Below are 144,179 nucleotides of genomic sequence, written 5' to 3'. Positions count from 1 at the left end.
GTTTTACCTTGCACTCATCTTATTGGTCGATTAGGTACCCAAACCCTTCCTGTGGTTATTCACCCAGTTTCAAAATGCATAATTGGAATAGACTTACTCAGAAAATGGTAGAATTCCCACACTGGTTCCCTGACAAGTGGGGTGAAAGTTATTATGGTGAAAAAAGCCAAGTGGAATACTTCTATCAAGGAAAATAATAAACAATACCATATTCCTGGAGGGACTGAAGAGACTAGTGCAATCGTCAATGACATGAAGGATGCCAAGGTGGTGATTTCCCACATCTTCATCCAACTTGCTTATTTGCTCTGCACAGTAAACAGATGGATCTTGGATAATGACCATGGATTATCATTGACAGCCGTGGTGACTTCAATTTCACCTGCTGTATTAGATGTGGTATTATTGTTTGAGCAAACTAACCCATCCTCCGATATGCAGCTATTGATCTGGCAAATGTTTTCCTTGATACCTGTTAGTAAAGGCCGCCAGAAGCAGTTTGCTTTCAGCTGGCAAGCAAACTACTTCAAACTACTCTGTCCTACTTCAGGGGTATATCTACTCTCCAGCCCTAAGACATAGTTTAGTCTACAGGGACCTTGGTCACCTTTCCCTTCCATAGGGGAAGGTTCAATCACATTGATGACATTATGATGATTAGACCTAGTAAACACAGTGTAGCAACTGCTCTGAATTTATTGGTAAGAAAGACACTGGCATCTCAGAAGATGGGAAATAAATCCAACAAATATTCAGGGAACTTCTACTCCAGTGAAATTTCTAGAGGTTTAGAGGTGTGGGGTATGTAGAGATATTCTTTATAAGGTTGAAGATAAGTTATTGCATCTGGCCTCTCTCACAATCAAAAAAGAGTCCATAACACCTAGTGGGTCTCTTTGGATTTTGGAGGCATCATATTCTTCATATTGTAGGTGTACCACTCCTGTCCATTTACAAGAGTGACTGGAAGCTCTTTGTTCTGAGTGGGGTACAGAAAAAAAAGAAGGCTCTGCAACAAGTCCAGGCTGCTATGCAAGCTGTTCTGCCACTTGAGTTATAGGATGCAATAAATTCAATGGTGCCTAAAGTTCTAGTGGTAGATAGAGGTGCCATTTGAGACTTTGGTAGGTCCGATAGGTGAATCATAGAGCAATCCCTTAGACTGCTGGAATACATTTCCGTCAACCTCTGCAGATAATTTCTCTCCTTTGAAGAAACAGTTTTTGGCTTGCTATTGGATCTTAGCAGAGACTGAACACTTAACCATGGGTCACAAAATTAGCATGTGACCTGAGCTCCTAATTAGAAACTGGGTGTTATCTGATACACTACCATTCTAACACCAATTTTGATGTTGGTTTTTATCCTCATACCACCAAGCAATTCTCCAATACCAGCTGGGTGTCCTACAATTCATCTTAATTCTGACACTATCTACCTGGAGGTAGCATCATATCACATAGGTTAAGGGCTCAGTCCTACAAGTCTATACCCTACTTCAGATACCAATCACAAGTCCAAGTTGTTACTTATGCTCCTTTAGATTGGAAGTTCCCAAGACCTATGCCTCTGTTTTGATTAATTTGCTAGAGCAGCTCACAGAATTCAGAGAAACATTTTTCTTACTAGATTATCAGTTTATTATAGAAGGATATAATTTAGGAACAATGTGATGGAAGAGATGCACAGGACAAGGAATGTGGGGAAGGTCATACCACTCTCCCCAAATCTCCATGTATTCACCAACTCAAACACTCAGAACCTTGTCCTTTTGAGGCTTTATGGAGGCTTCATTACATAGGCATCATTGATTAAATCCTTGGCCAGTGGTCATTAAACTCAATCTCCAGCTCCTCTCCCCTCCCTCAGAGGGCTGAAAGTTCCAACCCTGTATTCACACAACACCCAGAACACATTCTTAGGTTACCTGGCTTTCCAAAACTCTTCTCATTAACATAACAAAAGATACTTTTATGTTCCCATCACTTGGGAAATTGCAAGGGTTTTATGAACTCTATGCCAGGAATAGGGACAAAGACCAAATATATATTTATTATAAATCACAATATCACGCCAACCAAGCCATAAAGTTGAGTATGCACAGCAGTACTCCATCATCAAATGAAGTGATACATATCAGATCAGGTTTGGACAGACCCTGAGGATAAAGAGAAGTTACGTCAAGAACTTATCCTACTGTCCATTGTCCCAGTCTTGTTATACACCCTTCTCTCTCTGAGCCTATGACCCTATGGGGTGTTCTCTACAATTAGTTAACAGAGGAGGAGAAAACTTGAACCAGGTTTATAGATGATTCCGTGTGATATGCAGGCACCATCCAAAAATGGACACTTGTAGCACTATTGCTTTTTTTCTGAGACATCCCTGACGGGCAGTGGTAATGGAAAATCCTCCAAGTAGGCAGAACTTTAGAAATGCACCTGAGTGTTAGTTTTGCTTGAAAGGAGAAACATCCAGATGTGCGATTATATACCAGTTCATGAGCTGTGGTCAAGGTTTGGTTGCGTGGCCAGGAATTTGGAAAGAACATAATTGAAAAATTGATGACAAGGCAAAAGGGATGTGAACAGACCTCTCTGAATGGGGAAAAACATGAAAATATTTGTGTCCTATGTGAATGCTCACCAAAGGGTAACCTCAGCAGTGGATATTTCAATAATAACATGGATAGAATGACCTGTTCTGTGGACACCAGTCAGCCTCTTTCCCCAGCCACCCCTCTCATCACCCAATGTGCTTGTGTAAAAGCAGCCACATTTGCAGGGATGAAGGTTATATAACTGGCTTAGCAACATGAACTTACTCTCATCAGACCTAACCTGGCTACAATCTGCCAGCAGCAGAAACCAACACTGGGTCCCAGATTTGACACCATTCTTCAGAGTGACCAGCCAGCTACCTGGGGGTAGGTTGATTACCTTTCCATCATGGAAGAGGCAGTGTTGAGGAGGGGGAAATTTCCCCCTTTATCTCTCTTGAGTTCTTGTGGTTAAACTAATAATAAAATTGACATAAGTCAGATTAATAGGGAAAAGGGGAACAAATTTTAATTCACGTGCATGAAGGTATCACAGAAATGGGAAGCCAAAGCAGGCAGCTTTTATATTTTTTTAGACAAGGAAACAATAAATTTATCAGGAACTGACAGGACAAAGACACTTAGATGTGGGGTGTTCAACTAGTGAATAATCTAAACAGAATTTGGGCTTGGGGTAATAAATTAAAGAAGTAACAAGGTTTTTTTATATAGGCTTCTCAGCTTGAATTTCCTATCTCGGCCAAAAAGGAATCCTTCTATCTCCCGATGCAGGGAGTATACTTTTCACACAGGAGATTTATTTCCTGCTTTCAGAGAAATATAAAGCAGGGTCAGAATGACCCTCCTGCCTTGGCTGTTTCTTAAGTAACTTTAATTCAAAGTAATTAATATGCCATTGAGGCACATTTTGGGGTCGCTTGCCTTAGGCCCTAACAGTTCCCTCCTCTGAAACTTCTCTGAAAGTTTCACATATTAAAAGCTGAGCTGGTAACTGTGGGAAGAAAGAATGGGTTAGTAGATTCTTCCATTTCACTGAACCAGTTTCTTAGTTCTGAGAACAAGTCAGTTCAGTTAAAAAGTTATATCTCATTTCAGGAGGCAGTGATTCAGATGGGTTCCCAAAGCTAGACATATGGTGCAACCAGGTATTTAATAAGAAGCATTTCTATAGGAACATTTTTTAAAAGGTTAATGATTGGAGTAGATTGTAGACTGGCTTCTGAGCCCAGGGGCAATCAGTCAATATTTCCAGATATCAAGGTCAAATTATCTTTTATAGTATGAAATGTCTCTGATGATGTAATTGGGTGGCAGGAAATTTTTCTCTTCGATTTTTGAGGCAAAGAGAATACTCTGGATTCATTTAAAAGAACAGAGAAATATGAGGAAGCTGTTAGAGACAATATTGTCTAGATATTTTGAGTTACTTGCACCCTCAGCAATACTAATAATTAGAGTGCAGGAGGCCTTAAGGGGAGACCAAATAATAAATATAGGATGTAATCACTTCAAGTTCAGGCATAAGTTGGTGTCACTTTCTGAAAACTAAGTCATAAATGATAGTGGGGGACACAAATGGAATTTATGAAATTTCTCAGTTCTCTTCTACACGTTGCTTCACAGTCACTCATGCTTTTCTAGACTTAATGTTCCTTGATGTTGTGGAAGAGAAAAGTTGGGCCTTTAAAAGATAGAAATCCCCTCAAAAAATTCTCTTTGGGTGGTTTAAGCCTTCACCTTACATCTGTTATTTTATAAGGAGACTTCCTCTCCTTAGAATCTGGCCATCTTTTAAGCTGCATTAAAACCTATAGAAGATTAACCATAAAACAGGCAGCTGAAGCTTGAGTAGTCTGCTGGGTTCAAATACTGCTGTGGAAGAGAAAAGCAGTGATTGAATTACTGGAAACTATTTTAACAGAATTGATGGTTCTTTGTGGGTGTGTGGCTGGTATTCTTAAAGCCTAGCCTTAATATCTGAGGACTATACTCAGTTGGCCCCAAGAAATACTGGAGTTCTAAGGCTGTACCTCTGGAGAAACCTTGACATATACTGAAGACACATGTGGTTAACATCGCTGGTATGGTACCTACTGATATCCAATGTGAGAATGGTAGCTTTAGTGTGAAAAGTTCAGTGGAATTCTTGGGATAAAAATAGAGTGTGTTAGTTTGCTAGAGCTGCTATAACATAGTACCACAAGTGAGTAGCTTAAACAACAGAAGTTCATTATCTCACACTTGTGGAGACTAGAAATCTGAAATCAAGGTATCGGCAAGGTCATACTCCCTGTGAAAGCACTAGAAAAGGGTCTATTCCATACCTCTCTCCTAACTTCTGGTGGCTGGCCAGCAATATTGAGGGTTCCTTGCCTGTGGCAACAAAACTCCAATCTTGATATGATGTTCTCCCTGTGTGCATCTTTGTGTCCAAGTTTCACCTATTTATAAGGACACCAGTTATGTTGGATTAGGGAACCACCCTACTCCAGTATGACCTCATCTTAAGTAATTACATCTGCAGTGACCCTACTTACAAATAAGGCCACATTCTGAATACTAGGGGTGAGACATTCAACATGTGAATTTTGAGGGGTTGGGATAGAAGGACACAATTCAACTGATATTAGAGAGTACGCTAAGGAGGCAATGGGAAACAGGGAAATATGAGTAGATTATTTAGATAACTACTCTGAGGTTGATTGTGAAAAGAAAGAGAATGAAGAGAATATATAGTAGGATACAAAGTTGATAGAAAATTGTGTTCTTTTGGTTTTAACATGGGAAAGATTTTGAAAATTTTAAAGTTCATAGGGAGAAGCTAGTACAAGGACTGAGAGAAATAATTGATGGATCCCAGTACCAGAGAGGGCAGTACAGGATGGATGGAGAGAAGGATTGGTGTCCATGTAAAGGAAGAGAGATACTCCCCTTAATATAACAGTGAGAAAGGAATAATAGAGAAATGCAGAATTGAATAGGTTTGTTCTATTTGTTATTACAAAGTTCAGACAATTCCCTTATGATGTATTTTTCTTCTTCTTCTTTAATTATTATTATTAAATTCCAAGTGGGAATACAGTCAAAAACTGAGAATAAGGGGGCAGTAGTGTTGGAAGTTTAAAGAAAGAGAAATGTTTAACAAAATTGCCTGAAAAGTAAGGAAATGGAAATGGCTGGAGATGCATAGGAGGTTTACCAGATAGTACTGGTGTCCAAGAGCTGATAGGTGACCACATGTATAAAGGAAACAATCTACACATTTGGGTAGATTGTAATAGCACCTTAAGCTACCAGTATAAGAAATGTATAATTAGATTATTCCACACTTGGAGTTATTCCAAGTCAATGTGACAGAAGGACAAAGATGCCAAGGATTTCATCTATTAGTAAGAGAATACTTAAAATTATTAGCCATGCACCTAAATAGGGAAGGGTATGAAGTGAAGTCAGGAGTGACTGATGAATTAGAAGAAATAAAAGGGCCTAATGAGACTGACACACTGGAGGAGTGGGAGTAGCTAAGTGATAAACTACAGGACTTTACACCTCCAGTTTCACCTGTATTTAATTGTGGGTGTCATCTGCTGCCAAACTTAAAGGGACAGTGCACACCAGTAAGGGTAAAAATCGATCACAGGAGGCAAATCTCCATATAAATTGATTAAAGCTATAAAAGTTTATGTCTCACAGAGAAGAATTCTGGAATGGGCAAAACAGTAGTTCCAAGAAGTTGTCACACACCCAAGGTCATTTTAAATTTCTCTGCAATCCATGTCATCATATTACATGGTCATAGATGTTCTTTGAGTTCTATCCATCATGACAATTTACATACAGAAAAAAAATACAGAAGAAAAGAAAGACACACCTTCCCTTTAAGGACACACAATTCAGCCTTTAACACACCCCCATCACTTAGTAACAGGCAGCAGAGGAGACTTGGAAAGCTAATATTTATATAATGCGGTCATAGGAAAAGATAATAATAGGAAGGAGTCTACATCTAAAGAAGAAGAAAGAATTAATACGAGGGACAATCATAAGTCTGTGTCCCAGAGCTTCATCTTGAGAATGAACTAGTAAGGAGTAGGGGAAAATGTATTTTTATCTTGTTGGGGGAGAATGCGATCTTCATTGGGGCCCAAAACAATCATTTCTCATGGAGGGGTAGGCCTCTGAATTACATCAGCATATTACCCATCACATGGACAGACAGTTAGGAAACCTGAGTCAGAAGACCAAAGTCTGAAAAGTGGTCTTAGGACACCATAGAACGTGTTCTGGGGAAAGGTGAAAATGTGGGATCCATTTGTCATGTTATAGAAAGATACATCTCCATCATCATAATCTAGGAATATCCCCACACTAAGGGGTTTTTCCCTCAGAGTAAGAGGGGTTTCTGGGGAGGTGAGGGCCCAGTACTCCCCCTCATAGAGCCTAATGGCCCAGAAACCATTCTGTGGGGACATTGTGACCCTCCCTTTCCTTGTTGCATTATCCCTACAAACTCCCAGGTCCCAGGAGCAGGCGTCCCCAACCTCCACCTCCCAGTAGTATCTCTCTGAGCTGATGTTCAGGTAACCCAGCACACAGGGAATGGAGTCAAATCTCTGTGTGGACCCGGGTAGATCTTGACACCTTTCTTGCCAAGTAACTCGTCTCCCTTCTTCAGACAGGAGGAGGGCAGAATGAGCAGTGGCTGCATCCAAGGTCACATTTACTGCAAAGACAAATGGACCATCATGTTTCTGGGAAGGGGCAGTAGGCCTGGGCCAGAGGGTCCCATTCTGTGAGAACTCCTGTGACCCTGGGAAGATCCAGCTCACTTCCACCCAACAATCCTCCAGACTATCCCACAAAGAGCAAGGTCCCTCTGGATCATCACACACTCACCAGCTTTGAATTCTTCTTTCCTCCAATCTACAAGGGGAAAATGAACATGAGAACCCACTAACTGAAAAATAAAGCTGCCTGTTTGTCCAGAATACTATGAGTATAAATTCCCTAAGGTTAATTCAAAAATAATAGCAACCAAAAAAAAAATACTCTTTCATAAGTTAAACTTCCTTTTACAATCTACTAAATTATGTCTGACTTGAAGACTTGACCCATCCCTATGCTCTCTTCACCCAACATCCCAACAGGATAAATATAATTCATTTAGGATGTTTTAGAGGAAATAGGGAAAATGGTAATTCTAACCAAATAACTTTTTTCCACTTTAGATACGTCAGAATTTAGCAGGTGAAAACCACTCCACCTATGCTCAAAACAATGTTACATACAATTAAGAAACAAAAATCTGCTAAAATTTCATATTTCAAACATATTATTATTTGTTAAAATACTGAGTTATCTAGGAGTCTGTGTTATGTATCCTTTAAAGTTTCCTTGACTTTCAGTATGTTGTTTTACACAAAATAGATGTTCATTTAAAATATTTTAGACAATAGGTTTTTCTTCATCAGAGTCCAGGTCACTCACCAGGATATAATGGTACATTCCTCCAGGCTGCAAAAGAATAAAATAGGAAATCCTTTACTTTTTCCTTCCCTGTTTTCTCCTATTATCTTTTCCATTTTCCCTGCCTTTATCCCATTTCTTCTTTTGAATTCCTTGGACTTCCTCTTTCTACCCTGTGTTTTCATACTCTATTTTTTTTTCAGATGATAATAAAAGCAGTCAGGTGTATAAAGCATAGAAATATAGAAGCAACAAAAGATGGGAGGAGTGTGAGAGGAAGATTTAATAAAGACAAGAAGGAAGGAAAGAGGAAAGGAGGAAAAACATGCTGAATCATTCGTCAGTTACCCTTCAAAGGGAATTCACTGAAATTACAGAAATTTAAAAGGTAATGCTAGAAATGCTTCTTTGCTGACTACAGACATTTTTATTTTATTCCCACATCCTATCTTACTGCACTAGAGGCAAGACCCAAGACAGATACAAAAATGAAGCTTTCTGAGAAATAAGCATTACTCACCATCCTTGAATTGAGCCTTCCTCCTGTCTAAGAGACAATCACAAACACACATATATAAGACAGGATTTCTTAACATCATAAGGAAGATGCAATTAAAGTCACACATTTGCCAATGTTTGTGCCTGCATATTGGTCAAGTAATGCCCATTTCAAAAATAATGACAGAAATCTTTAAAATTCATTCAATATGAAACATTTACTAGAGTATGAAGAATACAATCTGATATGTAGAGACATGAGGATATAATTAATTCTTATAACAGGATACTAAAAATAGTGTAGAAATATCTTATAAAATAGCTTTAGACTTTAGAGACACATTAGCAATGAAGTTTACTTGAGTCAAAAATGCAATACAAAAGACCCTGAATAATGAGCAATTTGTTGAATGATTGAATTAAAGTAAATATGGAAGAAGAGTAATACCTATGGTTGGAAACAAAAATAACAAGGCACAATCAAGAAAAATAGTTATATACCCTGGTCACTTGAGAATATGTTCAAGAGAAGTGCATGAGCAAGTCTCAAGATTACATTTGATATCAGTAACATACCAAGTGTGTAAAAGTCCATTAGGAGGAACTTATCTCACTCACCAGCTTTGGAGTCTGAACACCTCCCCTAAGAACTGGGACAATATCATGAACAAAATAATGGACAATCCATCTCCAAGGACATGTTGGAGAACACAATTAAAGAAAACTTTCAATTTAATGGAAAAACCACATTCTTCTTAGCCTATTCCCCTTCATCGCAACAACCTTATGATGAAATTACGGTAATCATCTGAAGATAGAAGCCTAAGAATATATCAAAGGAAGGAAATGAAATAAAAAAATATATATTTCTAGGAACTATATCTAGGAACTAAAAGAATGTCGGGAAAAAAAGTTACCAATTTCATTCCGCAGTGCTCCTGAAAAGTAAAATGGGAAAATCTCAAGTAAATGTCAAAGAAAAACACACAGAAAATTAAAATGAGCTGAAAATTTCCAGATCACAGAAAATTGGTAGGATAAATGTAATCAGAAAAAAAAAAAGAAGAAAAATAAACAAAAATGGGAAAATGGCAAGGAATCCCATTTCTATGTTAGAAAAGTGAGAAAAAGGAATGAAGTTCATAATTGACTAAATAAAAGAAGAATAGTGAAGATTTGGACAGAAAATAACTAGGATTTTATGTGGTATGTATTTCTTTTATGCATAGTTTTAAGGATATAAGACATGCAAAATTTATATCTAAATATATACTTAATAAAATATTTTTATAACAAATGTTATCCTGGTAGTAGCATATTGAAATTGATTTTTAGTTTTGCAAATGTTTCTGATTATGCCAGATTAAACAAGATGGCTTTAAGTGAAAACTATATTTGTATAATTAGGGTAAATATATATATAAGTCCTGAAATGTTCTTTTTAGAAGATGCCACAGCCACTGAGAAAGTGAATGACTATATGTTTGGGTATGATGTTCTTTCAAGTCTGATGGTTTCTAATCCTTTGCATTTAGTAAAACTGGGATAAAATTGACTTAGTTGTCAATTGATAGGGCTTTCAAAATTAGTTTTGAAAGTCTGTACTCTCTGATTTTATCATTTGCTTAGGAAACTCAAAAAATTGAGTGATATGGTTCTAACCTAATTCTTTCCATATCTATTTAATTACATAATAGTAGAGAATTTCTCAGCAAACAAATCTTTTACAAACAAAAATAAATGGGAAAAAATTGATGTTGATGACATATATTTGAGGGAAATGCAACTTTCAAAAATTAGTTCATGGAGGAAAACAAATACTACGATTATATGAGCAAAGTGTTAGAAGATTGTACTTTAAGCACTAATTTTATCTCTTTTCTACAATGTGACAGTACGCCTTATTGATGTCCCTTTTAAAACTTTCATACAAATTTCAAGAGATTAGCTCCTTTATAGAATTCACATTTTTTTAAAAGACAGTATTTAGGAGTCCTTATGATTTTTTAGGATTCAAGCTTTTATGTACTATGCACATTTTTCCTTTTCCTACACTCTTGGAGGAAACCTCTCTGGCAGTTTTATACCCATTGTGTGGTCTTTTTTCCCATGTCGCCTGTGTTCTCTAGACTGAAATATCTATTAATACTCATCTCTGTTTCTCAAGTTATAACTTTCCTAAATTTAGCTGCCTTTTAGGACATATTTCCTCGCTTAAAAAAAAAAGGGGGAGAATACTGTAATCTCATATACATTTCTGTGAGGAAAAACTCATCATTCTAAATTAAATAATAGGAAAGCAATAGAAAAGAGGTGTTGTGTGGAAGTGAAAAGAGATCTAAATCAAAAAAGTCTACCTTGGAGAAAACCGATAAGTCAAAAATTTAAAATACCCAAACATGACACATATCTGAGCAATAAAATTCTATTCACAGAAAGGCTCTGTCTCCTTGATCACAAGGACTAGAAATATGAAAGAGTTGTTAATGGCATAAATTGAATAGCAAATGAAGATACGTAACCTGAGTTGGAAGGGTAAAATATTGACATAAAATCATGTAAAAACATGTCTCTGTTTGAGTTAAATCAGATGATCATTAAGAGTTTCAAGGGGGACTTTCTAGGTGGTGCAGTGGGTAAGAATCCACCTGCCAATGCAGGGGACACAGGTTCAATCCCTGCCCCAGGGAGATACCACATGCCACAGAGCAACTAAGCCTGTGTACCACAACTACTGAGCCTGTGCTCTAGGGCCCGTGAGCCACAACTATTACGCACATGTGCCACAACTACTGAAGCTCATGCACCTAGAGCCTGTGCTCCACAACAAGAGAAGCCACTGTAATGAGAAGCCTGCACAATGCAACAAAAAGTAGCCCCCACTCACTGCAACTAGAGAAAGCCCATGTGCAGCAATGAAGACCCAATGTAACCAATAAATAAATAAATAAATCTAAAAAAAAAACAAAAAAGAAGAGAGGGACACAAAAAACTATGTCCCTCTCTCCAAAAAAAAAAAAAAAAGAGTTTCAAGGATACAAGCAGGAGATGAGAGAGGAACAAGCTGCACAGTGGAATATATTTTTGGTACTTACGTTTTTCTTGTTCACTCTCCTCTGAAAAGTAAAAGGAAGAAATAAACAATTCATTCCAAACAAAAGCATAATGTTGTCAAGGAAGGAGAACAAAAATTAAGACCCTTTTTAAAGAAGATGTGGTATATATATACAATGGAATATTACTCAGCTGTAAAAAGGAAAGAAATTGGGACATTTGTAGTCATGGATGGACCTAGAGACTGTCATACAGAGTGAAGTGAGTCAGAAAGAGAAAAACAAATATCATATATTAACACATATATTCAGAATATAGAAAAATGGTACAGATCAACCAGTTTGCAAGGCAGAAATAGAGACCCAGATGTAGAGAACAAGCGTATGGACACCAAGTGAGAAAAGCAGGGGATGTTAGGGTGGGATGAATTGGGAGATTGGGATTGCCATACATACATTACTAATAAGAAAAAAATATCAAATTGTACGCTTTAAATACATGCAGTTTATTGTATGTCAATTGTATCTCAATAAAAGTTTTTAAAGAAAAAAAATTAAGACCCTTTTCACAGTGGAAAGAATGGAAAGAATCAAAGGGACAAAAGCCCAACACCAAAATATTGGGGTAGAGCTAGTAAACATAAAGGAGAAAGGCACACAACACAAGGCATATAGACAAGCCAGGCAATGTTAAATGCTGAAGTGGTCCTTTTAAAGGGGATCAAGAGTAATGGGATATCAGAAATTTTACCAAGGTTGTTCTCAAGTTTTTCTGAAAAAAAGCAAAAGAAAAGATAAATGTAAATGTCATGGGAGGAAATGAAAAGATTGTGGAGAAGTAGAGGGATGTGGAATGCATCCCTCTCCACAGATGCATTGGGAATGCACCAAAAGACGCAATAATTCTCACAGAGAACCAACTGAACACCAGCAGATGACCTCGGACACCAGAAAGGACTGCAAGGATCCTGACATAACCTGTAGGGAGGCATCTATGATGGCTCAAAGAGGGTGAAGTGGCTGAGCTGTGGCAGTCGGGAGGGAGTGAGAAAAACATGGAGGGTCTACACCACAGCTCACCGTTCCTGAACTGAGATGTCGATTCACAGATGAACAGAGGGTCTGGGAGCAGGAGCATGGGAACCAGAGAGCTGGTTCAGGGTGAGAAACATTGTTGCCAGTAGGAGATGGACCAAGAAGACAGGAGGGAAGAGGTCTGCAGCAAGGTGTGCCTGCCCCTGAGAGCTGCCTGGCCATGATGGCAACTGGATGCTCCTGGCTCACAGGTGGGAGGGAGGAGCTGTGGGCATAGCCTCTCTCTCTCTCGGCTCCTGCAATGGGCAGAGGAAGTGTGGGCCAAGTGAAGGCACTCAGGGATAACAAGGGCCCTTAGGCCCTCAGGCGGGGCTGGCTTAAAGCACCAGCAGGCAGCTGAGAGCAGGCTTAGAGCACCAGCAGTGGGGAGGCAGCTGAGAACAAAAAAACCCAGAGAGAGGCCCAACTCTGAGACATTCTGTTTACACCCGAGCCACCGGTGTCCTATTGCAAAAGGCACCTGCAAGCCCAACTGAAATGACAGTGTGCCATGGCTCACTCATTCCCAGGGGAAGGAGCCACTATTGTACCCCCTCCCTCCCCACACACCAGTGCTTACAGACGAATAATAAAGGAAGCTCTGCTGGACACAGAATGATACAAAAAAAAACCCAAGGCAAGTAGAAGGACACTTACAGCTGAGACTCTAAGGAAACAGAAATACTAATATCAATTCTATTGAACTGGTCCATTCTGGGGTCAGTTCTAGTTTTTTTTTTTTTTATTGTTATTAATTACAATCTTAGTCCTAAGAGATCTACAAGTTTTATAACATATTTTTAATTCTATTTTTATATTCTATTTTTATTTTTAGCCTTTTATATACTAAATTTTTGGAGTATGGACTATATATCTCTCCTACCTCCCTTTCATCTCTATCTTTTATACATTTCTATCTCTTTCTTTTTATTTGCATATTTCCAGTCACACTACGTTCTTCTGTTGCCCTGTCTTCAATCCTTTTTTAGTTTATTTTATCTTAACATACTTATAAGCAACACTAACGATCTGCTCAGACTCCTTGCTCTATTCTCCAGATGACACACTGCCTTGGTATTTAATATTAGGTTTTTGTCTTTATCTTAGTTCTTAGTACAATTGTCTAATTTCATTCTGAGAATCTCCATTCTGTCTGGTGATACTCTAGCCCTTTTTTATATTTGAACCCAGCTTTCAATATCTCCCTGGATTTGTGTTTGTGTGTGTAAGGTGTTATTTGTTTGTCTGTTTGTTTGTTTTTGCTTTTGTTTCTGTTTTGTTTTGTTCCACTTTTGAATTCTTGTTGGTTTCTTCTTTGAATGTCTGATAGCATACTGGGGTTCTTCTCTCAGGTTTCTCTAGTGCCTTATGTTCCACTGCATTCAGTAATTGTGTGTCTTATACATGTATGTGTTTCCTAGACTTAGTATTTGTTTGACCCAACACTCGGACATTAGTCTGGGGCTTGGACAGTCTTCTTTCAACCCCTGTATTGCCAGGACAAGCAACCCCTGAAGTTTGGACTGCCATGAAGAAACAAAGAAACACCATGCAGGCAAAGGAGCAGGAAAAAAAACCCACTAGAACAAATAAATGAAGAGGAAATAGGAAAAATGCGTGAAAAGGGATTCAGAGTAATGATAGTAAAAATGACACAAAATCTCAATAACAAAATACAGAAAGTACAAGAAACAGTTAATAAGGACTCAGAAGAACTAAAGAACAAACAAACAGCAATGGACAACAAAATAACTGAAATTAAAAATACTCTAGATGGTATAAAGAGCAGAATAAGTGAAGCAGAAGAACGAATAAGTGAGTTGGAAGATAGAATTGGGGAAATAACTGCCACAGAGCAGGAAAAAGAAAAAAGAATAAAAAGAATAGAAGACAGTCTCAGAGATCTCAGTGATAACATTAAGCATACCAACATTTGAATCATACGCATCCCAGAAAAAGAAGAGAAAAAGAAAGGGTCTGAGAAAATATTTGAAGCGGTTATAGTGGAAAAATTCCCCAATATGGGAAAGGAAATAATTAACCAAATCCAAGAAGCACAGAGAGTCCCATACAGAATAAACCCAAGGAGAAATACACCAAGACACATATTAATCAAATTCATGACAATTAAACACAAAGAAAAATATTAAAAGCAGCAAGAGAAAAGCAACAAACAACATATAAGGGAAAACCCATAGGGATAACTGTTGACCTTTCTACAGAAACTCTGCAGGCCAGAAGGGAATGGCAGGATATACTGAAAGTCCTGAAAGAGAGAAACCTACAGCCAAGAATACTCTACACAGCAAGAATCTCATTCAGATTCGATGGAGAAATCAAAAGCTTTCCAGACGAGCACAAGTTAAGAGAATTCAGCACCACGAAACCAGCCTTACAACAAGTGCTAAAGGAACTTCTCTAAGAAGGAAACACAAGAAAAGGAAAACACCTACAAATACAAACCCAAAACAATTCAGAAAATGGTAATTGGAACACACATGTCAATAATCACCTTAAATGTAAAGGGATTAAATGCTCCAACCAAAAGATACAGACTGGCTGAATGGATACAAAAACAAGACCCTTCTATATGCTGCCTACAAGAAACCCACTTCAGACCAAGGGATATACATAGACTGAAAGTAGAGGGATGGAAAGATATTCCATGCAAATGGAAGTCAAAAGAAAGCTGGAGTAGCAATCCTCATAATAGACAAATTAGACTTTAAAGTAAAGACTATTACAAGAGACAAGGAAGGAAACTACATAATGATCAGGGGATCCACCCAAGAAGAACATATCACAATGGTAAATATCTATGCACCCAACATAGGAGCACCTCAATATATAAGGCAAATGCTAACAGCCATAAAAGGGATATCAACAGCAACACAATAATAGTGGGAGACTTGAACACCCCACTTACATCAATGGACAGATCATCCAAACAAAAAATAAAGACACACAAGCTTTAAATGACACATTAGACCATCTCGACTTAATTGATATTTATAGGACATTCCATCCAAAAATGAGAGAATACACTTTCTTCTCAAGTGCACACAGAACATTCCCCAGGGTAGATCACATCTTGGGTCACAAATCAAACCCTGGCAAATTCAAGAAAATTGAAATCATATCAAGCATCTTCTCAGACCACAATGCCATGAGACTAGATATCAATTACAGGAAAAAAAAACTGCAAAAAATACAAACACATGGAGGCTAAACAATTCACTATTAAACAACCAAGAAATCATTAAAGAAATCAAAAAGGAAATCAAAAAATGTCTAGAAATAAATGACAATGAAAACGCAACAACCCAAAACCTATGGGACACAGCAAAAGCAGTTCTAAGAGGGAAGTTTATAGGAATACAGTCCTACCTTAAGAAACAAGAAAAATGTCGAATAAACAACCTAAACTTACACCTAAAACAATTAGAAAAAGAACAAAAAATCTCCAAAGTGAGCAGAAGGAAAGAAATCATAAAGATCAGAGCAGAAATAAATGAAAAAGAAAGGAAGGAAGCAAAAGCAAAAATTAATAAAACTAAAAGCTGGTTCTTTGAGAAGATTAACAAAATTGATAAACCATTAGCCAGACTCATCAAGAAAAAAATGGAGAAGATGCACATCAACAGAATTAGCAATGAGAAAGGAGAAGTAACAACGGACACCACAGAAATACAAAAGATCATGTGAGACTACTACAAGCAACTATATGCCAATCAATTGGATAACCTGGAAGAAATGGATACATTCTTAGAAAAATACAATCTTCCAAGACTGAACCAGGAAGAAATAGAAACTATGAACAGACCAATCACAAGTACAAAAATTGAGGCAGTGATTAAAAATCTCCCAACAAACAAAAGCCCAGGGCCAGGTGGATTCACAGGGGAATTCTATCAAACATTTAGAGAATAGCTAACACCTACCCTTCTCAAACTCTTCCAAAATATTGCAGAAGGTGGAACACTCCCAAACTCATTCTACGAGGCCATCATCACCCTGATACCAAAACCAGGCAAAGATGTCACAAAAAAGGAAAATTACAGACCAATATCCCTGATGAATATAGATGTAAAAATCCTCAACAAAATACTAGCTAACAGAATCCACACCATGATCAAGTGGGGTTTATCCCTGGAATGCAAGGATTCTTCAATATATGCAAATCAATCAATGTGATATATCATATCAACAAATTGAAGGATAAAAACCATATGATCATCTCAATAGATGCAGAAAAAGCTTTTGACAAAATTCAACATCCATTTATGATAAAAGTTCTCCAGAAAATGGGCATAGAAGGAAATTACCTCAACATAATAAAAGCCGTATATGAAAAACCAAAAGCCACCATCATTCTCAATGGTGAAAAACTGAAAGAATTCCCTCTTAGAACAAGAAAAAGAAAAGGGTGTCCACTCTCACCATTATTATTCAACATAGTTTTGGAAGTGTTAGCCACAGCAGTCAGAGAAGAAAATGAAATTAAAGGAATCCACATTGGAAAAGAAGAAGTAAAATTGTCACTCTTTGCAGATGACATGATAGTATATATAGAAAACCCAAAAGAAGCTACCAGAAAACTGCTAGCACTAATTGATGAGTTTAGTAAAGTAGCAGGATACAAAATTAATGCACAGAAATCTCTTGCATTCCTATACACTAACAACGGAAAAGCAGAAAGAGAAATTAATGAAACTCTCCCATTTACCATTGCAACAAAAAGAATAAAATACCTAGGAATAAACCTGCCTAAGGAGGCAAAAGATCTGTGTGCAGAAAACTATAACACACTGATGAAAGAAATCAAAGAGGACACAAACAGATGGAGGGACATACAATGTTCCTGGATTGGAAGAATCAACATAGTGAAAATGACTATATTACCCAAAGCAATTTACAGATTCAGTGCAATCCCTATCAAATTACCAATGGCATTTTTCACAGAACTAGAGCAAGAAATCGTACGATTTGTATGGAAACGAAAAAGACCCTGAATAGCCAAAGCAGTCCTGAGAAGGAAAGACGGAGGTGGTGGAATCAGGCTCCCTGATTTCAAACTATACTACAAGGCTACAGTGATCAAGACAGTATGGTACTAGCACAAAAACAGAAAAATGGATCAATGGAACAGAATCGAAAGCCCAGAGATAAACCTATGCACATATGGGCAACTTATCTTCAACAAAGGAGGCAAGAATACACAATGGAAAGAAAGACAGCCTCTTCAATAAGTGGTGCTGGGAAAATTGGACAGCTACATGTAAAAGAATGAAGTTAGAACACTTCCTAACACCATACACAAAAATAAACTCAAAATGGATTAAAGGCCTAAATGTAAGGCCAGACACTATAAAACTCTTAGAGGAAAACATAGGCAGAACACTCTTTGGCATAAATCAAAGCAAGATCCTTTTTGACCCACCTCCTAGAATCATGAAAATAAAATTAAGAATAAACAAATGTGACCTAATGAAACTTAAAAGCTTTTGCACAACAAAAGAAACCATAAACAAGACAAGAAGAAAACACTCAGAATGGGAGAAAATATTTTCCAATGAAGCAACGGACAAAGGATTAAACTCCAAAATATACAAGCAGCTCATGAAGCTTAATACCAAAAAAGCAAATAACCCAATCCACAAATGGGCAGAAGACCTAAATAGACACTTCTCCAAAGAAGACATACAGATGGCTAACACACACATGAAAAGATGCTCAACATCACTAGTCATTAGAGAAATGCAGGTCAAAGCCAAAATGAGGTATCACCTCACATCAGTCAGAATAGCCATCAGCAAAAAATCTAGAAACAATACATGCTGGAGAGGGTGTGGAGAAAAGGGAACTCTGCTGCACTGTTGGTGGGAATGTAAATTGGTACAGCCACTATGGAAAACAGGATGGAGGTTCCTTACAAAACTAAAAATAGAGCTCCCATATGACACAGCAATCCCACTCCTGGGCATATACCCTGAGAAAACCATAATCCAAAAAGACACATGTACCACAATGTTCACTTCAGGACTATTTACAATAGCCAGGACATGGAAGGAATCTAAATGCCCATCAACAGAAGAATGGATAAAGAAGATGTGGCACATACAAACAATGGAATATTATTCAGTCATTAAAAGGAATGAAACTGAGTTACTTGTAGTGAGGTGGATGGACCTAAAAACTGTCATACAGAGCAAAGTAAGCCAGAAAGCAAAAAACAAATACTGTATGCTAACTCATATATATGGAATATAAAAAAATGGTACTGATGAACCCAGTGAGAGGGCAAGAATAAAGATGCAGATGTAGAGAACGGACTTGAGGACATGGGGGTGGGGAGTGGACGAAGTGGAAGCTGGGATGAAGTGAGAGAGTACCATTGATCTATATACACTACCAAATGTAAAAGAGATAGCTAGTGGGAAGCTGCTGCATAACACAGGGAGATCAATTTGATGATGGATGATGACTTAGAGGGCTGGGATAGGGAGGTTGGGAGGGAGTCACAGGAGGGAGGGAATATGGGGCTATATGTATAAATATAGCTGATGCAGTTTGTTGTACAGCAAAAACTGGCACAGCAATGTAAAGCAATTATATTCCAATAAAGAGATTTAAAATATATATATATAATTCTTTGAAAAAGATTTATCAGGATTTGCAGTTTGTTGTTTGGATAATTGTGTAAATAAAAATGCAAAGAATAAGGAACAATCAGTAGGGTTCAGTTTTCTTAAAAATAAAACAGGAAATCTTAAGTAATATATTTTGATACCTGGAAACACTTGGTTCATATATTCAAAGACAGTGGAAGAGTGATGACCAAGTTCACACTGGACCAGGGAATGATATCATATAGTACTTAAGCTTTGAAAGGACAATGGACAGAGAAACTTAACCCAATAATTTTGGTGTCTTCTCTCATTACTTAAGTTTTTGAATAAGTATTGATTGCGTGGTAATGGACTCTCAAACTTGGAATACCTGAGTGAAGTACCATGTTTGGATGTTTTCTAGAAATATATATAGAATAGAAAGTGAGATTGGTTCAAGATGGTGGAGTAGCAGGACGTGCACTCACTCTCTCCTGTGGGATCACCAGAATCACACACCAAAACTGCTGAACAGTCATTGACAGGAAGACATTGGAACTCACCAAAAAAGGCACCCCATATCCAGAGACAAAGGGGAAGCTACAATGAGACTGTAGGAGGGGCACAATCGCGATAAAATCAAACCCCATAACTGCTGGGTGGGAGACATACAAACTGGAGAACAATTATACCACAGAAGTCCACCCACTGGAGTCAGGTTTCTGAGCCCTACAACAGGTTTCCCAACCTGGGGGTCCAGCAATGGGAGGAGGAGTCCCCAGAGAATCAGACTTTGAAGGCCAGTGGGATTTGACTGCAGGACTTCCACAGGACTGGGGGAAACAGAGACTCCACTCTTGGAGGGTATACAAAAAATAGTGTGCACACCAGGATGCAGGGGGAAGGAGCATTGACCCCATAGGAGACTGAACCAGATCTACCTGCTAGTGTTGGAGGGTCACCTGCAGAGGCAGGGGGCAGCTGTGGCTCACTGTAGGGACTAGGACACTGCAAGCAGAACTTCTGGGAAGTACTCATTGGCATGAGCCCTCCCAGAGTCCACCATTAGCCCCACCAAAGAGCCTGTAAGCTCCACTGCTGGGTGGCCTCAGGCCAAACAACCAACAGCTAGGAAACTCAGCATTACCCATCAGCAGACAAAAGGATTAAAATTTTACTGAACTCTGCCCACCAGAGCAACACCCAGCTCTACCCACCACCAGTCCCTCCTATCAGAAAGCCTACACAAGCCTCTTAGTTAGCCTCATCTACCAGGGGGCAGACAGCAGTAGTAAGGAGAACTATAATCCTGCAGCCTACAGAATGAAAACCACAGCCACAGAAACATAGGGGAAAAAATGAAAAGACAGAGGATTTTGTACCAGATGAAGGAACAAGATAAAACCCCAGAAAAGCAACTAAATGAAGTGGAGACAGGCAAGCTTCCAGAAAAAAGAATTCAGAATAATGATAGTGAAGATGATCCAGGACATTGGAAAAAGAATGGATATGATGCAAGAAATGTTTAACAAAGACCTAGAAGAATTAAAGAACAAACAAACAAAGATGAACAATATAATAACTGAAATGAAAAATATACTAGAAGTAATCAATATCAGAATAACTGAGGCAGAAGAATGGATAAGTGACCTGGAAGACAGAATGGTGGAAATCACTGCCATGGAACAGAATAAAAAAGAAAAAAATGAAGACAGCCAAAGAGACTTCTGGGGCAAAATTAAATGCACCAACAATCGCATTATAGGGGTCCAAGAAGGAGAAAAGAGAGAGAAAGTGCCTGAGAAAATATTTGAAGAGATTAGAGTCAAAAACTTCCCTAACATGGGAAAGGAAATAGCCACCCAAGTCCAGGAAGTGCAGAGAGTCCCAGACAGGACTCCCAAGGAAAAACATGCCAAGACACATAGAAATCAAACTGACAAAAAGTAAAGATGAAGAAAAAATATTAAAAGCAACAAGGGAAAAATGACAAGTAATATATGAGGGAACTCCCATAAGGTTAACAGCTGATTTCTCAGCAGAAAGTCTGCAAGCCAGAAGGGAGTGGCATGATATATTTAAAGTGATAAAAGGAAGAACCTACAAGAAAAAGTACTCTACTCAGCAAGGATCTCATTCAGGGTCGATGGAGAAATCAAAATCTTTACAGACAAGCAAAAGTTAAGAGAATTCAGCACCACCAAACCAGCCCTACAACAAATGCTAAAGGAACTTCTCTAGGTGGGAAACACAAGAGAAGGACTTACAAAAAAAAACCCAAAAACAATTAAGAAAATGGTAATAGAAACATACATATCGATAATGACCTTGAATGTAAATGGACTAAATGTGCCAACCAAAAGACACAGACTGGCTGAAAAGATACAAAAACAAGACCTGTAATATATGCTGTCTACAAGAGACCCACCTCAGACCCAGAGACACATACAGACTGAAAGTGAGGGGATGGAAAAAGATATTCCATGCAAATGGATGTCAAAAGAAAGCTGGAATAGCAATACTCATATCAGATAAAATAGACTTTAAAATAATGAATGTTGCAAGAGACAAGGAAGGACACTACATATAATGATCAAGGGATTAATCCAAGAAGAAGATATAACAATTATAAATATATATACACCCAAAATAGGAGCACCGCAATACATAAGGCAAATGCTAACAACTATAAAAGAGGAAATCAACAGTAACACAATAATAGTTGAGGACTTTAACACCCCACTTACACCAATGGACAGATCTTCCAGAAGGAAAATTAATAAGGAAACATAAGCTTTAAACAACAGAATAGACCAGATAGATTTAATTGATATTTATAGCACATTCCATCTGAAAACAGCAGATTACATTTCCTTCCCAAGTGCAAAAGGAACATTCTCCAGGATAGATCACATCTTGGGTTACAAATCAAGCCTTGGTAAATTTATGAAAATTGAAATCATACCAAGCTTCTTTTCTGACAACAATGCTATGAGATTAGAAATCAATTACAGGAAAAAAGCTGTATAAAACACAAACACATGGAGGTTACACAAAACACTACTAAATAACCAAGGGATCATTGAAGAAATCAGAGAGGATATCAAAAAATACCTTAGAGACAAATTACAACAAAAACATGACAACCCAAAACCTATGGGATGCAGCAAGAGCAGTTCTAAGGGGGAAGTTTATAGCAATAAAATCCTACCTCAAGAAATAAGAAAAATCCCAGATAAACAATCTAACTTTACACCTAAAGGAACTAAAGAAAGAAAAACAAACAAAACCCAGAGTTAGTAGAAGGAAAGAAATCATAAAGATCAGAGCAGAAATAAATGAAATAGAAGTAAATAAAACAATGGCAAAAATCAATAAAACTAAAAGCTGGTTCTTTGAGAAGATAAACAAAATTGATAAACCTTTAGCCAGACTCATCAAGAAAAACAGGAAGCTGACTCAAATCAATAAAATTAGAAATGAAACAGGTGAAGTTGCAAAGGACACCACAGAAATAAAAAGCATCATAAGAGACTACTACAGGCAACTATATGACCATAAAATGGACAACCTGGAAGAAATGGACAGGTTCTTAGGAAGGTATAACCTTCCAAGACTGAATCAGGAAGAAATAGAAAATATGAACAGAACAATCACCAGTAATGAAATTGAAACTGTGATTAAAAATCTTCCAACAAACAAAATTCCAGGACCAGATGGCTTCACAGGTGAATTCCATGAAACATTTAGAGAAGAGCTAACACCCATCCTTCTCAAAGTCTTCCAAAAAATTGCAGAGGAAGGAACACTCCCAAACTCATTTTACAAGGCTACCATCACCCTGAAACCAAAACCAGACAAAGACACTACAAAAAAAAAAAAAAAAACAGAAAATTACAGACCAATATTACTGATGAATATAGATGCAAAAATCCTCAACACAATACTAGCAAACAGAATCCAACAACACATTAAAAGGATCATACACCATGATCAAGTGGGATTTATCCCAAGGATGCAAGGATTCTTCAATGCACACAAATCAATCAATGTGATACACCATATTAACAGATTGAAGGATAAAAACCACATGATCATCTCAATAGATGCAGAAAAAGCTTTTGACAAAATTCAACACCCAATTATGATAAAAAAAAAAAAACTCTCCAGAAAGTGGGCATGGAAGGAACCTACCTTAACATAATAAAGGCCATATATGACAAACCCACAGGAAACATCATTTTCAATGGTGAAAAACTGGAGGCATCCCCCTAAGATCAGGAACAAGACAAGGATGTCCACTCTCACCACTACCATTCAACGTAGTTTCAGAAGTCCTTGCCACAGCAATCAGAGAAGAAAAAGAAATAAAAGGAATCCAAATTGGAAAAGAAGAAAACTGTCCCTGCTTGCAGATGACATGATATTTTACATAGAAAATCCTAAAGATGCCACCAGAAAACTACTAGTGCTAATCAATGAATTTGGCAGGATACAAAATTAACACACAGAAGTCTCTTGCATTCCTATACACTAACAATGAAGGATCAGAAAGAGAAATTAAGGAAACAATCATATTCACCATTGCAACAAAAAGAATTAAATACCTAGGAATAAACCTAACTAAGGAGGTAAAAGACATGTACTCAGAAAACTATAAGACACTGATGAAAGAAATCAAAGACAAGACAAACAGATGGAGAGATATACCATGTTCCTGGGTTGGAAGAATCAACGTTGTGAAAATGACTATACTACCCAAAGCAATCTACAGATTCAAGGCAATCCCTATCAAATTATCCACGGCATTTTTTACAGAACTAGAACAAAAAATCCTAAAATTTGTATGGAGACACAGAAGATCCCAAATAGCCAAAGCAATCTTGAGGGAGGGGGAAATGGAGCTGGAGGAATCAGACGCCCTGACTTCAGACTATACTACAAAGCTACAGTAATCAAGACAGTATGGTACTGGCACAAACATAGAAATATAGATCAGTGGAACAGGATAGAAAGCCCTAGAGATAAACTATGGTCAACTAATCTATGACAAAGGAGGTAAGGCTATACAACAGAGAAAAGACAGCCTCTTCAGTAAGTGGTGCTGGGAAAACTGGATAGCTACATGTGTAAGAATGAAATTAAAATACTCTTTAACACCAGACAAAAAAATAAACCTAAAATCGATTAAAGACCTAAATGTAAGGCCAGACACAATAAATCTCTTAGAGAAAAACATAGGAAGAACATTCTTTGACATAAATCACAGCAAGATCTTTTTTGACCCACCTCCTAGAGTAATGGAAATTAAAAACAAAAATAAACAAGTGGAACCTAATGAAACTTAAGAGCTTTTGCACAGCAGAGGAAACTATAAGCAAGACTAAAAGACAACCCTCAGAATGGGAGAAAATATTTGCAAGCGAATCAACAGACAAAGGATTAATCTCCAAAATATATAAACAGTTCATGCAGCACAATATCAAAAAAACAAACAACTGAATCAACAAATGGGCAGACCTAAATAGGCATTTCTCCAAAGAAGACATACAGATGGCCAAGAGGCACATGAAAAGCTGCTCAACATCACTAATTCTTAGAGAAATGCAACTCAAAACTACAATGAGGAATGACCTCACACCAGTTAGAATAGGCATCATCAGAAAATCTACAAACAATAAATGCTGGAGAGGGTGTGGAGAAAAGGGAACCCTCTTGCACTGTTGGTGGGAATGTAAATTGATACAGCCACTATGGAGAACAGTATGGTGCTTCCTTAAAAATCTAAAAATGGAATTACCATATGACCCAGCAATCCCATTACTGGGCACATACCCAGAGAAAACCATAATCCAAAACATACCCAAAGAAAACCATAATCCAAAAAGACACATGCACCCCAATATTCATTGCAGCACTATTTACAATAGCCAGGACATGGAAGCAACCTAAATGTCCATTGACAGATGAATGGATAAAGAAGATGTGGCACATATATACAATGGAATATTACTCAGCCATAAAAAGGAATGAAATTCGGATGGATGGACCTAGAGAATGACATACAGAGTGAAGTAAGTCAGAAAGAGAAAAACAAATATCACATATTAACACATATATATGGAATCTACAAAAATGGTACAGATTGACCAGTTTGCAAGGCAGAAATAGAGACACAGATGTAGAGAACAAACATATGGACACCAAAGGGTGAAAATGGCAGGGGCTGGGGGGAGGTTGGGGTGGGATGAATTGGGAGATTGGGATTGCCATATATATATATTACTAATAAGAAATAAAATCAAATTGTACACTTAAAAAAAGGAAAAAAAAAGAAAAAAGAAACCATCTCCTTATCAGCTTAATGCCTTTCATCTCACCAACTTTCTAATGAAATCGTAGCATGTCCCTGCAAGACAGAAGAAACCAGTCTTTATAAGGATTACATGGTATGAAGTGAAAAAAGAAGGAATGGAAAAGTAGAGAAGATAGGGAAACAGAAATGGGCAGAATTAAAATGGGAGAAGTCCAACACCAAAACATTGGGGTGGAGCTAGTAGACATTCAGGAGAAAGGCATGCCAACAAAAGGCGTATAGACAAAAAGTCAGGCAATGTTCAATGTTGAACCAATCATTTCAAAGAGGATCAAGAGTAATGGGATATCAGAAATTTTACCAAGTTTTTTCCGAAGTTCTGGAAAAAAAAAAAAAACATAAATGTAAACATCATAGGAAAGCTACAAAGAGAATTCAGATTTACTGGAAAATTCTTATTTAAAATTAAACTTATCCAGTTCCAGATGAACACATACACACACACACACACAAATTCCACAGAGGTCAGAATTGTCCCGAGATATACTACAGTAAATGAAAAAAGGGAAATTAATTAACTGACAAAATTTTTAAGAATATTAGTTCTGGTGGTTAATTTGTAAAAATATTCTTAATCCCTTGGACAGTATTTAGGTTCCTATTGTCCTGTTTGTTAGCTTTAGCATGGTCATTGGCTGCTTTTACGTGTATTAATCAATTCTCATCATTGTGGTAGCTACAGTGTATAAAGTTTCCACAAACACTGTATAAGGGAAGACTGAAACACTGTTGACATAGGTCATAAAGGGTCAGGTTTCTGGGTGCCTCTTTTCACAAAGTTCTTGCCATGGATTAATTTGCAACCTTGTTGTATTTGAATTTCTGTTTTAACTGATGTCTGAATGAAACTTATCTTAACCAAATCACATGGGTGCTGAATCCAGGAGAGAGAAAGGAATGGGTTCTCTGAGAGAGATTCTATTTCTCACCAACCACAATTTTAGTGTGCCTCCTCCTCTCTGAGAGAAAATATCTAAGCACACAAATGTGAGACAGGTTTTCTGAACATTTAAAGAAGCCTCAGCTAAAGCTCTGCATCTCCTAATGATTGTTTCTGCAGCATTTTCAAGTCACATCATTATTATTAGAATGAGCTAATACTGTATGCATTATTTGAGGCAAGAGCTCTGTAATACATGCACTAATCTAGAGGAACATTCAAGTTACATTGCTGAGTTAATAAAGAAAAGTACCAAACATTGGGCATAAAATTATCTCAGGTTCATAAGGATAAAAATAAAATTTTATGCATGTTATCATCAACAAACAAGTATTCTTTATAAGCACAGAAAATGCCTGAAGATTACAGAATAAACTGTTAACAGGAATTACTCTTTAAAGAGAGTGATCAGGAGTTAAAAAGTATGGGAAGACTTTTGCTTTTTACTTTAAGTGCTTCAGTTTGTTTGAATACTTTGCATTATGCATAAACATAATGCACTATATAACCAATGACAAAGAACCTAAAATGACTCAGCAGTGTACATTTTGCAAATCTAAACCTATGAGCTAGCATCAAATCCCACATATCAGTTTTGCCATATAGGATCCACCCTACCAACTATCTCTGTGAACAAGTAAATGGAACTTCCTATTATTAGAATTTGCAAAATGGGCAAAGTCTGTTTGGATAATGATTTTTTCTATAGTTATGGTTAGCCTTTCTAATGGAGTATATTCTCTGATCTCAGCTATATTTCTTTTACTTGACCCTGTAAAAATTAGAAAAAAGTATAGTGTAGTATATGTTAGTAGTATAGTGTAGAATAGTATAGTGTAATTGTTATCATAGGCGTAGAGGTTGAATGAGATAGTATCTGAATAGTTCTCAGGATGTGATTTTTTTTCCTCACAGAATTCCCCTTCTTACCGCATTGTTACAACCTGACAGAACTCAAGAAAGAGATTAGGTAATGGGACAAGGTCAAGAATAAAGCCATAGTGCCTTTATAAGTGAGAACCTGGAGTTGCAAATTGAATACAGAAGATGAAAGAGGAATTTCTGGTTGGATGTTAGATTCTAGTTTCTCACTACTGGAAAAAGAGTTGAGAGTAATAAAGAAATGCATGTAAAAAGAAGAAAGAGAGAGATGAGAGAGAGAATGTGACTATCTTATTCATATAAATAATGTCACTCAAAAAAGTGCCATACATTTTTAATGAAAGATTGGATATGAACTTGTATTCAAATGATCATGGTATATAAACAACACTTATTACTACTATTATTTTGAAGATCATCACATTTTTCCTTAAAACTTGAGATCTTCAGGCACCTACAAAGTCCACTCCTTGCACCATGTTTAACTCCTGGAGCTTTAGAATGAATTGCATTTTCCCCATGATTTCTTACCTGTTTCTTTGTGCATTCTCCAGATTGTGTAGACCAGAAAAGGTCCCAGTGTGGTCCCCAAAATGCAAAGGTTAATTTTACTTGCAACTTGCATCCTGGCAATCATCTGAAAGGAAATTCCACAGGTACATTCATTTAGATCTATTTTGTACCCCCATAATGCTTCTGCTCTGCTTACATTAGATTTAATTTGCTCTTCTTTTTTAGTTTACTAATACAGAAGTTTAGATGGTAGATTTTAGATCTTTTTTCTTTTCTAATACATGCATTCAATGCTATAAATTTTCCTTGTTAAGCACTGCTTTCACTGAACCCTCAAATTTTAATAAGTTGTATTTTCATTTTTAATTAATTCAAAATATTGCTTAATTTCTCTTGAGATTTTTTTTCTTCAAACTATGTGCTATTTAGAAGTGCATTGTTTAATCTCCAACTATTTGGGGCTTTTCCAGCTATCTTTCCATTATTGACTTTTAGTTTAATTCCATTGTGGTCTAAGAGCAATAGTGTATGATTTCTGTTTTTCCAATTTATTAAGACGTGTCTTATCTCTCGGAATGTGGTCTACCTTAGTGAATGTTCCATGTGACCTTGAGAAGAATGTGTATTCAGATACTGTTGGATAAAGTAGTCCATAGATGTTCATTGTATCTAGTTGACTGGTGGTATTGTTGAGTTGCACTACTTCCTTACTGATTTGCTACCTGCTGGATCTATCTCTGATAGAGAGGTATTGAGATTACAAACTTTAATAGTGGATTAATCTATTTTTCTTTGCAGTTCTATCAGTTTTTGCTTCTCATGTTTTGACATTCTTGTTAGGCACATCATGTTGAGAATTTTTGTGTCTTCTTCTTATTAACCCCTCTATCATTATTTATTCTTGTCTTTATCCTTGATCACTTTCCTTGGTCTGAAGTCTGCTCTGTCTGAAATTAATATAGCTACTTTCTCTTTTAATTAGTGTTAGTATGGTATATCTGTCTCCATTTATTTTTAATCTATATGTCTTTATATTTAAACTGGATTTCTTGTAGACAACATACAGTTGGGTATTATTTTTTTATCCACTCTGACAATCTCTATTAAATGCATTGTTGCTATTATAAATTTGAACAAACTGTTATCAGTTAGATATATTAAGAATAAGAAAAACAGAAGTTTTTATTATACCTTCATTTATTCCTTCTCCAATGCTCTTGCTTTCTTTATGTAAATTCAAGTTTCTGACCTATATCATTTTCCTTCTCTTTAAAGAACACTTTCAACATTCCCTGCTAGGCATGTCTACTGGCAACAAATTTTTCAATTCTTGTTTGTCTGAAAAAGTTTTTATTTTTCCTTCACTTTTGAAAGATAATTTCTCAGGGTACAAAATCTAAGATAAACTTTTTTCTAAACACTCTAAATATTGCATTTTGCTCTCTTTTTGTATGCATGGTTTCTGAAGAGAGGTAAGGTGTTTTTTCCTCTGAATTCTTTCAGGGTTTTTTCTTTATGTTTGATTTTCTATTGTGTGAAAATGATATGCCTAGGTGTAGCATTTGCAGCATTTATCCTGCTTAGTAGTCTCTGATCTTCCTGGATCTGTGGTTTGGTGTCTGACATTAATTTGGGAAAATTCTTAGTCATTATTGTTTCCAACATCTCTTCTGTTCCTATCTCTTTCTCCTCTTGGACTTCTCGTTATGCATATGTTACACACTTTGTAATTGTTCCACAGTTCTTGGATAGTCTATCCTGAGGGGGGTTTTAGTCTCTTTTCTGTTTGCTTTCCAATTCTGGAAGTTTCTATTGAGATATTCTCAAAGTCAGAGATTTTTTTCCTCAGTCCTGTCTAGTCTCCTAATAATCCCATCAAAGGCATTCTTCATTTCTGTTAGTGTTTCTGATCTTCTAACTTTTGTTTCTTGGTTATTTGTTAGAATTTACATCTCTCTGCTTATATTATCCATCTGTTCTTGCATGCTACATACTTTATTTATTAGTTATTAGATCCCTTAGTACCTTACTTTTTGTTGTTTTAAATTCCTGTTGATAATTCCAACATCCTTACCATATTTGAGTTTGGTTCTGATGCTTGCTCTGTCTCTTCAAACTGTGTTTTTTACCTTTTAGTATGTCTTGTAATTTTCTCTTGATAGCCAGGCATGAGGTACTGGATAAAAGGAACTGCTATAAACAGAACTTTAGTAATGTGGTGGTAATGTGTGGGGGCAGGGAAAATGTTCTATAGGCCTATAACTAGGTCTCAATCTTTTGCTGAACCTGTACTCTAGACTAAATTTCACACATGCCTCTCAGTTCTCCTCACCCCTTAGAGGGGACAGAATGACTTGAGTGGGCTCGAATTGGGCATTTCCCTTCCTCCAGGTCAGTTAGTTTCTCCTGAAGGCAGGCTTTGTTAAGATTTGAATACTCTGGCCTATTTCAACATGGTTCATTTTCCCTCTCTTCCTGCCAGCAGCATAAGAGGGTTTTTCTCCTATAATCTCTGTGAGAACCTGATCAAGCTTTGAGGTAACGTTCACAAAAGTAAGGGGGTGCCTGATGACTGGGTCCCCCTGGAGTTATCTCTCAGACTTGTTCACGATGAGCCTCTAGAAATTCATCAGTTGCAGCTGCAGTTTCCCTACCTCAGCACTGGTTCCTGTGGTTATTTGTGCTCATGGATTTCTGCTTTATCAAGTTGTGATTGTCTGTATTCATCTGTTGTTCTCTCTAATCTGGGGGCAATGGTTTGCACTATAACCTCACTTCTCCAATTAATCTTTTTTTAAAAGTTGTTGATTTTTCAGATTGTTCAGCTTTTTACTTCTCATCAGGATGAAGTGTTGACTTTCAGCTTCTTACATGCAAGATCAGAAATCAGAAGTCATATTGTGTGTTTTTTACCACAATGAAAAATTCATGAGCATAGATTATCCTCCCTATCTTCAACTCACTGCATTCTTTATTAAATGCCTTCCTCTCTCCTTCCTATGATCTGTAACTGTAGCCCAAGATATAAAAGTTTCATGTTCACATTCATCTCCTCATTTTCATTGAAATAAGATCTTTTCCTCTGAACCATCCTCTTACTGCTAATTCTTTTTCTAGCTTTTTTCATTTTGCTTTATTAAATCCTTATTTAATTATAGAAACCATCAGCCATTTCCTATGAAGCATAGTTTCTCAATTTTTTCATCATCAGACACTAAAGAACCTTCTTAGAAAAATTTTTCCTAATTACTCCCATGAAATTTTATTATTACAAATATACTGTATACACATGTCTGTATTGTATTATATCTGTGGTTTATACATTAAATGAGTAAAAACCAATTTTGCCACCTATAGGGACACTATCACCCTGATGGAAAATACAAATTATAAATTAGGAAATAACATAGATAGATAATTAGATAAGTAGATAGAAAAACAAAAGTCTCAGGCTTTCTCTACCTCCTCACACTGAGAGACACCTGAATTTCTCCTGAGAAAATCCTTCCTTCAAGGGGGGTTTAATTATTTTCCTGCAATTCCTCTGGTCAGAGAGATGTTTGTCATCTTCCTGGACCTTTAAGACTGGTAGATTGCTTGGATGTATGCTTTCACCTATTCCTTCTCCTTTGTAGTCTATCCCATGTAGGTATACCACTCTACTCCCATCTTCAGTGCAGTTAACTGTTGATGTCTGGTCACTCCACCTCATTCAATTTGATACATTCTCCTCAATTCCTGCATCATCCTGAATGACTTCAGCAACCATATTGATGGTCTACACAATATTCAATACTCATTATTCTTTAATTCCATTTACTACCACAATGTCTGTTTCCAATTCACTTTAGCAAATCACACTTATGATCACGCTCTAAAATATGTCACAATCAGGGATTTCCCTGGTAGTCCGGTGGTTAAGACTCCACACTTCCAGTGCAGGGGAATGTGGTTCAATCCCTGGTTGGGGAACTAAGATTCCACATGCCACATAGTGCGGCCAGAAAAAAACAAACAAACAAACAAACAAATATATATATATATATAGAATAAATGCTGACCAAGATGGAGTAAGATCACTATAGCCTATGTCTCCTACTGGTTACAACTAAAATATTTGGACAAAATGCCATCTCTGCTACTAATTCACAAAAATTAATGAATACAATTTTTTCTGGGCATGAAATATACTATTTTTCATGGAAACAAGAGAATTGAAAGGCTATTAAAGTAACCCAAGAGAGAAAAAAATATGGACTTTATTAATCAAGCAGACGAACATACACACATCATGGGAGTCCCAGAAGAATAAGAGAGAAAGTTTAGGAATATATGATCAAAGGAATATATTTTTTGTTATTCCATAGTAATATATAGACTTCCAAAGCTGACCAAGATGGAGTAAGATCACTACAGCCTATGTCTCCTACTGGTTACAACTAAAATATTTGGACAAAATGCCAAAAGGGACTAGTTGAGGACTTTGAAAAGTAAACAATAGAAAGCCAATTTGGTGGGGGAGGGGGGAGGAACAAAAGAAGCCTGAATTCTAATTTGAGTAAAATGGTTCTTTGGGATACTAGTCTACCATCTTCTCAGTCCGCTGGCACTCCAAATAAGGTTGCTAGTCCTTGCCCCAATATCTCACCTCTCAGTTTATTGACCTAAAATGCAGCAAGCAGTTTGAGCTTAGACTTGGTAACAACCAGTCCAAATGTATCTTATTTAAACAATTTCTAACTTGCTGAAACTTTTCTTTATGAATTAATTTTGGTGGGTTCAGTCATCTGTTACTATATGAGTTAATCAAATGTAGATCCTGAGCTACCAAAGTTTAAAAAAGCAAAACCAGACAAACGAGCTGCACAAGAGATATAGCAATCCAGAAAAATTCTATTTATCATTGGGCATAAAAAGAGAAAAATGCAAGTCATTTATAGTTCAGGAAACTGCACTGCTTGCAGATTTTCTATACTTTTCAATTTCAGAAACTCAGAAGCTCTAAATCTGACAGACGAGAAGCACTAAATTGTTAACAAAGTTAAAACTACTGCATGTCTTAGACAATAAAGAAAATAATCATAGTTTGATGATATTTCTTTCTTCTTTTACTGGTCATTACAAGTAGTTCTTCCCTGTAGTTGAAAATAGACCCAGAGGTTTACCATACATATAGTTAATTTCAAAAGAGGAAATATTTCTGAGAACAGCCTAAACCTTCATACACATAAAAGGAAAATCATATCACCTTTCAGCTAATAAATATTCCATTTGCTCATGTGGTCAAGGACCTTACATATTTTCTGTTTTCCATGCCAAATTTTTTTATCCTTCTCCTCTGATTCAATCCATTCTAAATTACAACCAATCTATACTCACATTTTTGGTAAAGAATCTGATTTTTTTCCAAGTCATTAAAGAGACATTTGAGAGAAAATCTTGATTCCAGAGTTGCATAATTCTGGTTTTCTACATGTCAGCAGTAAGACTCAAATGAGAGAGTGGAGCAGAGCTGAGCCTGTACTGGGTGAGATCCTGGCAGTTCAAGACCTTTGCACTGGGTGTGTTTCTCAGTAAGGTACATTTCATACCCTGAAATTCTGAAAAAGAAAGTAGATTTAGCTCAAGGTCTCTATAGTCTTTTTTTTTTTTTTTTACTTTATTCAGAATATTTCATTTTTAGCAATTTCCATACAATATAGTTATAGGTCAGCACTACTCCATTGGAATATGGGCAATTAGAATATTTGAGGCCTCATCTCACATTTAATATGACATCATGGGAAAGCCACTGTGGCTGTTGCAGGGACACTAAATTCAACATCATCATAGCCAGGGTCCCCCCTCTCCCCCTGGAACAGCCAGGAGCTCTCTTTTCCTTTCCCAGTATCAGCCACCTCTCTAGAGAAGTGCAGAGAAGAGCTTGTCTGAGAGGCTCTCATCCCACCCTCCTTCTGTGGGGGCACATCCCCCTGACTCATCACAGAAGCAGGAGGAGCCCCAGGCACTGGTACCTCTTCAGCAGCATCATAACCCTCACCAGGGGCATCAGTCCTCTCATATGGGGGTTTTATTTATTGGCTGAGTTGGGTCTTCATTGCTGCTTGCAGGCTCTCTCTAGTTGTGCCAAGCAGGGGCTACTTTTTGTTGCAGTGTGTGGGTTTCTCATTGTGGTGGCTTCTCTTGTTGGCTGGCTCTGCAGCAGACATATAGTCTCCGTGGTCCTCACCATCCTCGGTGTAATATGGCAGTTTAGTCACCAGGTCATCTGACGGGAACCCTGTGCTGCCCAGAAGATCCTCCTTCTCTGTCACAAGGTAATCAAGCTCCTCTTACACGGCCTCAGCAAGAGCATCTTCTACACTGGATAAGGCTCTGCGCTCTGCTCTCCATCTCAGCAGCTGAGTCACCAGGATGATGAGGACCAGGAAGAGAAGGGCTCCCAGGATGAGGCAGAGGATCCCAGGCAGGGAGAAGATGCCAGGAACAGGATTTGAGCCTGGCCTGGTCTCTGCTCTAGTGGGGGGCAAAGTTGTTCTTCCACCAGAGCACCTCACGCCAGCATCCTCCTCGTGCTTGCAGTCGCTCTGCCCCCAGGGCTCCGCAGCACAGTCCCACAGGGAGGACTCCCGGCCCCCGCACTGCACCTCGTCCAGCCAGATGCTCCCATTTCCAGGACTAAATGCCGTGTCCCACACGGCTTCCAGGGCATGGCCACAGCCCAGCTGCTGACACACCACCTTGGCCTATGCCAGGCTCCAGGAGTCATCACACACTGTGCCCCAGGAGCCGCTGTGCCCCACCTCCACCCGCCCTGAGCACACGCTGTCTCCTCCCCTGAGTCGGATCTTGTCTTTGTCTGAAAACACAGCAGCCCCTCCTGTTACTGCCTCTGGTGGGAAGGAAGGAGCCCCTGGGAGTCACAAGGGTTGGGGGGGGGGCTGTTGACAAACCTGTGCAGGGGGCAGCAGTTGGACAGATCTTGGATCTCCTTCCTGTACAGGAGATATAGGCTTCATCCTTTGAAGAACATGAATTGTTATTCCAAGGGTCAGAAGGACAGTGCCAGAGAGAGGTATCGGTTTTCCGGCACTGGATTAAATCTACCCATCGGGATCTAGAACCTTCCCTAAGAGCAACAGAAGAGTTGAGGGTTCCACTGTCCCCACAGCCAAGCTGTCTGCAGATGACGGACAAGGTGATGTCTTCCATGGGGTTGTGGCAGACACTGCCCCAGGTCCCGTTGTAGAAAACTTCCAGCCACCCAGCACACTCCTGGTCCTCGCTCACCATCCTGAGGGCCAGGAACGCTGAGCAGATGACCCCCGAGTCCTGCTTGTGCCTGCAGTCGTGCCGCCCCCAGCCCCGGGAAGGGCGCCTCCACACCTGGGACTTCTTTCTGGTGCAGTTCAGGTCGTCCAACCAGATGGGCCCTGATCCCGCTCCGAAGTGAGCAGACCCCGTGGCATTGAGGGCTTCTCCACAGCCCAGCTGCCTGAACACCATGTGGGCATCGTCCAGGTCCCAGCCATCATCACAGAAGGTGCCCCAGGAGCCCTGGTGAAGGATCTCCACTCTCCCGGCGCAGCGACCGCCCCCGTCCACCAGGCGGAGCTGTCTGCTGTCCGAGCAGTTGGCGGAGCTCTCCTCTGAGACTGCAGAGCCTGCTGGTTCAGACAGGGAGTGGTTGCACTGGGGCAGCACCTGGGTCTGGTTTCCTGAGCAGATCACAGAGGCTGTGTTTCCATGGGTGCAGTCAGGAACACCCAGGGCAGTCACAGGGCAACTCCACAAGAAGGACTCAGCCCCCGAGCAGAGAAATCGGGCTGTTGAGATCTGATCACTTCCTTCCACAAAGTGTGCTCCTTTTGGGGTGGACATGGTAACCCCACAGCCAAGCTGAAGACAGACAATATTGGCATTGGCCAAACTCCAGTAGGAGGCAGTTTTCTACTTGTCGGCAGTAAGACTCAAATGAGAGAGTGGAGCAGAGCTGAGCCTGTACTGGGTGAGATCCTGGCAGTTCAAGACCTTCGCACTGGGTGTGTTTCTCACTAAGATACATTTCATACGCTGAAATTCTGAAAAAGAAAGTAGATTTAGCTCAAGGTCTCTATAGTCTTTAAAAAATAAAATTTGCATGTGACAAGGAGAATGTTTTGTTGACATACACAATGTGATGTTGATTACAAGTGCTGAGCTGGGGAAACACAACCTACATTTGTGATAAACTATGCCCAGTCACAACACTATAATTCCTTTAAAGGCTTTAAGGTTGAACTTGAATCAAATAAGCATGGGAAGATAATATATATGTAGTAATTTCAGTAGCCAACATCTAAAATGGACCTAAAAATCCCCAATTCCTGGTATTCACACCTTTGTGTAGTGCCCTCCCACATTATACCAAGATTGGTTTATCGCTTCCAAGATTAAATTATAAAAGACATTGAGGCCTCTGTTGTTCTCTTAGTCTGTCTTTTGGATCACTCACTGCAGAAGAGCACCTATCATGTCATGAGCAGCTCCCCTGAGGAAGCCCACATGGCAAGGAATTGAAGCCTTTGGCCAACAACCATATGAGTAAGATATCTTGAAAATACATCTTTCAGCCTTGGTCAAGACTTCAAATGACTACAACCCCAGTCAACAGTTTTACTGCAATTTCATAAAAGACCTTAAACAAAAACCACCCAGCTAACCTACTCTTACATTCCTGACCCTTAGAAAATGTGTGAGATAATAAATGTTTGTTGTCTTGAGCTGCTACATTTTGGGATAATTTGTTACTTAATAGGTACAATAATAAGACCAGACTGGCAGATAAAATAGTTAAGTAAGTTCATGATGTCAGTCATCTTTAATGTCATACATATCCTCTAAGCACTAACTCATAAATCAACAACAGGGGAGTTTTCAGAGACCACATGCAACTAGAACTCCTATACACTGCAGGTGGGAGTGTAAATTATTGTAGCCACTTTTGAAAACTGTTTTGTAGTATCTACTAAAGCTAAACATAGCCTAGCTAAGACCCAGCAATTCCACTCCCAGATAACATACAACAGAAATTGGTGCTAATGCTTACTGAAAGATATGTATGAGTGTTCACAGAAGCTTTATTTATAAGAAGCAAATGTTATATATAACCCAAATGTTCATGCACAGACAAATAGATAAATAAATTGTAGTATGTTTATGAAATGGAATATTATGCAGCAATGAAAAAGAATAAACCATAGCTACACATACAACATGAATGAATCTCACTACATAATTTTGAGTGAAAGAAGCCAGACAGCAAAGAGTATATACTCTATAATTCCATTTATATGAAGTCTAAGAAATCCTTGCATAGAAATCAAAACAGTAGTTACCTTTGGTGGGGGTGATCAGGAAAGGGAATAAAAAGGAGCTTTCTAGAGTGCTAGAACTGTTCTATATCTTGACCTAGGTAGAGTCTAATTGATATACCACCATATAAAAGTACACTGAGCTGTGCACTTAAGGTTTGTGCATTTTTCTGCATGTGTGTTAGATTTGACAACAAACTCTGAACTATTAACATGGTTAAGATACAGTTCCAGAATTACCAAGAAGAAAATTTTTCTTTTCATCTTTGGTCTATAATTTTTTATTTTTATAATGGGTATGCATCTTTTTTAATTTAAAAATGTCAGTTTAATAAAATGTAATAAAATGTAAAACTATACACTACAATTTAAATGTCATTTTATTACAATTAAAATGACATACTGAAATGGGATGAAATATACTGGAATGTTAAATGATTTTTCTTTAGAAGAAGGAGAAATGAATTATTTTTTCCCTTATTTTTATGTTTCTCTATTTTCAGTTTTCAGTGTTGAGCATGAATTGCTTTTATAAGGGGGGAAAATGTTTAAAGGTTGACTGGCAGAGTTGTTGTTTGCCGTAGCTATTACCAGGAACACCAGGAAAGGAAGATGGGCCAAAAGATAATTATTCCTGAGGAACTTGTGGAAGGGTTTACTGACACAGGGTTACATTTTTTAAGGTTTCTATTAGATTTTAAAATATGTTATTTCATGTCATTTAGATACATTGCATGTAGTAAGTATGGAATAAATATTACTTAATGACCAAATATGAGTATTAAAGAAGTCTGTGGGTTCATGTGCATTATAAATATATATTATGTAGTAGTATAATCTACCAAAATGTTAAGGTCAATTGCTGTAGCCTAGTGAATCAGTGTGAATAGATAGTCTCCAAAGGCAGCTGTTATCTCAGGACTTCCTCCTTATGCAATAAGACTTCCCCTGCAACTCTCTAGGCAACTTTGGCCTATCCAGGCAGACACAAAACACAAAAGAAAACAGGAAAGAAGACTGTAAATATTCCACTCTGAAAATTTTTATATATCTATCTTTATCTATCTACCTGTCTACTTTTTTTATGATTTAAAAAGGCAAAGCAAAATCACTGTGCAAACATAGAAAATATTAGAAAATACAAAAAAACATTGTCCATAATACCACAATGAAAGATAATCATTATTACTAATTTAATATATCTTTTGGCTTTCAGATTAATTTGTATTTTAACTTATTTGAACTTCTTTTTTCATGTAAATTATATCATGTGCTTTTCCTATGTCATTAAAATTTCTATAAAAATATGATTTTCTGGGTTGTGTAATATATTTAGATGTATAATAATTTATCTAATAGTCCCTCTGTTTTAGCATGCTTAGGTTTCTCTCTTTTTTTTAAATTTCTTACACTGTACATTTCACTCCTCTGACTCATTTTGTAACTGGAAGTTTGTACCCCTTAATTTCACGCATCCCCTCATCCTCTTCCCCTCTGGCAACCACCTGTTTTTTCTCTGCATCTATGACTCTGTTTCTATTTTGTTATGTTTGTTCATTTGTTTCATTTTTTAGATTTCACATATAAATGAAATCATATGTATTTCTCTTTCTCTGTCTGACTTATTTCACTTAACATAATACCCACTAGGTCAATCCAGTTGTTGCAAATGGCAAAATTTCATTCTTTTTTATGGCTGAGAAATATTCCACTGTATATATGTACACCACGTCTTCTTTATCCATTTGTCTATCAATGAATAGCAACTTAGATGGTTTCCATCTTAGCTATTGTGGATAATGTTGCAATGAACATAGGAGTGCATATATCTCTCAAATTTGTGTTTTTGTTTCCCTTGGAAAAATACCCAAAAGTAGAATTGCTGGATCATATAGTAGTTCTATTTTTAATTTTTTGAGGAACTTCCATACTGTTTTCCATAGTAGCTGCACCAATTTACATTCCCACCAACAGTACACCAGGATTCCTTTTCTTCCACATTCTTGCCAACACATTATTTCTCTCTCTTTTTTTTTTTTTTTTTGATAATAGCTATTCTGACAGGTATTAAGTGATATCTCATTGTGGGTTTGATTTGCATCTCCCTGATGATTAATGAAGTTGAGCATCTTTTCGTGTGTCTCTGCCGTCTGAATGTCTTCTTTGAAAAAAAATGTCTATTCAGGTCCTTCCTCTGCCCATTTCTTAATCAGGTTGTTTAGTTTTTTGATGTTGAGTTGTGTGAGTTCCTTGTATATTTTGGATATTAATCCCTTATCAAATACATCATTTGCAATATCTTCTTCCCTTCAGTAGATTGCCTTTTCATTTTATTGATAGTTTCCTTTGCTGTGCAAAAGCTTTTTAGTTTGATATAGTCCTGTTTGTTTATTTTTGCTTTTGTTTCCCTTGTCTAAAGAGACAGGGATTGTTAAGACCCTTAACAGGTATTGTTAAGGAGACAAAAAGTATTATTTAGACCTATGTCAAAGAGTATACTGCCCATGTTTTCATCTAGGAGTTTTTGGTTTCCAGTCTTACATTTAGGTCTTTAACCCACTTTCAGTTTACTTATGTACACAGTGTGAGAAAGTAGTCCAGTTTGATTCTTTTACACGTGACTGTCCAGTTTTCCCAATACCATTTATTGAAGAAGCTTTCTTTCCCCCATTGTATATTCTTACGCCTTTGTCATAGGTTAATTGCCCATATAAGCGTGGGTTCATTTCTGGGCTCTCAATTTTGTTTCATTGATGTATATGTCTGTTTTGTGCCAGTACCATTATGTTTTGATTACTGTAGCTTTGTAGTATAGTTTGAAATTAGGGAGCATGATACCTACAGTTTTGTTCTTCTTTCTCAAGATTGTGTTGGCTACTCAAGTTCTTTTGTTTCCATACAAATTTTAGAATTATTTGTTCCAGTTCTGTGAAAAATGCCATTGGTATTTTTATAGGGATTCCACTGAACTGTAGATTGCCTTAGCTAGTCTGGTCATTTTAACAATATTAATTCTTCCAATGCATGAGTATGGTGTATCTTTCCATTTGTTTGTGTCATCTTCTATTTTTTTCATCAGTGTCTTATAGTTTTCCATGTAACAGGTCTTTTACCTCCTTAGCTGGATTTATTCCTAGGTATTTTATCCTTTTTGATGAAACCATAAATGGAATTATTTTCTTAATTTCTCTTTCTGATAGTTCATTGTTAGTGTATAGAAACTCAACAGATTTCTGAACATTAATTTTGTGTCCTGCAACTTTACTAAATTCACTTAGTTCTAATAGTTTTTAGTGAAGTCTTTAGGATTCTTTATATATAGTATTATGTCATCTGCAGACAGTGAGCATCCTTGTCTTGTTCTTAATCTTAGAGGAAATGCTCTTAACTCCACCACTGAGCATGTTCAGACTTTTCTAAAGATACTGCTTTCTGACCACATCCTGAAATACACACCAAGGTGCCATCTTACTCTAATATTTTCTGTATTCTGATGCTTTGACATCTGGGGCCTTGCCCACTGTAGGAGGACTGCTCCCAAAATATCAAATTCCTAGAGATAGTGAACAATTCACCCACAAGTGTGCTTTTCAAATACAAACCAACCAAGCCAAAGCCCACACCCCAACCCCTCCAATATCAGGATTCAACACTCCAGGATACTATTACCTGCCTTAATTACCCCAAATTCAGGTACCAGACAAAAAGGGATAGTCTCTATGACCCAGAGCCCATTGAAATTAAACAAACTAGCTAATCCTAAACCTACTTACCCTGACTTTCCCATTTTTTTCCACACAACCATAAAATCTTTTTCCCACAGTTCCCCTCTCTGCCTCTGCCTCCTGCCTGATCCAGGTACTTCCCCACGTAGCCCCCTGTGGCACTGTGTGCCCTTCCTTCCTGGGAACTGTGAGTAACAAAGTACATTTTCAATGGCAATCATCTCCTGATCTGTTGGTCTTACTATACCTCAATTTTTCTATTTGTATGCTATACTTTAAAACATGGCAATGTTCTGGGCCAAAGTCATCTCATCCATAGGTTATAGCACTGAATTCTTTAGTCTCAAGAGATAAGAGCTTTAAGAATTTCAACAAATCCAAAACTGTTTTATAAGAAAATGCAAGGCCCCAAATAGAAGCTTTTCCTAGCCCATCCCAATGGAGTAGAGAAATTTTCTCCATTTAAAAAGAAAGGCTCTTGTCTTTGCCTAACAAGTTGCTAATATTGCTATGTATCAAGGATATTTAAATTATATAGACCTCCCATCAATCAACAATACATAATATGTGTACTTTAGATTCTGGTTAGAAATATTAACACTAAATTTTCTCATCTCATTCAAATGCCTAAATTAAAGGACAAGTATGCCTTTAAGATGTAAGCTTTATCAGTCTTAGGCAAACAAAGTGTATGGATCAAAGGTGATACTTGCTATTCATTACTGTACCTTTCTTAAACTGTAACTTCCATCAAATCAAATCAATTGAAAGTTACATCTGAATTCTTTCCACATTATTTCTTTCTCCTTGTTAGTATTTTAGAATTCTTATTGTGTGTGGTCAGTTTTCTAAAACAGATCAAATGTCCCCCACCCCTACTGGAAGTGTACAAAGGGCCCACAGGTAGTTTTGTGTTTTGTTTTTTTTAACATGTACACTATATCATATAGGCAATAATGAGACATTTAGCACAGGAGTGTATTAGTTACGGTTCTCCAGAGAAGCAGAATATAGAAAAAGAGATTTATTGCAACAAATTGGCTCACAATTATGAGGACTGGCAAGTCTGAAATCTGTAGGGTGGGTACCAGGCTATAAATGCACATAGGAGTTGATATTGTAGTCCTGAGTTTGAAATCCACAGAGCAGGCCAAGCATGTTGGAAACACAGGCAAAGTTTCTATGATGTAGTCTTGAGGCATAATTCTTTCTTCCTTAGGAAATCTCAGCCTTTGCTCTTAAGGCCTTCAGCTGATTAGATGAGTCCCACCCATACTATGAAGAGTAACCTGTTTACTTAACGTCTTGTGATTGTAAATGTTTGTCACATCTAAAATATACCTTCATAGCAACATCTAGACTACTCTTTGACCAAATAACTGGGCACCATAGCCTAGCCAAGTTGACACATAACACTAACCATCACAGGGGGGGTTTTGGTTTTTTTGGTTTAGTTTGAGTTTGGGTTCAGATTTATGATGGTGGTAGTACTTTTGATGGTAATATCAAGGAACTATCATGTTTCCTCCATTAGAATTTTTCTGCATGTTTACTTTTAGTCTGTAGTAAGATATCTGCAAGAAACCAGGCTGCTGAGATACAAACCTATTTTGTAAAATGTTATGTGATCAAATTCTATATAATTCTATTATGGTATGCTATTAACATAGTCAAAATTATATAGTTAATCTTTGTAATTGACTATTGGACTTGCAATGGTTCTAATAACTTTGTGATATAACTAGAAAGAATCTGTGTCAATAGATGAGTCAATTAAAATATGGAGTGATTATTTAAATAATTTAAGTTTATTTAAATTAAATAATTAATAATAATTAAATAATTTGAGTTTATTTAACTTAAACAATTAAACTTAAATAATTTAAGATTATTTAAATTTAAGTAACTTAAATTTATATATGTAATATTTTTAAATGACTCCTTCCTCATCAATTTAGACCATAAAAACAGGCCAAATAAGGATTTCAACCATCAAAGTTGATTTTAAAAGACATAGCAGGTAGGTGGAGAATCCTAAAACTCGAAAGCATTATTCTCCTGCTCCTGCAGCTCACTGCTTAGTCTAAATATATCACCATGAACAATAGGCCTCCCATATTGAAATGAAATATGGCTTTGTAAACAGAGTGTGGGCTTTGGAGCCAGAAGCTCTGCCATTTGTTGGCTCGGCAGCATCAGATGTCTCAGTTAAAGGATTTCATTGTGAAGGTTATTGGGGATTAAATGAGTTTGTACTTGGAAAGTGTCTACTACAGAGGCTTATTGTCCCTAGACACTCAATAAAAGGGGGTTTTACTGCTCTCCTTATTCTCCACAATGGCTTATGAAACCCTATTCACTGGCTCATTTTTCCTGGCACCACAGACCCCTTGACTTTCCCTTACTATCTAACTCCATCACCCCAGCTTCATGGTTCAGCCTTCTTTTGTTTCAAGGTCCCTCTTTTTAAACATAGAAATCTTTTTCATTTTTAATCATCAAACATTTATTAAGTACCTAATCTGCCTCAAGAGTTACAAAGATGAATGAAACACAATCTCTGGCCTCAAAATCTCTGGAAAATTAGAAATTATTCCAGAGCCCAGATAAAGTAAGTTCCCTTCCAGTATCCTAAGTTTAAGGTCCTCCAAAGTATTCTGAAATCTTTACAGCCTCTTGGATTTTTCTCTTCCTTTCCTCTTGCCTCTCTAAGTTCTAGTTCTTTGTTATGACACAGATTCCAGAACTTTCATAGGCCATACTCTTGTAGTCTGCTGAGGTCTGATCAACCTAAGCCACACAACTCCTCTGTGACTTTCTGCATCCTTGTCTACAAGGGCCTCCCTCACATCCAAGTTCATACTGCTCAGAAACAGTGAGCTTGGGGTTTTTATTTTATCTTCATCTCCCTCTGACAAAGAAATCCAGATGACACAGAACCCACTGAAGACAATACCTGGAAAATGGCAGTCTTGGGTATGGACTGACTCCTTCTCTGAGTCCTCCTTGACTCTACTGGCTCAGGGGTCTTCTCTTTGGGAATTTTTTTTTAATAATTTTATCTATTTTCAATTTTTTTATTGGCTGCAATGGGTCTTTGTTGCCTCTTGGGCTTTCTGTAGTTGTGGAGAGCAGGGTTTATTCTTCATTGCAGTGCATGGGCTTCTTAGTGCAGTGGCTTCTCTTGTTATGGAGCACGGGCTCTAGATATACAGGCTTCAGTAGTTGTGGCTCACAGGCTCTAGAGCGTAGGCTCAGGAGTTGTGGCGCACGGACTTAGTTGCTCTGCAGCATGTAGGATCTTCCCGGACCAAGGATTGAAGCCATGTGCCCTGCATTGGCAGGCGGATTCTTAACTTCTGCGCCACCAGGGAAGCCCTCTTTGGGAATTTTAATTCAACTACTTTACCTTCCTAGCCTGCTTTCTTTCAAATTCAATATCCTTTCTTTCACTCTCACTGATTCCTCTGGCAGCCTGGGGAAAACAACCCACATTCAACTCAGCTCTAGAGTGAGATTTCTCCTTCAGTTTCTGGAGTTCGAACTGGTCAAAGAAAATAGCTGTCTTCCAGAGCAACAGGAAAATTCCTTAGCCTGTTCCCTCACTTCTTGTAATATTGCTCACTTTATAATCTTCCTCAACTCTTCTCTTATTTCCTTCATAAACGGAGAGGATCATTTTCTAAATGGCCTAAACTGACAACACTTCAGACATAATTCAAGGGGAGTACTATTTTCCACATGCTTGATCCAAGTACACCACGTGTTTATTCCTTCTTTCCCTAAGGATTATTTCACATAAGATAATGAAATTCTTACTCTCATGATAGAGGTCAAACTATTTACTATTCATTTTAGTGGTCCATTAGGAGCAAATCTCTGAATGTTAATTTGGTAAGAGAATTTTCTCATGTGACCTAACACCTAAAAGACTCAGTAGACATTTGCCTAATTCGCCCCAATTGGAGGTGTATCATTACATCTTGAGGTGAATTCACATATTGCTTTCTTGCAGTAGCCTTAATCTTGGTGTAATTAATTTTCTTAGCCCTTCAGAGTTTAATATTCTTCAGCATTTTTCACTGCCACAGGCAGACTTATGGTTGATTCTCATTCCTTCTTCTTCCCATTATTTCTCCCATCCTCCCTCTCTTCCTACCTCCATTTTCTCTCTCTCTCTTTCCTTCCTTCCTTCCTTCTTTCCTTCCTCCTATCCTCCCTTCCTTCCTCCCTTCTTGCTTTCTTTCTTCCTTTCTTTCTTTTTCTCTCTTTCTTCTCACAAAGCCTCCACAGTCTCTGTTCTTTATAACCATGGCAATATGTCTACTTAAGATTTTCTCTCCTATGACACATAAACAAACACAGGTTAGAAAGTCCCACTGTGTTTTCTCCCATCAACCACAGTAACAACCTTCATAAGTATCTATCTTGTCATGAGGGACTTGGTAGGTAATGACAAGGTTTTTTCCAATGATAAGAAATTTCTGTCCTTTGCTGTGGCTTTCATTAATATGAAATGAATTATCTACCATCAAGGGCCTCCAAAATTTTTTGATCACTCACCCATGAAAATATTTTAAGCATGCATTCCTTATATATGTATATTTATAAATTTTATGAACATATTACTCTACTAATATACAGGTTTTAAAACAGAAAAATCTATAAATTTTAAAGCTATAAGATAAAATTAAATAAAAGTAAAAGTAATATTTTTTCTCACATCCCAATGGATTGCTTTGCATACCACTGATTCCTCTAACCTTCTCTTGCCCACAGAGTAAGGGGTTTAATGAGGAGGAAACCTGTCAGATTTCCCACTCTAAACCATGGGTACATAGCATCTGAGGGTCTTGGTATCTGACCAAAATGACCAATAGAAAAGCCAAGAAATGCACAGGGAAAGAAAATGTGGGGACAATAAGATGATGAAGAGAAAGGAAGAAAGGAGTTGAGGTAGCAGAAAGGGGGTGAAGGGAAAATGTCTAACTGTATGTAAGAGGTGGTCAGAAATTGTCTCTGATAATGACCAGATCTAAACAAACAGGCCTACAGGTGAGTTTCTGTTTCAGAAATAACTTTGGCTGTCATCCTGACTCTACTGGGATTTGCCATTCTGGCTATTTTGTTAACAAGATGGAAACGACACAAGCAAAATGGTGAGTAACAATGAGCCAAAAATGGAGATTCCCCATGAAAGCCACAGAGGGAGGGATGCCAAGATTCAGTGTGAGTTTGTTTTTACTTATCAGATATCTAGAGACTTTGCTAATATTCTGGGAATCCATTTCAATACATGAATCAAAAAGTCTCTGACCTATTAGTGATTCCCCTGCACTTTTAAACTCCCAAAGCTCACAGTACCGATAATGCCACCAAAATAATCACATTAAGTTTAACATTAGTAATGACAAGAATACTTGAAAAGAAACTTATCTGAGCTCCAAGTGAAATTACCTGACAAAAAGAAAACAGAAGAGAGAAGACACTATGCTAGTAAATACCACTAGCTAATCTTCTACAGAAAGGATTCAATAATTTTAGTGATGGGGGAGATGATAAGAAGAGACAAATAATGAGTAGTACTTGTCAGTGAAACAGAGATGTGGCTCACAGAGACAATGACCTATTTCTGTGCCATGAGACCCCTTCAGGATTTTTCTTAGCATCCTTCCCATTCCCTCTAGTCAACTGCATCCCTTCCTTAGTTCTCATCCTCAATGCCTGTAAGCTCTCAGAGAACAGTAAGTAGTATGGAAGGATAGATAAAACAGGGCTGGCTGGAGGCAATGAAGAGAGGTGGAAACCAGTAATGCATCATGTCAAGACCACTTGGAGAGCAAAGAAGCATGGTTTAGAGTGAGGAGAGTTAGAAAAGGAGGAAGAACACCTCTCACAAGTAGCTAACAGAAATATTTTTGCTTAATTCTTCCACAGAAATTGATGTCTCAAGATACAGTTCTGAACAAAGTAAGTACTTATACCCATGAGAAAAAGAAAGACGTAAGCATTTGCAGAATTACCATAAGCCAGGGACCAAATCTCTCTTGTTTACCATTGCATTCCAGCACCTTGCATAGTGCATCATTCCATGAACTGAACTTCTAAGTTACTAGGAGAAATCCACCAAAGATTTTCATGTATCAGTGAGTGTCAAACTGGAGTTGGGCAGAATAAAATAGTAATTGGTATATCTGCATGCCTCTGAAGCTCGCTTCAGATGCCTCCTGTGGTCTGAGAGCAGCAACAGAGACACCAAACCAAGGAAATAGCAGACTCCTCAGGCAATAGAGCAGAGGGTCTAAATCTGGTTAGGAAGAGGGCCTCAGCAAGGCAGCCAGGGAGAAGAATCAAACATAGCTAGGAATAATGAGAGTGAACATAACTAAGATAATTATAATTTAGAAGGAGAGCACCACACTAAAGATGTGAAGAGATGAAGCAGATTTTCCATGGCAATATCCAGTGAGATGCCAAAGTTGCTAAAAAGTAGCCCAGGATTACTAAGAGAAGCAAAACAGGAGCTAGGTGCTGGAAAAGCAACTTTGAGTCCCCTTCTGATTATTATTCAAGTTGGATAATATTATGAAAGTGTTGACTGGCATGGTCACTTAGCATCATCTACTACTCCTGCTACTCAAGCACAGTGCTTAGTTCTTACAAAGTAAATTATTACCTACTATTAGGAGTTCGTGTCTACTTAGGTCTCAGAGTCTTAAAGCCCCACCAATTTTCAGGAAGCAAATCATGGAGTTCTCTCTCCTTTTTTCTCCAGGTGCTGGTCTTCTGGACTATGAGGATGGTAGAGGTAAACAGATTAGGAACCACTAGAGAATTAATGGAGGAAAGTGTTCTTTAGGGAACAAAATGGACTCATCTCCCTTTGAGCATGATTTGTTAGGTCAGCACATCTTTTGTTGTTATAATATCCAACTGCCAATCTATCTCTCTCTGCGTATATAAATCCATGAAAGACTCTGCATTTTTTCTGAGAAAACACAAATATGTTCCTTTCCTAAGACCACTAAAAGAATTCTTTCCAGTTCCTGTTAATCCCAAGATCTTGGAAAGGTTAAGGAACTTCTCTGAAACAATTTCCTGGATGTGTAAAATGGGGATAAAATACAAAATTCATGGGCTGTCATGAAGATTGAAGAGTATACATGAGAAGACACTTTGTAAGCTATAGAGTATAATAGGTGGGCACAACTTGTATTATCATCTCCATTTTAGAAGATGAAATTGATGCTCAAAGGGTTAAGAGACTTACCCAAATTCACCTTGCAAAAGAAGGAGTTAGATAGCGAACCCAATTTGTGTCCCTGAATCCAGTATTCATATTCTTACACCGTACTATCCCTATTTGCTTTAAAACCAAAAAAGGCTCATTTTATACTGAATGTTATTATAAATAGAGTTATTCTCTGTCCCTCAAATCAGAACATGTGGTCTGACATGAGTGAGAAATAATGATAAGGCTTATTTGAAATAAAACATTCAGAAATCTGATAGGTCTAAAGAGATTCAAAGGCACTCTCTAAGTTTTTGTAGGGACACACCACACACACACACACACACACACACACACACACACACACACACACACACACACAGACACTACAAGCATATAGATTCATATTCACAAGAGAAAAGAAAAGAGGAGGTAACTCAGTCTCTCCGCTTGCCCCACTCTCGGACTCTTGGCACATTTTCTCTCTTTTCACCTCTATGATTCATCTGTCATGACCAACAAAACTGAGGAGCAAAGGGACCTGGCATTCCCTCTTTCTTTTCTGAAATGAAATCCAAAGAAAGTGAGAACACCTGGCAAAATAGAAAAAACTCTTAATAGTTGGATTTAAACCAATAATGAAACATTTCTTGATGGGCTGTTAGTTAACTTAATCTGGTTTTTTTCCCCAAAAAAAGATCTTTCCTCTCCAAGATCTAAAAGAGGAAGAGGTAAATAGATTTTCCACCTAATAAGAAAATAATGTAGACATAGTTGTCAAGGTAGAATCTCATTATATTTTCATCTTCTTTTTTAGGATTCCAGTATTCATACTCAACAGAAAGTGGTAAATGAATTAAATCCATAATTGCTAAGAAATTCATACAGAAATTGTTTATGAGAAATTAAGAATCTTGTATTTTTTCCTCAATCCTCTAGACATTTCATATGACGATCGAGGTAAGTATATTTAGAGATTACAGCAAAAATTAAAGGAAAATCCATATTTGTTTCCTGTTATAACATGAGGGGCTGTAAAACCTACCCATGTAAAAGACAAGAAACCAAAGTAACATACAGAAGATCTCGACATCCAAAAATGTTCACCTTCACACTGTGAGGCACCTTTTTCCCCAGTGCTATTCAATTCCTCTCCTATTCACTTCCTAATCAGTCAACAAAAGTAATCTGAGTAGTCAAGAGAAATTCACTCTGCCAGAACTCAGAAACGCTAAACCCTCTGTGAGCCTTTCTTAATATAAATGCTAAGAAATGGAGGAATAAATCCCTGAAAATTCATCACTTTAGGGTATGACCTGTGCATTGAATGCTTTGAATTTATTTATAACGTTATTAACTTCTATAGAAAATGTAAGCACAGCACATGAAAGTGTTGAGCATTTTCTATCTTTAAAATACCCACAGAACCATAAGAAACAAATAACATTAGTGTAAAATAAAGAAGATTTTGTGTGTTTTGGACCTAATTCTCATCACAATGACAACCAAGGATGGAAGGAAAGGACACATTTTCAGCAAAGAAGATGAGAAAAAAAAAATATGTTGTCTTTACAGTTCTAGGTGGATCTTTACTTACACTTTAGTAAATTGTCAAATGATACCATCGTGCAATATAATTTAAGTCACTTCAGAGTGTCAGATTTATTTTTACACTTTCAGGAAAATAATGGTGATAACATGACAAGTTTTGTGTAATAGTGATAACACGACAAGTTTTGTGTAATAGTGATAACATGATACACTGTCTGTCTCTGGAACTTTTTTAGAAAGTCTATTTCCATGACATCACTAAGAAACAAGTTTTAGATAAAAGGATATACATCCAGTCACAAAAAGTATATGCATATGGATTCATTATAATTTGCCATATCTTCGTTGAACTTGAATTTTCCATGAGCTGACTATATATTTTGTCATTTCTTCTCTTATTTGGCCTCTACTTATTTTATAACTAATACATTCCTCTGTTTTAGTGTTTTCATATATAGTTTATTACTTCTCACAACAGTTTTTTACCTTAGTTAACCTTTGCCTGCATTTTTATGTTATTTGGCTCATAAACTAAGGCATGAGGAGATTTTGCCTGTAGTTTCTTGCCTACTTGAATATTTGGGGGTGTTGATTGGGTAATCCTCTATAATGATATCAGAACTACAGAAACAGAAAATCCAAACTGACTTTTCTCTGTGTTTTTAGAGGGATACCATGGAAATTACAGTAAGTATCCTCTTGTTTCTCAACAAAAATTTGCTTCCCATTAGTAACATTTCCCTAGATTATAAATGTTTTGAGGAAAGAGAAATCCTATCAGTTTACATGACAACTAAGCAATAGACAAAGTCTCCTAGTGCTAGTTTAGGATGATCTGTCAATAACAAGTTTCCAAATTGACTGAGAAGAAAGAAAAAAAAATAGAGAAAATGGTGAATGTGAGAAAAGGGAAGTGATAGCGATAAAGGGAGAGAAGATAAAGAAGAGACGGAAAGGGGGGAGGAAGGGATAAGGACAGAGAAAAATATGACAAAAAGTTTCATAGACTAGCATCCATCAACTAAAACATGAAACCCTTTATAGAGATTGAAAGGATGAGAGATCTGGTGGGCGTGGCCTTCAGTACCCACCACCAGGTCAGTGGATCTCCTTGAGCCTGGGCTTCATCTCCTGAAAGGTCACAATGTTTGAAGCTAATATGCAAAGGTTAAGGATCCAAATTCCGATGATTTGTCTCACGTGTCTCTGTGTATGTGTGTGTTTTAGCACCATCAGCCAACTCCCTCGGTAAGTTCTTTGTCGTTTTCTTTCGATTCTACTGTCATCTGGTTTGCAAGTCCTGTAGTTTCTGTATTTGTTTTTTCTTTCTCTTAAAGAAGTTTCAAAAATAAAGTAAAAAAAAAAATTAACGCTTGTAAATCCATACCCTAAATTTGGTAACTGATATTTTGTCATAACTCTCAACAGACAGATAATGTAGAAATCTTTTGTCCCCATTTGTAGATCTGTTCTACTATCCCCTCTTCCCAAAGAGTTATAAATGTATTATAAATCTTTTGTTTATTTTCTTATATTTATATAATCTCTCTATAACACAATAATATATAGTACTGTTTTGTATTATTATGTATTATTTTTTAAATTTTACTAAAATGGCATTATTCTAAAAGTATCATTACAACTTGCTTTTTTCCCCAAAACACGGTAATATTGAGATATATAGAAATCCAAGTTATGCATTTTAATCACTGAATGTTGTTCCAACTTATGAATATACATCATATTTTATTTTTCCCCTACTGATTCATTCTTAATGTTTCCAATTTCTGCTGTCACAAGTAATGCTACAAAATTCCCTTAAGTAAGTAGAAAATAGTTTATCTAAGGTACATACCCTGAAGTGGGATGAATGAATCACACTGTGTATGAACATTTATGTAAGTTAGACACATATTAAATTTACTATTGTTTGAGTTCCATGGTCATTACACAGGAGGCACACAAAAATGTGTAAAAGTTTCCCATTTCCCTGCATTGGTAACAACCCTAAATTTTGTCATACTTTTACATTATTGCCACTTTGCTAAGTTAGACTACTTTTTACAGTCATAGACATATAAAAATGTTTTAGGGTTGTTCCTGTTTATCATTGTTTGCTTCATCCTGTGCCTTTCCTCTTTTACTTTGGCCCAGATACAATCCTCTAGTGGTTCTTTAAGCCCTATATGTGTGTAAAAAATTTTCTAAGACTTTGTATGACTGTAAATAGTTTTACTTCACCCTCAGCCTTAAATGAGAGTTTAGCAGAGGATATAATTAACAATTATTTTTTCTCACACTTTGAAGATTTATTTCATTTTCTTCTGGCATTTACTATCATTGATAAGAATATGCTACTATTTCGATGATTATTCCTAAGTAAACATGGTTTTAAGATTTTCTCCTTATCCTTACATTCTGCATTTTAATTATATCTGAGTATGATATTAAGTTCATTTATCCTCATTTGGACTCAAGAGTTTCCATTCTGTGGACTCATATCTTTCTTTAAGTATAGAAAATTCTTAACCCCTACTTACATCCATCTATTAAACAAACTATACTCTCTTCTTCTAAAATTACTATCAAATATGTATAAAGATTCTCCTCATAACTTCAGGTCTGGTAACTTCTTTTTTTTCTCATTTGCATTAGTTAACTCCAGTTCCTATAACAAATAAATCCTAAAATTTCAGTGGTTCTATTCATAAAATTCTACTATTATGTAATATCAGAAATGCCTGGTTGATGGTTAGCTCTTCTCTCAACAATGACTTAGACATTCAAGTTCATTTTATATCTCCACCATCTTCAGCTTTCGGCTTCTGAGATCATCTTGCCTGCCGTAAGTGAGCAGAGGGGGAGAAGCTTGGCGATCATGAGTGGGAGGCTTTCATGGATAAGCCTGGATGTTGTCTCACAAATCACTTCCAATTAGATTGACTAGAATTCAATCATATGGCCACACCTAACTGAAAGGGAATCTGGGGGAAATAGTCTAACCATGTTGTATTAGTTTTCTATTGTACTGTAACAAATTGCCACAAACAATGGCTTAAAATAACACAAATTTATTATTTTATAGTTCTATAGGTTAGAAATCTGTACTAAAAATCAGGGTGTTAGCAAGGCTGCATTCCTTATGGAAATTCTAGGAGCAAATCTGTTTCCTTGCTTTTTTAGCCTCTAGAAATTGCCCACATTCCTTGGCTTATGGTTCCCTTGCTCAATCTTCAAAGCTAGTAAAAATAAGCTAAGCACTCACATCACATCACTCTGACCTTCATCCATTATCATATATCTTTCTCTGACTCCCTTCAACTTCCTGCTTCCACTTTTAACAACTCTTAATATTACACTGGGCCCACACAGATCATACAGGATAATCTCCCTATTTTAAAGTCAACTGATTAATAACATTAACTCCATTTGCAACCTTTATTCCCTTTTGCCATGTAACCTAATATATTCACAGTTTCTGGGGGATAGGATGTGACAATGGGGGAGCTGGAAGAGGACAGGTTCTATACCATCTCCTTATGTCTCTATGCTGGGTCCTGGATGATTTTCCTCAGATTTATCATTCCTAATTCTTTCTTTCTTTCTTTAAGATTGATTGATTGATTGATTGATTGATTGATTGGCTGTGTTGGGTCTTTGTTGCTGCTGCACGCGGGCTTTCTCTAGTTACGCAAGAGCAGGGGCTACTCTTCCTTGCGATGTGTGGGCTTCTCATTGCAGTGGCTTCTCTTGTTGCAGAGCATGGTCTCTAGGCACACAGGCTTCAATAGTTACAGCAGTCAGGCTCAGTAGTTGTGACACATGGGCTTAGTTGCTCCGTGGCATATGGGATCTTCCCAGACCAGGGATTGAACCCGTGTCCCCTGCATTGGCAGGCGGATTCTTAACCACTGTACCACTAGGGAAGTCCCACTAATTCTTTCTTTAATTGAGTCTATTTTCTTTGTTTACCCTTCTAATGATTTTTATAATTTAATGACTATATTTTCTATATTTGCTCTTTCCATTTTATTCTTCATCAAATATAGCTGCCTCTGATTAATGTTATTCTTGCTTTAGGGATTCTATTCCTTCACTAGTATCTCTGAATATTTGCAACACACTTGTTTGAAAGTCCCTTTTGAATTGCTCTTCCTACGTGTGTTGTCCCATTTGTTGTGGCGACTGTGGATTATCACGTCAGTAGGTTTCCTCAGATGTATTTTGACTTTAGTCTGTGCACTCATTGGTTATCTTTTGTTTGAGCTTCTCATAAACTCTCTGTTGTGCAATAATCCCATTACTGCATATACTTTACAAGCCAATTTTTATAATAGTTTCTACATGCACAGTTTCTTCCCTACATGAGGGATTCAAATGTGGGCTCTGCACCTGAACTCAGCTTACATTGAGCGTTCTACCATTGCTGAAGACTCAGTTTCCAACCATGGCCTGATACAAACAGGTCACTTCCTGGCATACCCTGCCTAACCAACAGGTAGGAATTAATGATGCCCTTTTCTCAGATAGAGTTTTTTTGTTGTTTTTTATTTTGTTTTTGTTTTGTTTTGTTTTGTTTATTGGCTGCATTGGGTCTTCGTTGCTGCGTGTAAGCTTTCTGTAGTTGCGGAGAGTGGGGGCTGCTCTTCATTGCAGTGCACAGGCTTCTCATTGAAGTGGCTTCTCTTGTTGCAGAACACAGGCTCTAGGCATGAGGACTTCAGTAGCGGCAGCACGTGGGCTCAGGAAGTGTGGCTCACGGGCTCTAGAGTGCAGGCTCAGTAGTTGTGGCACATGGGCTTAGTTGCTCCAGGGGATGTGGGATCTTCCTGGACCAGGGATCAAAACCGTGTTCCCTGCATTGGCAGGTGGATTCTTAACCACTGTGCCACCAAGGAAGCCCCATGGATAAAGTTTTTGTGAGCCTTAGATATACAGGAAGACTAGTCCCAGCTTCTTACAATGCATGAGACCTGTGGCCTTGATTTTTGCTCCTGATCCAGTGTTGACAATCCAGCTTCCTGATAAGATATATGGGTGATGAAACTTCTCATTCATTACCAAAAGTAAGGGTTCCCTCTTGAAATATGACTCTAGGAGACTTCTCTTTCTAGTTTTCAAGCTCAGCTCTACATTTTAAATCTTTAAGAAATATTGTGCCCAATTATTCCAAGTAATTAGAGAAGAGGGTAAAATATCCATCTTGACAGCAATCCCCTTTCTCTGCCTTGATTCTTTATCTTCTAATATTTAGGTACATCCTGATTTTTCTTGTTATTCAGCATTCGCATAAGGACACAAATGATTCTGAAAGTGGAAACCGCCTGCTGAAGCAGTTATGTAGTAATAATTTCATTCAATAAAGGATCTTTCAAAGGGAAAAAAAAGAGAAAGAAAATTAAGGAGAGGGAAGAGGAGGAAGAGGAGAGGCAGAGAAGGGAAAGGGGGAAAGAACAAAAGCAACAGGATCAGAAATGAAAGAAGGCATGGAGGCAGGAAAGTCATGGACTGAGACACTAACATTCCCCAAAAGAGTGTTACTCTTTTACTACAAGAAATTAAATGAGTGGTTGCACAGATCTTGCAATCCTGCCCTACTATAAGAGTATACTGATGGAATAAAGAAAGTCTGCATTTTATACCCAAAAAGCAACCATAGATGGATATCCATCTTCCTACCACATTGCAACTGCTAACAGAAAATGGAATGTGACCTCTTTCCCATAACCTCTTCCTAATATAGTAGCTGGAATCTAAGTTCTCCCTGAGACACACAGATCTCATTCTTGTTTTGTTTTCTTTTAGCACTGTCTCAATCAAGTATTGGTAAGTGCCTTTACTTTTCTTCAATTCTGCTGACATTTAGCCCATTTAATTAATGGCATGTTTTCCTAAACTGCCTAGATTTCTTCCACTGAGGCACAACAGAAACCTGAGCTTTTGATTTCTCCCATTTCTTTTTATTGCATAATCCAGATAACTCAATAATCAACCAGAAGTGTAGGTAGTAAATGAAAGTTTCCAGTGGCTTATCATAATGACATGTCAGCAGGAAGAAGAAACCATTTCTAAATTTGTATTGCTAGGAAAAGAGAGTAAATAAAGAAGGAAGAGAGCAAGGAGTTAGTAAGAAAGATGAGAATGTAATGGAGATAATACAGTTTAAGAGATAAATAATGTTAGCTGTCGCCTGAGAATTTCAAAGCTTTGTATGGCTGAGAGTAAAGGGAAGTCTTCCTAGAGATGTCCCCAGGTCTGGCTGGCAGCAATGAAGGAGATGTCTAATCTCCTGCCTCCTTGAGGTGAAACTGACATTCAGGGTTTGGTGTTCCCAGGGATTCCCCATTATGATACTTCCAAAACAAGCAGCAACAACAATAACAACAACATTTGTAGTGTTTGAGCCATATAATCCTTTTGTGTTTCTCTTTAGGAGAACAAAGGAGTAAGTTCCTTTTCTGTTTCCCAATTCTAATTCTCCTTGGTGTATCACAATGCTGGGGATCATTCCCTAACTCTGCCTAGCTCTTGTCCCTCACCTTCTCTTCCTTCCCCATAGTTGAGCATTTTACCTGAAGTTAATGAGAACTTTGGAAAATGAAAAGTCCACTGATTAAGAAAAGAATAAATAGAGGATTAAAATGGTTTTAGCTGGTTATGATGGTTTCAGCAAAATAATTTTATCTTCAACTTAGAAATAGGAGAGGAGGAGAAAGAGGGTTGTAAAGAGGGCAGGGAATGGGAGTAAAGGACAAGGGGAGAGCTGTAATTAAAGAAAGCCTTGGTTTTTGAATCCATATTTACAGGTATTACAGTTGAGAAAATTAAAGTTGGGGGACATTTAACTTGCCCAAGGGCACATAGCTACATTACAAGGTAAAACTGAGGTTCTGAACACTGGTCTTTCAATTCCAAACCCCTGTGCTTGTCCAACTACCCAGGACACTATTAAATATATTTAATTTTTCAATTCTAAGTATCATTTTTAAAGGTTTTCAAGGAATTTAGGAAATTATGTGTATTTTTAAAGTATTACTTCAATTTTTAAAATGTGATTTGAATATCAAAAAGTTTAAACTATTCTAAATCTCAAAATTATTTTGCTATTCCAATACTGTGACATAACCCTATTCCATGAATAAGGTTGTTTTATTCTGTATATAGATACAGACAGAGATATAGGTATAAGCGTAGGTATATCTTGATGAAAGAAAGAAAGAGAGAGAGAGAAAGAAAGAAAAAGAAAGGGAAAGAAAAAGAAAGAAAGGAAGAAAGAAAGAAAAAGAAAAAGAAAGAAGAGAGGGAGGGAGGGAGGAAGGAAGGAAGAGGAAAGATAGAATGATATTTTAAAAGCTGCTTCTGAAAAACTATCAGGTGCAATATTTTATTAGTTTTGTAATCAAAACAGGTTTTATTTAGTTTTGCTTTGTTTTTATCCAATTAAGTTGTAGAAAGGATAATTTACTATAGAAACAAAGTGAAATATTTTCAGGTTGACAAGTGCTAAATAATAATCAGATCTACAATCTCCTGCAATATTTCTAGGCCCTGTGGTACATGGGTAAGGGATGAAAAAATAGCTATTGTTCAAGGAGCTTCAAGGGACAAAGTATTTCCAAGGAAAGTCACACTTATTAAAACAAAATGGTGAAGAGAACATTTGGAGAAGTTAAGGATATAGGGGAATTTGCTTATATGAATTCCAGACCGAATAGTGTGTTAGGATTTTACAGAGTAAGGAAGGGTGGAAAGAAAATCAGACTAGAAGTTATACCAGTCGTTATGATAATAGACACCTTAAAATGAGAATTATCCTTTGATGGTGACTAAGGTAAATGGATATTTGACACATGTTCAGATTAATCTAGGTAAGTAATTAATTATTATATAGAGTATTTAGCTGAAAGATGCCACCAGAAAACTATTCATCCCTGAATTTCAATATCTTGTGTGGTCCTGTAGGATGGATGAGGCCCTCTTGAGAGGACATTCTAACAGGCAACTCACTGGACTATGGTAACTTAGGGGACTCTCAAACCAACAGCTCAAAAGGCTTGATCTTATTATCTCACTGAAAATCTCAAACCAGCATAGTGCCCAAGGCAGAGGAGGCTATGGTCCATTCTCCTACAGATATACAAAAATGAGGACTACAATTTGAAACAATAATATAATAATATGTATTGAGTGTATGTGCTAGGCTCTGTCCTAAGCACTTAAAATCTTTACAACAATCCTATGAAGTAGAAAATATTATAAGTGATATATTTAAAATGAACAAACTAAGGCATAAAAAAAGCAATTTGCACAGGGTCACATAGCTAGCAAGTAAAAGAACAAGGATATAAATCCAAGAATTCTAGCATCTAATCCCACACTGTACTTACTGACAACTATATAAGGTCCCTTTTTAAAACAAGAGTTCCATGAAAATTATATGCTTATTAAACCAATTAATCCAGACTCTGGTGGATTTTTGTTATTATTTCTCAGTGTCTATTCAAGGAACCATATTTAAGTCTCTTTTCTTTTTTTTTTTAAGCACTTTATTGGAATATAATTGCTTTATACTGTTGTGCCAGTTTTTGCTGTACAACAAAGTGAATCAGCTGTATTTATACATATATCCCCATATCCCCTCCCTCCCGTGACTCCCTCCGACCCTCCGTATCCCAGCCCTCTAAGTCATCACCCATCATTGAGTTGATCTCCCTGTTTTATGCAGCAGCTTCCCACTATCTATCTCTTTTACATTTGGTAGTGTCTATATGTCAGTGCTACTCTCTCACTTTGTCCCGGCTTCCCCTTCACCCCCCCAACCCGTGTCCTCAAGTCCTTTCTCTACAACAGCATCTTTATTCTTGCCATGTCACTGGGTTCATCAGTATCATTTTTTTAGATTCCATATGTATGAGTCAGCATACGGTATTTGTTTTTCTCTTTCTGGCTAACTTTGCTCTGTATGACACTCTCTAGGTCCATCCACCTCACTACAAATAATTCAATTTCATTTCTTTTTATGGCTGAGTAAGATTTCATTGCATATATGTGCCACATCTTCTTTGTCCATTCTTCTGTTGATGGGCGTTTAGGTTGCTTCCATGTCCTGGCTATTGTAAATAGTGCTGCAATGAACATTATGGTACATGTTTCTTTTTGGATTATGGTTTTCTCTGGGTATATGCCCAGTAGTAGAATTCCTGGGTCATATGGTAGTTCTAGTTTTAGCTTTTTAAGGACCTCCAAACTGTTTTCCATAGTGGCTGTACCAACTTACATTCCCACCAACAGTACAGAAGGGTACCCTTTTCTCCACATCCTCTCCAGCATTTATTGTTTCTAGATTTTTTAATGATGGCCATTCTGACTGGTGTGAGGTGATACCTCATTGTGGCTTGGACTTGCATTTCTCTAATGATGAGTGATGTTGAGCATCTTTTCAGGCGTTTATTGGCCATCTGCATGTCTTCCTTGGAGAAATGTCTATGAGGGTCTCCTGCCCATTTTTGGATTGGGTTATTTGCTTTTTTAGTATTAAGCTGCATGAGCTGCTTGTATATTTTGGAGATTAATCCTTTTCCAGTTGCTTTGTTGGCAAGTATTTTCTCCCATTCTGAGGGTTGTCTTCTTGTCTTGTTTATGGTTTCTTTTGCTGTGCAAAAGCTTTTAAGTTTCATTAGATCCCATTTGTCTATTTTTTATTTTATTTCCATTTTTCTAAGAGGTGGGTCAAAAAGGATCGTGCTTTGATTTATTCGATAGAGTGTTCCCCTGCCTATGTTTTCCTCTAAGAGTTTTATAGTGTCTGGCCTTACATTTAGGTCTTTAATCCATTTTGAGTTTGTTTTTGTGTATGGTGTTAGGAAGTGTTCTAATTTCATTCTTTTCCATGTAGCTGTCCAATTTTCCCAGCACCACTTATTAAAGAGGCTGTCTTTTTTCCATTGTATATTCTTGTTTCCTTTGTCAAAGATAAGGTGCCCACATGTGGATGGGTTTACCTCTGGGCTCTCTATTCTGTTCCATTGATCTATATTTCTGTTTTTGTGCTAGTAGCATACTGTCTTGATCACTGTAGCCTTGTGGTATAGTTTGAAGTCAGGGAGCCTGATTCCTCAAGTTGCGCCTTTCCTTCTCAAGATTGCTTTCGCTATTCGGGGTCCTTTGCATTTCCATACAAATCTTAAAATTTCTTGTTCTAGTTCTGTGAAAAATGCCATTGGTAATTTGATAAGGATTGCATTGAATCTGTAAATTCCCTTGAGTAGGATAGCCATTTTCACTATGTTGATTCTTCCAATCTAAGAACGTGGTATGTCCCTCCAGCTGTTTGTATCATCTTTGATTTCTTTTATCAGTGTCTTATACATTTCTGCATACAGGCCTTTTGCCTCTTTACACAGGTTTATTCCTAGGTTGTTTATTCTTCTTGTTGCAATGGAAAATGGGATTGTCTCCTTAATTTCTCATTCTGATCTTTCGTTGTTAGTGTATAGGAATGCAAGAGATTTCTGTGCATTAATTTTGTATCCTAATACTTTACTAAATTCATCAATTAGTGCTAGCAGTTTTCTGGTAGCTTCTTTAGGGTTTTCTATGTATAATATCGTGTCATCTGCAAAGAGTGACTATTTTACCTCTTCTGTTCCAATCTGGAATCCTTTTATTTCATTTTCTTCTCTGATTGCTGTGGCTAAAACTTCCAAAACTTTATTGAATAACAGTGGTGAGAGTGGACACCCTTGTCTTGTTCCTGTTCTTAGAGGGAATGCTTTCAGTTTTTACCATTTAGAATGATGTTGGCTATTGGGTTGTCATATATGGCTTTTATTATGTTGAGGTAATTTCCTTCTATGCCCATTTTCTGGAGAGTTTTTACCATAAATGGATATTGAATTTTGTCAAACTCTTTCTGCATCTATTGAGATGATCATATGGATTTATTCTTCAATTTGTTAATATGATGTATCACATTGATTGACTTGCATATAATGAAGAATCCTTGCATCCCAGGGATAAACCACACTTGATCATGGTGTATGATCTTTTCAGTGTGCTGTTGGATTCTGTTTGCTAGTATTTTGTTGAGGATTTTTGCATCTATATTCATCAGTGATATTGGCCTGTAATTTTCTTTTTTTTTGTGACATCTTTGTCTGGTTTTGGAATCAGGGTGATGCTGGCCTCATAGAATGAGTATGGGAATGTTCTTCCTTCTGCTATATTTTGGAAGAGTTTGAGAATGATAGGTGTTAGCTCTTCTCGAAATGTTTGATAGAATTCCCCTGTGAAGCCATCTGGCCCGTGGCTTTTGCTTGTTGGGAGATTTTTAATCACAGTCTCAATTTCAGTGCTTGTGATTGGTCTGTTCATATTTTCTATTTCTTCCTGGTTCAGTCTTGGAAGATTGTACTTTTCTAAGAATTTATCCATTTCTTCCAGGTTATCCAACTTATTGACATATAGTTGCTTATAGTAGTCTCTCATGATCTTTTATATTTCTGCACTGTTGGTTTTTAAGTCTCCTTTTTCGTTTCTAATTCTGTTGATTTGCATCTTCTCCTTTTTCTCCTGATGAGTCTGGCTAATGGTTTATCAATTTTGTTTATCTTCTCAAAGAACAAGTTTTTAGTTTTATTGATCTTTGGTATAGTTTCCTTCATTTCTTTTTCATTTCTTTCTGATCTGATCTTTATGATCTCTTTCTCTCTGCTCTCTTTGGGATTTTTGTGTTCTTCTTTCTCTAATTGTTTTAGGTGTAAGATTAGATTGTTTATTTGAGATTTTTCTTATTTCTTGATGTAGGATTGTACTGCTATAAACTGCCCTTTAGAAGCCTTTTGCTGCATTCCATGGGTTTTGGGTCATCATGTTTTCATTGTCATTTGTTTCTAGGTATTTTTTTATTTCCTCTTTGACTTCCTCAGTCACTTCTTGGTTGTTTAACAGCGTATTGTTTAGCTTCCATGTGTTTGTATTTTTTACAGTTTTCATTGACATCTAGTCTCATGGCATTGTGATTGGAGAAAATGCATGATACAATTTCAATTTTCTAGAATTTACCAAGTCTTGATTTATGCCCCAAGATGTGATCTATCCTGGCAAATTTTCTGTGTGCACTTGAGAAGAAAGTGTATTCTGTAGTTTTTGGATGGAATGTCCTATAAATATCAATTAAGTCAAGTTGGTCTAATGTGTCATTTAAAGCTTGTGTTTCCTCATTTATTTTCTGTTTGGATGATCTGTCCATTGGTGCAAGTGAGGTGTTAAAGTCTCCTACTATTATGGTCTTACTGTCAATTTCCCCTTTTATGGCTGTTAGCTTTTTCCTTATGTATTGAGGTGCTCCTATGTTGGGTGCATAGATATTTACAATGTTATATCTTCTTCTTGGATGGATCCCTTGATCACTATGTAGTGTCCTTCCTTGTCTCTTTTAATAGTCTTTATTTTAAAGTCTAATTTGTCTGATATGAGTATTGCTACTCCAGATTTCTTTTGAATTCCATTTGCATGGAATATCTTTTTCCATCCCCTTACTTTCAGTCTGTATGTGTCCCTTGGTCTGAAGTGAGTTTCTTGTGGACAGCATATATAAGGGTCTTGTTTTTGTATCCATTCAGCCAGTCTGTGTCTTTTGGTTGAGGCATTTAATCCATTTACATTTAAGGTGATTATTGAGATGCATGTTCCTATCACCATTTTCTTAATTGTTTTGGGTTTGTTTTTATAGGTCTTTTCCTTCTCTTGTGTTTCCTGCCTAGAAATGTTCCTTTAGCACTTGTTGTAAGGATTGTTTGGTGGTGCTGAATTCTCTTAATGTTTGCTTGTCTGTAAAGCTTTTCATTTCTCTGTTGAATCTGAATGAGATTCTTGCTGGGTAGAATATTTTTGGCTAGGTTTTTCTTTTTCAAGACTTTAAGTATATTGTGCCACTCCCATCTGACCTGCAGAGTTTCTGCAGAAATATCAGCTGTTATCCTTATTGGTGTTCCCTTATATGTTATTTGTTACTCTTTTCTTTCTGCTTTTAATATTTTTTTCTTTGTGTTTAATTTTTGTTAGTTTGATTAATATGTGCCTTGGTGTGTTTCTCCTTGGGGTTATTCTGTATGAGACTCTGTGAGCTTCTTGGACTTGACTATTTCCTTTCCCATGTTGGGGAAGTTTTCCACTATAATCTCTTCAAATATTTTCTCAGACCCTTTCTTTTCTTCTTCGTCTTCTGAGACACCTATAATTCGAATGTTGGTGTGCTTAATATTGTCCCCGAGGTCTCTGAGACTGTCTCCCATTCTTTTTTCTTTTTCCTGCTCTGTGGCAGTTATTTCCCCCATTCTATCTTCCAACTCACTTACTCATTTTTCTTCCTCAGTTATTCTGCTGTTTACACCATCTAGAGTATTTTAAGTTCAGTTATTGTGTTGTTCATTACTGTTTGTTTGCTCTTCAGTTTTCTAGGTCCTTATTAAATGTGTTTCCTGTATTTTCTCTATTTTGTTTTCAAGATTTTGGATCATCTTTGCTATCATTACTCTGAATTCTTTTTCAGGCAATTTCCCTATTTCCTCTTCATTTATTGGTCTTGTGGGGTTTTATCTTGCTCCTTTGCCTACAAGGTGTTTCTTTGTTATTTCATTTTGTCTAATTTATAGTATTTGCTGTCTACTTTCCCTATGCTGCATAGTAGTAATTCCTCTTGTCTCTGTTATGTTTGGCTTGAGGTGTCCAGCACTGGAGCTTACTGGCCTTTGGTTGGATTTGGATCTTAGTGTTGAGAATGAGACCTTTGGGAGAGCACTTGCTGATTAATATTCCATGGGGTCAGGAGTTCTCTGGTGGTCCAACGTCCTGGATTCAGCTCTGCTGCCTCAGAGGTCCAGGTTTGACCTGTGGCTGGGGCGCCAAGACCCTGGAAGCTGCACAGCATGGGAAAAAGAGAGGTAGAAGAAGAGAAAAGAAAAAAAGGGGGAAAAAGGAAGAGAGGGAAAGGACAGACAAATACCCAAGACTGGTGGTAAAAGCAACTCTAATCAATAATAATCACACAAGGAGATGTGCACACTTGCAGAGGAAGTCCTCCCATATTTCTAGTTAGGTCTCTGCACCTGCTGTGGGGAGGACTGTGGAGAGCTCAGACTGTGATCTGGTATTAGTCCTGTGTGTATTTGCCCCCACTGTCTACAGTTGCCCTCTAAGTCTACAGCTTCTACTGTAGAAACACTCGTCTATTCAAGTGATCCACAGATGCAGGGTCTATCAAGCTTATTGTGGGTATTAAATCTGCTCCTCCTGTGGCTGTTTCCCTCTCTCTTCTTTAGTCCTGCAGTCCTCAGGGATCAATTTTGGTTTTGCTCTCTTCCTTGCATGTGTTCTCAGGAGTTGGTTCCCCATCCAGGCAAGAGGGGGCAAAAAGTGTGATTGGGGCTCATTTGCAAATTCAGGTCAGGGGGAGGGAGGGGTATGGAAGTCTAATTGAAATTTGCAGGAGTGCTTGCAGCAGCAGAGGTTGACATGAGCCTGAGGTGTGATGTGCACTCTCCCAGGGAAGCTGGTCCCGAATGCAGACCCCCAGCACTGGCAGGCTGCACCCACCACTGAGAGGACACAGCCAATGACCTGCCCTACACATAGAACCCTTGGTGCCAGCAGCAGCAGGCAGCGGCAGTGGTGGGGACAGGCTCTGTGTTTCAATTAGCAGCTGCAGGTCACGGGTGGTGCTCACACAGGCTCCACTCTGCAGCCTGTGAGTTCATGGAGCAACAAGCTCCTCTCAAGCACCCTGAAACAAAGGTCTCCTGTCTCTCCATCAGGCCCAGGCTTTTCCCCAACCTCCTTCCCAGCTAGCTGTGGTACACTTGCCTCACAGACTGTTTTCATGCAGCCACCCCCAGTTCTCTCCCTGGTGTCTGTTTTCTGAAGCTCAAGCCTTGGCACCCAGCCTCCACCCACAGCTGCGGGTGAGCAAACCAGACTTTCTGGCTGGGGAGTGTTGCCTGAATCCTCCGTGTGGGAATCTTTCAACTCTACCCTCCATTTACCTGTTGTTGCTCTCTCTTCTGGGGGCTCTGAAGCTCCCCCTGTCTGTCCCCACCAGCGAGGGCACCTCCCAGTGTGTAGAAGCTTTCCCCCCTTCACAGCTCCCTCCCAGAGGAGCACATCTCCTTGGGATTCCTTTGTCTCTTTTTTTCCCTTTATTTCTTTTGAGCTGCCCAGTTACGTGGGGATTTTCTTGCCTTTCTGGAGGTCCGAGATCCCCTGCCAGCATTTGGAAGGTGTCCCACAGGAGCTTTTCCACTAGTAGATGTATTCTTGATGTTTTTGTGGGGATGAAAGTGAACTCCACATCTTACTCCTCCGCCATCTTTTTTCGGTCCCTCGCTCATGTAATTTATTGAATGCTGTACTTTTGATGCGATAAGCAGGCAAGCCTTTTTCTGGTACTCAGGACAAACAATGTTCTAAGTCTCTTTTCTATTTCTCAACTAGGGAAAGAGAAATGAGAGTAATTGAGTACAAAAAAGGAGTTTATAGGGCAACCAAAGAAAGTTTTGGCAAGACTAAGGGCTCCCAAGTTTCCTGAAGAGTTTCAGCTTTACAAAGGCTGAGAAGAAAGAATAAATGGCCTCCTTGCTCATCACCTGTCCTAAATGTCTTTCTGGGCCTCAGCCACATCACCAAATCACAGGATCCTTAAACATTCTGTGACCAAAGCTCATCACAGGTGGGATAGAGAATTTGGTGCTCCACTGGGGAGGGAAGGGTAAAGCTTTCTTTCTCATGTTTCTTTTTAAAAGGGAATTAACTTTAACGCATTTAAAGAGTTGGCCTCATGAATTTATCTGTGTGTCCATTTAGCACAGCTCACAAGGGGATTGAACACCTTCTCAGTTGCTTCTCCACCATGAACCCTTGGTGTCTGGGGATCTTGTCCTCCCTGTCTGCCCTTTTCTAGGCAGGCCCCAAGTTTAGAACATCAGCCTTTCTGCTTCCCCATTATCTTAGATTTTATTAGTTAAGGCTGAAAGGCCCAAGAATACAGAACTTCAGTTTGTGAATATAGATTAATTGAATTATTAAAAGTTCAGTTGAAAAGAGCATTATTAAACCCTATCACTTTAGAGATTTGTTAAATAAGTTCCCAAAGACAATGGAAATTATCAAACTTCACATAGCAATTTAATAGCCAACAAGGCAAATGAGACAAATGCTCAGCTTTTCTCCTCCATGAATGAGGGTTCATTCTATAGCAGTTTGTATATTATTGTTACTGTCATAATTATCATTAAAATTCCATGAGCTGTCTCTATAACTTAAATCATTTTACAAGAGGAACACAACAGAGATTAATGAAAAAGAAAAGAAAAAATTGAGAGAGTTGATATGTAGGAAAGAAGTTAAATTACTTTTTAAAAGAATACTCCAGAAAGAACTGAAAGAGGAGAAAATCGTGTAGGGTATAGAGGAAAGTGCACTAAACTTAGAGTCAGAAAACCTGGATGCTAAAACTGCCTATAATTTGTCAGATACTCAGGCACAGACCTTTGCCTCTCTCAGCCTCAGTTTCCTTTTTTCATAAAAGTAGAATCTTTCTAACATTGCTTTTCTTTGGTTCTTGAGGCTATCACATTATGGAGAGGAGACTCTCCAAACTGAAAAGAAAAAAGAAAGAAGGAGGAATGGAAAATAGGGGAAAGAAAAGGTGCTGAATGAAATCAGAATGTTGGAAATATAATAAATCTGGATACTTTCCTGAAAACTTGCACTCCTTGATAGTGTCCAAGGGGGAGGAAGATTTGATACCTGCGGGTGTAGTAACTATGTGCCTACTGGGGAATAGAGGTCTAATGTATCTAATTTCTGGACAGACTCTTAGGAAATGGGTGAATTATTTAAATCATTAATTCTAGACTGATTTGAATATTTGTTATTGTTCTTTAGCTTTACTGCAAGGACCCGTGAATAAGTTTTTCTTCTTGTTTCAAAATCTGGTTTTTAGGGCTCCTATACTAGGCAGAGGTAATCTCCCTGTCCTATCTGTTCCCTGCTTTATCGGAGTGACAGGGCTTGATGTTCATGATTGTCCACTTTCTGCTTCATTAATTATTATTACCTATGTCATGTCCAGTGCCACCTGTAGACGTGTTTTGTTTGAAAAGCACAGCATTATTTTAAATTTTGTATTTGAAAGCTTTTAGAAAGGGTGTGCATTTTTCAAATGGCCGACATCCCCACTACCCACTATAACTAACAGATTCACAACTCATGAGAACTTGCTGGGCCCCTAAGAGCAACTAAGTTTGTGACATGAAGACAACCAGTATTTCTATTTCTGTTCAATATGGAAAATTTGCTACTCTCTAAGAGAAATAATTCTGATATTTTCATTAGGAAAAATAACCATAGAAACTGCATGCTTAATCAAAAAACACTTAATAGTATTTTGGTAACATACTCCAAGTCCCATAATTTTTTATGTACTTCTCCACTTTAAAAGTCATTAAGTGGGTATCTTTCACTGTCCTGCTTATTTGTCTTCACCTGGACAAGGCCACAAAACTCTCAGTTCAAAATTTTCCTTTGTCTTCATTATTCAGTACCATTAGGTCAATACTTCAGGTCAGAATAGAAAATATATGATATGTATGCCACCTCTGTTCACACCTTTGCCATGGCAGACATCAGTAATGGATCATGTTCTCTTTCCCACTCAGCCCACATGCAACCTAAATTTCTTCTCATCTCCAGGGAGTTGCTACTAATTGATCAGAATTAGCATACAACTCAAATACATTTGTCATTCTTAATATAGGTTAATATTCTTAAATCTTAAATTTATGGGAGCTATCTTTTTAAAACTGTATTTGATAGTGGGCATGACAGTATGTTACTTCAGTTTATGCCATTTAGAAAAACTGACATCTCTTCCCAAATGCTGAAGTAGATCTTATAATTTATGTGAAAAGCTACTATTTCCCCCCAAACACAAAAGACAAACAAATGAAAACAGTCATAAATATACAAGTGAAAACAAAGATTTACTGTATACAACAGGAAATTATAGCCATTATCTTGTGATAACTTTTAATGGAGTGTAATATGTAAAATATTGAATCACTATGCTATACACCTAAGACTAATATAATATTTTAAATCAACTATAATTAAAAAAAGAAAAAGAAACTGCAAACTTCCAACTCACAAAAATCTTTCTCTAATAAATATAATTGTTTTAAATAAGACATCAGCACTTAAACGCTGTTCAACAAGGAGAAATAAAAATATATAAGGAACAAAGAGTTGAACAAGTAGAAAAGGAAAAAGTGAGGAGGAAAGGAATAGGGAGAAAGAATTTCAGTGAAAATCTCTACGAAAATTAAAGACCAAAGTAGGTTCTAAGTCCAAGTCATAATTTTACAGATATGCAAAACCTTTAGAATTCCATGGGAAAATCAACTCATTTCATAAATAAACCTAGTTCAGTAAAGAGATTTTAACATCTTAAAATAAGATCGGTTACTTCTCAAGCCAGAAACAACAGTTAGAGACTGCTGACAATCTCACTAGAACTTCAAAGGGTTCTAGTATCTAGTTCTAAGGTATTAAGTTAACTAAGGAAAACCAAAAGATGGGTTTTTTTATTTAAGAGTAAAATTACACAGATTAACAAGCCAGAAAAACATAGTGAAATGCTCATAATGTCACCAGCCTTCAGAACTTTCCAAATGACAATAAGGAATAAGAGGGAGAAACATAGAAGGTAGAAGAAAAGTAAAATAAAGCAGAATACTTTAAATGCAGTGAAAACTTACTACTTTGCAGAAGAATTTCATTTCTTTGTAGTCACTGAATATTTCTTAACATACCATTTCTAACAGAACTTTTCAGCTTTCCTATCCACTGTTACTCTTGATTTTTCACTGCAGCATAGCAATATACATAAAATGGGAGATAAGATTTCCATTTTAAAGTTTAGAAAATTAATGTTTCAAAGGTTTAGAGACTTACTCGGTCATAGAGCTAGAGAGTAGCAAAGCTAGGACTATCTAGTCTTGGGTCTTTAACCTCAAGTGTATTTGTACCTCACACCTAGGAACGAGGGACTGGGATTGCCTATAATCCATGCCCTCTGAAAGTCTAAATCTAAATGAGATTAAAATTGTCAGTTTTCTTTTTCTTTTTCTTTCTTCTCTTTTGGGTTAAACAACATTTATTTCTTAAAGTTATTATCAATTTTCATTATAGGTGATACAAAAGGCTTAAAAGCAATTCAAGAACCTTTATGTAAGTTTCCCTTATTTCTCAACTCAGTTCTTTTCCATCTTGTACAAAATGCCTACTGTGGGGAGCTGGGGTAGGGTGTTAAGGAGACACATAAAGATGGAGGAAAGGAAAACAAGTACTCATTATTTTACTGCTATCCTTTACCAATGTAAGGAATTGAGGCTGGTTTCAGGATCCCCCTAAGTAACAAGATTTTCTTATTTTGCGAAGTAGAAACTCTGCTAATAAAAAAAGTAATTAACCAAAAAGTAAAATAAAAATCCTGGGGTTTGATGGAGTCATTTGTCAAAAACAAACAAAGTTTTAGAAGGATCTGACAGCAAGAAGATTGTAAAAATTGATAACAAGAAAAATAATTGTGGGGAGTATGATCTTATTGGTCTCCTAAGAAAAAAGGGGGGAAATGCAGACTTACCTTCTCACTGCCTTCCATGTAAATCTAATATGTAGTGAATGCTTGATCTGAAACTCCATGAAACATACATTCTTCAGTCATGGTCTCTCCAAACTTTTAGCTGGCACTATAGGACCCATAAGTAAGTTCTTTTTCTGTGGTTTAATACTCCTGTGCTTTGCATCACTACACTGTTAGAATATGTAAGACACTCCTATCCCTGGATGTTTTTAATTTCTCCTGCACAAATTGTCAGTTCTTTTCTCTTTTTTTATTCTTTAATATTATTTTAACAAGCTGGCTACTCTGTGAGGAGATACCATCACTTTTAATTTTATCAAAACCTTGAGATTCAAAGGCAAAGAGGGAAGTGTTAGAGAGAAAGATAGGAAGGTCCCTTTCTAGAAACATTCAGTAACATTCAGAGGAGGAGAGTGGTGATTCCCAACTCACTGACCTATGATCCCCAGGATATCATTGACGGTTGTGTGGAATTTACATGCCCTGATATTAACAAGGATTAAATCTGGAAGAAGTGTCTAGATAGCATTTTAAATGACATGACCACAAACATTTCTGGCAGAAACACTGGGAGGGACTAAAGAGTGTGGGATGGGTGAGAGACAAATGATTTAGAAAAGAAAAAATAAAAAGGTAAATGGAAACAGTGACATACAAATGCTCTGAGATTTTATCAGTCCTTTATGGCTTTGGTACGTAAAGTGGATCCAAGAACCTACATTGGCATCACCTTGGAGTTTGTGAGAAACGCAGAATCTCAGCCTAACACCCATCCCCAGAGTTACTAAATCAGAATTTGCATGCTATCAAGATCCCCAAGTGATCTGTTCACACAGTAAAGTTTAGAACTATTGCTTTACAGAGTTTCAATCCCTTTGGATTTAGAAAGGAAACAAAAAGCTGAGTGTACTTAATCTAAGTTTAACTAGCTCCTCTATCCCTAAAGATTCTCCACAAAGAGTGTAGCCTTAAAGCCAATAACAAGAAAGATGAAACTCACTGTGGTTTAATTCATTTCCTAACACATCTCTATCTATCAATCCTGAGGATGTCCAGAGCTTGATCTCCTGGGACAGGGACAACCCTGAAGGGAGGAGGAGGAAGAACAATTTGAGGGTTAGGGCTCATGGCAAATCATACCTTGTGTCTACTCCTCCTGGAGCATTTATACACATGAAACATGATTAAAATAATCAAAAGTCAAACTTCAAGGGTAAATACTGGAGAGGTGTCACAAAAGCACATGTAGTCTAAGAGGTATAGAGGGGTATGAGTGTGTGTGTAAAGAAAGAGAAGGCTGTTATTGCTAAGCGTGTGTATCTAGTGCCTCAATCCCTTTACCCACTAACTATATCTAAGAATGGTTGAGTCTATGTAGAAGTTTCTATTCCTTGAGTCTATCTAGAAGTTTCTATTCCCTCTTAGATACTAAGATATTGCAGGCCAAGTTATTCTATTGAATAAGGGAGCCAAGGTCACTTACAAGAGATAGAAATTATTCCCACTGCCTCCTTCAGAAGATGAGGCTATGGATTCTAGCTAAACAAGTTCATATTAGCGCAGTTGGAAGAAAGGCAATGGCCTGTGTAATCTAGCGAGTTACAAACAGGATACCCATTGGGGAAGGAACACTGACCATTGCATTCCTACAGCTCCAGCTGTCAGATCCCAGTAGCACTGGAGTCCTCCAAGATGGAGAATGAAGAATACACTTTATCTGCTTTCCCAATGAGGTGGAAATTTTAGTCCTGGTGTCTATATTTCTGATGTTTCCCCAGAAATAATTTCAATGCAAACTGTATTTTCTTACTCCAAAGAACCATTCTAATTAGTTCTCTCTTATTTTTCCCATATATTAGCTGGAGCTATCGGACCAATAAGTGAGTTCCTTTTCTGTTTCCTAATTCTGACGCTCTTTGGTCTTCTGTGGGATAGGGGACCCCCTCCTCACCCTGGCTGTTTCCATTTCTACACCTCCAGGCTTTGCCAATCATGCTTCTTGATTGCATTTGAATCTCCTGACTCCTCCTGATGCCCAAGCCACCAGAAATAAATGCCCTGAATTGTCACTGAGTTTAAGACAAAGGAAAGCCAAATAATTCATATTTAAGATAATGACCAGGAAAAAATTCTCTAAGTTATGATAAAAATAATCAAAACAGCTACTTATGGGCTTTTCCTTAATTGAGGGAAGAACTACAAGAAAAACAGTTCTAGACGGCAAAAGAATAAGCATAATCAAGACAAAGGAAGAGGTGGTGATGAAAAAAGATAAAGATAAAGGAACTGACATCTACCTATTCCTAAAGAGTTTCAATCCTTTGAGACAGCTGAAGGGTAGACAGAGGAAAGAGGAAAACAGAGGAGGGATGGGGGTGAAGGAGAAGAGCTAGGAACCTTCAGCCTAGGTTCCATATGTTCTCCTTTGCCATAGATTTTTCAGTTAAGATGAATGCTGACTGACTTGATCTATGGGTGGGTTATGGGTCTTCCATGTTACAATTATCTACAGACCTGCAGAAATAGTTCTCCCTCTAGTTGAGTTGCTTCACAGGTTCTCTAAAAAGAATACTGGTGGCATAAGAATTCAGTTAATATCAAACCACACTGATTTTCCTCCTCTTTGTATTTCAGTACAATTCACAGCACCTATTCGTAAGTATTGAATTTGTTTATCTATTCTGGTTCCTTTGATGTCTTTCCAAATCCTCTAAAGAGTTTCAATCATTACTGAAAACAAAGGGAGGCCTCCATTCCTGTAGGTCTCCTATATTGTGCAACAGGGCGCCTGTCCAAGGATTGCCATACAAGCAACCCTTGATCTCCCTAGGGTTTTCATTTATGACACTCCCTATAGAGTAGGTGTTGAAGAAAGAATGGGTGTTTCCTTCACAGTGCTAAAGCATAATCTCTCTCTCTCTCTCTCTCTCTCTCTCTCTGTTTCTCAGCTGGAGCTACAGGACCTATCAGTAAGTTTGCTGTCTATTCTCTACTGTAGAGCATTTTAATTTCCTGTAGTATATTAAGGATCCTTCCCTGGATTCCATGTTGGGATTTCAGCAGTTTGGGGTCCACATTTTCTTGACCTTTCAGTTTTCTTCTACCTAGCATTTCTGCAAGTCATTAGTGATCTGTGAGTGTACACTCCACTGCTAAACACAAACTATAAAGTAGAGGACAAACACTTATAGAAGGTTTCCAGTGCCTTGTCAACATCACGCAAAGAACTTTTAAAACCAGAGTGAAATGGAAAGAAGTGAAATAATGGGAGAAAGGAAGAAAATTAAATTTAAATGGAGAAAGATTTTTCCAATCCTCTGCAGAGGTTTTAGTGGACCAACAGGGCAATCTCTACTTAGTATCTTTGCTACTTACCCTCTCAGTGGATCCATTAGATAGCCCTTATATGTATTAGATAACCTTAACATCCCAGCAAGAAATTCAGCATTCCCACTACCCAACTGCAGCTGACTTCAAGTTTAGTGGTAGAGATTTTTACTAGGAAAAGCAAACCAGAACCTGAAACCACCTACAGATATTTTTCTTATTTATTTTTTTAGAGCTCTCTCAAAAGACCATTGGTAAGTCACCCAATTCTAAAATTACAATGCCTTTTTGTCCTTTACAATGCTTAAAACATCAGTCTATTTTTATTTCAATGATTCGTGTCCACAGACTCCAGGATCGTGTTTCTGCTGCCTCATTATCCCACCCAGAATTCCTAAAGGTTGGATTCACCCAGGTTTTGCAGTAAAAAGATATTAACTATGAAGCTGAAATACAAAGTAAAAAAAATACTCCCCTAGGGATGCCCCTTTCTGAGCTCTTCCCACTTAAGTATATAATCTAGCTCTTTAGAACCAAAATGTAATAAAAATTTAGAACACAGCATCTAAACTTCTTGTTTCTGTGCAAATAATTTTTCACTAGATTATCTTCATTTTGTAAAAAAAAAAAAAAAATGCATATTTTAAGTGTCCTTTCATTTCTAATTACTCTGAAAAGTTCTCTCCAGGATAGTTAGGTTCTATCTTCACCAACTTTTAGCAACTTGCCCTGTTGCATTTTTCTACAGAAATATTATAAATAATGGTTAGGCTCCAAGGTATAATTGTCCATAATTATATGCTTATAAACTAAGAGCAAGTAGTCACAGCTTCACACACTGGATTATAGTATTCCTAGCAAAACTTGAGAATTTTTTTAAATTATAAAACTAAAGAAATGTGATTTGAGATACCTCTATATTCATCTGACAAAACGAATATGAGTCCTGTATTTGTATCTAGTCACATTCTTTGAATGATTCCAATAATTCTCTACAGGTTTTCTAAATTTCACACGCATTATGTTGTTGGATCTATACAACATTCCAATAGTGGTGGACAAAGCAGATATTACACCTATTTATTTATTTATTTATTTATTTATTTATTTATTTTTGCCATGCTGCTCGTGGGATCCTAGTGTCCCAACCAGGGATCAAACCCATGCCCCCTGCAGTAGAAGCACAGAGTCTTAACCACTGGACTGCCAGGGTAGTTCCAATACCCATCTTTAGAGATGAGGAAAGTGAGGCTCAGGAGTCATTTTGTGAAAAAAAAATAAGAGAAGTAGTTAGTTAATAATGAAGTTAGGACTGAAGTTTTGCTGACTTTTAGTTGACTTCTTCCACTACCATATTGGGTGTTAAAGTGGGTTGTTATCAAAGAATAAAATGATTTTCCAATGTTGGATTCAGGGGACAAAAAGGCCCATGAGGAGAGGAAATAAGAGAATGCAATACAAATAGTAAAAGAGAGAGAATGAAAATACAAGTTAAAAAGAGAAAACTCAAGCGGAAAAGAAAGGAAGAAAAGTGGAGGAAGAAAGATTATTAAGTTGGCAGATTAGAGAAAAAAGAAGTATAAATGAATATAAATAAAGCTTATAATGAGAAGGAAAAGAAGGATACAAGGAGTCACAAATTGAACATGGAAAAAGGGGAAGAAAATATATAGGAAAACTAAAAAGAAACAAATAAAATTTGAAATGATCATCTGTCCACGGATTTAGTGGCTTATACCAGGAGGACAGATGCCCTAGGAGTTCTACTCCAAGATCAAGGGCACTTTTTATACATCAGCCAAAGCAAATATTAAATTACTTTTGAAAAATACCTAAATTTCTAGCTTGTCTACAGCTCTTAGCCCAGGATATTCAGAACTGGTAAGCCACTTTCTAGCTTTTTACACAGAAAAATATCAAAGTTACAGGTTTGGGGCTTATGGGTCAGAACCAGGATATTTCCTGTCATGAGTGCCATGAAGGGAGGGGCTGTGGAGAGGAGAGATACTGTAGTGCCCACTGGTTGGCGGTGGGGGGGGCGGGTCTTTTTAGATTCGATTAACCATGAAGACTCAAGATTATCATAGCTCTCACCTGGCACCGGTAGGACGTAAGGCAGGAAGCACAGCTTGCTAGCAAGGCAGCATCAGCCATCCCTCTTCTGTGGGAGAAGCCCTGACAGAGGTCTGTGCAGATGTCTATAGACCCACACAGGAACTATTCCCTTTGGCCTCCCATAGGCTGAGTACAGGAGCCACCCTAACTTAGAAACCCTAGGAGCCAAAATCTCCTTTAAGAACACCAGACACATACCCTAAAGGAATCCCATAAGGAAATGCCCAGATACATGGTCACTACACTCAAGGAAGTCCAAAGCTATGGCTTTTTAATAGGTATTTATAGTTCTCCCAGTTCAGATACAGTTTACTGTTCAAGGATCATCCTTATGTAAAAATGATGATGCCAAGTAACATGGCAGATTTACAGTCTTTATCAGGTGATGAAAAGATCAGAGCTAGAAAATCAGCTGAAGGCCAAATTCTCATTAAAAACTGAAGGCTTTGTTGACCATTTGCCCACAGACACTAAAGCTAATCAAAGCAGTATTTGACTACCTGTCAGCCCTCAATAAACTGGAAGCTGTGAGAAGACAGGGTCCTTACCCTACTACCCTAATGCCTATCCCTAGAATATATTAGTTGGTCAGAAATACTTTAGTACAGGATGCTCCCTTGAAAAAGTAGTATCATCTACTGTTACTGATAGGAAAGAAAAGCATAAAGTTTCACTTTTCTTTAATGTCTCCTAGGTTGTCAGGGATCCTAGAGAAACCCTCACCTCAGGCTGAAATATTGCAGTACCTTTAATTTCCCTTTTGCTCTGTAGTTAACATAGCTCCCTGATGTTCTCATTACTGATATCACTTCCTCTCCCCTACTCTACCTCCCAAAGTCCCATCCTTAGATAAAATTCATTAAAAAATGTATTCTTCAACTGAGCACCCATACTAATATGCCAATTTGGATTTCTTTTTAGTGCAAACTCCAGGACTTATTGGTAAGTTGCCTGTATGTATGTATGTATGTATGTACAAGGATGAGTTAAAAATTATCTGCACTCCAGTTGTATTAAAACTTCTATAAATTATACAGCCAGAGTGTGGATAATTTTTGACTCACCCTCGTATGTATGATATGTATATATACATATCAACTCATATATCTCCCAAGTTCATAATAGTGATAATTCTAATAGTGATAATAGTGCTTTGCCAATAATCTTTAGAAGACCATTTCAAAGCAAAGATGCAATAGAGAGAATCTGGGGTAGGATGTAAGAAATGAGCAAGAAGACAAAAGATGGCTGAGAGAGTGATACAAAAACGATGTGAAGGAAAAAAAGATGAGGGAAAGTGGAGGAAAAAGAATACAATTAAGATTTTACCTTAGGGCTTCCTAGGTGGCGCAGTGGTTGAGAATCCGCCTGCCAATGCAGGGGACACGGTTCGATCCCTGCTCCAGGAAGATGCCACATGCTGCAGAGAAACTAAGACCCTGTGTCACAACTATTGAGCCTGCGCTTTAGAGCCCTTGAGCCACAACTACTGAGCCCACATGCTGCCACTACTGAAGCCCACACGCCTAGAGCCCCGTGCTCCACAACAAGAGAAGCCACGGCAATGAGGAGCCCGCGCACCACAACGAGGAGCAGTCCCCACTCACCACAACTAAAAAGAAAGCCCGCACACAGCAAAAAAGACCCAACACAGCCAATAAAATAAATAAATAAATAAATTTATTTAAAAAAAAAAAAGATTTGGGCTTCCTAGGTGGCGCAGTGGTTAAGAATCTGCCTGCCAATGCAGAGGTCACGGGTTCGATCCCAGCTCCAGGAAGATCCCACATGCCGCGGAGCAACTAAGCCCGTGTGCCAAAAAAAAAAAAAAAAAAAAAAAAAAAAAGATTTTACCTTAAACACATATAGTGTAAGGCAACAATGAAGTGGTTATCTTTCCAACTAAAGTAGGATTACAACTCTCCTAGAGGAAGATCCAATTCTTATGGAGAGGCTATAGTCCAGCAGCAGTGCAGCAAAATATATTTAATCCTGAAAACTGGGATTTAGTAATTCCTGGGAAACCATTTTCACTGTTCTTCTTTGGAAAACATCAATGGTACATGTGTTTTTCACATTCAACAACCACAATAATTTATGTTTGTTTCTATTTTTAGTACAATATACTGGACCCAGAGGTAAGTCCCTTATCTGTTTCTTTCCTCTGATGTTCTTTGATTGTCTACACTGTCTATAGGGTCTGTTTCCTGTCCTAAATGTATCTATTGCCATAAGGATGGTGGTTTTAGACATGTTTTCATGCTTCCCAGTTTCTATCTGCTGAGAATTTTCCAGGGTTATTTTTTATAGAAAAAGAGCAAGAAAATTCCCTCAGTAATGACCATAATGGCTTCTATAACAATATAAAATTTCCTAATGTAACAGAAAAGGAGTAATAAGGATGACTTTCCAGTCCTGAAGTACCTTGTAGTTTATAAAGGGCTTACTTAAAGATAATGGAGACAATGTAGAGAAAATGAGAAAAGGAAGGCAAATTTTTTAAATAAATGTAAAAGAGTGAAAAGACAATCTAATTTAAATAGACTGAGGTCTTCCCAGGTCCCTTCCAGTTTTCTGGGGGAAGTCTACCAGGGAATACTGCTCAGGATCTAGTCTATCCTGAGTTCCCCAGTCTTTTGTCCCAAGGCCTTTCTCTTTCCTCAGTCCCATCCTGCCCTCTCACCCCAAACACCCCTCAACAGACACACACACACACACACACACACACACACACACCCCATAGAGCTTCAGGGAACAGGATATGACAGTAGTTGGGCTGCAATTATGGGAACTGACAAGCAGAAGAAAGTGGAAGGTAAGTTCATATTGCGACTAGTGAGGGCAAAGCCAATGTCAAAACCTAGTGTCAAAATCTAGAGTGTCAAAATTTACCCCATGTAATAGAAAATTCTGAGTCTGGAAATTTAGTAATAGCATCCCAAAGTTTAAGCCAAATAGGAGGAAATTATCAGAAGGCAAGTCAGGGGCACTCAGACATTCCTTCAACTAGCTGAGTTCCTACCACATATCAGAAACTGAGTGGAGCTCTGGGATAAAATCGTGAATAAGAGAGAGAAAGATGTGGTTTATCTCTGGTCCTGTGGAGTCTATAGTCCTCTAAGATATCTTGGAAAAAAAGAAATCAAAATGTGGAGATTGCAAGCAGTCTCCCACATAATCATACTATGACCACTGAAACTGGATGTTGCCTGCCCTAAATGCTGGTTCTAAATACATTTCTTGTTGTGGATGAATACAAGCCATCATTTATTGACTATTCCCCTAAATCAAGGCTCTCTTTTTCAGTACTTTTGATTATCACCAAGACTTACAGCCTTGAAAGTTCTCATAATTCTTATAACAGAAAAAATCATAAATCAGTTCACCTCAGAGGATCTCATTGTGGCTGAAGGAAGGGTTCCATCTGGTCCCAAAGTCCCCTAATAGTCACCATGTGCCAGAGAATCTATATGGGTACATCAGTTCCCTTCCCTTCTTTTCTTCCCTGCTTAACTCCCTCTGCCCTATGTGTTAACAATTTTAAATGTATAGTAATGTATCAGTGAATTATTTTGCTACATTTATTCCTTCCTAGCTTTCCCCTAGATTACAGGTGATTTGGAGAAAATACAAAGTGCACCGATTAATTTTTTTAATTAATAAAAATAAGTGCTCCAAATGGGACTAGTAAAGAAAAGCAGTGGGAAGACAACTTTTCAAATCAATTAAAAAGGTAGGTAGGAAAAAGACTAGTGAAAATAAGAATGGCAAAAGTACACAGAAGTACAAGCTTAAGAGCTTATGAACCTCTAGAAGTGTTTCTTCTATTTATGAGATGTGAAAGGAATGGAAAGGATGGCCACTCTTCTGCCCAGACAGGAGATGCAAGCCTGAGGATGCAAAGCACAGGGGTGGGTGCTTTAGCCCAGACAATGCAATGAGCTAACAGGCAGGTTTCAGAGCTTCCTGAATCCTCTCTGCAATTACCCTTTTTAAGCCCATCATGGGAGAACTGGGTTCTATTGGTTCTACACACCCTGATTTCTCCCTTTTTTTTTCTTCCTTTTTTCCACCAGCTGAAGCTTCAGAAATGACCAGTAAGTTCCATGCCTATTCTTATATGATAGTTGCCTTCAGCTTCCTACAGGGTCTGGGTATAGAAATTTATGTTTCCCTGTCTCTTGCTTATTCCACTATCTAGCTGCACCCACCCCAAGAATAAATGGAGGGCAATACATACCCCCCTTTATAACCCAAAATATATAATGTAATATATTTATATATAATATATATGTATAAATGTATTACATTATATTTTTAAATAGAGGAAATTATCTGAAGTTTATTGTGACTTGTCAGCCATGGACAGAGTATATTTGTATGAGTGAATGAGACCTTGTGCCAGATAGCAGAAATAGGGAGAGGAAAAGTGAAGGCAGTACAGTTTAAATTACCAACCCCACTGTAAGATTTTAAGCAGTTGACCAGCCACTGCAAAAAGGGAAGAGATAAATCATCTCCCTTTCCTGCAGCCTCCCAGACTAAGCAGGAGGCAAAATCCTACAAGGCATGATGGCAACTGTATCCCCCACCACAGCGGAGTACAACACCTACAAGGGGTTGATTCTATCTCCACGGATATTTCTGATACTCTCTCTTTCTCAAAATAGTAGCAGAAAAACTAGTTTTTATTTCATCAGACTTTCCACACTGATTTCTCTCTTTGTTTTCCAGCTACAGGATCATCCTGTAAGTTTGAATATCTCACTTCGAGAAAGAACTCAGTTGTCTCCAGCAGTATCTAACAGATCTACCTGAATCAAAATTTATCCATCCATGTTGGATTGCAATTGCTTAAAGCTCCTACTTCCTTGACCTCTAATTTTTCTATTACTCAGAATTCCACTGTTATTAATAAGTTTCTAGAATGTTCGCTGTCACATAAAAATTAAAGAGCAGAGAAAAAAAGTTTCTCCATGGTTCTAAAGATTGTTAGTTAGGGACTTTCCATACAGAAGGAAAAAATGAATGGGAGAAAAAAATACAGATAATATTTCTATTTTCCAGCTGGGTCATCTGTACAAGCAAATAGTAAATTGTTTGTCTCTCTGCTGTGCACTTACCAAAGTCCAACAATGTCTACTGGAAATTGAATTCCAGCACAGGAATTTGAAACTCCTATTTTTTTCCCCTTTTGCTTCTCCATTAACCAGTATTCCACCAGCTGATTATAAGTTTTCTGGAAAGTTCAAATGTCTCTGATTGGAAAAACTTTTCAAGCAGTTATATCACTAGGAAATTTACTGATAGAAAAAAATGAATAGGAGAGTAAATAAGAAGGGAGGAATAAAAAAATATCTCTGCTTGTTTTTCAGCGAGATCAACTCCTCACGCAATCAGTAAGTCTGGGTGTTCCTTTGATTGTTTGCCATAGAGTTCAATTGATTTCTAATGGGGTCCAAAATTCTTTACCTGGCCATACTGGGATACAAAGGGCTTGAGGTACATCTTGACCTCTTGCTATCTCGTTATCAAAATCCTTTTGGGTTATTAATGATGTACTGGAAAGTTCTGATATTACTAATTTACACAAATATGAAGGGGGGAGGAAAAAGTTTTGCTTAGTTATAAAGACCAACAAGAGACTATCTGCAGAAAAGGAAAAATTGATGGGAGAGAAAGGAGGGGATAAGTTTCTAAAACAGTTTTCACTTGGACCTCTTGCCCTACTCAGTCTGTTTTCCACATTTGAAGTCCAAGATACCTGAGGAAAATATCCCTGACCATATAGGAATTTTAGGGGCTAGAAGTTACTATTTCCTTGACATCTCACATTCACATTGCCAATAACTCTCTCAGCTTTTTAATGATTTTGTGGAAAAAAACAAACTCCACTGAATCACATAAAAAATAAAGAGCAGAGAAGAACGTATCCCAGCAGTGAAAAATGACTTTACAAGGGACTTCACGAAATGAAAAGCAAATTGAATGGGGAAAAGTGGGAGGAAAGATAACAGTTTTCTCTGTTCTATTTTCCAGCTGGATCAGCTCCACAAGCCCTCAGTAAGTCATTCCATGTTTCTTCCACTGTGGGGTCCAATAACCTCTCCTTTCCCCAGCTGTGCTGGGATCTCTGGGCATGGGGTACATGCTTCTTTAACCACTTACCTTCCCATGGTCAAAATTCCATTGTTGTTCATGTTTTTTTGGAAAGTTCAAATCCTGGCTTACATTAAAAGGAAATAAAGACTTCAGGTAACATTTTCCCTATTGTTATATTGACCTACCTAGAAGAACCTCTCTAAAAAAGCAGAGGAAATATAGTGGGAGAGAAAAGAGTTTTGAAGATATTTTTCTGTCTTTCAGCTTGTCCACCTTCAGTGCCCAGAGGTAAGTTTAGTCTGTTTCCCAGCTATTTTCTGTTGTTGTTATTGTTCCCTACAAGGCCTAGGGCCCTCTCCCTGGCCTATTCATTTCTAACTCTTGTGTAGCAACCTGAGGCTTGTAGCTCTCAATTCCCTTCACCTTCTGCTCATCCAGCTTCTCTCCCTGTGAAGTCAACTTACATTTACTTAATTGCAAACATATATTTACTTTGCCTCTCCTATGTGATAAGAACTATATGGGTGCTTGAATTACTTTATGTCATTTAATTCTTAGAGCAACTCCACTGACCTCTTTGTAAGGGCTAAGAAACTGAGGCCACATCCTTGCCCAACAATAATACATAGTTATAGAACAGTAATTTAAACAAAGAGCTGTGGGACAAACAAGCTTCCTCCCTATACAAATATACGTCCTTGGAAGGAAGCTTGTTCTTTTCAAACAAATATCCACTGATATCTAATTTGTTTTTTAGGTCTGTCCATGGCACCCATAAGTAAGTATTACAGCTGTTTCTCTACTTTGGCTCTCTTTGGTCTTCAAAGTTGAGGGACTTTGTTCTCTTAAAGTGATTTGACTTTCTCATTGCTTTCCTGCTTCCTTATTACTCAGCTTCCCCTACATTATAGATAATTTAAGAAAATACTGATTAGAAGAAGGAGTAAAGTGGCATTTGTCAACAAAAAAACTGAATATTATGAAATAACAGAGGCAGGCAGAATTTTTGAGAGAAAAAGAAGTCCAAAATGATGGTTAAATGGAGAAAGACTTTTGAGCATTCCCTCGAAGAATACACTGCTATTCAAAGGAAACAGAAGGATCCAGTGATCTTTACCTGGTACTATACCCAAAGTTGTTCAGGTCCAATAAATGAAGAGGGCTTCTAAGGAAACCCTGCTTCGACTTCATCATTACACCATCACTGCTTAATCTTACACCTAAGTTTGCGTTGCAATTGCTCTCTAGGGCCATTTGGGATGCTTTCTTCTTATTCCCACCCAAGTTATCCCCTCACAGATACAGGCAGAATAAATTAGATAATACTATGTTTTTTCCTATTTAAGAAAAATTACGTGGATTTCTTTTTGTTTATGTTTTAGTGATTTCACAGAGAACCTCAAGTAAGTTTTTTACTTCTCAGTCTGTCACATGTGGGACTTTTTCTGAGCTTAGATGTTTCTATTTTAACTAGCCAAACCCAAGAATGAGGCTGGAAACCTCAGACACCCATGTTGGAGCACAGGCCCTATAACTGGGAATAGGGACCAAGGCCCACCTGAGGTCAGCAAAAGGGATTAGTGGTCATGCAGCTAAGAATTATAATCCAGAATCTAAATTGAATGAATAATGTCCTTTACAGTGGCGGCATCAGGGATGGGCAGGAAAGAGATGCCAAAATCCAAGATCTAAGGGATTGGGAGGAAAAAGAAAGGAATGCCAAAGGAACTAGGGAATATGCCATCTTCTTTTTTGGCTGGTTTGGTCTTGGCTGCTAATTTTTTAAGTAAAAATACAAAGCAAAGTTTAAGCATAAAAATGAGGGAAGAGTATTAGAATGATTTCCAAGGGGCAGAAACTGAATAGAAGTACCTTGAAAGGAGAGGGTAAAGGTAAGCCCTCAGCAGGAAAGGTGAAGGGATGGGGAATTATGAATAGCAGCTTCGCCTCAAAAACAGAGCTAGAGTTTCAACACCTACTACAAGATGGCAGCCAAAGCCTCAGGACCCAACACGGTGAGAACTGAAATTGGGCCTCCCTCAATAAAGATGGAAGCAGAAAATACACTGCCTTTCCAAGGAGAAAAACTAAAATAACTTCACCCATCTGCCCCAACCATGAAAACAGAGCCACCTGCACAAGTCTGGACCTACTTCTGCCTAGGGTGTAAAACCCAGGTGTACTATCTGTGCAGTGTGGGAATCCCAAGCCAAAACAGTTAAGATCAGGTTTGGTGATGGTGTACCCAGATAGCAAGAGCAACAGCAACCACAAAACTCCCCACAAGAAGGGATCCACAACACAGAATATTCACAGGATAAAACATCCACAAAGATAACTCCCAAGGAATAAGGGACTATCCCCAAAACTTATGAAACTTATGAGGAAATCCAGCATCATGTGAGTGATACTTCATAAGCCCCAACCAACTGGAGAATTCCAACCCAGAGAAATATAGCTGCAGCAATCTTCAGAGCATTAAAATAAGAAACTTAAAATCTTCAAAGATATTAATGCATTTTTTAAAATATATATTGGATGCTTGTTCCAGGCCAGGTATTATCTTAGGCACTGAGAATACAGCAGTGAAAAGACAAAGCCCCTGCACTCATAATAGTAAATAAACATATAATAGATGTCAGGTAGATAAATACCATGAAGAAATATAAGTAACAGACTAGGCTAGAGGAAGATGATATGGAGAAGGAAGAGTGCGCCAGACACAAGGAACAAATACAAAGGGCTTGCTGTGGGGTGCACAGTGTAGCCTAGTTAGAATGAAAAGAAAGAGGCAGAGTGTAGATGATGAGGTCAGAGGGACAGGTGCCAGAGTATGTGGGGTCTTGCAGTGCTTGGTAAAAATGGCAGATTTTATCCTAGTTGTAGTGAGGGTCTTTTGGCAGGTTTGAACAAGGAGTCATAAGCTCTACTTTATAATTTTAAAAGATCATTCTGGCTATTATATGGAGGATTATCTGGAATGGGTGTAACAAGAGTAGGGGTCTCAAGATAAAAAGCAGGAAGACCAGTTAGGAGGACTAGAACTGTAGAAATACCAGTTACAGTTAAGAAGTAGAGGGGTCAGAGTGGAGGTGGGGAGAAGTCTTCAGATTCTATTTATGTTTAGGGCATAGCCAATAGAGCCCACTGCTGGGTGGAATGTAAGCTTAAGAGGGAAAAAAGGCTCAAGTATTATTCCTAGATTTGGGGCCTAAGCAACTGGGAGAGTGGGGCTATTTACTGATCAAGGTAAGATGAAAAGAAGTACAAGTTTAGAGGAGGTAATCTTGAGTTCAGTTTTGCATATGTTAAGTTCAAGATGCCTTGGACATCTATGACTTGTCTATTAAATAGTCTGCATGTAGTAGGCTATAAGCATATTCTCTGACATATCTCTTCCCTACCCTTTAGGATCTTCAGTAAAACTCATAAGTTTCTAGTCGCTTTAAATTATTTAAAACACTCCTTTTAAAGCACCCAATTCTCCTAGCAGCCAGTCTTGGGCCCAATGACTCAGAACAGGGAAGAAGTACAGTCTGCCTTTCCTTCCTGCCCACTCTCCTTGAGCTTATAGTTCCCAATGAGCTGAGGCTAAGAAGATGGATTTTACTTAGGGACATACAATTTCCCTCCTCTGTTATTTGCAGGTCCTTTTCTCTGAGGACATGAGACTGACTGCCCTTCAGTGTCACCTAGGGCAGGCATCCAAATGTCTTGTAGAGTACATGTTTTAGTTTTTTGAAGGAATCTGCAGAAGTTTGCCCCATCCTGAGGGCACTACTGACTGCACAGTCCCTGATGTGGAAGTACTGACTCCAGTCTGGACTATTCCAGAGCCCCTTAGCTCCCTCCCCACAGTATGCCTCATAGCCTGTCATTGATAAGGTGCCCTCATCAAGTAGGGCACCAACTTGAGTGAGGTACTGGTATAAAAGCTCAAGCCTGGATATCTTCTACAATGACCACTTGACCTTCAAGAAGCTCAAGCACCCTTGCCACAAGAAAAAGGAAGAAGATGCCTGCTTCTCCAATGCACCCCCCTCACTGTGCACTGCTCCCTCTCTCCAATTCTCTTTTCCTTATGCTCAAAGTGCACAAAACAAATCAGCAAATCCACTGATTTGTAGACATTCAACCAGAGGATGAGTTGCCACACAGCTTTTCTCACAGACACCCTCAATCTTTGTAAGCAGATCTCTTGAAGTCCTTCTCATTTTCTTTCAGGAATGAAATCACTGTACTTTCCTATCTCACAACACCAATTCTTAGTCAATTACAACTCTGAAGATTGCCTTAAATCTCATTCCCCTTATAGTTATTTGCTTACGTAGGCTTGGGAGAAGGGTGATGTTTGGGATAATAGAACTAATTTCACCATCATTTGTTAAATCCTTAGAGCAGCACCTCTGCATTGCACAACACACAACCCTTCCCATTGTGTTTCTGAGTTGTGCAGTCCTTCCTGAGGGCTTGTCTCACCTCAGTTGGGTGAGGAGGGAAATATGAGAGGTTATAACCTCTTTTTCCTTAGGTTTTTATCTCAGTAGGCAATTTGACATCCTCTTCCCAATCTAAGCATATACAGCATATCAACAAGTAATTGAATATCTGAGTCCAAAGCTTTAGGGAGAGATCAGGTAGAGAATGAACTTGACAACAATTAGCATATAGATAGCATTTAAAAATCACTGGACTAAATTCGATCACCAAAGGTGTATGTAAAGAAAGAGTGCTTAAAAAAAAGATAGAATACTAAGGATTGTGCTCAGGAACACCAATTTTAGAGGTTGGAAAGAAGAAAAAAATCTAGCAAAGTAAATAGAGGAGTGAGCAGGGAGAAAAAGGACTCAAGAGACTATTTCAAGATAGAAAGGATATATGAACAACTGCATCAAAAACTGCTAAGAAATAAAAATTTGGACTGAGAACTGGTCATTGAACTTTATAAAATGAGGGTTATTAGTAATCCTAATAGGGTAGAGGGGAAACAAAAGCCTAATTGAGGGGCTTCCCTGGTGGCGCAGTGGTTAAGAATCCACCTGACAATACAGGACACACAGGTTCAAGCCCTAGTCCAGGAAGATCCCACAATGCCATGGAGCAACTAAATCCATGTGCCACAACTACCAATCCTGCACTCAGGAGCCCGCAAGCCACAACTATTGAGCCCACATGCCACAATTGCTGAAGCCCACATGCCTAGAGCCTGTGCTCCACAACAAGAGAAGCCACCGCAAAGAGAAGCCCGCATATCAAGAGTAGCCCCACTCTCTGCAACTAGAGAAAGCCCACGCAGCAACGAAGATCCAACACAGCCAGTAAATAAATAAATAAATTTATTTATTTTTATTTTTTGTTATTTATTATTTTGGGGGGGGGTAAATTTATTTTTTTTAAAAAAGCCTAATTGAGGGGATTAAGGAGAGAAAGAAAAGTTGGAATGGTAAGGCAGCTCATATGCCATACAGCATATGGTAGAGCTAGGATAACACCACAAGGGCAGCAAAGACTGGAGCTCTGATAGATTGTGGCTTCCCTCATGGGAATAAAAGATAGACTACCCATGTTAAAAAAAAGATAAAAGAAGAAGATATATATATATATTTTTTAAAGGTAGTTTAGAGAAAGAATAAGCAGATATAAAAAAGAACAAAACTGAAATCAGAAATGAAAAAATAGTTACTGAAATTGAAATAATAGATAATTAAGACAATATTTTATAATTATATAATACATATAGTATACAAATAATAGTTAAATATCATATTAGTCACAGCTAGAAATAATGAATTGGAAGATAGAACTGAGGATATCTATCAGAATTGTACACAGAGATGAAGAGCTTGAAAATATGAAAAAGAAGTAAGAGGCATGGTTGGATAGAATGAGGAGGTCAAGTGTAATAAGAATGCCATAAGGGAGAATTCAGATAATAAATGCCAGGTAATATATTAAGATATAATAATCAACAATAGTCAAGAAGAAAAGATACTTAAGTCCTTACATCAAAAGGGTTTACTGAGGGCTGGAATTAAATAACTTTAAAATTCACACACACACACACCCACACACACACACACATATACACACACAGGTGTGCATGCCAGCCAAGACTTACTATAGTGAACTGAAAAAGAGATTAAAAAAAGAAAATCATAAACACCACCAAGAAGCAGATTATCTACAAGCAATCATGCTAACACTAGACTTCTCATTAGCACTGGCAATAATAATATGCCAGAAAACAACAGAACAATATTATCAAAGAACTGAAGGAAAATTACTGTAAATCCGTAAGATGCAACCAGTCAGATTATCACTTATGAGTAAGGAAAAATGAAGTGATTTTCCATATATTCAAGAAATTAGAAGCTCACTAACCACTGATTCTCAAAAAAGAATTATTGAGGGGACATACTTCAGTTAAAAGTTAAAACTTTTTCAAAAAGGAGTTAAGAAGAAAAAATCATATATAAGAAAATACATTGAACAAACATGATATTAAATCTAAAATGTTGAGTATAAGGAATAAAAGAGAAGAGGAGAAAAGCAGAAAAAGAAAAATTTTTTAATGAAATGACAAAAAAGTTTAAATAACACAATACAGTCATACTTCATTTTATTGCAATTTCACTTTATTGCACTTCCCAGGTATACAATAAATACAATAATGAGTTAAACCAATATTAAAAGCTAGAAGCTCTCAGATGTAATAAGAAAAGAGAGATTTTTCTTAATTTTCTATTTTCCTATAGGAAATATAAGAAAAATCAGCTGAATTCTGTTAACAAGAAATATACCTAATTATGCTAAGTAAAATAAGTCAGACAGAAAAAGATAAATACTGTATGATATCTCTTATATGTAGAATCAAAATAAACACAACAAAACAAATTAATGAATATGATTTAAAAAAAGACTCAGATATAGAAAAAAAAGTATGTGGCAGGCTCAAATGGATTTATTCCATTGGCTGTACTTTGATAACCCCTGCTCTAGAATTTAAATACTCATTTTCATCTCTGGTAAACACATTTTTACCAGGTATTGTGTTTGTGTTTCTAACAATTCCATGCTTTCTTATTTTGTAAAGTTAGGTGTACCAAGAAACATCAACATAAGAGATACACCCACATTTCAGAACCTGGTTACCAGTAGGGAGAGGAAGGGGGAGGAGGGGCAAGAGAAGGGTAGGGGATTGAGAGGTACAAACTACTATGTATAAAGTTAAAAAATTACAAGAATATATCATATAACACAGGGAATATAGCCAAAATTTTATAATAACTATAAATGGAGTATAACCTTTAAAAATTGTGAATCACTATGTTGTACGCCTGTAACATATAATGTTGTACATCAACTATACTTCAATTAAAAAATAGAAAAAAAAGAAATATACCTAAAATAAAATGACACATAAAAAATTGAAAATGAAGGAATTTTTAAATATGCCAAGTAAATAACAATAAAACAAAAGCTGATATAACTGTGCAAATATCAAACAGAAGACAAAATAAAAAGGAAAAATAATGAAATTTTTAACAAGACTATGTAACAGTCATGAGCTCATAGGTACTTATTAGTGTAACCTCTGAAATATACACAGCAAAATCTGACAAAATAGCAAGGAAGAAATCAACATATTTATAATTAAATTAGGATATTTTTATAACATCTCAGAAAATAGACAAAAAGACAAAAATGATTAAGGGTAGAGAAGCTTTGGCTGACACAGTTTTTTAAAGTTTGATCTAATAGATGTACCTAGAAACCTCCATCCAACCAGCACAGCTGAAAATTTTACTAATTTGACTATCAATTCACTCAACTAGGGAGAGTCTCGACTAATTCCAAAATAAATTTCTGACATAATATAAAGCACCCTTTCTGAGCAAAAGGCAATAAGATGAGAAATCAGCAGAAAAAAATTTAAATGTACATATTTGGAAACTAAAAAGTATACTTTAAAATAATCCACAGGTTACAAAGGAAATTGTGAAATTACAGAATATATAGAAAAAAATGAGAACAAAAGCATTACATATCAAAATACTTAAGATAAAAGTCAAAATACTATCATACTTAGATGCTTACCATAGTAGATGATTTTAATAGAAATCATTAGTGAATAAAACAAATGAATAAAACAAATGAACAAAACATTGAGTCCAAGATTGTAAAAGAGAAAGAAAATAGCGTTTCTTCCCTTTCCAAAGCCATCCACAGATTCACAACAATCCCAGGCAAAATTCCGATGAATGAAATTAGATTCCTATCTTATACCACTCACAAAAATTAACTCAAAATGGATTAAAGACTTAAATATAAGAACTGAAACTGTAAAATTCCTAGAATAATACACAAGGAAAATCTCCTTGACATTGGACAGAATAAACAAGTAGGACTATATCAGACTAAAAAGCTTCTGCCCAAAGAAGAATAAGCAACAAAAGCAAAAATAAACTGGGAGTACATCAAACTAAAAACCTCTGCACAAGCTGATTCAGTTTGGTGTACCTTAAAAGCTGGTACAAGAGTGTAAAGTAATTATATTCCAATAAAGAGCTTAAAAAATTTAAAAAATAAAATAAAATAAACCTTTGCACAGCAAAAGAAACCATCAGCAAAAAAGGGGGGAGCCTATGGGATGAGAGAATATATTTGCAAACTATCTATCTGCTAAGAAGTTAATATCCAAAATAAATATGGAACTCATATAACTCAATAGCAAAATATCCAATTTAAAAATGTGAAGCAGAACTGAATATGTATACATTTTTCCAAATAAGATATACAAATGGCCAACAGGTACGTGAAAAGGCACTCAGTGTCACTAACCATCACGGAAATGCAAATCAAAACCACAATGAGACATAACCTCACACCTACTAACTTGTTATTATCAAAAAGACAACAGACAACAAGTGCTGACGAGGCTGCGGAGAAAAGGGAACCCTAGTGCACTATTGGTGGGAATGAAAATTAATACAGCCATTATGGAAAACAGAGTCAAAGTTCCTCAAAAAATTAAAAACAGAACTACCATGTGATTCAGCAACTCACTTCAGAGTATATATATCTGAAGGAAATAAAATCACTATCCTAAAGGGTTATCTGCACCCTGATGTTCATCTTAGAATTATTTACAACAGCCAAGATATGGAAACAACCTAAGTATCCTAAGAACAGAAAAAGAATGTGAGATACACATACACACACACACACACACACACACACTGGAATATTTTTCAGCCATAAAAAAGAAGGAAGTCCTGCCTTTTACAAAAACATGGATGGACCTTGAGGACATTATGATAAGTGAAATAAGTCAAAGCAACAGAAATACTGTATGTTTGACATACAGCCTGACAAGATCAAATATTCACTGGGATGTGTGGTAAAGTGGGAACTCTCATTCTCTGAAAAGCAATTTGTCAGTATCTAAACTAAATATGCATATACCCTATGAATTCTACTTCTAGGTGTAAATACTAGAAAAAAAGTCTCACATATGTACATAAGAAGACATATGCACAGATGTTTGTTGTGACATCTTTAATAATAAAATATTTGAAATAAATTAATATATTGTAACCCATAAAAGAGAATACTATACAGCCGTTTTAAATGAATTAACTAACTATATGTGTCTGTGTGAATAATCAAGGAAAGGTGTCAAACCATAGTGTTAAAAGAAATAGGCAAAATGGTATTTGCAGATATAAAATGATACCAAAAGATGACACATGCTAATTAAGGCAAAAAAAATATTTAAATACATCATATTGCTTAAGTATCCACATATATATAAAAGTACTTTTTAAAGTCATTGGATACATACTGAATTCATAAGAGTGGTTGCCTCCAAAGAGCAGAGGGAAGGAGTGAATCTGGGATTGGTGATTTAAATGGATTGTAGCCATTTCTGTAACATTTTTTCCATAGAAGAAAAATTGGGAACGAATATGACAAATGTTACATTATAGGTAGTATGACTATTGATTCCTGATATATTATGATTTTAATATTTTAAAAAATATCTCAAAATTAAAAGAAAGCAAATAAGGACTTCCCTGGTGACACAGTGGTTAAGACCCCACATTCCCAATGCAGGGGGCCTGGATTCAATCCCTCGTCAGAGAACTAGATCTCATATGCATGCCGCAACTAAGAGTTCATATACCACAACTAAGGAGCTGGCAAGCCACAACTAAGGAGCCCACCTGCCGCAACTAAGACCTGGCACAACCAAATAAATAAATAAAATATTTTAAAAAGAAAGCAAATTAAACAAATATACTGTGAAGCCCTAAGGAGGCAGATAATCGTGGCAAATTTATCTGTAGATTACCAGTGTGCCCACCTGCAAAAGATTCAGTCCCCTTTTTAATGCAACCTATCCTTTCAAGCTCTTGGAATCTCTAAAGGAGCGACTACACATCTTCACCGAAATCTTCTAGGAACAAATCTTTTCTGGTTTCCTTTATTTTATCCACTGCCCATGAGGCTATTTGAAGAAGCCCCCCCCCCCCTTACTAATGCCTTTCTTTGTCAAAGGCACTGCCATCTGCGGCTGAAAAAGCCACTGATCCTCAAGGTGCCTTGTGATGCTGGGTTCCATAAAGAATGAGGATTTCCTTCTCCAAATGGATACTTGTTACCTGAGCCCCAAAATAGCACAGCTTGGGAGTTTGAGACTAGCAGATGCAAACTGTTATATACAGAATGGATAAACAACAAGGTCCTAGGTATTAGCACAGGGAACTATATTTAATATCCTGTTATAAATCATAATGGAAAAGAATATTAAAAAGAATGTGTGTGTGTATGTATCTCTAAATCACTGTGCTGTAAAGCAGAAATTAATACATTATAAATCAACTCTAATAAAATTAATTTTTTAAAAGTAGCGTAGCTTGAGTTGTTTCATAACATATTTTAATAAAATTGCTGCCTAGTCATCTGTGAACAAGAACACATTTACACACATACACTTACACACTCAAGGAACAGTTTTCAACATTAGTGCATTTCAAGTGCATACTTAGAAAACAATAGTTTTTTCTGTATAGTTTTATTTTTACATAAAAGAGTTTGGTTACTAGGAGTCATAGGATAAAAACTATCCCCTTTTCAAATCTTATTTTTTCACATGATCTCTGCTTTTCTTTTTCATACCTGGCCCCTTTCAGTGATTTCCTAGAACAAAAGAACAAGCTTCCCCGAAAGTGTATTAATTATTTCACTCCTTGCAAATAGAAAACTCCTTATAACTTTGAAATTGTTATTTCTAGACTCATCAAGTTTTCAAAATCTTACAGCTAAAATTCTGCCAAAACTTAGGCACAAAATGCCATATGATCACTAATACCCCACCAATCTCTTCTGTTTACCTTCATGCATTGTGTGGCATGGCTCACTCCCTGTCTTCATATGCCTGATACTTACTTCACTTGTAAGACACCAAATCTTCCTGACTAATGGGTGCATCAGGAGAACAGATGGAAGGAGAAGTATTCAGATTCTGACTGTAGTAGGGAGAATTTTTTCATTGATTCAGCAAGCATTTGTTAAGTGTCTGCTCCTTCAGAGACCATGCTAAACGTAGGGACTGATGAAGAGAACACAGAACTTACTCTCAAAGAAGGGAGCAACAATCTGTGCAAATCAAGTGAGGAACAGTGGGGAGGATTACAGAGTTCAAGAATATGGGTGCTGACTGGGAGAGAAAAATAGCAAAGGAAGACCAAGAAAGTAGCTCAACTGAAATAGGTGGGGATGAGACACATTTCCTGATTTCAAACAATCAGAGACCTAGATGGGAAAAGAAAAAGTGAGCTCCGTCACTAGCTGTGGACCATTTCTTCCATAACATTTCCAAGGCAGAGTGGTCCTTGCTGAATCTCGCTTCCTTTCACTACCATTCAGTCCATGATGTTCACCCTAGAAATGACACCAGTGAAAATGTGTCTGTTTCATCAGACAACCACACTAATTTGTTCATTTGCCTTTTTAAAGCAAGACCTGAGAAATCTAAAGGTAAGTCCCATGTTTCTCTCAATTCTATTGTTATCATTGGTTTTTTATGGTATGTAGAGGCCCTTTTGTACCCTGTCTTTAGTGTGAATGTACCAAAGCTTAAGATTTATACTTTTGACTCCATGGTTTATTTTTTTCTAGCATTTCTCTCCTTCTAGCTTCTTGTTTCCCTATCCTTATTTTCAGTAGCTTGCTCCATTTTCAACTATTAACATCCATTTGGAGGCTATAATTGAAACTAATTGGTACTTAATGTGGTACTATAATAATAAATAATATTTATTAAGTACTTACAATGCACCAGGCACTGTACTCAGGGATTTATATATGCATATACATTATATCAGATAAATATTGCTATTCCTATTATAAAAAGAAGGAAATAGTGAGACTAGGTAACTTGTCCATGATCCTACAATTATGAGCAGCAGAGGCTAGGATTCAAATTCAGGTTTACTTACCTGAATCTAAAATCAAGCAGTGCCTCCATCCTATTCAAATGGTGAGAAGTATGGTCACCAGCTCTAAGATATTTATGCTTATGGGGAAAAGAGAAACTTTTCTAAAATTAATCTAAAAAACAGTAATTAGCAAAGAACAGTTACAGTAATGATCATGATAAATCAATACAATCATTCCAAAGAAGTGATGGAAAAAAGAGGAATAATAATAAAGCAATAAAGGGTGACATAAAAATCTTACCAGTCGATGATTTCTGAAAGTCTGATTTAGCAGAGAGAAATCAGAAGGAAGAAACAGCATCTTCCAAAGATTCCCACCTTATCCTTTCCTTCCAAAAAGGCACCCAAATTAAAAGGGACTTGCGCAGAATAATCTGAAGACATGTATTCTCCTACTATATTTAACTGATTCTAAATAGAGAGTTTGGTGGTCTCTCAAAGTCCTGTCTTTTAAAACTTCGAGCATAAAGAGTTTGAAAAGTAACTCTGTTCTTCACCTCTCACTCATTTAATTACTTTTTTTTCACAGTAAGGCAAGAAGAACCAAGTAAGTTTTATATCTATTCATCAATTCTGCAGTTGGTTCCTATATTGATTATATCCTTTTCTGAACATGTAAGACCTTGACATTCAAGTTTTTCAATTTCTCTATTTATACTGATTAACTTCTTCTCAAGTCACTGATGAATATTTTGAAAGTGAAAAACCACAGATGGAAAATTAAATAATGAACTGGTTAAAGGTGACCTGGAATTAGAAATAATGTTTTTGAATATTTTTTTATAAATTTTCACCTATGGAAAAAATGTTAGCTGTTAATATTTTTATTTTTAGAGTTTATAAGTCCTTTTGGAAGGAAATTTTAAAAGTAGAAGATAACAGAAATAAAACTGTATTGGTAAAGTTAAATTCATTGAGATCTTACTCATTCAAAAAATATATGTTATTGAGGTCCTACCATGTGCCAGGCACTGGGAATACAGCAGGGACCAAAACAGAAGGCGATACTGCCCTCCCAAAGTTTATATGCAAATTTGAACATTCTTGACATGTTCTTATCCAGAGAAGTTGAGGAAAATAGAAAGAAAATATAGTTTATTCCTCTCACTTCTAGAAATGGAGCTGTTGCATCTGACAAATATGTTTTAGTATTATTAGAAATAGAATATATTTCCATCTTTATTCACTGAACAGCATCAATGAGAGCCATGTTCTCTATATCCACATTAATGACACCTACAATTCTAAGAAATTCCCTTTCTGTTTGATATTTGTTATGCACTAACTATAGGTTATACAGATAGTGAAAAAAATAAACATGATTCAAATGTCCTACTAAAAACAAACTAGACTTTGTATACTTAAGACATAACAAGGACATGATAGAGATCATATATTATTGCCTGAGGACGGAGGCAGGAAAAGCAAAGTCTATCTTTATTTCTGACAGTTGGAACTGCTTATGTTAATTAACCTTTGCATGCACATAGACCAACTTCTTCCTGCTTGGATTACTGAATAATATGTGGAAAATGAAACTGATAAGTAGAAATAATTAAGAATGCCATGAAAATCTTGGAATTAGCTCTATTGACTTTTTAAGAAAAGAATATGTTTTCAACTAAATAATATGACAGAAATGACAGAGAAAAGTGGGAAAACTCATGAAAAAGCAAGCAATGAGAGAAGGGAATAGAATGAAAATGGAAGCAAAATTTAAAGGAAATGAGCTTTTTCCAGCTCTGGGGTATTTTAATTTCCAAGAGAAATAGAAAATAACTTACCCCTCCACACCCTTTCAAAAACGACTGTGTTGCTGTAAAAGAGAGACTAAAGTAACTCATGTAAAAGGTTTGGAGCTTGCTCTTCCCTTTTCATTCCAGAAATTCTTGTCTGGAAACAATATCAGTAAGAATTCTATTCAATATTATTAGTGACAATTCTGTTATCAACGTCAACCCATACTAATAATTTGTGTTTGGATTTTAGCAAATGTAGCAGTACCTATCAGTAAGTTTTTTTTCTTTTTATAAATCTGGGGTAAATTGGGATCCCAAACTGAGATTTTTTTTTTTCTCCAAATCTGACCAGTTGCATTTAATGATTCTATTTATAAATATTCCCTCTCCCTTTTACTTGGCAACCTCCCTTTTATTTGGCAAGCTGGTGTTATTAATTTCTCAAAAATAAAAGAATAAATATTTGACTAAGGGACTAAGTATCAAAAACATTTTGTTTTCTAAAAAAAAAAGACTCAAACAGCTTTTAATAACAAATAAAACTTTCCATACTGCAAAAATGAAAGATAGAGGGTGGGATATAAAAACATGGAGATAACAATAAGGAATAGAGGAAAAATCAGTACGATTTAGGTGTGGGAAAAGAAAAGAATAATTGCAATTAGCATTCAAATTTTTGGAAAATTCTCTGTATATCCTCTATACTAGATGAGAAAGAAAATGACACAAGCATACATGTATTAGCCCATTCTGCCTTTCTACTATATTGAAATACACTGAAGCCAGTTGTATCAGACTAGGACTATTCCTTTACCACAAAAGAAATGCTAATTTCTCTTATTCCACTATGGATTTCTTTCTGGGGGAGGTTTAGTGTCTTCCAAACATCTCTCTGTTGCCTTAGAAAGAGCAAGGAAAGAAACTACATTCTTGATCCTAAAATTCTGCTAATACATTTTTGTTTCATGTTGTTCTGCCAGTTACTCCAGTACCTATTGGTAAGTTATTATTCATCTATTTTTTGATTCCAATGTCTTTTTAAAAATTTGTCCTCAAGTAAAGAATTTCATACTCACATTTTCCAACCCCCTTTGCCTCTCCATTATCTAGTACCCTTAAGTTACTGATAAATTTCAAAACTATAGTATGCCCAATGACTGGTAAAAAAATAAAGGAGGGAAAATTAAGACCCTGAGGTAGTATTTTTCACCCAATGAAGAGAAAAATTTAAATATAATAAGCAATGTCAGCAATGCTTTGGTAAAAATTATACACTGATACATCACTGATCCCATTTAAATTAGTATAACCCTTTCAAAAGAAAGTAAATGTGCAGTATGTTGTGAGGTACATAAAATAGAATATCCTTTAAACTCATAATTCCATTTCCATGTATATGCTCTAAGGAATGATTCTAAATATGGAATAAAACTATTTTCATGATGTTAATTGGTTTTAAAAAATGGAAAGGTAATCTATTGCAGTGGTTAAGAAAGGAATCAGACAGACCTGGGTTCAAATCTCAGCTAAAACACCAGACATGTGGCTGTGGGCAAATTATTTAATTACTCTTAAAATTTAATTTGTATTATCTTTATTTGGTATTGTCCTTAATCATTTCCTTGCAAATCTGATGTCCTCATTCTCCTTATTCCACATTACTTGTGCAACTAATTTACTTATAAATTAGTGGAAAGCATAAACCCCTACTGAGAGAAAAAAAAAATAGATGGGGGAAACAAGTGCTGGTGACACAAATCAAGCCGTGAGGGAAATCTGATGGTGAAGAGAGAGGGAGAGCAGGAAATCAGGTCTCTCTGCCAAAAGAGAGAGGGCAGGAAAATTATAAGAGCTAAGTTCAAATGTGGCATCTGCTAACCTTTCTCCTACTATGCCTCAAGGGTCTACTTTAACACACTTTTCCATGGAGGACTTTCAAGAGAAACACTTTTTCAAAAATTACCAATGAACATGAAATTCTTTTTTCCCAGTTTCCTAAGAAACGTGCATATATACACACTTTCCCCATCTTTACCTATGTCTCCTAAAATAGACTTGAAATTTTCATGTTCCAGTTACTATATGATAATAACCTAACTCTTTTAGTCAGAGAGACCATGTTATTCTTTCAAAGTAACACCCCCAGAGAGATCTATTTTTATGATTTTGACACAGGATTCTGAATTACCTCTAGCAATTTAGTTTTTTATTTGGCAGTCACATAGAGCGTCGTCTAGGTTGGCATTATTAGCTAAGTGCTCTCTAAGTGTTGTGAGACAGATGGGTATTTTTATCAGATGACAAAATGTCCATTTTTACTACTTTCAAGAGTAATAACATTAATATTATTCAATACACTAGATGGAGGTACGACTTTGACTTGGATGAGATTTTCTGCATAAATTCACCAGCTGCCTATTTTTCAGCAGCTTTTCATATTCCCTCCACATACAAAGCCAGTCATTTTTTTCTAATGACTGCATTTCAACTCCTTTCTAAATGACCTATGAGCAAAGAATAAATCTTTAACTTATTGTAATAACAGTCTCTACAGATACTATTAGCTTGTAACTAATAAATAATGCTTATCTATAATAATTGTGTGAAATTAATACCTTATATTAACTGTAAACTAATATCTAAATATTAATAACTTCTCTCATAACAATAATAATTACTGCATGTGGGTAATAGCATTCCTATTACCTGAAGTTTATATGAAGATGTGGGTATATTAATGCCTCCACATTTGCCCTTCAGACCTAGATTACTAGACAAAAACAGCAGAGGGCTTGATTTATGATGTTTCATTGCAGCTTCCTTCTTAGCAGGGAGAGTGATCTCAAGAATTTTTTTCCTCTTCCGCTACAGAGAATATGATTAGTAACTGAATTTTTGGAAGCTTGAATTTTGTGTTAGGTTAAGTAGAGTCCTTTTCCAACACCACCAACATGCTGTTTGGTTGGCAATCCTCATGTCCTTTGACTTCCCACAGGGTTCCAGTCCCATGCTTTGATCGTAATCACTTCTGTTAATGCAAAACCTAAGTGGCATGTTTCTCCATCTCTTTTGATTTTAAATTTTTCATTTCTCAAAATTATTGATGTTAAGTGAAAAATCTGTTGATGCAATGAATGAAGAGAACAGACATAATATGGCCTTATTTTTAATAGAACAATGTCCTAAAGTAATAAAGACTTTAGCTCAGATATTTTTAAGGTAAGGCAAGGAATAAGTAAACTAAGTGATGGATCTAGAAGAGTTATATAATGGAAAGTGAAAAAATACAACAGACACATTATGAGGTTTGAGACTGAAACAGGAAGAAAAATAAAAAGAGCGAAGTTTAAATAAACATTTTAAATCTTCATAAAAATTGAGAAGAAAAGGAGGAGGGGCTAAACTCAACTCCATTTTGCCCACTCTAAAGATATGAAAGATTTAGGAGTATAAGAGATCAGGAACTGAAGCTCTTGGGATTTCTCATTTGTCATTATAACTGATTCTTGCTCTGCCCTATTCTATACCCCTGAAAGATGTGCAAATAAGAACCCTGGTCTTACATGGTTACATGTTTTACACATGCTATTTCTTAAATCATATTTAAAATTCTTGATTAAACCTCAGAGATTATCAGAAAGAAAAAATTGAAAAATGATGATAAAAGTTTTTAAATTGACAATTATAAATAAACTTTCTGTACTGCAAAAGGAATATGATGAAAGCTGACATGCTGGTTAGAGGTTTGAAAGGTAAAAAGAATGTTGAAAGACAGGAAAAATGAAGAGGGAACTTAAATTAGTAATCTCGAACTGGTAAGCAGTCTCCTGAAAGGTTGTGATCATTGACCTGGTTAAGAATCTTAAAAAAAAAAATTATTTCACTAGAAAAGTGAATTTATAACCCATTAAAAAGGCCTTGCAAAATGGCCTAGAAAGTTAGGTTACTTAAGTGGAGTGAAGATTGAATTAATAAGGGATAGAATTTTCATATAGGGTGTAATGTTTCCCAGAAGTCCCTTTTCTGATGTTCCAAGTGCATTTTCATTGGGAATTCAGTACATACTTTTTTTAAAATAATAATTTGTTTTATTTTTCTTTTTTAGTAATTGGTCCAGTAGCAGCCGGTAAGTTCCAACTGTCTTTCTCAGTTTCTTCTGACCATCTGTAATACCTGGGTTCCTTTATTTGCACTGATACTTTTAACATCTTACCAGCCTGAACCCCAAGAGACTATTTACCACCACTTTTCTCCCACATTTTCTAGTATTACTTTAAGTTACAAATAGTTTGGGGATTTGGGCAGTTTTGTTGGGTTTTTGTTTTGGGGGGCGGTTTTGTAAATTGACCCACAGAAACAGGAAACCACATGTCAAGGACAGAGAAAAAAAGTCATTTGGTTAGAGAATTAAATTATAGAACAGAAACAAAAGCAAACAATGCTGGCAAAATATGTTGGGATATTGGGATGAGATCACTAGAAAGACCATGAATATAAGACAATAACAAATTTATATTTTAATCTGAAGCTATAGGGTCACAAAACAAAATTCTAAGAGATAAAAAATGGAAAATAAAAGAAGATATGAGTATAGGTGAGAGTATAAGGAAGGACAGGCGCACAACGTAAACAAAGAAAAACTAACTAAAATAGAGTTGAATATAAAAAGAAAAGTTGATCTTTGTCCCCTCCTTCACAGAGGTTATCATCTCTAAACCTGAACCACCACTGCTGCTCAGAGAGTAAGGGTTAGGAGCACTACTTTGGAAGCCTTTTCTGACGCTCCCTCCTTGAAAGAATAGAATTGGGACTTACCTTTCATAATACTCAGGCAAACTAAAAAAAGAGTATTTGTTTTCATTTTCTAAAAAAAGTTGGTCTAAATGCATGAGTTAAAAAGCAAAGATTACAAAACTCTGATGAACAAAATCAAAGAACTAAATAAATGGAAAGATATTTCATGTTCATGGCTAGAAAGACTCGATATAGTCAAGATGCCAGTTCTTTCTAGATTAATCTATAGATTCAATGCAATTCTAATCAAAATCCCAGCAAGATATTTTTTAAATTCTGAAAAACTGATTCTAAAATGTATATGGAGTGGCAAAAGACCCAGAATGGCCAATACAATATTGAAAAAGACACTGTCAAGAGAATTAGAAGAAATGCCATGGACTGACAAAAAATATTTGCAAAAGACACATCTGCTAAAGGACTGTAACACAAAATATACAAAGAACTTTAAAGCTCAACAATAAGAAAACAAAATAATTTTAAAAATGGGCCAAAGATCTTGACAGATACCTCACCAAAGAAGATATATGGATGGCAAATAAGCATTTAAAAAAAAAGACATTCAACATCATATGGCATCAAGGAATGCGAATTAAAATAAAAATTAGATACCATTGCATACCTATTCTAATGGTCAAAATTCAGAGCACTGACAATACCAAATGCTGACAAGGATATGGAGCAACAAGGAATTGTCATTCTCTGCTGGTGGGAATGCAAAGTGATATAGCCATTTTGGAAGGCAATTTGGTAGTTTCTTACAAAACTAAACATATTCTTATCATAAAATTTGGCAATCATGCTCCTTGGTACTTATTCAAGGAATTGAAAACTTATGTCTACACCGAAACCTGCACACAGATGTTTATAACAGCTTCATTTATAATTGCCAAAACTTGGAAGCAACGAAGATGTCCTTGACTAGAGGGAAGGAAAAGAAAAGGAAGGAGGCAAACAAGAATATCAAAGGGCACTGGAGGAACATGTTTCTTGCTGTCAGCTTTGAGATTTCAGCAGGAGGTCTACCCACAAACCTCTGAGAGTGCCCCACTTAAAGATCCCCTTACCAGGCAGTGGACACCCGTATATATGGAAGAGTAAAGAGATGGAGCCTTTTTAAGCAAATGAAAATAAGTTGCTATCAGCTGTGGTACATATATACAATAGAATATTACTCAACCATAAAAAGAATGAAATTGAGTCATTTGCAGAGATGTGAATGGACCTAGAAACTATCATATAAAGTGAAATAAGTCAGAAAGAGAAAAACAAATATTGTATATTAATGCATAAATGTGGAATCTAGAAAAATGGTATTGATCTTATTTGCAAAGCAGAAATAGAGGCTTCCTAGGTGGTGCAGTGGTTAAGAATCCACCTGCCAACACAGGGGACACAGGTTTGATCCCTGCTCCAGGAAGATCCCACATGCCGCAGAGCAACTAAGCCCATGCGCCACAGCTATTGAGCCTGTGCTTTAGAGCCCATGAGCCACAACTATCGAGCCCATGTGCTGCAACTACTGAAGCCCATGCACCTAGAGCCCATGCTCTGTGACAAGAGAAGCCATGGCAATGTGGAGCCCGTGCACCACAACAAAGAGTAGCCCCCACTCACCGCAACTAAAAGAAAGCCCATGCACAGCAAAAAAGACCCAACACAGCCAATAAAATAAATTAATAAATTAATTAATTTTTTTAAAAAAGCAGAAATAGAGACACAGATGTAGAGAACAAAGGTATGGATACCAAGGAAGAAGGGTGGGGGTGGGATGAATTGGTAGATTGGGATTGACATATACACACTATTGATACTACATATAAAATAGATAACTAATGAGAACCTACTGTATAGCACAGGGAACTCTACTCAGTGCTTTATGGTGACCTAAATAGGAAGGAAATCCAAAAAAGAGGGGATATATGTATATGTATAGCTGATTCACTTTGCCATACAGCAGAAACTAACACAACATTGTAAAGCAACTATACTCCAAAAAAAACTAATTAAAAATAAATAAATAAATAAAAAGTAAATTTTATTTAAAAAATTGCTATCAGCATAAAAATGGACTTCTGTATCTATGGTATGTTTTATGTAAGCCTCATAGAAACTACAAAGCAAAAATCTAGAGTAGAGTCACAAAAAAAAGTTTTAAAGGGGAATCTGAGCACATCACCATGGAAAACCACCACCTTACAGGGATAGTCAGAAACAGTAGGAAAAAGAAACAGTGGAAATACCCCCCAAAAAAGAAGGCAAACAATAAGATGGCAGTAGTATGACCTTATATATCAATTAATAATCACTCTAAATTCACCAATCAAAAGGCACAGAGTAGCTAGATAGATTAAAAAATAATATCCAACCATATGCTGCCCACAGGAGACTTATTTCAGCTCTAAACACACAGAGGCTCAAAGTGAAGGGATGGAATAAGGTATTTCATGCAATTGGAAACAAAAAAATGCAAAGGTAGCCATACTTATATCAAACAACATAGATGTTAAGCCAAAACAGTAATAAGACATAAAGAAGGTCATTATATAATGAAGAAAGGGTCAATACACCAAGAAAATATAACCATTGTAAATAAATATGCACCCCACACTGGAGCACTTAAATATATTAAGTCTACACTAACAACTGAAGGGAGAAATAGATAACAATACAGTAAGAGCAGGGGACTTTGGTATCCTACTATGAGCATAGATAGATCATCCAGACAGAAAATCAACACAGAAACACTGGAATTGAACTATACTCTGGACCAAATGGACTTAACAGACATATATAGAACATTCCATCCAACAACAGCAGAATACACATTCTTCTTCAGTGCATATGGAACTTTCTCCAGGACAGATCATATGGTAGGGCACAAGCAAATCTTAGTAAACTTAAGAACACTGAAATCATACCAACTCTCTTTTCTGGCCTTAATGGTATGAAGCTAGAAAGCAATAACAAAAGGAAAGCTGGAAAATCTAAACATGGAAACTAAACAACACACTTCTGAACAAGCAATTGATCAAGGAAGAAATCAAAAGAGAAATTTAAAATTATCTTGAAACAAAAGTGGGAATACAGCATATTAAATTTATGGGATGTAGCAACAGCAGTTCTGAGTGGAAAGTCTATAGCAATAAATGCTCATATTAAAAAATTAGAAAGATCTCAAATAACCTAACTTTACACCTCAGTGAGCTAGAAAAAGAACAAATTAAATCCAGTTAGCAGAAGAAAGAGAGTAATAAAGATCAGAGCAGAAATAAATGAAATAGAGACCAGAAAAACAATAGGATCAACAAAACTAAGAACTGGTTTTTTGGAAAGATAAACAAAATTGACAACCCTTTAACTAGACTAAGAAAAAAACAAGATGAATAAAACTAGAAATGAAAGAAGAGACATTATAACTGACACTACAGAAATACATAGGATCATAAGAGATTACCATGAACAATTATATGCTGACAAATTGGACAACCTAGAAGAAATCAAAAAATACCTAGAAAATCTGAACAGACTAAATAACCAGTAAAAACAAATCAAATCAGTAATCAAACCTCCCAACACAGAAAACCCCAGGACCATATGGCTACACTGTTAAATTCAACCAACATTTTCCAAAAAATTGAAGAGGAGGGAACACTTTCAAACTCATACCTGATAACAAAGTTAGATAAAAGCACTACAAGGAAAGAAAACTATACACCAATATCTGATGAATACAGATGCAAAAATATTAGAAAACTGGATTTAAGAACACATTAAAATGATTATACTCCATGCCAAGTGGAATTTATCCCTGGGATGCAAGGATGGTCCAACATATGCAAATCAATAAATGTAATGCATCACTTTAATAGAAAGATAAAAATCATATCATCATCTCAATAGATGTAGAAAAGCATCTGACAAAATACACCATCCTTTCATGATAAAAACCCTGGACAGACTGGGTATAAAAGTAACATACCTCAATATAACAAAAGGCATAGGGGCTTCCCTGGTGGTGCAGTGGTTAAGAATCCACCTGCCAATGCAGGGGACACAGGTTCAATCCCTGCTCTGGGAAGATCCCACATGCTGCAGAGCAACTAAGCCCATGTGCCACAACTATTGAGCCTGTGCTCTAGAGCCCACAAGCAATAACTATTGAGCCCACATGCCACAACTGCTGAAGTCAATGTACCTAGAGGCTGTGCTCTGCAACAAGGAAAGCCACCGCAATGAGAAGCCCACATACTGAAACAAAGGGTAACCCCCACTTGCCACAACTAGAGAAAGCCGCACACAGCAACAAAGACCCAACACAGCCAATAAATAAATAAATAAATAAATAAATAAATAAATAAATAAATAAATAAACAAATAATTTTTTTTTAAAAACGGCATAATGAACAAACCCACAGGTAAGATTATATACAACAGAGAAAAATTGGAAGCTTTTCCTCTAGGATCAGGAACAAGATGAAGATACCTGCTCAGATCACTCTTATTCAATATAGTACTGGGAGTCCTAGCTAGAGAAACTAGGCAAGACAAAGAAATAAAAGAAATCCAAATCAGAAAGGGAGAGGTAGGGACTTCCCTCGTGGTGCAGTGGTTAAGAATACACCTGCCAAAGCAGGGGACATGTGTTCAATCCCTGGTCTAGGAAGATCCCACATGCCGTGGAACAACTAAGCCTGTGAGCCACAACTACTGAGTCCACGCACTGCAACTACTGAACTCCATGTGCCTAGAGCCGATGCTCTGCAACATGAGAAGCCACTGCAATGAGAAGTCTGTGCACTGCAATGAAGAGTAGCTCCTGCTCACTGCAACTAGAGAAAGCCCGTGCACAGCAACAAAAACCCAAAGCAGCCAACAAATAAATAAATAAATTTTTATAAAAAAAGAAAGGAAGAAGTAAAATTGTCACTATTTGCAACTGATATGATTTTGTATATAGAAAATACCAAAGATTCAATCAAAAAACTTCTGGAACTAATCAACAATTTCAGTAAAGCTGCAGGATATAAAATCAACATATGGGAATCAATTGCATTTCTACATACTAACAATGAAATAGCTGAAAAAGAAATAAAGACAACTTTCCCATTCATGGTAACATCAAAAACAATAAAATATCTAGGAATAAACTTAGCCAAGGAAGTGAAATATCTGTATAACAGAAACTATAAGACTTTGCTGAAAGAAATCAAAGAAGATAGAAACAACGGAAAGACATCTAGTGTTCATGGATCAGAAGATTAATACTATTAAAATGTTCATACTACTGAAAGCCATCTATAGATTCAACATAATCCCCATTAAAATAGCATTCTTCACATTCTCCACAGAAATAGGAAAAAAAAAGTCTTAAAATTTGTATGGCACCACAAAGACCTCAAACAGTGAATGCAATCCTGATGGGAAAAAAAATCAGATATGTCACACTTCCTGATTTCAAACTATACTACAAAGCTATAGTAATTAAAACAGAATGGTTCTGGCATAAAAATAGACACATAGACCGGTGGAACAGAATAGAAAGCCCAGAATTAAACCCTCACACATAAAATTAATATTTGACAAGGGAGCCAAGAACACCCAATGGGAAAAAGATAGTCTCTTCAGCAAATGGTGTATCACCTCACACCAGATAGAATGGCTATAATCAAGAAGGTGAGATAACAAGTGAGGAAAGGATGTGGAGAAAAGGGAACCCTTGTGCACTGTTGATGGGAATGTAAATTGGTTCAACCAATATGGAAAACAATAAGGTGGTTCCTCAAAAAATTAAAAATAGGTCTACTATATGATCCAGCAATTCTTTTTCTGGGAATATACCCAAAGGAAATGAGACAGGATATCAAAGAGATATATGTACTCCATGTTTATTTTAGCATTATTCACAATAGCCAAGCTATGGAAACAACCTAAGTTCCCATCAACAGATAAATGGATAAAGATGATGTGGTATACAGTCATTCTTCTGTATCCATGGGTGCAGCATCTACATATTCAACCAACCATTGATAGAAAACATTTGGGGGGAAAAAAATGCCAGAAACTTCCAAAAAGCAAAACTTGAATTTGTTGCATGCCAGGAACTACTTACATAGCATTTACATTATATTAGGCATTATAAGAAATCCAGAGATGATTTAAAATATACAGGAGGATGTTTGTAGGTTATATGCAAATACTATACCATTTTATATAAGAAACTTGAACTCTGCAGATTTGGGCAGAGGTGCGGGAAATGAAGTATCTCCCACAGATACTGAGGGATGACTGTATGTATACAATGGAATATTATTCACAGCCATGAGAAAGAAAGACATCTTGCCATTTGCAACAACATGGATAGACCATAAGCATATTATGCTAAGTAGATAAGTCAGACACAGGAAGAAAAGTACTGCATGATATTATCTATATGTGTAATCTAAAAAAGGCAAACTAGTAAGTACCAGTAAAATGGCAGTTACCAGGGAATTGGGAGTGCAGGTGTAGGACAGATGTTTAAGGGTACAAACTTGCAATGAGTAGTAAATAAGCCTTGGAAACCTGATACACAATATAGTGGATACAGACAACAATATTATAATTATGAAATTTGCTAAGAGACAAGAACATAAGAATTCCAACTACTAAAAAGAAAGGATCATTATGTAATGTGATAGAGCTGCTAATTATCATCACAACGACAGTCATATTACAGTATATAAACTATATCAAATTAACATGTATACTTTAAATTTGCATAATGTTACATGTCAATTATATTTCCATAAAAAAAATTTTAAATAAAGTAGCTACTCACAACAGACCAAGAGAAGGGGGAAGGGAAATGGATGTTCTCCATATTTAAATAAATGGAACTTAATTATTCATGACACAGATTCCAACCAGTGCAGAGGGTTACGGGTAGAGAAGAAGGGAAAACCTAATACCTATGGTGTGTTTATCTTTGTCTCTTTCAGTGGACAGTTCTGGAAAAATCAGTAAGTTTGGATCACTTCTTTACCTTACCCATTTCTGTGTCTAGGTCCTTTGTTCCCAAATATTTTTGTATTCCAAGTTCTTCTACCTTAAAGTAGTCAGTATTTCTTAAATAAGTGATTTTCTCATATTTTTATTTCCTTTTCTCTATTTTTCTCTTTGTAACTAAATATAATGGTCTTGTATTTGGTCCTGGTTCTTTACTAACATTACTGGCAACATATATTCCCAGCTAGTCTATCAAAAAAGAGCCTGTTTTCTTTGTGCTAAAATCTGGTAATAGATAATTTTGACTAAAAAGGAAAATCCCTTAAGATTGACATAAAGAATAGGTGTCAGGACAAGATGGTGACTTTGATAATTGACCAACGATACACGTTTTTCAAACTGAACTGAAGTAGAGTGGGTAAAAAACTGACTTCTGAGAGAACAGTGAAAGGTGGGAAATGCAATAGTTTGAATTTTGGTGGAATAAATATTACTTACCCAAGGATTCAATCCCATACATTACATTGGCTTCCTAAAGGCAATCTTCTCTGGAGTAGGATGTGGAGTTTTGGCCAGCAGCACTCCTGAGGATGAAACAAAGGGTTTTATACTCTCTGGAGGTCCTGTTTCTGCATTCACCAACAAAGGGTATCATTCGGAATTGGGTTCTTCTTGAGTTACAAAATTCTCACTTTCTTTTGTCTTTTATTTTTAGCACTATCTCCTGTGGGTAATTCATTATCTATTCTCAACTATGATATTTTATTAATACATTATTTATGGTTATTTTCTGGCCTGGTTGTTTCTCCCAAAATAGTCTTGTGTTTCTAAGGTCATTTTAAATGTCCCTATTCTTCAGAATCTTCTGACATTTTGAATAACTATTTTTGGAGAGACTGCTATAGAGGAGATCAAGTTTATTAAAAAAAAGGGTGCCATGATTGCTAAATTCTATGTATTACTCTTCATTAATACCACTGGAAGACACACTGGAGGCAAGGTTTGCTTTATGTCGTAGATACATCACCGATTTTTGAAACAATACTTCATTATTTTTTATACTATGTTCCTGAAGCCAAGATAGACTATTTTCTCTGCCCCATAACTCCTATTTCAAATAAAAAATAATGGACTAAAAATAAATAAATAAAAAATTTTTTAAAGGGTGCCATAGTACCTGGCCATCTTCTAGGCTCTGAAAAAGAATCTCCTTACTGACTCCCAGCAAAATAATGAAAGAAAGATTGATTTCTGAATTCTGTTAGATCTTTGCTGGTAATTTAGAACTCTTTTTTAGTTATAAGGGAAGATCAACTGAATCATATTAATAGGAAAAGAAAAACTACTTAAGAACAAAATCTTACCTACTTCGTGTTGCCTTCTAAATAACTTTACCTTTGAGGGATAATAGGCATTGAGCACCTACTACATACTGTGCACTCTGCTAGGCATTTTCAAAAACAGTATCTTTCATTCTTACTATAGCCCTGCCTGGTAGCTATTATGCCCCACTTTACAGACCAAGAAACTGGTTCATGCATGCCCAAGTTTAAAGAGTTGGTAAACAGCAATGTCAGGATCTAAACCCAGAATTTTCTGTCTCCAAAGTACACACTCTTTCCACGTCAACACATTGCCTCCTATACTGAACCACAAATGTCTTTTCTGTGATTAAACCTGAAACCTTATCTATAAATCAAATGTTTGTAAATACAAATATATACCTACTAGAAAAGCAATATAATTAAATGTACATAAAGAATCCTTTTAAAAATAGAAAGCATCTCATTTAAATTTATTTGACTTTTAACTTTTTTAAAATCAGATTTCTCTATATCAGCATTACTTAATTAATGGTTCAGTTCTTCTAGGAAATCATATAAAACAAAATAAAATAATAATTTTTAAAACTCTGTAAATATATAACCATAAGAAACAATACTTAAATGTAGTGAGATATATTTCAAGCATCTCAAACACTCTAAACACTGACAAATATAAAATATGTCTTTATATTTAATCATATTTAAGCCTCACTGTTCTTTCTCAGTTCACACTTAGAAGGAGGGTAGGTTTGTGAGTAGGGGGAGGAGGCAAAATTGAAAGGGACAATTATTTTCTTTTGACTCACAGAACAAGAAACATGCATTCAGAGAGTCATGATGTGTCTTTATCCCTCAAATGCCCTCCCTACATGGGGAAGGTGATTAGACTGTGTGTTTTCCTAACAAAAAGAAAGCGGACTATGGGAAGGGATCTTAGGGGAATTTGTTTTTAATGAATATTTTTAATTGCCAGAAAAAAATCAGCTTAATCTTTTAAATTTTTTTCTTGTGAAAGATATGTTCTTATTGACAATATTTCAAACATATTCTTGCCAGTTGATATTTTCAGTGGAAGGAAATTAAGATTTAATTTATTGTTCAAGGAAAGATTTAAAACAGATCAGCCCATCAAACTTCATCATCCTCTCAAGCTAAGTTTATTTTCTCACCTCCACACTCAGCTAATAAGTATATGATCTTTTAAAACTTTAACTCAAAACTTAAGAACTATAATGATTCATCTCTCTAATGCTTAAAGATCTTTTAGAGTCTATATCTGATTGTACTCTTTGACAATCACTGGATTAAGAACCTAAGATTAATATCCCAATAAAGCCCATGATCTATTTTCTACCTTAGGTGTCATATAATTAGAATTATTGTGATAGTTATTTCATGATATCTTTTAGCTTTAGTAAAAATTATCCAATTTAAAGTTTTTAATCAGCCTGAATACATTACAATGATCACCAAAGTCTTAATTACACCTTTTGATTGTACTATAATTTTGTTGTATAGGCCACTTCCTGCAGTAAATGGACTTTCAACCAAAGTTTACAAATTTTTATATTATGGAGATTATGAGGTTCAAGAGAACGAAAGATTTACGTATTATCTAGAAATTTGGGAGAAGGGATAGGGGAATTTAGAATTTGGTGGAATAATGATTTGTGGCTTAATTTTGCAATGCAAAGTTGAAATAAAAGTGAATTTCACTTTATGGGATAAATACTTTTCTAAAAAATAAATCCTAGAAAATCTAATTTCTGTTAATTAACTTTAAAATAGAAAATATACAGTAAAGATATTAAAACAATCAAGGGTATGAAGATACTATTAGAAGTGACTAGAGGTATTTTAGATCAGAAGCTTCAGTGGAAAAGCACGCTCTTTACCACACTACACCCCCAAACAAATGTGTCCACTGGTAGTGCTGTCGAACATCAAAATATTCTGGACTTTCTCAATACAGAAATGCTTGGGCTTTATTACCACTATTTTCATTAGAAAGTTGGAAATGGGTTTCTCTAGAATAAAATATCAGTACCCATATCTTATTGAGCAGCAATAGGGAAGAAAATATACAAAAGGGCTCAGAAAGCATTACTGCAAGGTTCCTAATGCTATTTTTTAAGCTCTTTATTGAAATATAATTGCTTTACACTGTTGTGCCAGTTTTCACTGTACAACAAAGTGAATAAATCCTATTTATACATAAATCCCCATATCCCCTCCCACCCGCGAATCCTTCCAGCACTCCTTCTCCCAGCCCTTGAAGTCATTAGCCATCATTCAGTTGATCTCCCTGTTTTATGCAGCAGGTTCCCACTAGCTATCTATTTTACATTTGGTAGTGTATATATGTCAATGCTACTATCTCACTTCATCCCAGCTTCCCCTTCACCACCCCCCACCCTGTGTCCTCAAGTTCATCTCTATATCTGCAACTTTATTCTTGCCCTGTCACTGCATTCATCAATACCATTTTTTTAGATTCCATATGCATGAGTTAGTATACAGTATTTGTTTTTCTCTTTCTGGCTAACTTCGCTCTGTATGACAGTCTCTATGTCCATCCACCTCACTACAAATAATTCAATTTCATTCCTTTTTATGCCTGAGTAATATTCCATTGTATATATGTGCCACATCTTCTTTATCCATTCTTCTGTTGATGGGCATTTTGGTTGCTTCCACATCCTGACTATTGTAAATAGTGCTGCAATGAACATTGTGGTATATATTTCTTTTTGGATTATGGTTTTCTGAGGGTATGTACCCAGGAGTGGGATTGCTAGGTCATATGGTAGTTCTATTTTTAGTTTTTGAGGAACCTCCATCCTGTTTTCCATAGTGGTTGTACCTATTTACATTCCCACCAACAGTGCAGGAGGGTTCCCTTTTCTCCATACCCTCTTCAGCATTTATTGTTTCTAGTTGTTTGATGATGGCCATTCTGACTGGTGTGAGGTGATACCTCATTGCGGCTTTGACTTGCATTTCTCTAATGATTAGAAATGTTGAGCGTTTTCAGGGGTTTGTTGGTCATCTGCAGGTCTTCTTTGGAGAAATGTCTATATAGGTCTTCTGCCCATTTGTGGATTGGGTTCTTTGCTTTTCTGGTATTAAGCTGCATGAGCTGCTTGTGTATTTTGTAGATTAATCCTTTGTCCGTTTCTTCATTGGCAAATATTTTCTCCCACTCTGAGGCTTGTCTTCTTGTCTTGTGTATGGTTTCTTTTGCTGTGCAAAAGCTTTTAAGTTTCATGAGGTCCCATTTGTTTATTCTTGATTTTATTTTCATTATTCTAGGAGGTGGGTCAAAAAGGATCTTGCTTTGATGTATGTCATAGAGTGTTCTGGCTATGTTTTCCTCTAAGAGTTTTAGGTGTCTGGCCTTACATTTAGGTCTTTAATCCATTTGGAGTTTGTTTTTGTGTATGGTGTTAGGAAGTGTTCTAATTTCATTCTTTTACATGTAGCTCTCCAACTTTCCCAGCACCACTTATTAAAGAGGCTGTCTTTTTTCCATTGTATATTCTTGTTTCCTTTGTCAAAGATAAGGTGCCCATATGTGGGTGGGTTTATCTCTGGGCTCTCTATTCTATTCCATTGATCTATATTTCTGTTTCTGTGCCAGTACCATACTGTCTTGATCCCTGTAGCCTTATAGTATAGTTTCAAATAAGGGAGCCTGATTCCACCAGCTCCGTCTTTCCTTCTCAGGATTGCTTTGGCTATTTGGGGTCTTTTGCATTTCCATACAAATCGTGAAATTTCTTGCTCTAGTTCTGTGAAAAATGCCATTGGTAATTTGATAGGGATTGCATTGAATCCGTAAATTGCTTTGGGTAGTATAGTAATTTTCACTATGTTGATCCTTCCAATCCAAGAACATGGTATGTCCCTCCATCTGTTTGTATCATCTTTGATTTCTTTCATCAGTGTCTTATACATTTCTGCATACAGGTCTTTTGCCTCTTTACACAGGTTTATTCCTAGGTATTTTATTCTTTTTGTTGCAATGGTAAATGGGAGAGTTTCCTTAATTTCTCTTTCTGATCTTTCATTGTTAGTGTTAGGAATCCAAGAGATTTCTGTGCATTAATTTTGTATCCTAATACTTTACTAAATTCATCAATTAGTGCTAGCAGTTTACTGGTAGCATCTTTAGGGTTTTCTATGTATAATATCATGTCATCTGCGAACAGTGACAATTTTACTCCTTTTCCAGTGTGGATTCCTTTTATTTCATTTCATTCTCTGATTGCTGTGGCTTAAACTTCCAAAACTATATTGAACAGCAATGGTGACAGTGGGCACCCTTGTCTTGCTCCTGTTCTTAGAAGGAATGCTTTCAGGTTTTCACCATTTAGAATGATGTTGGCTGTTGGTTTGTCATATGTGGCTTTTATTATGTTGAGGTAACTTCCCTCTATCCCCACTTTCTGGAGAGTTTTTATCACAAATGGATGTTGAATTTTGTCAAACGCTTTTTCTGCACCTATTGAGATGATCATATGGTTTTTATCCTTCAATTTGTTAATATGATGTATCACATTGATTGACTTGCATATATTGCAGAATCTTTGCATCCCTGGGATAAACCCCATTTTATTATGGTGTATGGTCTTTTTAATGTGCTGTTGGATTCTGTTTGCTAGTATTTTGTTGAGGATTTTTGCATCTACATTCATCAGTGACATTGGCCTGTAATTTTCTTTTTTTTGTGACATCTTTGTCTGGTTTTGGAATCAGGGTGATGGTGGCCTCGTAGAATGAGTTTGAGAGTGTTCCTCCTTCTGCTATATTTTGGAAGAGTTTGAGAAGGATAGGTGTTAGCTCTTCTGGAAATGTTTGATAGAATTCACCTGTGAAGCCATCCGGCCCTGGGCTTTTGTTGGGAGATTTTTAATCACAGTCTCAATTTCAGTGCTTGTGATTGGTCTGTTCACATTTTCTATTTCTTCCTGGTTCAGTCTTGGAGGATTGTACTTTTCTAAGAATTTATCCATTTCTTTCAGGTTATCCAATTTATTGGCATATAGTTGCTTGTAGTAGTCTTTCATGATTTTTTGAATTTTTGCAGTGTTGGTTGTTTCTTCTCCTTTTTCATTTCTAATTCTGTTGATTTTCATCTTCTTCCTTTTTTTTTTTTTTGATTAGTCTGGCTAATGATTTATCAATTTTGTTTATCTTCTCAAAGAACCAGCTTTTAGTTTTACTTATGTTTGCTATTGTTCCCTTCATTTCTTTTTCATTTATTTCTTTTTTTTTTAATTTTATTATTTATTTTTATTGGCTGTGTTGGGTATTTTTTTTTTCCTGTGAGCGGGCTTTCTTTTTAGTTGCAGCGAGTGGGGGCTACTCTTCATTGTGGTGCGCGGGCTCCTCGTTGCCGTGGCTTCTCTTGTTGTGGAGCATGGGCTCTAGGCGGGTGGGCTTCAGTAGTTGCAGTACATGGGCTCAGTAGTTGTGGCTCACGGGCTCTAAAGCACAGACTCAATAGTTGTGGTGCATGGGCTTAGTTGCTCCATGGCATGTGGGATCTTCCTGGAGCAGGGATCGAACCCATGTCCCCTGCATTGGCAGGCAGATTCTCAACCACTGCATCACCTAGGAAGCCCCTTTCATTTATTTCTGACCTGATCTTTATGATTTCTTTCCTTCTGCTCACTTTGGGGTTTTTGTGTTCTTTCTCTAATTGTTTTAGGTGTAAGGTTAGGTTATTTATTCGAGATTTTTCTTGTTTCTTGAGGTATGGTTGTATTGCTATAAACTTCCTTCTTAGAACTTCTTTTGCTGTGTCCCATAGGTTTTGGGTCATTGTGTTTTCATTGTCATTTGTTTCTAGGTAGTTTTTGATTTTCTCTTTGATTTCTTTAGTGATTTCTTGGTTGTTTAATAGTGTATTGTTTAGCCTCCATGTGTCTCTATTTTTTACAGTTTCTTCCTGTAATTGACATCTAGTCTCATGGCATTGCGGTTGGAGAAAATGCTTGATACAATTTCAATTTTCTTGAAATTACCAAGGCTTGATTTGTGACCCAAGATGTGATCTATCCTGGAAAATGTTCCGTGTGCACTTGAGAAGAAAGTGCATTCTGTAGTTTTGCGATGGAATGTCCTATAAATATCAATTAAGTCCAGATGGTCTAATGTGTCATTTAAAGCTTGTGTTTCCTCATTTATTTTCTGTTTGGAAGATCTGTCCATTGGTGTAAGTGGGGTGTTAAAGTCTCCTACTATTATTGTGTTACTGTCGATGTCCCCTTTTATGGCTATTAGCATTTGCCTTATACATTGAAGTGTTCCTATGTTGGGTGCATACATATTTACCATTGTTATATCTTCTTCTTGGATTGATCCCTTGATCACTATGTGGTGTCCTTCCTTGTCTCTTTTAATAGTCTTTACTTTCAAGTCTAATTTGCCTGATATGAGTATTGCTACTCTGGCTTTCTTTTGACTTCCATTTGCATGGAATATCTTTTTCCATCCCCTTACTTTCAGTCTGTGTATGTCCCTATGTCTGAAGTGGGTTTCTTGTAGACAGCATATATAAGGGTCTTGTTTTTATATCCATTCAGCTAGTCTGTGTCTTTTGGTTAGAGCATTTAATCCATTTACATTTAAGGTGATTATTGACATGTATGTTCCATTACCATTTTCTGAATTGTTTTAGGCTTGCTTTTGTCAGTCTTTTCCTTCTCTTGTGTTTCCTGCCTAGAGAAGTTCCTTTAGCAATTGTTTTAAGGCTGGTTTTGTGGTGCTGAAGTCTCTTAACTTTTGCTTGTCTGTAAAGCTTTTGATTTCTCCATTGAATCTGAATGAGATTTTTGCTGGATAGAGTATTCTTGTCTGCAGGTTTTTCTCTTTCAAGACTTTAAGTACATGCTGCCATTCCCTTCCCGCCTGCAGCATTTCTGCAAAGATATCAGCTGTTATCCTTATGGGTTTTCCCTTACATGTTATTTGTTGCTTTTCTCTTGCTGCTTTTAATATATTTTCTTTGTGTTTAATTTTCATTAGTTTGATTAATATGTGCCTTGGTGTGTTTCTCCTTGGGTTTATTCTGTATGGGACTCTGTGCTTCTTGGACTTGATTTACTATTTCCTTTCATATGTTGGAGAAGTTTTCCACTATTATCTCTTCAAATATTTTCTCAGACTCTTTCTTTTTCTCTTCTTCTTCTGGGCCCCCTATAATTCGAATGTTGGTACATTTAATTTTGTCCCAGAGGTCTCTGAGACTGTCCTCAATTCTTTTCATTCTTTTTCCTTTATTCTGCTCTGTGTCAGTTATTTCCACCATTCTATCTTCCAGGTAACTTATCCGTTCTTCTATCTCAGTTATTCTGCTCTGCATTCCTTTTAGAGTATTTTTAAGTTCAGTTATTGTGTTGTTCATCACTGTTTGTTTCATCTTTAGTTCTTCCAGCTCCTTGTTAAACATTTCTTTCATTTGCTCCATCTGTGCCTCAATACTATTTCTGAAATCTTGGATCATCTTTACTATCATTATTCTAAATTCTTTTTCAGGTAGACTGGCTATCTCATCTTCATTTGCCTGGTCTTGTAGGGTTTTACCTTGTTCCTTCATCACCTGCATCTTTCTCTGTTTTCTCATATTTTTTTAGCTTACTGTGTTTGGGGTCTCCTTTCCTTAGGCTGCAGGGTCATAGTTCTTTTTAACTCTGTTGTCTGTCCCCAGTGGGGAGGTTGGTCCAGTGGGTTGTATAGGCTTCTTGGTTGCGGGGGGGACTGGTGCCTGTGTTCTTGTGTGTGGAGCTGGATCTTATCCTTCTGGTGTGTAGGGCCATGTCTGTTGGTGTGTTTGGGTGCATTTGTGGGCTTAGTATGATTGTAGCTGTCTGTCTGCTAATGGGTAGGGTTATGTTCCTGTCTTACTAGTTGTTTGGCTTGAGGTATCCAGCACTGGAGCTTGCTGGCCTTTGGTTGGGTTTGGATCTTAGTGTTGAGAATGAGATCTCTGGGAGATCACTTGCTGATTAATATTCCATGGGATCGGGAGTTCTCTGGTGGTCCAACGTCCTGGACCCAGTTCTGCTGCCTCAAAGGTCCAGGTCTGACCCTCAGCTGGGGCACCAAGACCCTTGAAGCTGCACAGCATGGAGAAAAAGGAGGCAGAAAGAGAAAAGAAAAAAAGCAAAAAAAAAAAAGGAAGAAAAGGAAAGGACAGACAAATGCCCAAGAGTTAAAAGCAACTGTAAACAGTCAAAATCATACACGGAGATGTGCACACTTGCACTTGCAAAAAGAGAAGAAAAGGAGAAGAGAAAACAAAGAAAAGAAAAAGAGAGAAAACAAAGAAGGGAGTAATCAAACCCATCAAACCCATATACAAATATATACAGTAAAGATTAAACTGGACTTCCTAGGTGGCACAGTGGTTAAGAATCCACCTGCCTATGCAGGGGACACAGGTTTGAGCCCTGCTCTGGGAAGATTCCACATGCCATGGAGCAACTAAGCCCATGCACCACAACTATTGAGCCTTTGCTCTAGAGCCCATGAGCTACAACTATTGAGCCCATGTGCTGCAACTACTGAAGCCCATGTGCTGCAACTACTGAAGCCAAAATTTATTAACTACATACTGTGTTTCATGCACCACACTGAGTGCTTTACTTAGATAGTATTGATATTTAATCCTTCTTATACTTCTGTGAAGTAGCTACTGCTATTGCTCCCATTTTACAGATGAGAAAGTGAAGTTTCCCCAAGATCACCCAGCTAGCTAAGTATGGAGCCAGATTTAAGCCAGTCTGTCTCCTTAAACATTGTCTAGAATCCTTAAAAAGCTCTGCAAAGTGGGCAGGGCAGACTAAATATGAAGAAAGTGAGTCTTTGGGGATTAATTGATTTACCCAAATAAACACAGCTAATAGGGATACTAAACCTGGTGCTCTGATTTAACTTTTAAGTTCATTATTCATTCTACTACATTAAATATTAAATATTAGGTTTGCTCAAAGCAAGGCATGCCTCTGCTGTGCAGCAAGAACCCACACAATTTTCCCTGGTAGTACAGATACTGTTTTTTCTTAATCCATGGAATCAAATCACTAAAAGAAAAAAAAAAGCAAAAGTTAACAAATTCAAGCTTATTAGAACACACAGAAATTGAGACATAGCAGAGTTGATTTACCTATACATGATAAAAAGCACTTGAAATTTTTGCACAGTATGTTAACAGATGTCTAGGGTTTTAGTTAAAACTGAACTGTGAAGTCTGACTACTCAGGTTCAGATCCCAGGTCCACCAACTACTAACTTCATGACCACATTCATATTCATTTAAACTTTTTGTGCCTCAGTTTATTCATCTGTAAAATGGGGATAATAGTAGTACTTACTCTATATGGTTGTTGTGAGGATTAAATGAGTTAATACATATAAAGTGCTCAGAACATTAGTGCCTGGTATATGGTAAGCACTCAATAATTATCCGCTAGTATTAGTATTACTTTTGCATAATGAGATGTACTTTTATTCAATAGGGAAAGCATACTTTGAGTTTCCTTTTTCTATTTTAATAAACAATTATTACTTCTTTCCATAATTTTCCTAAAATTATATTCTATTTCTTTTTGGAATACATCCTCCTTTAGCTATCAAACATTATTCATTAGCCACAATAAACTGAACAAATGCCAGTTCATTTATAGTACATTTTAACTTTTCTTTCATTAATCTTTCAATTTACTGAAAGAAGTCTGGAATGTTATCAGTATTTATATAATTTTATGCGTAGAGTTCCACCACTTTATATTTTCAAGAAAATCTCAAGTTATCTCTGGTTTGTCAGTTTTAGGACAAAAAAAAGAGAGAGAGAGAGACCAATATTAGGGAAAAAAAGTAGGACTAAAACGAAATACTTGATATCTGAATCGTATACTTTTATTGTGTGCTCAGTTACATTTCCAGGTTACATGGATGGAGAAGTTGCAAAAAAATCAGATTCCAAAGCGCAGATTCTAAAAAGTGGAGACACTACAAAGTTTAAGAGTAACCAAGAAGAAAACAAGAGAGCACCGAAGAAGAAAATCTTATCTACAGATTCTGATGAATTCTTATCAACACACAATAGAGAATCAAAAAGCAAATTCCAAGATGTTGAGTTGAAGGAAGATAAGATAGAAATGGAGGTCAAGGTAAAGGACAGTGATGCCAAGATAATGGAAAGACAGGAATCCCAAGTAAAAGTGAGTGACACAAGAATGTCAAAAGAAGAGGAAGCCCAGGTAGAGAAGAGTGAGGCCAATATACCACAGGGACAGGAAGCCCAAGTAGAGAAGAGTGAGGCCAAAATACCACAGGGACAAGAAGCCCAAGTAGAGAAAAGTGAAACCAAAATACCAGAAGGACAGGGGTCCCAAGTAAAGAAGATTGAGACTAGAATATCAAAAGGACTGGGGTCCCAAGTAAAGAAGAGTGAGACTAGAATATCAAAAGGACTGCAGTCCCAAGTAAGGAAGAGTGAGACTAGAATATCAAAAGGACTGGGGTCCCAAATAAAGAAGAGTGAGACAGAAGTACCAAAAGGACAGAGGTCCCAAGTAAACAAGAGTGAGATGGAAATACCAAAAGGACAGGTGTCCCAAGTAAACAAGGGTGAGACGGAAATACCAAAAGGACAGGTGTCCCAAGTAAACAAGAGTGAGATGGAAATACCAAAAGGACAGGTGTCCCAAGTAAACAAGAGTGAGACGGAACTATCAAAAGGACTGGGGTCCCAAGTAAAGAAGAGTGAGACAGAAATACCAAAAGGACAGAGGTCCCAAGTAAAGAAGAGTGACACGGAAATACCAAAAGGACAGAGGTCCCGAGTAAAAAAGAGTGAGACAGAAATACCAAAAGGACTGGGGTCCCAAGGAAAGAAGAATGAGACTAGAATATCAAAAGGACTGGGGTCCCAAGTAAAGAAGAGTGAGACCAAAATACCAAAAGCACTGGGGTCCCAAGTAAAGAAGAGTGAGATCGAAATACCAAAAGCACTGGGGTCCCAAGAAAAGGAGATTTCTGAGGATAAAGAAAATCAGGATAATGAAAAGAGATACAGAAAAGAATAAGGATACAGAAGAAAATGATGCTGAAAACAAGAAAGGTGATGAAGGAAAGGACAAAGTTAAAGGAAAGAATGACTCAAAAATCAAGGGTGAAAAAACAGAAACTTCATTAAGGTGCAAAAGCAAGTAAAGCTCCCTTTGCTTGTAAAGTACAACAAAAAGGAAGAGTAGGGATAAATAAAAGGAAGGCCCATAAGACAACTGGTTATTATGATTTCCATCCTCCAAATACAAGTCATATCCTAGCCATTACCTAACTGTATCTTAATTGTAGAAAGCCTTTAAACTATACACCTGCAGTTTCTCTGCTCTTTGGAAGTTTTACCATTTTTAGACCCTTTCAGCCACAAACCTCAGCTTCCACCTGTTTTATAAGTTGATACTTACGTTACTTAGTCAAGAAAAACTGGATACTTTCTGAAATAAAAAGTTTTGATTTTAAAAAGTGTAATTTCCTTTGACAAGTATTTTATCTTTGTGATAGCCCAACAAATCAACCAACCAATAACTCCTCCTGGTGGACCTAATGTTTGCAAGACACTGTTCTAGCTGTAAGGGGTGTACAGAAAAATATGAGTCCATACAAATCAAGTAGCTTGTAGCATAGATAGTGACATAATATGTATATATGTGACAGTTTTTTAAATAAAATCTAAGCATCAAAATGTAGTTTAGATGGACAATTTAACACAAGTTAGCAAACTCTTGGGATGAAAGGTGAAGGTGATACCTTCATGGGGAAGGGAGCAGTGGTATATGATGTGTCTCAAAAGATAGATGAGATGTTGATATGCTGAGTGAAGTGGAAAGAGTAGAAGAAAAGCAACGGGATTAAAGACTGTCATGTCACATTCTAGGGGAAGCAGGCGATTTTATTGTTGCAGCAGGCTAGTGAGAAGTATTTGGTGGTATAATTTTGAAAAGGAGGGCTAGGAGAAGATTCTGAAGGCATTGTAAAAAACAAACCAGGAATTTATATTTTACTCATCAGATACCTGGAAGTCTTCTAGGGTATTTGAGGAGAGTGAAGTGAATAAGGTTGCATTTTAAAAAGTGTTAACCTTGTGATTGTGCAAAATAGGTTGAAGAGGAGAAATAGCATAGGTAGTAAATCTAGTTAAGAGGTGCTCATAGTAGTAAGTGATGGAAAGAGAATAAATAGAAGAGAGATGATATATTTTCTCAAAAGGAATCACTACTTCATAATGACATGTGAGTAAGGAAAAGAAAAAAACAAAATAATTGATGACTCCATAACTATTGAAACAGAGTGACAATCAATAACAAGCGAGGAGCTAATTTGTGGAACAGAAAGGGAATAACAAATTATTGAGTTTAAGGGGACAAACAATAACACTTGTCATTGGAGGGGTCTGGTGTCAGTCCAACAGAGGTCACAGTTGAAGCCATAAGAGTAAATGACCTCCCCAAAGGAGAAAGTACAGAGCTAGCAAAAGTAGCATTTTAAGAACTGAGCCTGCTACATGTAATATGTTGAAGAAGAAAATTAAGGTATGGGAAGATATAAGGAGAATCTGTGTAATGAATGTTATGATAATTAAGGAAGATAAGAGTTTCAAGAAGAAAGGGTGCTTAAAGGATAGCTGAGACTTCAAGGAGAAGAAGGACTGAAATAGACCATTGTAGTTGCTATTTTGGAGATTGTTGATGAATGTGTAAAAAGCACTTTACAAAAAGAGGTAGCTAGGAGAAGGAATTTAAGCAGGCAGTACATAGAGACACAATTAAGTAGCTACAGGATGTGCCTTACAATAAAGTTAATTTTAGTCTGATTTAAAAGAATAGTTTTTAGGAATTTTATTTTCATATCACTACATTCTGTCCTAGTTAGCCCATACTCTGAATATTACATTCAGTTCTGTCATGGGATGTGGATAAAGTAGAGTGCCTTCAGAAGAGAAAGACTATGATGGTAAGGGAACTCAAATAATTTCAAGGGAGCAGAAAGTTCCACAGTTTCACCCAGGATGGTGGGAGGGACACACAAGGAGACAATGAGAATTCTTTTCAAATATATGAAGGTTCATCATGGATTAGAATATTTTGTATAACCCCAAGGAAATAAGACCAGACTGGAAGGCTCAACATAACAGATTTTTATGTCAGCAATAAGGAGAAGGGGGATGCCTAAAAGAGTTTGAGTAAAAGTCTACTAAGAGTGCATGATCAATCAGGGGTAATGCTGCAGAGGAGATTCTCAGGAATCAGCTGAGTGGTTGGAATAGATTATCTTTACACTTTCTTCCAAATATGAGTTTATAATTCAAAGTATAAAATTCTTTTGGACTAGCTGGAGGTCTTCCAAAGAACCTTTTCAAACTAACCTAATAGGCTAGGATACTTTAAAGAGGTTTGACCAAAAAGAGAGAGAAGCCACACTTTAGTCCCTGCCCAAAGTGTAAAACATTTCATAAACTGTTCATGCTATTTAACCACAAGCTGAAGAGAGAAGCTCCACAGCTCCTAGCACAATCCAAACGACTATGTGGATCCCTCCTGTGTGCTCGGAGCATTGCAACAGGTGTAGAAGCCTAAGTTAATTTTAGGAGTCACAAACTCTAAGACCTTTGATAAACCACATGGATTTATCAGCAAGACTGAGTTGGGAAAAAAAAAAGGAGGGGAGGAGGGAGAACAAATACTAAATGTGAAATTTTTATATGGTTAAATACATGTCTTTGGAATATACACATTTAGAGATTTTTATGAGCGTTAGTTAACATCCCTTGTATATATTATGCCTATTATCAGGGGAAAATGTGACCAGAAGGCTTTTAATATAGTTTAAAATATTTAGGTTTTCATGATCCTTATGTCATTTTCTATAGCTCTCTCTGGCAGCTAGCTAGTAGAATTTAGAAGGCTCTTACAAATGCAGCTTCTCTAGGATTTCTGCTAAGAAGCAGGGACCCTGCCAAGGCAACTACTGAAAAAAACAGCAGACAAGCTGTAGCAATCCAGCTCAGCTCACTCCATAGCTAAGAATTCAGAAGAGATAAATCCATAGAAACCTCCCTTTATCGTCTCCATAATTTCTAACTTGCAGTCAAAACATTTTTATCCCCACTAGGTTTCTTTGAAAGCAAGTAAGTCATACAATAGGAAACTCCAACTGAACTATTCTCTAAAGGCCACCAAAAAACAGGCCAGTTAAAAACAATTGTTAATCCTCCCTTAAAGATACAGACATGAAAATCTTCAAGGACCCCAGAAAAAGGAAGGGGAAAAGGGTGAGCTATCAAAATGGCACCATGTTTAGCAAAATAACGCAAATGTTAGTAAAATAAATATATGTACTTTCAAGATAGTGTAGATATAAAGACAGGAATATAGGACTTAACAGAAAATCAATGGTGGTAAATTTTATTTTACAAATAAGCTAACATAAATGTCAAGTGCCTGGTTCACAAGAAGAAGCAGGACCATACATCAAAATTTCAAGTTGGTTGCTAAGAGAGTAGATCTTAAAAGTTCTCATCACAAGAAAAAAAGAAAATTTGTAATGGTATGAGGTGATGGATGTTAACTGAACTTATTGTGGCAATCAATTAATAATATATACATATATGTTGTACACAAACTTACACAATGTTATATGTCAGTAATATCTCAATAAAATGGGATGAAATCAAGTATCACACCTTAAATATATATAATTTTTATCAGTTATATATCAATAAAGATGGAAAGAAAAAAAATAAGTAGAAGCCTTACCATTAGTCATTTTATATTTAGGAGAAGAGCATAAGGAAAGAAAAACAGAAAAGTGACTTTAGAAATAATGAAGCTGAATAAGAAATGCAAAGATATTGGGAAATAAATGATTCATGTAAAATTAATGTGACTCTTATCCCAGTTAAAGATTTCCTGGGTTAGAATTGCATTAAAAATATAATTTCCCATTGTTCTGAAATATCTCCCACCCCAGGCAATAACTGGCATATCTAGGAAATAAATACAGGGAGCTGGTGAAAGGGGAAAAGTATAGAATTTTAAAACAGGATCCAAAGGTATAAAAGGATAAAGTGAAAAATTGATTAGAATATTCAGGTTTACATTTGATTAAATTCCATTACTCTCCCCCTTTAAAGCAGTTAAGAGTAGGAAAATCAACCATTGTCCCTACTCTCTACCAGGGAGGTTTTGATTAGGTTTTGATTAAATAGAAGCCTATTTTTCTAGTGTTTAAGGAATAAAGATATTTTTATCCATCATCATCTAGAAGCTTGAGCATCTGCCAAGACTAAGTCAAACCACACTACAGATTACATACATTGTAACCCAGTCTCAAAATATTTAAATATTAAATGTCCCTCCAAAAATTAAAAACTCACGATATTATCAGTGTTAACTTCCTATGGTTCTCTCCGTATCTTAATCCATGCTCATAGAAACATATATGCAAACGGAGTCAAACTATATGCATTCTTCTGCAACTTGATTTCTTCACCTAACAATGTCATGTACATCACTCCAGGTGAACAGACATCATTCTAAAGGACTGCTGTCATAGTGTGGCTTCCAACATTGTGGATGAATTACTGGTTATTCATTTAAGATGGACATTGGCTTGTTTCTAGCTTTTTGTCATTGCTCAAATGGTGCTCTAGTAAATATCTTTGTACATGATGAGGATTTTATTGCCAGCTCAAAGGAAATACATATTTTTAACGTTAATAGACATCACCTGATCACTATCCCCAAAATTTGTAATAATTCACATTCTGCTTTGGAACATGTGATAGTTTTGTTTTCCCCAAACTCTCTAACTGGTGCTGCAAACAGTAGCTATCTTTAAATTTTGTCTATCTAATGAGAAAAATGGTATCTAACTCTTGCTCTAATGCATTTTCCTGACTGCTAGTGAGACTGAGCATTTTTTAAAAGGCTTATTTATCTTTTGCACTTCCTCCTCTGTGAATTACTCATTTTTCAAAGTGTGGTTTGTTCTTTGCTTATTCAGTTTGTAGGTGCTTTTTGTATACTAATGTTTTATCTGCATTTGTGTTGAAAATATGTTTTCCCAATCTACTTGTTATTTCTCTATAAACAATTCATTCAACCTGTCCTCTAAAATTATATCCTAAATCTGACTACCCACCTCCTTCATCAGGTAATCCAAGCCTTCACAATATCTCATCTGTACTGCTGTGATAGTCTCCAAATTGAGCTGCTTGAGCCCACTCCCCACTCCCAGCCTATTAACTCTACTGTGGCCAGAATCATACTTTTAAAATGTCAATTAGATCATATTACTTCCCTGTTGAAGATCCTCCAATGGCTTCCCAATCCCCTCAGTGCAAAAATCTAAAGTTCCTATGGACTCTGAGACCCTACAATATTCGGCCTCAGGCTTCCCTTGCAGCCTCTCCTCCCACTCTCTCTCTCATTATTGTAGCCACACTGGTGGCCTCAATTTTCTTTGCACCTGCCAGGTATATATCCACCTCAATATCCGTCCACAACACTCTCCCTCAAATATTTGCATGACTCACTTCTTCAATTCTTTAAGATGTTAGTAAAATTGACTACCTTAACTAAAACAGTACTTCCCATTCTCTATCCCCTTGTTCTGATTTTTCTTCCTAGCACCTACCACAACTTCACATGATATATTTGTTTACTGACTTTCTGCCCCCACTAGAATGTAAACTCTAAGAAGACAGGGACTTTGTCTTTTTTCATTGCTGAAACTTCAGTGCTTAGAAAAGTGTCTCACACATAGTAGCTACTCAGCAAAAATGTATTAAATGAAATGAAATAAAATAAAGGTATCTTACTATACAAAAAATTTATTGCATTTAGTCAAATGTGTCTGCCTTATCCTTGATAGCTTCAGGGATTTCAAAAAGGACTCCCCTAGTACTATGGTACATATATTCAGTTTTTTATTTCTCTTTCACACTTATTTAATCCATTTGTTTACAGTGTGAAATAAGGTTTTAGTTTTCTATATTAGCCAGATTCAGTTTTAATACTTTGTCTTTCAAGGAATATGTCCATTTTGCTTTACTTGTCAGTTTATTGGCCTAAAGTTGTTCATAATACCACCCTACCCCCAGTCTGTAGGATCTTTTTCATTCCTGATATTTTTTTAATTTATTTATTTATTTATTTATTTTATTGGCTGTGTTGGGTCTTTTTTGTTGTGTGCGGGCTTTCTTCTTTTTTTAGTTGCAGTGAGTGAGGGCTATTCTTCCTTGTGGTGCACGGGCTCCTCATTGCTGTGGCTTCTCTTGTTGCACAGCATGGGCTCTAGGTGTGTGGGCTTCAGTAGTTGCAGCACATGGGCTCAATAGTTGTGGCACACGGGCTTAGTTGCTCTGTGGCATGTGGGATCTTCCTGGAGCAGGGATCGAACCTATGTCCCCCCCTGCATTGGCAGGCGGATTCTCAACCACTGCGCCACCTAGGAAGCCCCATTCCTGATATTTTTGTGTCCTCTTCTCTTTTCTTAAAAATCTAATTCTACAGGGTCATCAATGTAATTAATATTTTAAAATAGATTTTGATAATATTGGTTTTCTGTTTCACTAATTTCTGTTCTTATGTTAGTCCTCCTGCTTACTTTGGGTTTACTTGCTATTTCAGAAATTGAAAACTTAAATCACTTTTTTACTTCATTCTTTGTTAATGTAAGTGTTTAAGGTTATAAATGTCCCTCTCAATGCTGCTTTAACTGCATGCCACAAATTTTGATATGTTGTGTTTTCATTTCTATTTAGTTTTAAAAGTTTACTTATTTCTCTGTAATTTCTTCTTTAATTTATGGGTTCCCAGTATTTTGGGCGTTTTCCCCAGATAGATTTCTGTTATTGAGTACTGATTTAACTCTTTTATTACAGAACATTCATATAATTTCAATCTTTTTGAATTTACTGCTACTTGTCCTATGGCCAAGGATATAATCAATCAGTGAATAATTCCAATGTACCTAAAATGCTAAGTGAAGTAGAAAGAGTAGAAGAAAGGCGAACGGATTAAAGACTGCCATGTCATATTCTAGGGGAAGTAAGCAATTGTATTATTGCAGCAGGTCATGGGAAGCATTCTGGATACTTGAAACGTACTTGAAAAGAATGTGTATTCTTCTGTTGTTAGGTGGATTTCCTATAACTGTCTATTAGGGTGATTTATAGTGTGAATTATTGATATGGTTGGATTTACATCTACCATTTTACTATTTGCTTTCTACTTGCCCCAATTATTCTTGGGGGCTTTTCTTCCCTTTTCCTCTGTCCTTTCAGATTAATTGGATACTTTTTAAGTTTCCATTTTGTCTCAACTATTGGCTTAGTAGTTACCATTCTTTTTCTTAGTGTTTACGCTCAGGTTTAGTGTGTGTGTGTGTGTGTGTGTGTGTGTGTGTGTGTGTGTGTATGCATGTGGTTTGTGCATTTAACTTAATATGATTTACCTTCAAATAATAATATACCACTTCATAAATCAAAGAAAGACAAATATGATATCACTTATATGTGGAATCAAAAAAATAATACAAATGAATCTATATACAAAACAAACAGATTTACAGACATAAAAAATTAACTTATAGTCACCAAAGGGGAAAGGGAGGGGGGAAGGATAAATTAGGAGTCTGAGATTACCAGATACAAACCACTGTATATAAATTAGATGAACAATAAGGACTTATTGTATAGCACAGGGGTGATTTTCAATATCTTGTAATAATCTATAATGGAAAATAATCTGAAAAAATATACACATATAAGTGAATCACTCCTCTATACACCTGAAACTAACACAATATTGTAAATCAACTATATTTGAATAAATATATATATACACCACTTCATATATAATGTAAGAACCTTAAAATATATTTCCATTTCCCATTCCTGTCCTTTGTGATATTTTTACTATACGAGAATGAGTCAAAAATTATCCGCACTCTGGCTGTAGAATTTATTTTAATTGACTTTTAGAAATGACAAATACATCATTTTTTGACATAATCTCCTTACTTTCCAATACACTTTGTCCATCTGTCAACAAGTTTCATATTCTCTCATTAAAAAATGTCTTAGGCTGAGCTGCGAGCCACGAATGCTCTGCTGTCGTCATTTCTTCATCAGAAGTGAATCCCGCTCCTTCTTGATGGCTAACACTTGTGAGACCTTCCGTGAACTTCTCTATCCATTCATACACACTTCTTCACAACAAAACACTTTCTCCATGCTGCGCACAAAGTCTTTGGTAAATAATGGCATCAGGTATACCCTCAGACCGCAAAAAACAAATCACTGCACGTTGCTCTTCTTTCATGCAGATCACAAGGAGGCCATCCATTTTTGCTCGCACTGCAGATACAAATGAGCTGATGTACCACGTTCACACTTGCACAGCAGTGACTGGGGAGACAGTAGCCTTGAACGGAAAGCGCTAAAACAGTGAGGCCAACTGAGGCCAGTGAGGTTTTAATATAACCGGAGTGTACATAATTTTTGACTAACCCTCATATATACAAAAGAACAAAGTTAAGAATCATCATAGACATCTTGCCAGAAACTTTTTAAGCCAGAAGACAATGGAATACCAGATTTAAAGTACTGAGAAAAAGCCAACCTAGAATTTTATACTCAGAAACAATATCTTTCAAAACTGAAATTTAGATTTTTTTTCTGACAGATAAAAGCTGAGAGAATTTGTCTCCAGAAGACTTTCATATAGGAAATATTAAAGAAGTTCTAAAGCCAGAAAAAAATTACACCAGATATAAATTGGATCTACACAAGAGAAAGAGGAGCTCCAGAAATAGTAAATATACAGGCATATATAAAAGTCTCTTGGAAAAAAGTCTCTTGTTTTCTCATTAAATTTTTTAAAAGATAATTAATGCAAAACAATAATAATATATTCTGGGATTTAAAATGCATGTGGAATTAAAATATACGAGGGTGAGTCAAAAATTATGTGCACTCCGGGTACAGTAAAACTTCTGTTGGCTGCGCCATCTTATCAGCACTTTCTGTTCAAGGTCTCCCTAGTCACTGCTGTGCAGGTGTGAACGTGGTACATCAGTTCATTTGTAACTGCAGTGCAAGCAAAAATGGATGCCCCACTTGTGATCTGCATGAAAGAAGAGCAACATGCAGTGATTCATTTTTTGCGGTCTGAGGGTATACCTGATGCCATTACTTATCAAAGACTTTGTGCACAGCATGGAGAAAGTGTTTTGTTGTGAAGAAGTGTGTATGGATGGATAGAGAAGTTCACGGAAGGTCGCACAAGTGTTAGCCATCAAGAAGGAGCGGGATTCACTTCTGATGAAGAAATGACGACAGCAGAGCATTCGTGGCTCACAGCTCAGCCTAAGACATTTTTTAATGAGAGAATATGAAACTTGTTGACAGATGGACAAAGTGTATTGGAAAGCAAGGAGATTATGTCAAAAAATGATGTATTTGTCATTTCTAAAAGTCAATTAAAATAAATTCTACAGCCAGAGTGCAGATAATTTTTGACTCACCCTTGTATATTTTTTCAGATTTTTTTCCCATATACATTATTACAGAATATTGAGTAGAATTTTCTGTGCTATACAGTTGACCTTTGTTGATTATCTATTTTATATATGGTAGTGTGTATATGTTAATCCCAACCTCCTAATTTATCCCTTCCCCCCACCTTTCCCCTTTGTGAAAAGTTTTTCTGTGTCTGTTTCTATTTTGTAAGGAAGTCCATGTGTACCACTTTTTATATTCCACATATAAGTGATATCATATGATATTTGTCTTTCTTTGTCTGACTTACTTCACTTAGTATGATAATTTCTAGGTCCATCCATGTTGCTGCAAATGGCATTATTTCATTCTTTTTTATTGCTGAATAATATTCCATGGTGTGTGTGTGTGTGTGTGTGTCTGTGTGGAGATATATATATATATATATATATATATCTCACATCTTCTTTATCCATTCATCCGTCAATGGATATTTAGGTTGCCTCCATGTCTTGGCTATTATAAATAGTGCTACTGTGAACATTGGAGTGCATGTATCTTTTCAAATTATGGTTTTCTCTGGATATATGCCCAGGAGTGGTATTGATGAATCATATGGTAGCTCTATTTTGTAGTTTCTTAAGGAACCTGTGAGAGCAAATCTGATCGTGAATGAGTGAAGAATCAAAGTTTTTTACTTTAAGACTTCAAAATTAGGCAAATATCACCCAAATGGTGACATAGAAGACCCAGATTCCACCCCTAAGAAAGATCAATAATTAGGCAGCTATTTGCAGACAAACATCTCTGGAAGAGCTCTGGAGTCCACTTAGAACACCATAGAACAAAAACCCTAAGAATAACCTCACCAAGAGGGAAGGAATACAGCTTCATTTTGCTTACATCATTCCATACCCCAAGACAGCATTGCTGAGCACCAAGAGGGAACTCCCCAACTAGAAAAAATTGTCCTCACCAGGAAAGAAACAGCAGGGTAAGCAAGCAATTCCCCCAGCCTCTTAAAAGTCCTGCTTCAGTTCCATCCTACATAGACCAGCTCAACTGAGACATATAGAGACAGCTAGGAACAAGGAAAAAAGGTAAGGGTTCCCAATAGCAGCCACAGAGCGGAAACAATCACAGTTCACAGTAGCTTGCTCTGTAGACAAACCCAGAAGCTTTTGCCACTAAAGAAACCATCAGCCAGCATAACTACCACGGACCCCTGCAGTTTCATGAAGTTTTGCCCCACAAGTATTCATATTCCCTGGATGCCACCCAACTGAGTCCTTTCCCACTCCCCAACCCTCAGCCATGATCATTCAGAGTCTGGGAACTGTAACAGCACCTAGCCCAGTACTCTGTGGCAGTACAAGTGCCAGACGCCAGCCTAGAACACTGCAGCTGACCCCACCATCATGCATACACTCAGGGCTAACACCTCTAGCTATGCAAGTGCATACTGTCAGCCTAACACAAGCCTCTGGCCTCCACTGCATGCACACACCCAGGAGGAGTCTATGTAGCCATGGGAGAGCACACTGACAGCCAGGGCCCCCACAGCTGCTAGTGTGCCCACAATTGTTCCCAGCCCTTGCTGACTGCCCTGGCCTCCACCATTACCTGTATTTCTGCAACCAGTCTTTGCCACAACACAAGCACCTGCAGTTGGTCCCTGCAGCCAAGTGGTGTCAGGATGTGCACACCACTGGCTCCGGCCACCACCACTACCAGCCCTGGTCCCTAGCTGTTAGACACAGAAGTGCCACTGAGGACAACAACAGCCCTTGTAACCACTGCAGACCACACACACACACACACACACCATGCACAGCAACCAGACAGTTGCTGATGTTGTGTACCCTAGTGGCCTAACTCAAAGAGATATTACACCCTTCGTGACCCAGTACCACCATGTGCCTCCATACATGGTGCCCAGCATCACTAGACCTAGTGTTAGAGCAAGCTCCAGCATAATCCCACCTGCAGGTGGAAGTCTTCTGTTACCAAAGTCAGTCCATGGAGTCTGGCAGAAGAGATAACCTCATTATGCAGACACCTACACAAGGCTACAGAGATCATGAAGAATTAGGAAAACATGACTCCATCAGATAGAATACAGTAAAGCTCCAGTAATAGCCCCAAAGAAATGGAGATCCAGGAATTGCCTGACAACTTAAAAATAATTATTCTAACAACACTCCAAAATCTATGGGATGCAGAAAAAGCAGTTCTAAGAGGGAAGTTTATAACATTATAGCCCTTCCTCCAGAAACAAGAAAAATCTCAAATAAACACCCTAACCTACCACCTAAAGGAGTTCAAGAAAGAGCAAAACCCAAAGTCAGCAGAAGGGAGGATATAATAAAGATCAGAGAGGAAATCAACAAAATGGAAATCAAAAGATGAGAATTGAAAAGATCCATTGAACCAAGAACTGTTTTTTTTAAAGATATAGAAAATTAATAACCTTTAGCTAGGCTCAACAAGAAGAAAAGAGAGAAGACTCAAACAAAATAAGAAATGAGAGAGGAGAAATAACAACTGATATCATAGTGATACCAAAAAAAATCATAAAAGTACACTATGAACATTTATATGCCAACAAATTGGACAACCTTGAAGAAATGGACAAATTTTGAGAAACATACAACCTGCCGAGACTGAGTCAAGAAGACAGACGATTTGAACAGACCAATTGCTAGGAGTGAAATAGAATCTGTTACTTTTTTTAAACTCCCTGCAAGCAAAAGTCCAGGACCAGATGGCTTCACTGGGGAATTCTTTCAAACATAAAAAGAAGACCTTATCCCTGTCCTTCTCAAACTATTCCAGAAATTGACAAGGAGGGAACACCCCTAACGTCATTCTATGAGGCCACCATTAACCTGATACCAAAACCAAACAAAGACACTACAAAAAAAGAAAATTACAAGCCAATATCCTTGATGAATATAGATGTAAAAATCCTCCATAAAATATTGATATTAGCAAAGCAAATCCAACAAAATATAAAAAGGATAATAACCATGACCAAGTTGGATTTATTTCAAGGTCTCAGGATTGTTCAGCATTCACAAATTAATCATTGTGATACACATTAACAAAAGGAAAGACAAAAATTACATGATCACCTTAATAGACACAGAAAAAAAAGCATTTGACAAAATTCAACATCCATTCATGATTTTAAAAACCTCTCATCAAAAAAAAACAAAAAACAAAGCAAACAAACAAACAAAAACCTCTCATCAAAGTTGTTATAGAAGGAAAATATCTCAAAATAATAAAGGCCATTTATGACAAACCCAGCGTCATATTCAATGGTGAGAAGCTGAAAGCTTTCCCACTAAATTCAGAAACAAGACAAGGATGCCCACTCTAACCACTTCTATTTAACATAGTATTGGAAGTCTTAGCCACAGCAATCAGACAAGAAAAAAAAATAAAAAGTATCAAAATTGGAAAGGAAGGGGTAAAACTGTCACTATTTGCAATGACATGATACTCTATATAGAGAACCCTAAAGTCTCCACCCAAAAGCTACTAGAACTAATAAATGAATTCAGCAAGGTTGCAGGATACAAGATTAATATACAGAAATCTCTTGTGTTTCTATACACTAATAATGAACCATCACAAAGAGAAAGTTTTTTTTTAAATCCCTTTTAAAATCACATCAACAAATAAAATAAAAAACCGAGGAATAAATTTAACTAAGCAAATGAAAAACCTATACACTGAAAACTATAAAATACCAATGAAGGAAACTGAATATGATTCAAAGAAATGAACAGATATCTTGTCCTCTTGTGTTGGAAGGATTAATATTAAAATGGCCATACTGCCCAAAGCAATCTACAGATTTATTGTAATCCCTATCAAAACACCCAGAACATTTTTCACAGAACTAGAATGAATAACCCTAAAATTTATATGGAACCACAAAAGACCCCAAATTGCCAAAGCAATCTTGAGGAAAAAAAAGAATAAAGTTGGAGGTATAACCCTCCCAGACTTTAGACTATATTAATGCTTTTTTCCCATTCTCTCTTCCATCCTCTATGACTAAAATTTTGTTTGTTAGATGATTTTTTCATATCCTATATGTCTCCTATACTCTTTTTGAGGTCCCTTATGTCTTATTGAGTATCATTTGGGGACACTCAGATCCCAGAAACCTTGAAGTTCCTTGCCCCATTGCCCTCACAAGGTGGTCTCACAGCTAGACAGCTTACTTCTTCAAAGCCAGCAGCAGAATCTCTCATTCCTGTCAGCTAACAATGAGTCTATACAATGTAACACTATAAAAGGAGTGAGACTATACTGTTTGTTACCTTGGCCATATTCTTCAGCTGGCAGCAAGTCAAAGGTTCGTCTTCACTCAAAGGGAGGGCATTTAACAAGCGGTGACTGATTAGGAGTCATCATATAATTCTGCCTACCACAGGAAGTTAAAGGTGAGGTCTTAGGACTTCCTAGGTGGCGCAGTGGTTAAGAATCCACCTGCCAATGCAGGGGACACGAGTTCAATCCCTGCTCCAGGAAGATCCTGCATGCCGTGGAGCAACTAAGCCTGTGCACCACAACTACTGAGCCTGTGTGCTGCAACTACTGAAGCCCATGTGCCTAGAGCCCGTGCTCCACAAATCAGAGAAGCCACCACAATGAGGAGCCCATGCACTTCAATGAAGAGTATCCCCCGCAGTGATGAAGACCCAACACAGCCAGTAAATAAATAAACAAACAAATAAATAAATAAATAATAAATGTGAGGTCTTGAGTGGAAGAACAGGAAGGCTTCATCTGCAAGAGTAGAAAGTCAGTAGCTACTACATAAAATTTAAACTCTAGAAACCACATTTTCAGAAAGCTATTTCCAAATATTTAAATAAGTTTCAGAAGAAAGAGCCCATGTTTGAATGTTGAGTATCATTGTGGAGAGAAAATCTGATTGCTAATGGAGAGTCTAGGGGCCTAACACTTTTTCTTACAAGCCTGCAACAGTAATTTTTTAATATTAGAATATATATGTTTGCTATAAGTAATTAAATTTTATTAGTACATCTGAATATGTCAATTTTGTGTTGCATTCAAATTCAAAAAGACTATTAGAGAAAAGTGGTCTTCCTTTCACAGGCAAGAGAATTTTGTGTTTTGGCTGAGACTTCAGAATCTATCTATAACTTCATTTTCAATTCTTCAAAACCCCTTTGGTCTCCTAGTTGCAAGGAAGACTTTTGCATTTTCAGACCATTATAACTTCAAAGGTTTTTAATCACACATAACTAGATTAGGAAGAGAAAATACTTATTTCCTTCTATCAGGCAAGTCAAACAGATAGATTTATTTGTATGTTATTGAAAGATCCCAGGATGCATTAGTACCCTCTCTTTCTATTTCTAACCAGAGGATGGTTTAGTCTGCTACAGTGAGACATTTGAAGTTTCTGCATCTTGCCATACCTAATTGTAAAACCACTTATGAAGACAGTATAAGAACCCACATTAGGCAAATTGGGAATGTGCACTTTCTTCTCTTCACTTCAGAGGCTCGCTAAAAGGAATCAGAAAGAATAACAAAAGAATAAACCTGAAAAATATTCTGAAAAATCACCCAAAAAGTCAAGAATTTAAAAAGAGAAAAAAATATCTGCAGGAAAGCTGGGACAATACATTAGCTATGGACATTTTTTGTATGATACAATATTGCTAACATGATATAGTTTTATCATAAATCAACATGAGATGGGTTTGTTGAAAAAATAGAGAGAGGGAAGTGAATTAGGGAAGAGTAGAAAAAGAGATAAAGCCCTTTGTGTAGTAGGAACCCAATATACATCTTTCAAATTTGAAAAATCATGAAATATTATACAGGAATTGCAGGACCAAATATCAATTACATTTGGTCACCGCCAAAAAAGTAAATTAAAAAATTGGAGATGAAAAGGAATGGGTCAGAGAACTTATGTTTTTACCTACATAAAACAATTTTATTTTTAAAATAAAGATGTACTTTGATATAAGAAAAATTAAAGTTAAACTATTCATGTAAACTTTGCATTCTATAAATTTATTTTAGAAATCTATTTTTTAAAAGTACTCTCCTTCAAATGGCAACTGAACCCTATAGTTTTTTTGCCTATTTCAATTGTGACTTCAACACCTGTTTCTCTTTTGAAGCTCAAACCTTATGTGCTTTCATAACACTTACATGGAACTTCTGCATTCTCTGGTCATCATCATTCCTAGCCTTGTTAATTTATTTTTTTACAGAATTAGAGAAAATAGTTATACAAGAGTGAGTCAAAAATTATCCGCACTCCGGTTATATTAAAACTTCTATTGGCAGCACAGTTTTATTAGCACTTTCCATTCAAGGCTACTGTCTCCCCAGTCACTGCCATGCAAGTGTGAATGTGTTACATCAGTTCATTCATAACTGCAGTGTGAGCAAAAATGGATACCCCACTTGTGATCTACAAGAAAGAAGAGCAGCATGCAGTGATTTGTTTTTTGCGGTCTGAGGGTGTGCACATCCACACACTTCTGCCCACACTGTTGACACTCTGCAAAAACTTCGTTTTGAGGTGTTAAAACATCCTCCCTGACTTGGTGTACCCCCAAAAAAATAATAAATAAATAAATTAAATACAAAAAAAAAATCCTCCCTGTAGTCCTGATCTTGCTCCATCGGACTTTCACCTGTTTGGTCCCCTGAAAGCAGCCCTACAAGGACGAAGATTCACTTCTGATGAAGAGGTGAAGACAGCAGTGCATTCGTGGCTCACAGCTCAGCCTAAAACCATTTTTAATGAGGGAACACGAAAACTTGTTGACAGATGGACAAAGCGTATTGAAAAGCAAGGAGATTATGTCAAAAAATGATGTATTTGTCTTTTCTAAAAGTTAACTAAATTCTACAGGCTGAGTGAGGATAATTTTTGACTCACCTTTGTATTATCTTTAAGTTAGCTTATACGTTTATTTGTGGATTTTTTCCTTTTGTAGGACCTATCTCATGACAACCCAGTAAGTTCCTTTTTTGCAGTGCTCTCTTTATGTGGTGGTTTGGTCTGCTAATTGTGAGGGTTTTGAACTTTATATATGTTACTATTTCTGATTGTAAAAATTCCTCTGTAGAGAGTATCAGAGTCCATATTAAATTGAAAAGGGGTACTTTCTTCTCTTCCCTCCTGAAGTTCACAAAATTAAAGAAAAATAACAAAAGTCACAAACTTATAAAACATGTTAAGAAAACATAAAAGAATGTGAAAATTAACTGCAGTAAATATTTATGTTTACCCACATATTTATTTCTACTTTTTTCTTGATTCCTTCTGTATTTCTTCAGAAAATTTTTTTCTTTTCATTCCTTTTAAAATTTCTTTTAATACTTTTGGCCCTTTCTCTCCCCCATCCTTCTATTACTAATATTTTATGTTTGTTAGATGATTTTGTCAAATCCCACATGTCTCCTATACTCTTCTCTGAGGTCCCTTATGTCTTATTGGGTGTCACTTACTTGGAGACACTCAAATCCCAGAGACCCTGAAGTTCCCTGCCCCACTGCCCTCACACAAGTGGTCTCACAACTAGGCAGCCTACTTCTTCAAAGCCAGCAGCAGAATCTCTCAGTCCTGTCTGCTAACAGTGCGTCTTATATAATGTAACATTATCATGGGAGTGACCATACTATGGCTGTGGCCATACTGCTGAGCTGGCAGCAAGTCAAAGTTTCTTCTTCACTCAAAGGGAGTGAATTTACCAATGGGTGACTGATTAGGGGTCTTCATAGAATTCTGCATGCCACAGGAAGGTAAAGGAAGTGAGGTACTGAGTGAATGAACAGGAAGGTCTTATCTCATTAGAAAGTCAGCAGATACTATATAAAACAAAGTAATGAAATCACATTTTCAGAAAGCTATTTCCAACAGAAAAAGCCTAAATGTAGGTAAGAAGTGCATATAATTTGGGAGAGCAAATCCAATTTCAAATGGTTGGGGTAAGGAACCAATATAAGCATGCAAAATTAGTGTTTTAAACTGTAGGTTTTGTTATTATTTATATATAAGTCCAATAGATAAGTAGATGACTACACTGAAAACATAGTTTGTTTCTCACAGTTCCCAAGAGGAGAGGGCATGCCATGTTAAGCAGGGCCACATGGGGAATCACCAGGGTCAGGCAGAAGGCAGAAGGGTAAAGGGAACACATAGGGGCAAGAGGCTTTATTATGGCTTTCCTGGGAATGAGCAAGACACAGTAAGCAAACGAAGCAGGTTTAGGAATGGTTAGTTTGAAGAATTTCAGCAGGCTCCAGGGTATAGCAGTTCTTCCTAATTGTCTGATACCTGGCTCTGGGGAGCTTAAGGCAGGGAATAGTGGCTCAGAGTGTAAGAGCCCAATAAAGGAAGTGGTTTGGGGGTATAGGTTCCAGATTTGTTAGTTTACATATTAAAGATGTGCTGGCAGGAGAGATATTTTAAGCTCTCTGGGAATTGGCTAGACCTGGGAGGGGCAGATATCAAAGCATCAGAAATACAGAAAAGAGAAAGATATGATTAATACAATTAATTGACTTTTTAATTTTGAAAATATATTACTTTGATTACAACAATCAAATTTTAATAATACCATCTGATTGTGTCAATGTTGCATTGTGTTCATAGTGAAATCCTATTGGAGAAAACTACTCTTTTTTTCAAGGTCGAGTAACAATTTCATGTTTATTTTGCGTGTGTTTCAGTTGAGACTCCAGAATCCACTGCTAAGTCCATTTTCAATCTTCCCTGCTTGCTTTCGACTCCTAGATAAAAAGAAGTCTTTCACTTTCTCAAGCTGTTATCATTTACATTTTAAAAAATCTCTCTAGAATAGATCAGGAAATAAAAATATTAATCTTCTCTCAGACAAATTACATTTATGTTATTATATGTATTCTAGGAAAGACCCTAGAACCTATTAGTACCCTTCTTTCCTGTTTTAAGCTGTGGATGATTTAGTCTACTAATTGTGAAGATTTGAGCTTTCCATATATTACCATTTCTGATTGCAAAACTACCCATGGAAAGAGTATCAGAGACAATATTATACAAATCAAAAATAGGCACTTTCTTCCCTTCCCTCCTGAAGTTGCTAAAATAGCTAAGCAAATTATAAAAGCCTCAAACCTGTAAAACATTTTAAGAAAACAGGAAAGATTACAAAAATTAACTGTACATCAAAGAAAAGTTTGCACAAGAAAACTGATATATAACTCAACTATGAATATTATTTATATGATCATGGTATTGACAACATAATATATTGATTTTTTTAATGTGACATGACTTTGTTAGAGAGATAGGAAGAGGGAAAGTTAGAAAAAGAGGTAAAGAGGTAAGGAAAAGAGGTAAAACCTTGGTTTCTACAAGAGGAAGCTAGTACAATGTTCAAATTGGAGAAATAATAAAATATCTTGTAGGTTTTCTAGTACTGAATATCAGCCAATAGCCAAACCCCCTTAACATAGTGAAAATAAAAAAGAAACAAGGGGTAAGATTTGATTGGTAAGAGGCCTGGTGTATTAATTTTATAAAACAATGTGACTTTTAAAATAGGTATGTGTACTTCGATATATTAAAATTAAACTTAAATATAATTCATGTAAATTTTGCACTCCAGTGCATAATTTTAGAAAGATATAAAGTAAAAGTAATCTCCTTCTAATGAACAAACAACACCTATATTTTTATTTGCCTTCTTATTTTAGTGGTGGCTTCCAAATGTGTCAATAAGTTGAATTTTAAAAGATGTATGCATTCATTACTAACCTTATGTGGGATATTTGCACTCTCTGGTTGTATTCTTTTTAGTCTTCTAAGTTTTCACTTTAGAAAAATAAAGAAAATGGCTATCTCATCCTTAGCTTACGTGTGTGTGTGTGTGTGTGTGTGTGTCAGGGAATAGCTCAGAACAAACCAGTGAGTTCCTTTTCTTTCTCTTATCTCTAGTATGCTTGGTTTCTTAGTAAAAGGAGAAACTGGAGACTGTACTCCATCAAAACAAAGATGTAAACCAAAGAAGAGGAAATCAAGAAATCCTAGAAATATGCAATTAAATACAAAAGAAATGTCAAAATGTGACTTCATTTGTCGTGTTTTTTTGACCTTTGTACTGTTTTCCTTAGTGGCTGCACCAATTTACATTCCCACCAACAGTGCACGAGGGTTCCCTTTTCTCCACAGCCTCTTCAACGGTTGTTTTTTTTAAAATAGCCATTCTGATCGGTGTGAGGTGACATCTCATTGTGGTTTTGATTCACATTTCCCTGATAACTAGTTATATAGAGTATTTTTTTCATGTGTCTGTTGGCCATCTTTATGTCTTCTTTGAAAAAGAATGTCTATTCAGGTCCTCAGCCTATCAGATTGTTTGTTTGATCTTGAGTTGTATGAGTTCTTTGTGTATTTTGGATATCAATCCCTTATCAGTTAAATCATTGCAAATATTTTCTCCCATTCAGCAGCCTTTTTGTTTTATTGACAATTTCCTTCATTGTGCAAAAAAGCCTTTTAGTTTGATGTAGTCTCATTTGTTTATTTTTGCTTTTGTTTCTCTTGCCTGGGGAAACATATCCAAAAAAATATGTTACTAAGACTGATGTCAAAGAGCATACTGCTGGGATTTCCCTGGTTGCACAGTGGTTAAGAATCTTCCTGCCAAGGCAGGGGACACAGGTTCAATCCCTGGGCTGGAAAGATCCCACATGCCACATTAATTGCCCATACAAGTGTGGGCTCATTTCTCAGCTTTCTATTCTCTCATTAACCTATGAGTCTGTTTTTGTGCTAGTATCATACAGATTTGATTACAGTTTCTCCGAAGCATATTTTGAAATCAAGGAGTGTGATACCACTAGCTTTGTTCTTATACCTCAAGATTGTTTTGGTTACTTGGAGTCATTTGTGTCTCCATAAAAATTTTTTAACGATTTGTTCTAGTTCTGTGAAAAAAGCCATTGGTATTTTGACAGGGGTTGCATTGAATCTGTAGATTGCCTTGAGTAATATGGTCATTTTAACAATGTTAATTCTTCCAATCCATGAACATGATATATCTTCCATTGTCTTCAAATTCCTTCATCAGTGTATTATAGTTTTCCAAGTACAGGTCTTTAACCTCCTTAGTTAGATTTGTTCCTAGGTGTTTTATTCTTTTTGACACAATTGTAAATGGGACTGTTCTTTAATTTCTTCTTCTGATATTTTATTGTTAGTACATAGAAACACAACAGATTTCTGAGTATTAATTTTGTATGCTGCATCTTTACTGAATTTACTTATTGGTTCTAATAGTTTTCTTGGTGGTATCTTTAGGATTTTCTATATATAGTATCATGTCATCTGCAAGCAATGATAGTTTTCATTCTTCCTTTCCACTTTGGATTCCTTTTGTTTCTTTTTCTTGTCTGAATGCTACATCTAGGACTTCCAATACTATGTTGAATAAAAGTGGCAAGAATGGGCATCCTTGTCTTGTAACTGGTCTTGGAGGAAAGGCTTTCAGTTTTCACCACTGTGTATAAAGTTAAATGTATCATATGTTGAGGTACTCACCCTCTATACCCACTTTGTTGAGAGTTGCTTTTCTTTTTTTTTTTAATGTTTAATTTTTTTTTCTTGGCTGCACAGAATGTGGGATCTTAGTTCCCTGACCAGGGATCGAACCTGCACCCCCTAAATTGGAGGTGCAGATTCTTAACCACTGGACCACCAGGGAAGTATGAGTTTTTTAACATATATGGATGTTGAATTGTGTCAAATGGTTCGTCTGCATCTATTGAGATGATGACATGATTTTTATTCTTCAATTTGTTAATGTGAGGTATCACATTGACTGATGTGAAGATATTGAACCATCTCTACATCTCTGGGATGAATCTCACATGATCATGGTGTAGAATCCTTTCAATGCATTGTCAAATTCAGTTTGCTAATATTTTATTGAGGATTTTTGCATCTGTGTTCATCAGGTGATATTGGCCTGTAACTTCCTTTTTTGCATGCCTTTGCCTAGTTTTGGTATCAGAGTGACGCTGGCCTCATAGAATAAGTTCAGAAGTATCCTTTCCTTTAAAATGCTCAAAGAAAGCTCCTCAAAAGTCAAAAATTAACTAAAGGGAAAAAAAAGTTTGAATACAAAAACTGGGACAATACATGAGAAATATTTGCATGATCTTGATATTGTCAACACAATATATGGATTTATCATAAAAATATGAGTTGCTTTTGTTGGAAAAATAAGGAAAGGGGAAGTGAATTGAGGAGAAGTATAAAAAGAGGTAAATCCTTCTTGCCATAGAAGGAAGCCAATGTACATTATCCAAAATTGGGAAATCATGAAATATCATGTAATTATTCTACAATTAAATATTAGTTCTAGAGCTCTCCCTCAAAAAAGTATGTAAGTAAAAGGAAATAATAGGTCAGAAGGGATGAGCAAGAGAACTGGTGGTTTTATTACCTTCAATAATTTGACTTTTAAAATAAGTACATGTACTTTAAGAAAAATTAAACTTAAATAATTCATGCAAACTTTGCATTCTATAGATTGATGTTAGAACAATATTAAGGAAAAATAATCTCCTAATAGACAATCAATGCCTACTTTGTTTCCCTATTTCAGCTGTAACTTCAAAATCTGTTGGTAAGTTTTTCTTTTAAATCTCAAATATCTTGTGTTGATAACAGCCTACAAGGAATACTTGCATAATTTGGTTGTCTTCATTTCTAGCTTTGTAAATATGCTGTTTATAGAATTAGAGGAAATAATATCTTTGTTAGCTTATGTATCTATTTGTATTTGTTTTTGTAGGGACTACCTCAGGACAAACCAGTAAGTTTCTTTTCTATCTCTTTATTGCTAGTACATGTTGGTATCTGATGAGTAGAAAACTATTTTGATTCTATAGTGATGATTGTCAAAACAGTTTAAATCCCATTATTATAAGAGTAATACTGGCATTCTTAGGTCGAAAATGAACACTTGAAAAATTGTATTTTCCTCCACGCACTCTTGGAAACACACTAAATTAACAGAAAAAAATTTTTAAGGCAAAACTACAATGTCTAAGAAATAACAAAAGAAATAAGCAGATGAAAATTTGAAACAAAACTATTCAATCTGAAAAGCAGATGGATTAGTAATAACTAACTTAGCTAAGGCAAAACATGAATCCTAAGCAAATTCAAGAGAACTAAATCTAACAGTAGAGCCAGAGGGCTCAGAATTTCCAGATCAGGTAACATTTAGCCAAGCTGGTAAAAGTGGAAATGAAGACAGGATGATTAGCTAAAAGTATGTTAAAAAATAAGTGTATATAAATCATCTCTTCCACTCCTCTCAATCAAGCTTCTACTTTGATCCCGCAATATAATATGTAGAGTAGGAGAAAAATGGTTTATGCTTAGGAAAAGTTGGATCAAAGTTCATTGTTAGTGTAGAGAAATGCAACAGATTTCTATATATTAATTTTGTATCCTGCAACTTTACTGAATTCATTGATGAGTTCTAATAGCTTTTTGGTGGTGTCGTTTGGATTTTCTATAGACAGTATTATGTCATCTACAAACAGTGATAGTTTTACTTCTTCCTTTCCAGTTTGGATCCCTTTTATTTCTTTTTCTTGTCTGACTGCTGTGGCTAGGACTTCTAAAACTTATGCTGAATAAAAGTGGTGAGAGTGGGCATCATTGTCTTGTGCCTGATCTTAAAGGAAATGCTTTCAGTTTTTTACCATTGAGTGTAAAGTTGGCTGTGGGTTTGTCATATGTGGTCTTTATTGTGATATTTTATATTCCCTCTATTTCCACTTTGTTGAGAATTTTTATCATAAATAGATGTTGAATTTTGTCAAATGCTTTTTCTCCATCTATTGAGATGACAATGTGATTTTTATCTTTCATTTCGTGTTATTATGTACTTTAAATCAGCATTTATTTTTAATCTGATAATGCCTTTTTATTATTTTTAAATAGATAATATTCACTTACTTTTAATTTGTGTTATACTCATTGCATCCCAAATGACTATGCTTCTATCAGGAATTATTTTCCTTTTATTTCATTTAACATTCCCTTTAGTGCCTGCCCTGTTCTCTCTCTGTCCCACTTCCGTAACTAAAATTTCATGTTTGTTACACCATTTCACAATATCCTATGTCTCTTTTGTGAGATGTCCAGTTTCTTACTGGTTTGTCAGCTGAGGCCACTCTCAGATTCTAGAGACTTCTAAAGTTCCTTACCACATTACTCTCTCAAAGTCACACTCACAACACAGAGGCTTACATCTTCAAAGCCAGCAGAATCTCTCACTCCAACCCCCAGAACTCAGCCATGTAACATTATCATGGAAGTGACTGTCCTATAACCTTAGCCAAATGCTAGTTACTACAGGTTCTGTTCTCACTGAAGTTGTGTGTATTATACAAGGGTGTGACTCACTGGATTTACCTTAAAATATGGCTGTCACAGGAAGATAAGAGAGGTGATATGTTAAGTGGAGGAACAAGAAGGCCTAATCTTGAGAGTAAGAAATCAGTAGATGCTATTTAAAACTAAAAAATACAAGAAATCACATTTTGAGAAAGTAGTTTTGAAATATTCTTTATAAATCCCAGAAGAAGAGATTATATACAAATACTGAATAACTGGGGAGAAAAATCTGATTATGAATATATTCAGCAGGGAACTAATGATTTTTGCTATATACCTAAGAGCTGACTTTAAAATTAGAAAATACATCACTTTCATAAATGTCAACATTAATAATGCATCTGAGTATGTCCCTTTTACACTGTGACTAAATCAAAAATATTATTTAAAAAACTATTTTCTTTTATTAAGCAAATAATTTTGTGTTGGTTTTGTTTGTGTTTTAGCTGAGACTCCAGAATCCATCCATAGGTTAGTTTTGAATTTTTCAAATCTACATATTTTGCTTGTCAGAAGGAAGACTTTTGAGTTCTTGGAATTATAACTTCAATTTTTTAAATCATTCTAACTTAGATTAGAGAGAGAAATATTAATCACACATGTTTTTATTTATTTTTTCGCTAAGTACCTTCCCTTTCTATTTTTAATCCTGGGATGACTTGGTTAGTTAATTGTGAGACATTTGAGATTTCTGAATGTGATTT

General features: G+C 36.7%; 2 protein-coding genes across 2 annotated transcripts; one reads left to right on the top strand and one right to left on the bottom strand.

Moving 5' to 3' along the window:
- Positions 1–33,747: 33,747 nt before the first annotated feature.
- LOC130830863 (antigen WC1.1-like) lies at positions 33,748–43,909 on the bottom strand. The gene is given in 4 exon segments (XM_057698178.1): positions 33,748–34,031; positions 34,161–34,829; positions 34,924–35,920; positions 43,811–43,909. Coding segments are annotated over 4 exon segments (2,049 nt in total).
- A 102-nt stretch (positions 43,910–44,011) lies between these two features.
- Positions 44,012–119,517, top strand: TSBP1 (testis expressed basic protein 1). The gene is made up of 23 exons (XM_057698177.1): positions 44,012–44,024; positions 46,109–46,207; positions 46,986–47,018; positions 47,824–47,856; positions 48,978–49,010; positions 49,097–49,126; positions 49,219–49,239; positions 72,164–72,184; positions 72,478–72,498; positions 73,090–73,110; positions 80,347–80,370; positions 81,011–81,034; positions 81,338–81,361; positions 81,831–81,851; positions 82,456–82,476; positions 93,095–93,115; positions 94,106–94,123; positions 95,566–95,586; positions 96,296–96,313; positions 99,421–99,441; positions 107,090–107,110; positions 107,812–107,826; positions 118,361–119,517. Exons 1-23 carry the CDS (start codon positions 44,012–44,014, stop codon positions 119,515–119,517), a joined length of 1,731 nt encoding a protein of 576 aa, XP_057554160.1.
- The last annotated feature ends 24,662 nt before the right edge of the window (positions 119,518–144,179 follow it).

Source organism: Hippopotamus amphibius, chromosome 11, assembly GCF_030028045.1.
Source record: "Hippopotamus amphibius kiboko isolate mHipAmp2 chromosome 11, mHipAmp2.hap2, whole genome shotgun sequence".
Taxonomy (NCBI): Eukaryota; Metazoa; Chordata; class Mammalia; order Artiodactyla; family Hippopotamidae; genus Hippopotamus; species Hippopotamus amphibius.
Note: the sequence above shows the minus strand (reverse complement) of the source record. Positions and strands in the feature narration are given on the sequence as shown.

Coding starts and splice junctions, on each gene's coding strand:
- TSBP1 (XM_057698177.1), top strand. Junction 72,499..73,089: donor TGGAGCTACAGGACCTATCA/GTAAGTTTGCTG, acceptor TTATTTTTTTAG/AGCTCTCTCAAAAGACCATT. Junction 81,035..81,337: donor ATCAGCTCCACAAGCCCTCA/GTAAGTCATTCC, acceptor TCTGTCTTTCAG/CTTGTCCACCTTCAGTGCCC.